At 46.3% G+C, this 141,119-nt stretch overlaps 6 protein-coding genes across 15 annotated transcripts; 2 read left to right on the top strand and 4 right to left on the bottom strand.

Annotated features, from left to right (window-relative positions):
* Positions 1 to 2,669: 2,669 nt before the first annotated feature.
* On the bottom strand, positions 2,670 to 29,361 carry FBXW2 (F-box and WD repeat domain containing 2). Of its 4 annotated transcripts, none has more exons than XM_079789676.1 (8): positions 29,290 to 29,361; positions 29,075 to 29,183; positions 23,911 to 24,420; positions 17,634 to 17,828; positions 15,413 to 15,546; positions 13,062 to 13,148; positions 12,055 to 12,224; positions 2,670 to 7,647 (listed from the first exon to the last, which is right to left on the bottom strand). In XM_079789676.1, the coding sequence occupies exons 3-8, from the start codon at positions 24,398 to 24,400 to the stop codon at positions 7,359 to 7,361; spliced, it is 1,365 nt and encodes a 454-aa protein (XP_079645802.1). In that variant the 5' UTR covers positions 24,401 to 24,420; positions 29,075 to 29,183; positions 29,290 to 29,361; the 3' UTR covers positions 2,670 to 7,358. The 4 variants fall into 4 exon arrangements, with proteins under 4 accessions (XP_079645802.1, XP_079645804.1, XP_079645803.1 ...); XM_079789678.1 differs by having other exon boundaries at positions 23,911 to 24,328; positions 29,290 to 29,355; XM_079789677.1 differs by lacking the exons at positions 29,075 to 29,183; positions 29,290 to 29,361 and adding an exon at positions 28,810 to 29,067 and having other exon boundaries at positions 23,911 to 24,328.
* A 4,285-nt stretch (positions 29,362 to 33,646) lies between these two features.
* Positions 33,647 to 34,653, top strand: B3GALT9 (beta-1,3-galactosyltransferase 9). The gene has a single exon (XM_079790964.1). It carries the CDS (start codon positions 33,662 to 33,664, stop codon positions 34,634 to 34,636), a length of 975 nt encoding a protein of 324 aa, XP_079647090.1. The 5' UTR covers positions 33,647 to 33,661; the 3' UTR covers positions 34,637 to 34,653.
* A 1,173-nt stretch (positions 34,654 to 35,826) lies between these two features.
* Positions 35,827 to 51,999, bottom strand: PSMD5 (proteasome 26S subunit, non-ATPase 5). 2 transcript variants are annotated; one of them, XM_079790063.1, is made up of 10 exons: positions 51,644 to 51,999; positions 48,663 to 48,807; positions 47,489 to 47,602; positions 46,942 to 47,070; positions 46,158 to 46,267; positions 43,802 to 43,944; positions 42,855 to 43,046; positions 39,720 to 39,829; positions 38,946 to 39,086; positions 35,830 to 36,806 (listed from the first exon to the last, which is right to left on the bottom strand). In XM_079790063.1, exons 1-10 carry the CDS (start codon positions 51,817 to 51,819, stop codon positions 36,549 to 36,551), a joined length of 1,518 nt encoding a protein of 505 aa, XP_079646189.1. In that variant the 5' UTR covers positions 51,820 to 51,999; the 3' UTR covers positions 35,830 to 36,548. The 2 variants fall into 2 exon arrangements, with proteins under 2 accessions (XP_079646190.1, XP_079646189.1); XM_079790064.1 differs by lacking the exon at positions 48,663 to 48,807 and having other exon boundaries at positions 35,827 to 36,806; positions 51,644 to 51,779.
* Positions 52,000 to 55,823: 3,824 nt separating this feature from the next.
* On the top strand, positions 55,824 to 72,298 carry LOC307111475 (protein CutA homolog). Its single transcript, XM_079791413.1, has 6 exons — positions 55,824 to 56,013; positions 60,133 to 60,281; positions 63,897 to 63,956; positions 66,144 to 66,189; positions 66,450 to 66,499; positions 69,239 to 72,298. Exons 1-6 carry the CDS (start codon positions 55,945 to 55,947, stop codon positions 69,339 to 69,341), a joined length of 477 nt encoding a protein of 158 aa, XP_079647539.1. The 5' UTR covers positions 55,824 to 55,944; the 3' UTR covers positions 69,342 to 72,298.
* Positions 72,299 to 73,676: 1,378 nt separating this feature from the next.
* Positions 73,677 to 91,832, bottom strand: PHF19 (PHD finger protein 19). Of its 2 annotated transcripts, none has more exons than XM_079790532.1 (15): positions 91,470 to 91,832; positions 88,143 to 88,288; positions 87,496 to 87,577; positions 84,770 to 84,865; positions 84,227 to 84,327; positions 83,630 to 83,778; positions 82,549 to 82,644; positions 81,774 to 81,842; positions 81,475 to 81,595; positions 79,822 to 79,889; positions 78,451 to 78,612; positions 77,790 to 77,877; positions 76,983 to 77,068; positions 76,581 to 76,676; positions 73,677 to 75,177 (listed from the first exon to the last, which is right to left on the bottom strand). In XM_079790532.1, the coding sequence occupies exons 1-15, from the start codon at positions 91,519 to 91,521 to the stop codon at positions 74,835 to 74,837; spliced, it is 1,755 nt and encodes a 584-aa protein (XP_079646658.1). In that variant the 5' UTR covers positions 91,522 to 91,832; the 3' UTR covers positions 73,677 to 74,834. The 2 variants fall into 2 exon arrangements, with proteins under 2 accessions (XP_079646658.1, XP_079646657.1); XM_079790531.1 differs by having other exon boundaries at positions 88,088 to 88,288.
* A 9,264-nt stretch (positions 91,833 to 101,096) lies between these two features.
* TRAF1 (TNF receptor associated factor 1) lies at positions 101,097 to 124,562 on the bottom strand. Of its 5 annotated transcripts, none has more exons than XM_079790065.1 (8): positions 124,465 to 124,500; positions 121,212 to 122,591; positions 119,197 to 119,281; positions 110,375 to 110,440; positions 109,468 to 109,878; positions 107,930 to 108,107; positions 105,811 to 105,959; positions 101,097 to 103,675 (listed from the first exon to the last, which is right to left on the bottom strand). In XM_079790065.1, the coding sequence occupies exons 2-8, from the start codon at positions 121,349 to 121,351 to the stop codon at positions 103,457 to 103,459; spliced, it is 1,248 nt and encodes a 415-aa protein (XP_079646191.1). In that variant the 5' UTR covers positions 121,352 to 122,591; positions 124,465 to 124,500; the 3' UTR covers positions 101,097 to 103,456. The 5 variants fall into 5 exon arrangements, with proteins under 5 accessions (XP_079646191.1, XP_079646193.1, XP_079646192.1 ...); XM_079790067.1 differs by having other exon boundaries at positions 121,212 to 121,556; positions 124,465 to 124,497; XM_079790066.1 differs by having other exon boundaries at positions 121,212 to 121,964; positions 124,465 to 124,491.
* Positions 124,563 to 141,119: the final 16,557 nt, after the last annotated feature.

Consider the following 141,119-nt stretch of genomic DNA (forward strand, 5'->3'; position numbering starts at 1 on the left):
CACAGAGGAGGTTTCTGAGAAATCAGAAATGTTCTTTCTTTACCTGGGCAGTGGTTAGTTGGGTGTTCACTTTATAATTATTCAGTAAACTCTGTGTGTGTGTGTGTGTGTGTGTGTGTGTGTGTGTGTGTGTGTTTTATGTGACCTTCCTTGTCTGTAACAAAAATGTTAAGAAAAAAATTTCCTTTGCTTTTACCAATAAGTTCATCTCCTGGGAACACGTTCTAAGGAAATATGAGCAAAGAACTTCTCTATAGCATTATCTAAAAAGCAAAACTGGAAACTACCTAATTATCCACCAAAATAGGAATGGTTTAGCAAATTACAGGTAGTAAAGGAGCATTACAAAGTATTGTGGTAATTGCAAAGACTCAAAGCACATTTCTGACAGCAGAATGCAAAACAAGGACTTGCAATCACATAAATCTATACACATGTGCATAAGGATTAGATGTGAATATTAAAAATCATTACAATAAAGGAACTCTGGGTAATTTTCTCTGTAAATTGGTGTTATCGTTATTTTACCACAAAGAGAACAGAACATGTGGTTAAAATGCAAACAAAGCACAAGGACCTTCCACTGGCAAAGACTAGTCATGTCAAATCAAGAGTGATCATCAAACATTCTGCCCAATGTACACAGAACACTGTAGATGTTTAAAGATATGGCAGAACAAGGAGACCTAAGAGAGGAAGAGCTGTGTGTAATTGGTCTTTCATTTTGCTTCAGTGCTGATATTCTCAGTCATTTTTTCTCCATAACACATAGCCCCTAGGATAATCCATGAAATTTATTAAAATACCTCATTAAGCCGAAACCAGTTTGGCTCAGTGGATAGAGCATCAGCCAGCGGACTGAAGGGTCCCAGGTTCGATTCCAGTCAAGGGCATGTACATTGGTTGCGGGCACATCCCCGGTGGGGGGTGTGCAGGAGGCAGCTGGTCGATGTTTCTCTCTCATCGATGTTTCTGGCTCTCTATCCCTCTCCCTTCCTCTCTGTGGAAAATCAATAAAATATTTTTTTAAAAAATAAAATAAAATACCTCATTAAGAACTTATTGAGCATCGGGTAAGAACTCAATCTTGCTGAAACCGGTTTGGCTCAGTGGATAGAGCGTCGGCCTGCAGACTGAAGGGTCTCGGGTTCGATTCCGGTCAAGGGCATGTACCTTGGTTGCGGGCACATCCCCAGTAGGGGGTGTGCAGGAGGCAGCTGATCGATGTTTCTCTCTGTCCCTCTCCCTTCCTCTCTGTAAAAAATCAATAAAATATATTTAAAAAAAAAAAAAAAAAAGAACTCAATCTTACAGTGGTGCTGGGGAGACAAGGTATTCACCCAAATTGTGAAAAATGTATGGATCAAGGGTGAAAGTTAATGCTTTGCCAACTGCAAAAGGTTCTTTGGATGAATTGCCAAATACATTGCACAACTATCGTAGACATAGAGGTTGAGTCAGTGGGGGATGGTGGTTAGCAGAGTTTCAAAGGTAGTGGGAGGTCAACTAGGTCCTAAAGGCTGACCCTAAAGGCTGGCCCCAGGACAGGTGGAGAGGCCCAGAGGGCATTCCCAGGAGGATGGGGGAAGAGCCAAAGTGCAAAGGCAGGAAAAGAAAGAGCAAGAACTGTCTGAAGAGATGAGCTGGGGCTCAGTTATGTTAGGTTAATAAATGTGGATGCTCCCTGTTGACCATGGGGAGTCAGTAAGGTTGTTAGAACAGAGGAACCATTCACTTCAAGGAGTGGTTGGGGCCCTGACTGGTTTGGCTCAGTGGATAGAGCATCGGCCTGCGGACTGAAGGGTCCCAGGTTCGATTCCAGTCAAGGGCACATCCCCAGTGGAGTGTGTGCAGGAAGCAGCTGATCGATGTTTCTCTCTCATCGATGTTTCTCTCTATCCCTCTCCCTTCCTCTCTGTAAAAAATCAATAAAACATATTTTTTAAAAAAAGGAGTGGTTGGGAGATCCCTGAAGGCAGAGTGTAATATGGTTGAACAGGTGCTCACAAGTGCTGGAGGAAGGCAGCTGTCCAGATTTGGATGGGAAACTTGAAAGGGAGAGATGGGAAGGGAAACAAGATGGAAAAAAATCCAAGTCTGTGAAGGCTGACAATCACAGCCCCAGCTTCAACCTCACATTTACTACTCCTCTAAGCTAAGCAATTAGCCACTTTTCCAAGCCTCAGCTTTCTTATTGGTAAAAGAGGAATGATAATCTGCCTTACTTTTGAGGAGCAAAGGTATAGGACCATGTCTGGTGACAAGGAGTCCTACAAATTTAAATTAAGAAGAAAGAATGAACCAACTCGGGCATGTGCTGAGTAGAGGAGGACAAAAGAGAGGAAGATGATTCCAAGGTCTCGAACTACATAATGGTACTTTTTTTTTCTTTCCATTTGCATCTACACGTGAGAGTCACCAAAATTCCTTCCTTGCATTTTACTTTTAAACATATTGTTTTCCCTCTTGGATCTCATCCAAAATCAGTATATTGTCGGGCTTATACTCTAGTACGTGCAGAAAAAGTAAAAGAACAGAGCCACTTCCCATTACTAGAGGCAGTTCCATCTCTAAAAACACATTCTAAAACACATTCACTTCTGAAAAGTCCCCTCTGAATTGGTTAGGTGGGGAAGGGGAGACAAGAAAATAGTCTTAACTACAGAATGTATTTTTAAGGAAATGCAGCTTTATTATTTTCAAGTACAAACAATAACTTGAGCGTGGCTAACCAAATGTTGCCTAATTGAGGAACCTGTTTTAATGTATAGATATAAATGACTTATAGTTAGCACGATCACTCATGGGTAAAAGAAAGTTCTCTGATGCATGAAAATAACGTCTTGTCTTATGGAGACACCTTGTACCCCAATCACTCTACTACTTAAGCAATTCCTACTCCCCGCTGTCCCACAGACAGTTCAAATATAAACTTCCCCTCATTCCCCCTGGATCACAACATACATCAAATTAGGGAAACATGAGCTGATGAAACTGGCCACATTGCCTAGATGTTGGATTGGTGAGACCAGCCTTTTTCAACCTGAGCCTTCTCATCGAGAGTACTACATCTAAATTAGTGAAATATGTCTGTTCACAATGTGAGTACAGGGACTCCAAAAAACTGTTGAGTTTGTATCATCTGAATAATTTGCATGGTTTAAAAATGCAAACACAGCCCTAGCCAGTTTGGCTCAGTAGGTAGAGCATCGGCCTGCAGACTGAAGGGTCCAAGTTCTATTCTGATCAAGGGCACATGCCTGGGGTTGCAGGCTTGATCCCCAGTAGGGGTGTGCAGAAGGCAGCTTATCAATGATTCTTTCTCATCATTGATGTTCCTCTCTCTCTCTCTTCCTCTCCCTTCCTCTCTGAAATCAATAAAAATATATTTTTTAAAAATGCAAACACATTTTTATTTGAGCACATTCCTGAAGAGAAGTAGCTGATTCTTTCAGCTATAATAATTCAGTGGGTTTACACTGATCAGGCCTGTAGCACTAATTTTAAGCAAGGAAACCATCTAGAGAAGTCTGGCAACACTCTGAAACAACTTGACAGCAAAACACCTTTTTGCAGGAGCATGATCATTCAGCCTGATTAGGCTGATGGGAGTGGCCCAAGACTATTCAGTCACCTACCCACATAAGGACCAATCCTGAAAAAATTCACAGGGAACCTCTGGTCAGAGACCCTGCCAAAGACCACTAGTGGGCATTTCTGTTCCTTTTACCAGACACTCCATCTGGGGACTGAGTAATTCTCAACAGTGTCTCGGCTGTCTTCAATATCCTGTCAACCACCAGCATAACCAGATACAAAGGCTGAGTAGGAGGACAGACCTTAAAGGGCTTCTCCCCTATCCTGACAAATCCATGTCCCTAAAGACAAGGGTGACAGTGTGCCCTACCCCAGGCTGCATCCTGGAGCAGTGATCTGATTCTGCACATTTCCCTGCAGAGAAAGGAAGGTGATTCAGTCACTTAGGCCTGCAAGAGGCCCAGGGAAGGAGGCCCAGAAAGCTAGAAGCGACAGTGGGAAGACACAACCCGAGGGTCCCAAGAAGCCAGGGCACGCAATCACAGCTTCAAGGAGCTAGCTGGCTGGATTTGGCCAAAGCAAGTAAAGCCAACTCCACTATCCTTAGCTTCTTTTGCTTGGGCAAATGTCTAATCTAACAGAAACAATTTCTTCATGTCTAAAATAATACTGTTTCCAAATATATTTCTTTTCATAATCACACAATACTCAATTACACTTTACACTAAGCGTTTTCAATGGCCAGAATAATTTTTAAACTATGAAAAATTAAGTGCAAACCTTAAAAATGAACAGCAACAGTCCCCACCTTCCACTCAGAAGCTATCCAAACATATGAACCTTCTTGTGAACTTCTTCAAAGTGGAGCCCCTTCTCTGAAGGAAGTTAGAACCAGTTTTGACAACAATGATGGCTTCAAATAATAGGGCCAGGCTTCCTTTGCAATGGGAACAAAGTTGGCTACAAACTTCATGCTCACTCAGCTGTCCTGGACCCCTGCACCCTGGAGCCTGGGTTGTTATGTGCCTGTATGAACCTGAGAGAAGCCCTTCTCTTCCACCAAACTCGGGGTCACTCAAGATATCCAATGTGCATAAAGAAAGATGGAGTCCATCTGCTCATGACTTTGGAATTTTTCAAAAATGAGAATTTCACAAAAGATGCAGCAAAGGCAATCCCTTGCCTCCAAGCTAAGGAAGCAGACGTCACCGTGTGTGGAAGGCAGCCCCCTAACTCAGTGAAAGAAAGCTAAGCAACCAGAGCTTCTTACCCCTGGACCACTTCTTTCACTGACTCCCCACTTTGTTCGATCTTTTTAAAGGATGAGTTCGTTAGTATCCTGTTTTTATAAAAGCTGGCAATAGTATGACTAAATCTAGCATCTACAAAGCAATTAAGTAAAATGCCCCGGTGCAATGAAGGCAGCTGTGAGGACGACTCGGTTAGGACTCCAACCCCTGCCCCAAGGACTGCTGTCAAAATTGGCCCCACTAAGCACCACCTTGAGAACTTCGGTATTCACACTGAACTCGGAAGGAGAACACACCGTACAAGTTTCAGGTTTGTCATTTCCAAAAAAAATTCCCCACAAATGACTATTAATATGAATTACTTGCTCTTTGAAGCTACTGAATATATCTCAAAATGAAGTGGGAGTAGGAATGGTCATGAAATCAGTAATCTGTTTAGCCGCATTAGAGGGAAAAAGTCATTTGCCCTCATTGCCCAGTCTCCTGAGGCTCCTGCAAAACAGACTCCAGCTGCAATTCCATTTCTTTAGAGGACCAAGCAGAGCTCACACACAGAAGTCAGTATGAGGTGGATGAAGATATTGTTCTTTTACTTAATTCCTTCAGTGTCAACATGGATATTAACTGTGGATATAATAGTGTCAACATGGATATAAACCTGTCCTTGAAACTGACCATCAATTCTCTAAACTTCACAGCAGTCAGAGGTCCAATGTCAGGCTCTTGCTAATGCGGATTCTCGGAGAGCTGTCCCTCCCACCCCCAATATAGTTTGTCCCATTCTCAGCTCTGCTGGGAACCCCTTTTCCCCACCTAAAATGGATATGCTTTATATTATTGTCAGCAAGAAGAATGAATAACTCATGTTCCCAGGCAGAAGCACTCACTGAGGTGCTAGTTCTTGTGTTGTCTCTAAACTACTTTCCTGTCTGCGAATGAAACACGAGCCCCTCACTCCTCTGTAACACAATGGGACATTTGAGTGGTCAGACAATTATGATAAAACATTTCCACTGCTGAAGCACAGTATTCTTTAACTTTACAGCAATGAGAGTTGGAGGACACCAACTGACAGCCCATAGATACAATTTGTTTAGCACACTGTATTTTAAATTATCTTAAATTAGTTGGAAACATTTTTTTAAAATCAGGGAATTTCCAATAAAATTCTGGATTTCTACTTCCTCCTGAAAAATCAGACATGCCAACATTGAGTTCATTTATGCGTAACACTTGAGCTGAGTAACTGCCCTATTCAATAAGCTTTCCATGGTTCAGCACAATCCTACCCAGCATGCATCACTCATTTATGTTATCTGCATGGGAGTTTGTGAACCCTAATCTAGGGCAATTCCTTCATTGTAAATCTGATTAAAAAAAAAAAAAAAAAAAGAGGGCCCAGGGACGGAAAGTTAATCTGCTTGAAGCCACACATCAAGTTAGAGGCAAAAGGGGAAGATACCAGGGCCAGGTACCTTTCTAATGTAGCACATTGCCTTTCTACAGAACCACAACTCCTATAAGCATTTCTTCCACCAATTATTTACATCTTCTAAGTGGAATATGTGCATTTTCTACATTCTCCTTTCAGCTATCCTTTTCATATATTTGATTTCCTTATAGATGACAACTTTGTATCAGTGATTTCATTTATATATTATCTCTAACCCAAAGAAACAAATGAATCAGGAATCAGACAAAACAAAAATGTCAACTTCTGCACAACTTAGCAGAAGCAGAATCAGAAATAATCTTACAAATCACTGAGCTTAACAACTAGCTATACAGACAGGGAGAACGGGGCCAGGGGAGTGATATGCCTAGGTAAGAGAGCCAGTCTTCAATCTTCCACTCCACTATGTCACCTCTGTGCAGTCACCTGGGAGACAGAGAATCAGCTTGCTCCAGATATAAACAGAAATGACAGAACTCCCTCACAGCTCAGCTGTGGCTAACCTTGACTCTGCCAAGAACCAGAGATTAGACTACATTACAATCAATCAATTTATAGACCTGGATTTGTACTGGAAGACAGATTTTCTTTAGAACTGGTATTTGGTGGAAAGTTTTGAATGTCACAGGACTTGGTGGTCTTTTAACACTGGTTGTTATAAAAGCTAAGCTCCATGTGAGAAAGTTGCTGTAAAACATCATAGCACCGTTGCTTCAACTTCAAAAGAAAAAAGGCAATGGTAAAAAGCTTTAATAATAGACTGAATGTGTTTTTATAGGCAACCAATTAGCATATTAATGAACCATTTAAATTTCTTTACTTAAAACCAATATTCAAGAAAGATGAACCCAAAATGCATACTCTTATTCTGACCAACATAACTAAATACAAATGAAGTCAATGGTGTATCCCATTAGCATGCTGTGATGTATGTCAATAAAACGAGCCCTCCCCACCCAGAGCCCTGGCCCCCTGGCAAACATAGATAAATGATTGTGCACTGCGTGATGATACCATTAGGTGAGAACTTTGGTTCATGCAGTCGGCTGCCATAGAGGTTGCACTCAAACCCTGCAGCCCCGGCACCCAAAGTCAGTCAGCGGTGGTGGCTCATGGCATCAGCCGTGCTCCTTCCACAACACCAGGTGAATACTGTGATCAGGCATGCTGGTGGCAAAGACCAAGCCCGTGTCATTGTGCCCATCCAGTCCATTCAGCCAGGAAGCTTCGCCTGCCAGGAAGCTTGAGCCTCTCTTTGACTTCCTGTACTCTGGCAGGGGCCAGCGGCTAATCAGGCTCTCTGTCCGCAAGTCCATGATATATAGGTAGCGGTTGTCAAACAGCAGGGCAAAGACATCTCCAAAACCAAGCAAGGCCAAGTTTGCTATCTCGGGAGTCTTGATAACTCTACAAGGATGAGAATAAGTAACATAAACCAGAAGGTAACTAACTTTGCTTTTGTTTATGCTACTGTAATCTTTTTCTGGAGACATTTAAAAGCAATATACAATTCAAGCAAATTTAGAGAGTTAAATGAAAGTTTTTGATAAAAAGGAAAATACAAGGACAAAAAGTTCAGCCTACTTTAAAACGAGGGGGGGAAGTGGGTAAGAGTTCATAATCATATGATAACACAGGCATGTAAGGAGAAAGGCGGTATTTGATGAACAGTTGTAAAAGTACAAATGGTCATCCAAGATGGAAAGGATCTCTCATATTCTCATGTGACATTTTCATTTCCAAGAGGTAAAGACTAAAGTCCAGCCAGGATAAATATACTTTGTCTAACGATTCACAACTAATCAAGTACCAGACAGAACTCGAATGTAAGATTCAACTCTTACCACTAGGTGAAAAGATTTATTCATCAAATCCTAGAACACTAGCCTAGGGGCTACTCTCAGCAGGTAGCAAACACATAGGTTTTTCTTTAAAACAGTAGACTAAAAATATTAAGTTTCCCAAATAATCCAGAAACATTAATAATACATTCATAAGAATTTGCTAGAGAATATGGGGAGTTGGAAGGACAACCTTAACCTTCTCAGGTTCACAGTTCCCAAAACATCAATGACAAAGGTACAAAATTGGAAAGATCTAGGTAAAGGGTAGCACAGAAAAAAACCTTAAGTCTCTGTTGTCTATACACTTAGTGAGGTAAAAGATGGACAAGAAAAGTTGACATTATCTTTAGAGGCCCAAGGAAAAGAGCTACAAGAGAGGAATCTACAAATTCTGCCCTGGGCAGTAAGTTTGGGCCCCATGAGAGGCCGGGTTAGCCTATGTTTTAACAAGGATGCTACCATCTAGTGTTATGTCCAAGAGGTTAACCAGATGGCAGGACCTGGTAACCAGGAAAAGTTAGAAACAGCTGAAGGAGATCGGCTGAGAGGGGGAGAAAGAGAATTGGCAGGGACAGAGAAAGTATACATGATCATCACCTTTAAGGAGTAAAGGATGTGTGAGAGGCAAGACATTGCAAGCTCTAGAAGAGAGAACTAGGGCCCAAGGGAAGAGAGTTACACAGAAGCAGACTTCAGTTTGGTATTAGGGAAGGGATTTAGTAGTGAAGAAGGCCTGTTTCTCACACTCAACCTGTCCAGGACTGAACTTATTATTAACCAAACCTGTTTCTCTTCTTTATATCCGTGGTTGCTCATTCACCCAAGTTGCTCAAGCTAGGAAACATGGCAAGCATCCACCTCTTCTCCTTACTGAAACCATAAATTCAAACACCAAGATCTACTGATTTTATATCCTAAAATTTCCCAATTTATTTACAACTATCAGAATTGCCACAATTCTGAGCTAAGACATCATCTTTCAACCGCACTACTGCCAAGTGTTTTCAATTGGTCTCCCTATATCTATTCTGGGCCCCTTTCAATCAGTTAAGCTCACACTAAAATCTAATCCTATTACCATCTCATTTAAATTTTTAAACCCTTCTATGGCTCTCTACTGAACTCTCATCTTCAGCCACATTGGCCTTCTTTCAGTTCCTTAAACGCACCGGGCAGGCTCCTTCAGTCTCAAGGCCTCTAACCAGACTGGTCTCTCAGTCTACAATGCTCCTCACTGTGTCCCTGGCACTGAGTCAATGCAAATACTCATCCTTAGAGCTCAGCCCAAACTTCTTCCTCAAGGAAGCTTTCCCTTATTTCTCAAAATAGGTGAGATCTCCAAGTACCTAATACTATGTTGCTCTTATCATAACCATCAAAACATCTACATGTTATTAGCTATTTAATGTCAGTCTTCCATTCTGCTGGCTAGTAATTTCCAGTTTGGTAAGTATTTCTGCTAGTTCCCAGGGTATATCACAATGCCTAACACAGGGAGGTACTCAATAAATATCTGCTAATGAACAGAGCAATGGTGCAATGAACACAGACAAATAAAAATTCCTACAAAAGAGATCCGAAAGAAACTGGGAAAAACAGCAAGAAAATCTATTTAGTCCCACATCAATGCAAAGCAGGAAATATCAGAAACTTAGAAAACTAGGGGATAGGACTTTAGCCTGGTAAAGGTGAGGTGAGGTGACTCCGAAGACTGAAGCACAAATATGCTAGAGAATAGAATAGAGATTTTGACAGGCTCACAGTAGCACCTTTTGATGACTTGAGAATTATAAAAGGACATCCCTGTGGTGCAGTCCTAGTTCAAGTGACTGCATCTTAGATGAATTGAACAATTTGCTGCCCTTTGTGCTTTCCTGTTTTCAGTTTGCTTCTAAGAGTAAGTAGCCCTACCTGGTCTTGGCAACTGAGGCCACAGGATTTGTACTAAGATTTCAAAAGAGGTTGATTTATTTGTGTTTGAGGGGAAGGGGAAGCAAGAGAAAAAATAGCCCCCCTTCAAAGAAAAATCTGAACCTATCACTTCCTAGCAGTAAACAATCTTGTAGATTTACTATTTAACCCTTTGCACTCGCTTGCTTTTTTCTCGATTCCTTTATTCTACTCGGGATTTAATTTTTTAAATACCCCAGATTGTACAAAGCGCGGCAGTAGAATAAAAAACTGGAGTTTCTTTTCAACAAACTTATTTATTTGGATTTTTTTATATTTCAAATTATTGATACATTCAAAGAGTATAAAAAGAGCTGCTACCGATGCTAACCGTGTCGAGTCACACTCGACATCCGAGTGCAAAAGGTTAAAGCTAGTGGCTCCAAATACCAAAACCTAAAAGAACTTTCACCAGGACGCTGGACTCTTTACTGTATATTCTGAATAAGAAGACACGAGAAAGGATAAAATTAAAACCTTTAGAGACTCTAAGCATTTAAAAGATGGTGATACCTCTATTTTATCTTACATTTGCATCATTCCCTCTCCAATTTTAATTCAAAACATAAAATTAAACTGTAAATGATCTGATTTCCCCATGATGACTAGATTTTTTTCTTTGTAGAGTATCAAGTTCTTTCAAAAGTTCCTTCTCTATGGCTTGCTGGTATTTTAAGCACATGCTTGCTATATGACCCAGCTATGGATAAATGGATGGATGAATGAATGAATGAATGAATGAATGGATGGATAAATGATGGATGCTGAACTACGGTGTGCTGTGGGATATTGGGCAAGGCCCCTATACTCTCTCATCTTCAGTTTCCACATCTATAAGATGAAGAGCTTGGACTAGTTTTCCAGGATCTGTTCTTTTTTTCCTCAAAGCATAGACAGCTTGAAAACCTAATTGATTAGAAATGTAGGTCTGCCTTCAGGGAGACATAAATGGGGTTGTTACAACCTTTATGAGCAGAGACAGGGCCCATCAAAGTCCTGTTGGCTAATAGGCTCAGATCCCATATGAGCTGACCTCAAACAGTCATGCATAAAAACAATGAAGAGAATGTTCAATTTTCCCTACTTCCCCAAACCAGCATTTCCTGAACCATGCTGTGGAACACTAACTCTTGTGTGCTGTTAATAACTGTTCCTCAAAAAAAAAAAAAAAAAAAAAAAAGGAGCTTTAGTACTATGAATGTTAGGTACAGTAGGTTAAACAAATTCAAACAGGTTTCTTTATGTAGGGCTTCTCAGAGCTATTAGTAATAAATACCTAACAGGTCTTGTGCTAGGTCATCATTATAGGCATTTCATTTACTCTTTATTTTACAGGTGAGAAACTAAGGCAGAGAGATTAAGAAACTTACGTAATATCACACAGCTCAAAGCAATGTTAAGGAGGGTAGAAGATACACAGATCACACAGCTCAAATCAAGGTTTGTTTATCAACAAAGTAAGTTCTCTTAATCACCATATGGTACTGGCTTCCATTAGCCTCCAAATGCTAATAGATACCACCAATCTCCAAGAGGGGTCTCACAAAATTATTTGTCCATGGACCTTTTCTTATTTATTTCTCTGCAAGTCTATTTTTCTCTAAATACCTGTGTTTCTACTAGTCAACAGAAGGCCACTCAATCTTTCAATAAAAAATTTCAACTAACTAGGAAGCAGAAATTAAAATATTAGAACTAGAGGAGATGTAAAAGATCTTTCCATCCAAGACCCTCATTTTCCAGAAAAGCTTGTTAACTTCTGAAAGAGGCAGTAACTCAGAGTAAGGGGAAGAATTAGATCCTAGGTTCTAGCATATAAACCTTTCTAATTATGCCTCTAAAACATTTTTATGTCTGAGGTTTTCAGCATATAACCCTGTTTATAACTATGTAAAGGTTTCCCCAAAGCAAGTGACTGGTTTACCCAATATTTAGTCTTGTCTTTACTATTAAACTGCAACAAAAAAAAATAAAGAAACCGCAAAGAACTGTCAAAGGTAAAGGTCCAAGGAAACATTACCTGAGAATATCATAACTGGCAAAGTCCCATTGGTAGAGGCCCAGTGCTGAACTACAGACGATGTATTTGCCATCAAAATGAAGTCTTGGCTGCAGGCAGATACTTCTATCCTCAGAGACAGACAGTGTCTTTAAGCACTTGCAGTTGATTTCTCTCCCAATTGGCCAAATCTACAGATAAAAGAAAATCAGGAGAGATGACAGATGCATCACCATAGAAAAGCATGTCCCCTTAATGTGGCTTTTGCCTGCTGAAGTCAGATACAAAGTGAAGTAAACTGGAAAAACAGGTTTTACAGTTGAGTTCAAACTCTGATTCTGCATGTATGTGCTGTGCTGTCTTGGATAAAATACTTAATCTCTCTGAACCTCAGTTCCCACAATGAGGATAATAATGCCTACCACAAGGAACAATTTTAAAGTTGCACTAAGATTGCTCTGTTAACTTTTTGCAATTTTTTTTTAGTATACAAATAAATGTTTATGTTTTCATAGTTCAGACCTAAGAATTAAGGAGGGTAGAAGATACATGTCATAAAAAAACAGAATACATTAAAAATTATTTTCTGTGGATTTTCTTTTCTTCATTTAAAATTAGTTAGCACTGGCCTGTGAGGATCAGTTGGTTGCACATTGTTCCATGTACCAAAAGGTCGCCAGTTCGATTCCCAGTCAGGGCATATGCCCAGGTTGGGCTCATCTCCAGGAGGCAGTGGGTGGATGTTTCTCTTTCACATTGTGTTCTCTCTCTCTCTCTCTCTCTCTCTCTCTAAATAAAAAACAAAACACACACACACACACACACACACACACACACATAAAACAAATAAAAATCAGGGTTAGAAACTGCCCATAACATAGAGATAATGAATAATTCCCCTTGCAATGAGTTTCAAATGTCTTGGACTAAGACATTTCTGTCTACTTTTAAATTTCATTTTAATTTAATTTTAATGTTCTTATACTGGCTAGTCCTTCTTTGATGACAATAGAGAAAAAAAACCTTACCTTGATCTCATATTTGTCTGCACTTAAGAGGATGTAGTCTCCAGGGCTGTGCAAGAGAGACTTAACTTTGCACTTCTGCAAAACCACCTAGAAATATAAATATCCACATTACAGAAAGATCTTTTTAATGCTATTGCTACATTGCTTTTTTAAAAAATTAAAATATGAAAAAGAGCTTGAAATGATATTGTATGCTAAAGTAGCTGAGCTAAAAAAACCTCTATGACCAAGTTAACCTCCACCAAGGGTTTTACTACAACCAGAGTCTCTAAATTATCAGCAGAATCTAAAATGTCTAATGTTGGCAGCATTTAATTTTGGCTTTAGTCTGGAAGCAAACATTAGGACTGGTTTTAAAAACTGTAAAATGTTACTTTATAGCAGTGGTCGGCAAACTCATTAGTCAACAGAGCCAAATATCAACAGTACAATGATTGAAATTTCTTTTGAGAGCCGAAACCGACTTCTGCGCATGGGCCATGAAGTTTCAATCGCACAGTACGTGCACGCCCGCACGTGGTATTTTGTGGAAGAGCCACACTTAAGGGGCCAAAGAGCCGCAGTTTGCCGACCACTGCTTTATAGAAAATGTGAGGAACAGAAAAAAGCCCACAGACATAGAAATAAATACAAATCATCTGTTTCCCTAAGCATGTGCATTATAAAGAAAAAAGCACTGGACTTGGGACTCTCCTTTAGCTCCACCTATTTCTGAAAGACACAATCATCATCCAATCTAAAACCCACTAGTCATCTCGGACTCTTTCCTCTTTGTTCCCCACGAGTCAGTAAGCTTAACTGGCTTTTCTTAAAGACATGCCCTTCATGTGTGCCCTTCTCTTTCTTTATTGCCACAAAACTCCAAGCTATGGATATTTTTTGCTTAAAATACTGCAAAAGCCTAAATGGCCACCTGTATCCATCTGTGCCCCACTCAAACCCACTTTTTTCTTAGCAGTTATTTTCTTCCTATATGTGCCCTGACAGGGGATTTAACCTGCAACCTTGGCAAATCAGGACAATGCTCTAACCAACTGACCTACCCAGCCAGGGAGCAGTTATTTTCTTAAAATACAAATCACACCAAAACCTTTCACAGAATTCACCAAATCTTTCTACTATACTTGTGATATCCAAAATCCTTAATATGGCCAAGTAAGGCATACATGATGGCCACTGTCCTACACCTCCTCCAAGAACAGCACAGCTCCACTGGCCTTCTAGGTCATCAAGTGTTCTCTGTTCTTTCCCACACCAGGGCCTGTGCCATACTGCACCCTCTGAAACACTCCATTACACAGCTACCTCCAATTTATTCTTCACATTTTGTCCCTTCTCCAAAAGCTTTCCCTGAGCAAATTAGATACCTTCCTAGATTTTTTTCTCAGACAACACTACACTTTCCTTCACAGCACTTAACACAATGTGTAATTATGTATTTACATGTGAAGTTACTATTTAGTAAGTATTTCTCCTACTAGACTAACATTTGTGTCAAGCCTCAGTCTGTGTGGCTCACTCCTGCAAACTCAGTCCCTCACAGAATAGCATGCAGGTTCAAATGTTTCTGCATGGCATTTCCATCATTAATACTGCATTCCAAAGAAGCATCGAACAGACTGTCAAACTACAGTGGGAAGATAGGGGAGGGTTGGGGGGGGGGAGGGCGGTGGTAAGAGATCAACCAAAGGACTTGTATGCATGCATATAAGCATAACCAACAGACACGAGACACTGGGGAGTGGGGGGAAGGGTAGGGGAGACTAGGGGGAGGTCAATGGGGGGAAAAAGAGACATATGTACTACTATTTGTAATACCTGAAACAAACAAAAAAGTTGGGGGAAAAAAAAAAAAAGACTGCATTCCATCTTCACAGCAATCTTTTATTGAAAACTAGAAAACATCACAATATTCTTCTAAAGATCCTATACATGTTTATTTATTCTACTTCTTGCAATTATTTTCTTTTTCAAAATGAAAGTGGCTTTTCTGATTAAAAGAGAAATACACTTATCCTAAAAGGGAAAAAAGCACCCACAATTCCACAAGAAATAATAGTCTTCAACATTTTGGTGCATATACACATTCAGAAAATGGTATCATATTCTACATAGTTTTTTGTATGTGACCTGTTTTATTTGCTCCCTGTACACACCTATTATATTGTGGGCATCTTTCCATGTCCGTAAGTCATTCATATTTACAGTGTCTTTTACTGTTGTACACTATCATGCTTTGTGGTTGCATTTATTCCATCTTATGGCTTACCCACCACTTCTAAGGCAGCATGCACCATCCCGTCCCCCACAAAACCTGATGTTAAGGAGATTTCTTTTGCAAGTCTTCCTACCTTGGTAACCCATTCCGTGTGCCCGGTGAGTGTGTTCAGGCATGTCCCAGCAGATAAAGCCCATACTTTCACAGTGAAGTCTGCAGAGCCACTCACCAAGATATCAAGTTCATCATTGTAGTCGACACTAAATACTAATATATAACAGACACAAAGTTAAAACATGCTTGTCTGAGTCTTTTATAATAGAGTTTAATAGCGTTTATTCTCCCTAGCTGCCCAATTTTATAATTTCTCAACCAGAGTACAATAAGAATGGTACCACTCAACTAGAAACTTTATGAAAAAAATATATCCATTTCAAAATTCTTGTTATTGTTTATTATTCTAAGAATGGAAAAGTCTCTGAACTAATCACCTTTTATGCTGTGTTAGCTTCAAAGTGAGAGGCAAAACCAGTGTTGGAGATAATGCAATTCTTCTCAAGAATGTCTGCCTGACACTACACAAAACTTATCTAGCTTATGCAGGGAAAACAGAACTCAGGTGGCCCTAGTCATATTTGCACTATTTATTGCAGTTAGACAAAACGTCAAGAATATAAGCTGCAAACCAATATCTATACTCAAGAAAAGCCATTGTAATGAGAAAACAAAATGCAAACAAGGATCTCAAAGGTCAGACTAAGCCATTCTCTCAAAATTGTCTGCATTTCTTCACAGCTCTACCTCCAGCACCTAAAGCAGTGCCTGAGTATATAGCAAGTGCTCAAATATTTGTTTTTCAATGTCTACCAAACTCTAAAGGTATATTAGAGACCCAAAGATAAAGACATTGGTCTTTTCTTTAAGGACCTCAATCTAAGTAAGCAGTGGAGGAAGTGGGGGGAGGGGGGGGGAAGTTACCTCTTGCTAAGGAAATACCAAGGACTAACTCTGCCCAGGGGTATCAGGGAGGACTTCAGGGAAGAGGCAATATTGAAGATGGGCCCTGAAGGATGAGTAGAGTTTATTAAGAAAAGAAAGAGAACATTGCAGGTAGAGGGAACAGCAAAGGCATGGAGTTAGGAAAAAGCCACAGCAATGTCTAGGGAACAGCAAGGAGAAAATTTTTTGGAGCAGGGCTCTCAAAGTTGATCAGATATAAAATTACCTGGTAGTCAATGTATACCTTGACACTGTGGAATAGTACCCTCAGTTTAACATATAACTTCCAGGGTAAATCATGTATCTTCAAATACTAATTTCTACAATAAACAAGTAGTAGCAGAGAGTAGAGGAAAAATGTATGGGATGACAAACAAAAATGGGAAAAAAATTTGCTTTTAGCAATAAAACAGCTAGGTTTACTTTAAAGAATTACTGAATACCAGGTATGGTACAAGGAACTTGGGGACCTTAGGGTGAAGGAGACAGGCAGTATCCTTGTCTTTTTGGAGCTTACGACCTGGTGAAGAAATCAAGATTTTCATACTTACTTGTATGGTGAGTGTTATGACAAAAATACAGATTATTGGGAAACCTACAGCAGACTCAACTTGTTAGGGAGTCTAGGAAGGCCACTCATAAAATGTGATGCTTAAGAGCATTATCTGTGACTTCCAGGGATGAATGCAGTGTGCACATGGAGGAAGGGAGTTGCTGTACAAGAGGTTGGAAAACAGCTCAATATGATTTCTGCACAAAATTCCAAAATACAATGCACAGAGGGAGATGCTCAGGTCTCTAGACTATAATCAAATCCAGCTTCTACAAATTAAAGCTGCTGTAAAATTATTAGGAAATATTCAGGTATCTGTTTCTTTCACCTTATCTCTAGGCCGTGGCTTGTTATTGTCAACCGAGGTCCAATTCAATATAGTATATGTAGATCACAGAAATTTGGAATGATCATCACTCCAAAAGATTTTAGCTCTATTTCTACAAATAAAGTAGACTGAATATATACCAGTAAGTGTAGGACTTACTCAATTTGGAGGTAAGGAACCTGATAAAGGCAAAGGGGACTGACTGTTCAACAGGATATAAATGAAATAGGAGAGAAAAACTGTCCCCTCACAGCATAAGGGTATATAGATAGAGAAGAGTTTTAAAATGGGACATGGAAAGATATCAAATAATAACAACTTGAATAAAGAGATTCATTGTCATGAATGAGAAAGGAGAGGGGAGAGTGCAAGTTAAATTAAAAAACAAAACAAAAAAGTTACCACATTCTTGCTCCTGACTTTACGGAATGAGATTAAAATAACTATGTAAACCCTTGGAAAAGGGCAACCCACCAGCCCCTGTGTGCCCCCGAAAGTGCTGGGTCCTGGCTCCGGAACTCCATTCCCAGCAGGCCACAGTGTTGTCAAAGGAGCCTGTCACAAGTTTCTGCTCATCAAACTTCACTGCTGCACAAGTATGAGTCTGTATGCCATAAACGCATTGCCCTGTGCTCACATCCCACAGTTTTGCAGACAAGTCATCTGACCCTTCAAGAGAAAAACAGAGTGATTAGTAAGAAAACAAACAATGAAGAAGGAAAATCAATTTCCAAACCATGATATTCTTAAACAAGAATCTCTGGGGATACTTCCTTTAGCATTCCCACTTTATAGCAGAGAAAACAAAAGCATGGAGAGTAACAGGACTTATTCAGAGTCACCAAAATGGTGTTAACAACATGGGGGCTGAACACAAACTTTTGGTTTAGTCCTTTCCCCGTAACTGTCCAGATTATAGAGAAGTGTTAGACTAAAGCATCCCTTGGTGCTTCCACTTATAAAATATCATAAAATACCTCACCATTCTGAGCTCTGATTTGAGTCTGAAATCACAGGCATTACCTATGATGCATGTGTACACTTGCATGTTTGTCCATTACCCAACAACCCTGAACAAATAAAGAACGCTGTTAGTAGAGCTGTTGCTAGAACATGTTCTACTCTAAGGCAAGTCAAAGAGGAGCCTCAGATCACAGGTTAACTTCTGAGAAGTTTAGCTGCTAATTTCTTGGGCCATCTTGAAATGTGTAAAGGAACCTCTACGATAACCAAGGATAAATTATTACCAGGCATTCACAACAACCCAACAATGAGCTTATAAAGCCTCTTAAAATTCTGTAGAAAAAGTAGTTTCATTTCTGCCTCTGATGACAATATTATACTGATCACAGTGACAATTCAGAATTTTGCTTTAATTATATTTAAAATCCTAATTACTAATTAATATCTCATAATTTACCTTTAGAATAGAAAAGTAGTAATAAGAATCGAAGGGCCCTAGCTGGTTTGGCTCAGTGGATAGAGCGTCAGCCTGTGGACTGAAGGTCCTGGGTTCGATTCTAGTTAAGGGCACATGTCCGGGTTGCAGGCTTGATCCCCAGTAGGGGGCGTGCAGGAGGCAGCCAGTCAATGATTATCTCTCATCATTGATGTTTCTAACTCTCTCTCCCTCGCCCTTTCTCTCTGAAATAAAAGTTAAAAAAAAAAAATCGAAGGAAATTTTGAGGACACAAATATAATCACTATGACAAGGACACAGTAGTCTAGAGAAGCACCAAATGACCCATTGCCAAAAACCTAAAATGACTAAATTAACGCCAGCCACAATTCTACCTTTAAGGTTTGGTCAAGAGCCACTGTTTCAGATAATGGAAAAAGAACTATCACTATGAAAGAAGTAGAGCATGAATTTTAGGCAAACCCTATGAGAACACATTGAAATGGAAACTTTACTGTTTGGGGACTGTTTCCTCTCTATACTTGGTTGGTGGTTCCCAGTGGGGATATAAGACATCAGAATTATCTGGGGAGCTATATCAAAGCATATATGCAGGGCCCTACCTTCAGAAATTCTAAAATTAGAATATCTGAGGAGTCCAATAATCTTAAAGCTTGCCAAGTGATTCTAATGAGCAGTATGCTGAGAACCAATATTCTAGAATAGTGCTGTTCAATAGAAATATAATGCAAGCCATGTTAGTATTTTAAAATTTTCTATTATTGAAAAAGTAAAAACATAAAAATATAATTTAACAATGTTAAATTATCATTTCAACATATAATCAATATAAAAATTATCAATAAAATATGTTAGCCCTAGCCGGTTTGCTCAGTGGATAGAGCATCGGCCTGCAGACTGAAAGGTCCAGGGGCTCCGATTCTGGTAAAGGGTACATGCCTGGGTTGTGGGCTTGATCCCCAGTAGGGGGCATGCAGGAGGCAGCCAATCAATGATTCTCTCTCATCACTGATGTTTCTATCTCTCTCTCCCTCTCTGAAATCAATAAAAAATATATTAAAAAATAAAATAAAATGTGTTATATCCTAAGTCTTTGAAATCCAAAAATGTGTATTTCACATCTCAGTTTGAACTAGCCACATCTTAATCCTCAAAAGCTGTAAGTGCTAGTGGTTAGCCGTGTTATTGGACAGTGCAGGCCTAGATAATCTTCAAATTGGGCATTTTGTGACTGTATTCTTAGGGAGCTAAGGTAAAGAAAACATTTTAGGATCTATCTGACCACACACCCAAAATTTGTTGCCAAATCCTGTCAATTCTATTTCAGTGGCTGCTCTTTCATTCAACTTCTTTTTAAAATCTCTCTACCCTTACTGTCCTAAATCTAGGCCTATTTACCCTCATCTAAACTGCAACAGGTTAATCCTTTAATTTGGAACCTCTAGTACTCTCTATGTCAGAGAGTCTCAGCAAAAGTAGGATCATCTCCTAAGAGGACATGTTAGAAATTCTTTGGGGTGGCTTCAATTGTCATAATGATTTAGGGGGTGGAGGGTTATTACTGGCATCTCCTGGGCAGACCCCAGGAATGTTAGACATACTGCAATGATTGGGACAGTGCACAAAAACAATTATCTTGTAGTATGCATGACATTCTTAAAGGTTTGGCCAGATATCCATAAATGGAAAGCTTATTCTTAGTTATCTAAGCCTAGAACCTGTTTTACAAAGCATATTTGCAATTTATTCTGAATTTTCTAAGAGTATAACTACCAGGTAAATTGAGGAAAAATATACTTTGCTTTGTTGGGAACTTGCTAAGCATTTTTCACCATTTGAGAAATAACACCACTGATGATATCTGTGACACAAATACAATGTTCTGCACTTATAGCTATCATGTTCACGGTCAGTACATACAGGCACAAACATCTGATTACATTACTGTTTTCTAGCATAGCTATGCTTGAGCACTATATGTTTAATGTGTATTGTTTTAAATTACAGCCTTATTTCTCCTCTGAAACAGAGTTTAGGCATTATATTGATTTTTAAAATATATGTACATGTAGATAAATTTTTTCTATGAATTTTATTTTAAGATGAAACTACTGTAAAATATGTTATAAAAAGAGGCCCTGGGTCTGACAAATAATAAACATTGGTCTACTTGAAGCAGAAAACTCTGATCCTGGGCCCTTTCCTGCTCAAAAATCTTTCAGTTTTTTTCCTACTGCTTATAGAAAACTGTCCAAACTCATGTTCCCAGCATGCAAGGCTTTCACAACACACCTAAGCCTATTTCTTTACATTCTAAGAGTCACTTGGAGAGTCCCTATTTATATCCTAGACATCCAGCTAACATGAATTTTCTTCCTACATTCTCTATGCTCAGCCCTGTCATATGTTTGCTAATGCCAATCTTCCTATCAGAAAGCCTCTACTTTGAATCTCCTCTCTCTAAAGTCTACCCATTCTTCAAGACTCAACAGAAACCACTGCTCAATTTTCTCAAATGGAAATCACTACTCTGAACAACTACATGAATTTCCTTTTTACACATTTCAACTAAAGCATCTGATCATACTTCTTTTATAGCTCTTGTTTTTCTTATTTGACTATAAGCCAGATGTCATAATATGGCAGCTTGCAGGCTTCTCTTAAGTTAGATCTGACAACTCTGAGCCTGAATCTCACATGGCAATAATGCACTACAGCGGAGCAGCAGCTACCCTCTCTAGAAGGACAGGTGTTCTCTGATTAGCCATAGTCCATGTGGAGAGTTCTACTTAACCAGGTTACCTTCTTGATCCCAGTATGTGTATTCTCTGCTCTAACTTATTTATGTATACCTTTATATTGTCTTTTACATAGAAGGCATTTTATAAATAAATGCTTACTAAACAGCACGAAGTTCAACAGGTCCCTTTCTTAACATTTCAAAAATTAGCACGATAATTACCTCATTCAATCTATTCCATGTTAACTTTAGCATTAACCATCAATCTTTATGGCAATACCATTTTATTGCTGTTCAAAGGGCTAATCTGAGAGACACTATAAGCTTATTTCCAAATTTAGAATTTCCCAATTCAACCACAGTGAAAAATACAAGCTCTTAAGTGACAAGATGACATAAACACTTACAGGCATAACTCAGAGATATTGCAAGTTTGGTTCCAGGCCACTGCAATAAAGTGAGTCACACAAATTTTTTGGTTTCCCAGTGCATATAGAAGTTCTTACACTATACTGTAGTCTATTAAGTGTGCAATAGCATGTGTCAAAAAAAACCACAATGTACATGCCTTAATTAAAAAATACTTTATTGCTAAAATACACTGAGCCTTCAGCGAGTCATAATCTTTTTGCTGGTATAGGGTTTTACCTTCAATGATGCTACATTAGAAAAAATTAAATAAATGCTTTGGATTACTTTCAACAGACACAGCATGACTTTCAGTATGCAAACCTGATTTATTTAATCAGAATAAAAATAACAGAACATAGAGACCCACTTACAGAATAACCGCAAAATGCAAGATTGGGCCCAGTTTTTATAAATATTAACTTTCTGGGTAGTTAAATAATTCAGTGAGTGTGTCCCATTTACTTCTGCTTCAAGTAAGTGAAGTTTTTATTGTACTTCAAAAGTAAGTTTGAGCCCTGGCTGGTTGCTCAGTAGTGAAAGCGTCGGCCCACGGACTGAAGGGTCGCAGGTTCAGTCGCAATCAAGGGTACATACAATTGAATTATTTATTTTGGTTGCAAGCTCGATCCCCAGTGCTGGTGGGGCATGTGCAGGAGGCAATCAATCAATGTTTTTCTCTCTGTGTGTCTCTCCCTCTCCCTTCCATTCTCTCTAAAAATCAATGGAAAAAATATCCTCAGTGAGGATTAACACACACACACAAATGTAAAGTTTGATGAGATTTTTTTAAAGCTAGAAGTGGTTCTGGAAATGAGTCAACTGCCAGTATTTACCTAAGTACGAGTGAGTTAACACTGCATCTCAAGCTTTAAAAAAATTTTTAAATACCTGCCATTGATTATGAGGCAAAAAGGACATGGAAAAGCCATCACCACAACTGGGAAAATACATTAAAGTATAAAAGAACAGATGATGTTCCAATAATCAGACTTATAGGAAAATAGCATAAGCATGGAGTAACTTCAGTATGACAAACAAAACCAGGAAGTGCCTTACATTTAATGTTTATTTTATAAAACAAACTATTTGGGGTAATATAACAAAATGTATAGCCTCAATGAGTTAGAAATAAAATTTTAAAACAATCATGAGAAATAATATATCTCTTAACTATTAAAAATATTAAAATTGGCCGGTATGGTTGAGTAGTTAGAGCCTCTTGATTCCCAGTCAAGGGCATGTACCTGGATTCCATCTTCAGCCCTGGTGGGGGTGCATGTGGGAGGCAACCAATGGATGTGTCTCTCTCACACTGATTTTTCCCTCGCTCTCTCCACCCCTTTAATATATATATATGTAAATATTTTTAAATAAGTATTAAAATTCAATCTGGTAGAACTCTGAGGGAATAGCAGGTTATTTAAGAATGTTGTAGGCATGGCATCAATTCAACCTATCTGGAAAGGATACTAAGAGGAGCTATAAAATCATTCATATTTCTGGATCTGATGATTCTACCTTGAGACTTCTGCCCCAAATAAATAATTCAAGGGGAAAATATGCAAACAAGGCATTGAATATGCACTAAATGGAAATGGCTACATAATGATGATATATTTAACAGTATATAAATAGTTTAATAATTTAGGTAATACTCAAATATTAGAAATTATCTTGGATGAAGAAAGAACACAGAGTATCCCTATATATTATACACAATGAAAGCGAATAGGTATTGGGATCATTGATAAGAATTGCTGAGAGTCATTTGAAACACTAAGAATTATTTACAATGCCTGTCAAAATGTGCTGCTTAAAATGTGGGCAGTGATTATAATCGTATGTAGAAACACATACCCATTATAATTGGAAGATATACATAATCTTAAATTTTAATGATATTGGTTATATAAAGTTACTTAATTGCCTAGTTAAAATATCCACTGTATTTGTTCCCATGCCCAAACTCTTAACCTCTAATTCTTCTTAGCACCACAGGAATTTAAAACAAGAAAGACCTCCCTTCCTAACCAGGACAGACAAAGAAGGAAACAAAACACAGAGAGGTTATGTAATTCTTCCAAGATCTAACTACTCGCTTGGACTAAACTCAACTTCATTGGTTTTTCCCCAAAATCACTATTGGGAAGGAAAAAAAGAACAGTTCCAGGGTCCCTTACCTGTACATAGAAGTCCATCTTTGTAATAAAGTGCATACACTCTGGCACTGTGTCCAATTAATGATGAGGTTTCAAAGGCTTCATGGTCCTCCAGTTGCTTCATTCTCAAAATAGCCTTCAAATAAACCTTCTTCCAGTGCAAAGCGTCCTGAACAGAATCATCTATCTGCCAGCCCAAATTTTTACACGCAATCTGCCACACCTCTGTACAGGCACTTATCACCTTATTCCACTGTTTAGAGACGAGGCAGCATGTGAGTAAAGTCTGAGGATCGAGCCATTTTAACAAATAAAAACTGAGCTCCAAGGGCAGGAGTTTGAGGAAGTCCCGCTTGAGGAGAGTCTCCAGGTTATTAGAGAGGTGCCTGAGCTGGACTGCCCCACTCAGACTAATCAGGTGATCCAGAGTTTCATTTTTCTGCAAGTCCGTCAGAGAAAGAAATGTAACAGAAATGTTATCAAGCCATGTCTCAAAGTCCTTTCTCTCCATAAGGTTATGGAAAAATTTACCTGTGGCACATCAAAATATTGTATTAGTTCTGCTCAAAAGACCGTTCAAGCAAGACTACTAACAAATGAAGTATTAAAAATTAGTATAAAAATTTTGGCATTACAACTTTATGCTTAGTTACAACATTACAACTTAACAGTTAATACACTATATCAACATTTTTCCATGCACACAAAAGAAAATACATTTGAGAAAACATTCTTTAACAAATCATGATCTCCAAAACATGTCAATGAAACTTATGTTGATGTGTGTGACTTGCTCCTTTTGAAGTCTAGCACATGCTACATGCATTTTCACAAAGATTTACAAAGCATTCATTCATTATGAAAACAATGTATTTTATATAATACACCCCTCCTTCATCAAAATCATAACATGATTCCCTTAATATACTCTATTTAGACATTAAAATCACAAAAATAAGCACCATGATGTGACAACCAGAAAGCAAGTCTAGAGCAGTAACCTGACACATTAGTTATCATGCTAGATACAACCTGACCTGTTACCAAAACCACAGAACTCATTACTGGCTTTTGTAATAGATGTACAGGCATAAATGTTTGGGGAAGAAAAATAAGCAGAAATAAGTTAGGTAGCTCAGGTATTCTGGTTCTTCCACTTCCTTTATGGCACTGCCTGTTAGAACATGAATTTACCAAAAGCCTTATCTGGCCTTACGTAGTCTATTTTTTATAAGCCTCATGTGAGTTGGTGACAACTCTTAACCATGTGCTCCAGAGTTGTGTGGGTCTTAGAAGTCTGAACAAATTAGTATTCCTGATGCTTAAAAAACAGCAAAAACCAGGTATCGTCATCTTCACTTTGCAGATAAGGAAGTTACAGATCAGAGGAGATAAGTGATTTGCCTATAGTCAACAGAGCTAAAGCAGCAGCAGAACAGACTGGAAGCCAGTGCTCTCAAGATCAGTAATTTTCCAACCAGATCAAGCTGTCTCTCTCTGAAGTCAGCTACAACCAGGAGCATCACAACCTTGTAACACCATCTGGGGGCACTGTGCCTTCGTGATTATACCACCTACCCCCTTAGGACAACGACAAATTGCTCCAGGGCTAACTGGAACAAAAAAATTTGCAGTATCCAGCATTACAGTGTGTCAAAGTGTCAAATCACTCCTAACAATGGGGACTAAACTAATGGAAAAAGAACAAAAATAAAGCAAATCAGTAAAAACCATTTTTCCCAAGATTGGCCATATGTTGATAGATGTTAGTGCTGGGTGATGAAGATTTATTATTCTCTTTATTTTTACATGTTTAACATTTCTATGATTAAAAAGAGAAAAAAACATTCCTTCTAATCTGATCAATTTTCCACCAGATTATCAGACTAATTTTTAAAATGTATGTCCAAATTAATATGGAAGAGGAAAATAAATTCCTTCCTATATATCACCTAGATCAGGTCTATACAAAAAGCTAGATCTCGTCTTCTAATTTTGTTAATGCAAGGTGTGTAAAAATCATTTTTATTAATTTCCCCAACATCGTTTGGCAAGAATGTTATTGGGCAAAAAAAGTAGAAGCAACCAATTATATAATCTAGTTTTGTTTTTTAGAACAGTGAATAGACTTTACAATCATGCTCTTGAAGTCTCAGGGTTTGGGCTAGGTAGGATTTATTAATTTAAGGATTTGTTTGGCTGCCAAAAAGTAATCAGTTCACCAAAAGTTTTATCAAGTTAAAACAAGATAACAAGCCTCTCAATCCTAACAATCAATCTCCAACACTTCAAAAAAAATTTTACTTTAAAAAAAGCATTCACAGCAAGACAAAAACAACTCTTTTAGATGAACATTTATACAACGTCACAACAGCTAATAACTTAATGTTGGCCAATTAAAAACATACATCAAAACATCTGCCAGAATAATTTTTTAGTGAAAAAGGGAATAGAGTATCCTCTAACACCTACACACACAAAATTTTCCACAAATCCATTATAAAAATGCTTACATATATGAAAACTGATTTGTTGTTTAAATGGCCACAAGACAAATTTATAATACCCAGGAAAACATGGTCAGGTTCCCATTATTCTTATTTAAGAGACATCCTACAGCATGCCATGTGCCCATGACACCACAGAAGACTGAGGAACAAGATTTTCAGTGAGCACCGTTATTAAAAAAACACCAGCCATTTCTAAGAATTATGTATTCTCCTAACTCAGTGATGGCGAACCTCTGACACACGTGTCAGTGCCATTTCTGATGACACGCGGCATGCCGAGGATGAAACATTTATGTTATTTAAACTATAAATATCGCGAAATAATGTTTTTTCCTCAAAGTGACACACTACCTGAGTTATTCTCAGTTTTTTGGCGAAGTTTGACACACCAAGCTCAAAAGGTTGCCCATCACTGTACCTAACTAAGAAATTTTTCCCCCAACCCTTACAATTAGAGAGTGCCCTTTAATCTACTGAACCCCTTATGGGTGGCTGTTTTTCAGTTCTTCATCTCTGATTGTCATGAAAAATAAAAAGAATCTTTATTTTAATAAAGCAAGCCCATTAACTCAGCAGAATGCATGATTAAAAAAACACCGTTCTGATTTCTTCTAGAGCTTTTCCAGAGACAACAAGAACAGTTTAGTTTGGTATTCCTATAGCTGTATATTGAACTGGCATTCTATTTATTAAACATTGTCTGCATCATGAAAAAAACAAAACACCAGTTTTTACTTTTCTAAAAAAATTAACTAACTTTGGAGGGAATTTTCTTAAGGCCACAGGCTAAACTGAACACTTTTAGAAGAAAGCTTCTAGGAGTATGTATTATGTACTGGCAGCATTAAGGCCCCAAGAGGAAAAACTTCAGGAAGTGGGATTTCAATTCAACGTGAGGCGGAGCTTTTAAATCATCAGAGCTTTTTAATAATGGAACAGCTGCCTCCAGAGTGGTGAGCTTCCCATTACCGGGAACAGTCAAAGACAACTGGATACAAAGGCAGAATGAAAATGCTTTAAAGTCAGTCAAAATGTTTACTGATTCAGCTATCATTCACGCTGAGAGTTGTGAAAATCAGAAATAGGGCAGGGACATGCTTAGCACAGAGCTCAGTCTAGAGTAACTCAAATGGCACTTCTGTTAGTTTTATTATTATAAACACCTAGCAGGAAAGTTTTTAGTGACCCTGAGGCTGAAAGAAAGGGTCGTGAGCACTAACATCCCTTTGAACTCTATGATCTTATCACAAAGTTTCTCTTAAAATGGCTTAAGATATATGGAAGAAAAACTCAAGGGCTCAAACTTACTGGGAATTTAATTTTAATAATTAAGGGCAGTTATCAATTTGGGGCTAGTTTCCCACCAGGTGTATTTTTCTCTCCACTCTACCCACACTCATGCTATCTTGCCCTTTTTCTCCCCATTTAAGACTACACATTAAACTTGCCCTCCTGCCCTCAATATTAACAATCACAAAGCTCTGAAATGGGTGGTGTGATGAAAAGACTCCTAAATTGGGAGATGGGAGACCTGGGTTTGGTCTCTGGTTCTGACCTTAACCCCCTATGTTCCCTTAGGCAACTCTCATATTTGTTTTGGTTTAATGTCTACTCATAGACATTACCTCATCTGGTTTTCACAACCTTGTGTAAGGTATCAGTACTACCGCCCTTAACTAATAAATGAGGAAATTTATGGCCCAAGAAGTGGAGTGACTTTCCTAGGGTCCCACAGAAAGCAGCAGGCTCAACATCTTGCCCTGCCCCCACCCTCCCAAAACAAAAAATCTCTGCCTCTAGGTCTTATATAGAGATATGACATTCTGGGTAAAACATGGTGAATGCATTTTCCTCTCCTCCACCAGCACCTGGCCTAGTCAAGAGCAAAAGCAAGACCTTTGTTTTGGGGGAGGAGGCTTCATCTTCCTCTTATCAAGCACAGTCAGCAGTTAAGAAGTACAGAGGCTTTCACACACAATATCTTTTCAATATTCAAGAAGCTGGTAACACTGGTTGTCTCCAGAGGAAACTGAAGAGCTGAGGAATTGGAGTAAAGGGCCCCCTTTTTTTTAATTGAAAACTACGTGAACATACTATCTATTTAAAAGCTTTGAAAGAATACAAATAGAATTAAAAACAAGGGCTCTGCAACTCCACTTGTTGTCGGGTGACCCTGGGCAAATCACGTCACCTGTTGCAAAAGCCCAGTTTCCTCACTTGTAAAATTAAGTTGTAGCCACTTGTAACCATGAACAACACTGCCCACAAGGGTGTTTGTATATAGGATAATGTATGTGAAACGTTTAGCACCGTACCTGACACACTGGTAAGCCCACAAGAAATGCCAGTAACCATTATTATTAGCATGAATACTGTTACCTTTATTTCAAGCAGCACCCCACATACACACCTGTTTCCATGGCATACCCACAACTATGGCGCAGTCCCTCACGTTAGTACAGCGCTTGCACTTCATACACCACCTCTCCACACTTCATCTTTCAACCTCAGGGCAGCCCTGGAACGTCATTGCTAACGCATTTCGCAGCCAAGGAAACTGAGGCAGTAACTCCGAGGCTCAATGTTCCCACGTCTAACATCAACTCCAGAGCCCTTCCACCCGTCCGTCGCTCCCAGGTCCCCGGCTCCGGGAGCGTGTTCCGCGCGGCACTGACCTGAGCGAGCGCCCCAGGGCCCGGGACCTCGCGCGGGGCCCACACCGACCAGGCGCGCTCCGGCCGCCAGAGCCTCGCAGCGGCCGGGCCCGCTCCACAGCCATGGCGCCTGCAGGGAGAGAAAAAACAACCGCCGGAGGTGCGGCGGGTCAGCAGAAGCGCGGGCGGCTGCGAAACCCCTCCCCGACCGGCCCCGCCTCGTATAGAGAACAGACCTGGACCCGCGGCCGCCGCTCTCCGTCCGCAACCTAACCGGGGAGCGGCTTCCGGTGCTGCTTGCGTCATCTCCGCGCGTCCCTCCGCCCGCGGCGCCCAGCGGACGCGGCTGCACTTCCGGCCCCCGCCTCAAGGGGGAAGCAGCAGGCTGAGGAGAGCGGCGAGGGAGGCGGAGCATGCGCAGTACGGTTCTCTCGACAGTTGTGGAGCCTGGACCTAAGCTTATTTCCAGAATATCGGAATATAGCCAGCGCATTTATGTTCCAATCTGATCTTGCTCCAACTCTGAGGCACTTTTTCTGTTATTCTCACTTCATGGAGGAGAGGGAGGAGAAGTTAAGAGACATGTCCAAAGTCAAACAACCTACTAAGCACCTATTATGTCCCAAACACTGTTCAAGGGGATAGGGTTAGTGAACAAAAAGCACAAAAACCCTGACCTTATGGGGCTTATCTCCTAGTGGGAGAGACAGACAAATAAATAAGACATGATGCAAACTTTAGCAAGTGCTAGGGAGAAAAATTAAGGTTGGTGAGGGAAAGAAAGAGATTATTACTCAAGATTATTACTTGAACCTCAACTCTTACACTCTCTGGCTGTGCTCACAGCCTGGTTACTTAACCTCTGGTTTTATTTTCCTCATATGATCATTCTGAGAACTAAAGAGATAAAACAATCTTTAGTGTCAAGCTACTTTTTATGTTATAGCACTCAATTCCCACCACAACCCTACATGCTAGTTACTATTATCAGCTCCATTTTTAGAGATGGAGAAACACAGGTCAAAAGAATATTTCAACATAGGCCTCCTTCAGAGCATAAGTATCCTTATCTCTCTGTAAGGGCTCATAAATCTCATGTACATGTGTGCACACATACACACACACAAACACATACATTACATGCATCTTATACCAGCAGTGTCCAATAGGACTTTCAGCAATGGTATTCTCTATCTGTGCTGTCCAATAGGGCAGTTAGTAACCTCTGGTGGCTCTCAAACACTTGAAAATTACCTAATGTGACTAAGGAAATAAAATCTTAATTGTATTTAATTTTAGTTAATTGAAGTTTTGACCCTGGCTGGTAGCTCAATTGGTTAGAGCACCATCCCAATATGCATGGTCTCTGATCAGGACACATATAAGAATCAGCCAATGAATGCATAAGTAAGTGGAACAACAAATCTCTCTCTCTCTCTCTCTCTCTCTCTCTCTCTCTCTCTCTCTCTCTCTGCTTTTTTGCTCTCTCAAAAGCAACAAAAATAATTAAATGGTCAGTGTGGGCCCTGTGCGAGGTCCCGGGCCCTGGGGCGCTGGCATGTGGCTTATGGCTACTATACTGGACAGCTCAGTTGAGTGATATAGGCATAACACATACTATAGATGTAAGACAGTCACATATACAGTTAGTGGTAGAGCAGGGCTCCAAATAGCCTGAGTCCATCTACAGTACTTGAAACATGGGAAATAAAAAAATGACTGTGTGGGGTGGAGCCAAGTATGGTGTCCTGAAAGTCAGGTCTCAAGAGAGCAAATTTGATTTAGGAGGCAACAGGATGACTCTGCAGGCTTCTAAGACACAGAGTTCACTGTTGACAACATTATAAGAAAATTTAGGAAGACATGAATACACAGATCAGATAACCTCCATGAAAGGGAAGGCAGTACTAAGGTAATCAAGAAAACCAAACACCTCTACATGTTTCCAGCAAACAGTCTCAATCCAAATATGGTAGGAGTTTGATGACTCAAACTGGAAATTCCAGATGAAGCTGCTCCAGAGGCAATATATTGTGTGAACCTGTTATGGACGAAGAAACCAAATTCTCTAAGTTTAAGCTCAGAGGAAACCCAGGAGCAAAATATATGGCTCTAAAAAAATGAAAATTGCAAAATAGGATGTTTTTAATTAAATATCTCTAAGACCTATTTAATTGTTAGGTTTAGTATATGTTAAAAATCCCTTTCAGTTGAATGGTTTTTTGACTTTGTAAAAAGTTCCAATATTAAGCAATGATTGTTGAGAAAACAGACAACTTTAAATGTAATGAGTTATTCCTAGTCGAGTAATTACAAAAACTGACATGAATAGCCAGTAGGAAGATCAACATATGAAAAGAAGAAAGAGGAAAAAAAATAGCCTGGTCTGATAACAGAGTGCTCAGTACAACTGCTTCTGTGACAGAAATATGAAAATATGCTGGATGTTGTTCTTTCCTGAAAATAAACTTACTGGTGGAAACAATGCTTGAGATAATTCCTACATATATATGCTCTAGGAAAATAGCTAATGCTAAATATCAAATGCTCAGTCTCTTCAATTCAGGCTAAAATAGACTACACGTTATTTTCCATTGGGCTAGTTACCTGGGAGAGGATGACATATAATTGATTTAGTAAAGTTCTTCCATAGCCTACACTAGGAATTCAAAATCCTTCCCAATGAAACATATCCCAAACCTCACCATTTGTTTATATGGGGAGAAAAATTGCACCCACTGGTATGACACATATTCCTGGATGTTTATTACCTTTCTTGCACGTGCATATGTGGGGGGCATGAATTACTTCAACTGTTCAGTTGCGTGAGATGCACTCCAAAAACACTCTATGACATTTCTCCTTGTGTGATGATGCTGTGGAGAGGTGGTGTGGGTGAACTGTTCTTTCAACTCCCAGGCATACTTCATCAGAAACTGGCATGAAGACAAAAGGTCAGTTTCAAGAGGTACAGAAGAGTGGAAGCATTTGAAGAGGTTTGCTTTTTTTTTTTTTTTTTTTTAACTCTTTGTTCTGGATTCACTCTAGCTGTAACATGATCAGCATTTGCTCTCCTATACAGCCAGCAGGTATTCTGGGACAAAGCTCAGGTTGATTGGCTAGAAACCTTATCCTTAAAGTCTGAAGCACAAAGTACTTTACTTCAATTGCTATTAGACTGGCTTGATCCTGAGACACATTTGGGCATAATTTGGCATTTGGACTCAGTAATTTTCAAAGCCCTGAAATTGCTCACAGACAACATGCAGGTAAGTTTCTTATAATCTCTGAAGCATTTGCTATCTATTACAATAGCCTTTGAGGTGGCTGGAGTTTCTTCTATGTACAAATAACCAGCACTGAGAAAATGGAAAGGAATTCAGATTCTAATATCAGGACTTTGGTTTGGTTGTTTTTTTCCTATTCAACAGACATGGAAAAGTAAAAGATAGGAGTCAGGATTCTCTAGTGGTTAAGAGTGAGCTTTGGAATTTGACATACTTGAGTTCAAATCATGGCTGTACTCCACCCCCTTACACATTGAATGATCTTGGGCAAATTACTCAACAGCTCGATGCACAGCTTAATTTTGAAAAACCTAGCTGAAAGGGATATTGCCATGGCTAAATGATTAAGGCATGCAACTGGCCCATGACAATTGTTCAATGAGAGGTACCTATTATTATGAAGGTTTTGTTGATGGAAGTGCCAACGAATAGAGATTTAATTCCTATAATGTTTCCTGGATCTATTATATTACAGTACTGCATATACTCTTCTAGATGGAAATTTGCCATCTCCTTTGATAAAGTGACGGAAGCTTGGCACCACTCTGTCCTAGATCTCTGAATGGGATGCTAAGCAGATAGCAGGAATATACCCATATGGACAGACATCTCAGATGGATTAAGGAACATTGTCAAAACAGACAATGTCAGAATTAAGTATTAGAGTAAGTTGAAAAGTCATACTGGAATAATGTAAATGTTTGATAATAGCCATCGTGCAGTGGCCAACAAAGGCAACCTTGTCATTGAAAAATAGCCCTTGACCTTTGTAATTAGAGAAGAAACTGATCCAAGATCTTCAATTCCAGAAAGAACATCATGTATTTTCCTATAGGCTTTTAGCACAATGATGCCACTTGTTACTTTATATCCATGTGCCTACGTGGGACTCTTCTTTGCTTTGACAGAGAACCTTGTATATAGTAAGCAGGCTCTCATCCAAACAGGCAAGAAAACCAACATTTTATTCAGTTTCCACTTTGTGCCAAACACTGAACTCAGCACTACTGGAGAAGAGATAGGCATGATGCCTGCTGTCCAGACATGCCATGATCTAGCTGGGGACAGATTAACAAAAACACTTAAAATAGTGTACCACTAAGTGTTGTAAGAGATATAGTTAGTGTTCGATGGGGGCAAAAACAGAAATGGAGATGAAGGTTGAATGAATATGTGTCCTTTTCTTATTTAGGTGACATTCTGCAGACTTCGGACTCACCAGTGGTGTTTCATTCTGTTTAATGTTATCCTATTTCATGCCTTGTTTTTTGGGGCTGATTTTGTGGAAGAATACTTTCTGCATGCTTTGCCTTATGTAGATATGAAAGTTCTTGAAATTAAGGATAGGGCAAGAAAATTGAACATGGAGCCCCTAAGAAGTAATCTTTCCAAATATTATGTCTTGAGCCAGTCGGAGATGTGTAAAGGGAAGAACATATTTTTGCTCTCTCTCATCTTCAGTAGCCCCGGAAACCGAACAAGACGTGACCTCATCAGAAAAACCTGGGGTAACATGACCAGTGTCCAAGGGCATCCCATTCTCACACTGTTTGCTTTGGGAATGCCTATTTTGGCAACTACTCAGCAAGAGATAGACAAAGAGTCCTATAAGAATAATGATATAATCGAAGGAATCTTTTTGGACAGTGCTGAGAACCAAACTCTAAAGATCATCACAATGACGCAGTGGGCTGTGACTTTCTGCCCTAACGCCTTATTCATTCTCAAAGTTGATGAAGATATGTTTGTCAATCTACTAAGCTTGGTAAATTACCTTCTCAATCTGAAAGAACACCTTGAAGATATCTATGTAGGAAGAGTTATCCATCAGGAAATGCCCAATAGAGACCCTACTAGCCAAGAATTTGTCCCTCTTATTGAATACCCAGAAAAGTACTACCCAGATTACTGTAGTGGCGAGGCCTTTATTATGTCCCAATATGTGGCTCGGATGATGTATATAGTTTTCAAAGAAGTACCCATTATAGTGCCTGCCGATGTGTTTGTAGGAATTTGTGCCAAGTTTGTTGGCCTTATACCCATCCACAGTTCAAGGTTTTCTGGGAAAAGACACATCAGATACAACAGATGTTGCTATAAGTTCATCTTCACATCTTCAGAAACTACTGACGCCGAAATGCCCTTGGCATGGAAGGAAATTAATGATGGGAAAGAATGTACACTGTTCGAAACTTACTCTGGACTCATTTCCTGCAAGCTTCTGACATACCTTGACAGCTTTAAACGTTTTCATATTGGTACCATAAAAAACAATGCCATATATTCTGGTGATTAGGATTTCTTTTTCTTATACGTGTGTTCTTTTTAAATTAACCTCCAACCTTGTTACAGAAAGCACCCCTCCTTTGTGTTTTATGTAGTTTTAATTGTACTCAGAAAGTTGCAAAGTGTTTTTAGTGCCCTGATACACTATATCATATTGAAATCTCATTTTAAAGAATTTAAGTTGGTATAGTATGACTCTTTTTCAAATAAAACCTCTCATCCAGAAAAGTTAGAACATTAAATTTAATTACAACCAAAAGTCTTGTTTCTTTACAACTAGTGAATTTAAAAAAAATCATATTCTTATAAAACTGTCGTGACTCAAGTGATAGCAGAGGTGACTAATTTTTGAGAATGCTGAGTTAAAGAAAACACAAAATAAGGAATTTAACAAACAGGAAACATTTTAGTAATCTGGGTGGCGGATTATATTCAACTTAAAGTTTTAGCTACCTAGTATATATTAACTTAAACCTCACTAGTATATAAAGACTTGGGCCTCTTTTTGTGAAACCATTTTCATTAAGTACTAATTAGAAGATGATTTATAGATGGGATGTAACAAATTCTTATTTTGTTACGTATATACTCTGTATTAGTTTCCTAGGGATGCCATAACAAAGTACCACAAATAGGGTGACATGAAACAACAGAAACTGACTCGCTTGAAGTTCTAGAGATTAGAAGTCCGAAATCAAGTTGTCAGCAGGGACATGCTCTCTCTGAAGCCTGTGGTGGAGAATCCTTCCTTGTCTCTTCTAGCTTTTGGTGGTTGCCAGCAATCCTCGGCTTACAGATGCATCACTTTAATCTCTGCCTCCATCTTCACATGGCTGTCTCCTGTGTGGCTGTGACCTCATATATTTCCTCTGTGTTGTATCTGTGTCCAAACTTACCTTTTATTCTAAGGACATCAGTCATTGGATTGGGGCCCACCCTAATGACCTCGTCTTAACTTGATTACTAGGAGTTTGTTTCCCTTTCTCTGATCAACTCAATATTGACTTGATGAATTTTAAAAACTAGAAGCAAAACCCTCAACGAGACCCACCAATAAATAAAGTCTGGAGACCTTTCTGAGTTAGCATGTTATCATTCCTCTCCCCGCCCCCCGCGCCCAAAAAAAAACGCAACAGAGTAAAATCCATTGATAAATATAAAAAAAAGCATCAAAGAATACTAGAAACATTTTTTAAAAGTTTATTTTTCAAAGGAAATATAGCAACAACAAAAAAGAAAGAGAGACCTTTTCAAAGTATTTATTCTTATTATAGAGAACATAATTTTGAGATCCCATTTGGCTTGATTTTCAGAGAATACTTTTATCCAAGACTTTGTAAATAGAACCAAAAGAGAGCAAAAGATTAAAAAAAAAAAAAAAGATGGCAAAGAGAAACAATTTGGTTCTATTTTAGTTCAAGCAGGTTTCATTTATTTATTTGTTTATTTATTCTCACCAGCGGATATGTTTATTGCTTTGAGAGAGAGGAAGGGAGAAACACTGATCGGTTGCCTCCTGTATGCAACCCAACCAGTGATCGAACCTGCAACCCAGGTATGTGCCCTGACTGGACTCAAACCCGAAACCTTTTGGTGTACAGGACGACGCGCCAACCAACTGAGCCACCTGGCTAGGGCTGAAACAAACTTAAAAAAAAGACAGTAAGTCCACAAAAGTTTTCTGGGAGAACAAAACTTCCATCTTCTTGCAAACAGTAAGACAGTCAAATGAATGTGAAAAATATGTTTCAATTATAACCAAGTTTGTGCTTGGTTTCACATTGTACTTTATGTCGAAACACAACAAATGCTGGTGATAAAATTAGATCAACACTCTATGATAATTCTGGGGGGAGAGAAGTCTCTGTTTAAATGCCTTAGGAGAAGTTTTGGTCCAAAATTGATTTAGATTCTAGAAGAAATCACTCAGCTCCTTCCACTGCTGTTGTGGAAATAGGTTTCACGAAGTATGGACCTTCACTCACATAAGTTCTGAGTCTCAAATAATTTGGGTTCCCAAAGATTTCTGCAACTGTCTTGGAATTGGCGAGTGCTTTCACCAGTTCATATTTGGCATCCTTTGAAGCTTTGTCATGCTCCATGGACCGGTCCATCACATACTCTATAAAACCTGGACTGTTAAACATAAGTTTCTGAGCCCAGGGTTGGTTTGCAATGGCCTGGAATGAAAGGCAGAGAGAACACAATTCCTTTGAGTCTTAAGAAATTAAATTTGTTAGTCGATGGCACAATCCTTAGGAAAAAAATTTGGCAACATGAACCTTAAAGATGGTAATGTTTTGCCCAAGTAAATTCCCTCCTGGGAATCTAGTTTAAGAAAATCTAAATGTTAAAAAAAGTCTTTGTATACAAAGATATTCATTATAGCCCTAGCCAGTTTTGCTCAGTGGATAGAGCATTGACCTTCGGACTGAAGGGTCCTGGGTTTGATTCAGGTCAAGGGGGCATGCAGGAGGCAGCTGATCAATCATTCTCTTTCATCATTTATATTTCTCTCTCTCCCTTCCTCTCTGAAATCAATAAAGATATATTTTTAAAAAAGATATTCATTACAGTGTGACAGTTACAATATAAATGTCTAACAGTGAGGGGGTGGGTAAATAAATCATAATATATAGCAATACAAAAATGAAATAAACATTAATAATAATATTTATTAAAAAATAGATAAATTGGTTATATGGTAAATGCTAGGACTACAAAGATACATCAGGTATGGTTCCTATTCTCAACAAACTCTGTTTAACAGGTCAATAAATAAACATTTTCAACATTCTATATCAGTGGTTGGCAAACTGCGGCTCGCGAGCCACATGCGGCTCTTTGGCCCCTTGAGTGTGGCTCTTCCACAAAATACCATGTGCGGGCACGCACATACAGTGTGATTGAAACTTTGTGGCCCATGCACAGAAGTCAGTTTTTGGCCTGGGCAAGTCTATTTTGAAGAAGTGGCGTTAGAACACTCAAGGGGCCAAAGAGCCGCATGTGGCTCGCAAGCCACGGTTTGCCGACCACTGTCCTATATAATAAAAGGCTAATATGCAAATTGACCGAACAGCGAAACGACCAGTAGCTATGACGCTATGACGTGCACTGACCAACAGGGGGCAGACGCTCAATGCAGGAGCTGCCCCCTGGTGGTCAGTGCGATCCCCTGAGTGCTGCTCAGCCAGAAGCCAGGCTCAAGGCTGGTGAGCACAGTGGAGGTGGCTGGAGCCTCTCCCACCTCTATGGCAGTCGGATATCCCCTGAGGGCTCCCAGACTGTGAGGGCGCAGGCTGGGCTGAGGGACCCTCCCCCCTCCGACTGCACGAATTTCGTGCACTGGGCCACCAGTAATGTAATAAATAGAACACAGAGGTATAATCCTTACCACAACTCTAATTATATAATAAACTATACAATTATACTTACTGTCTGGGTTCCTCAACAGACAGTGAGCTACATGAAAGGAAGGTCTTTGTATATTTTTGTTCACTATTGTATCTCTAGCACCTAGCAAAAAAACCTCACCAAAAACTCAGTCAATATTGCTGAATGTGCCCAGCTGGCATGGCTCAGTGACTGAGAGCCGACCTATGGACCAGGAGGTCATGGTTCAATTCCTGGTCAGGGCACATGCGCGGGTTGCAGGCTCAAACCCTAGTAGGGGCTGTGCCGGAGGCAGCCAACCAATGAGTCTCTCATCATTGGTGTTTCCAGCTCTTTCTCCCTCTCTTTCCCTCTCTGAAATCAATAAAAATATATTTTAAAAGTTTTTGCTGAATGAATAAATACATGCAAAATATGAGAGCCAACATTTATTAACTCAACCTTGTGGGTTTGGGCAAAGCTCACTGAAGAGATACCTGATCAGTCCTTGAAGTGTGAATAAGATGTTAACAAGAAAAGTCAGGGAAGAATGTTTAAAGCAGAGGGCACATGAAGGCCCAGAGATATGAAGCAAGCAGTTTGGTATCACTAGAGCATTAAGTGCCCGAATGGGAATGGCCAGAAATAAGGCTCATGAAGAAGACTGGTTAGGACAATAAGGGCTTACTTGACGGTAGATAAGGAATCTGGAATTAATTCTGTGAACTCATAGTACTCTGTGCTCTGCCACAACATCTAACACCATTTACTGAAACTGTATGTATACACATCTGTCTCCCTCATTAGTCTATAGTAATAGCAGAGGCCAGAAACTACTATGCACTTGTGTATCCCTGGGACATGGCAGAGTGTCTGGCTCACTGAAAGGACTCATGTGTTGAACAGACAGTCCCAGAAGGACCTGTGGAAAAGAAGGGGTTGCCTACCGTGAACACTTTTAAGGCACCACAGTGTAGTTCAGGAAAGGGTTGATTGCTGATGCCACGGAAGAGCTCCAGCGGGTCCCGATATAAAGAAGAGAACCAGGATTCTGTCATTCTCAGGAGGTCATCAGTATGCTGCTCAGGCTACAGGACAGAAAAGAAAAATCGCAAGACATCTGGAAGTCAGGAAACACAGCACTCTGTCATTAACTTGCTGTGTGATCTCTGCCAAGTCTAGAGCACTTTTCCCCAAACTCAACCCAGATTTTATCAGGTTTTTAATTTGTTTTTTAATGAGGTTGATTAAGCAATATCTAGCATCTGGTCCAGTTCCAATACTCTGATTCCACTTTAACTTTAAAAATGTCACTGGTCAGCCGAAACCGGTTTGGCTAAATGGATAGAGCGTCAGTCTGCGGACTGAAAGGTCCCAGGTTCGATTCCGGTCAAGGGCATGTACATTGGCTGCGGGCACATCCCTGGTAGGGGGTGTGCAGGAGGCAGCTGGTTGATGATTCTCTCTCATCGATGTTTCTAGCTCTCTATCCCTCTCCCTTCCTCTCTGTAAAAAAACAATAAAATATATAAAAAAAAATAAAATAAAATAAAAATGTCACTGGTCATATAATGAGGGTTATACTCTTTTACTAAGAGTAAGAAAGATGGCATTTATCTGATCAACATTTATATTAAATTAACCAGTATTATGTTAACTCATACAGATTTATTCTCCCAAGCACATCCCACTATGTTTCATTAATTTCCCACTCTACTTACTGGTAAATAAAGAAGAGATGAAACTGCATCCAAACACCTAATTCTGAGCTCTGTTGAGGCATTCTTTGCTTGATATCCTATTCTCTTCAGTAAGCGTTCAAATCGAGTTCCTTTGAGGGATAATGAGATAGTTTTTATTGTCATAAAATACAAATAACATGAAATTTACCATTTGAACTATTTTTAGGCATATAGCTCAGTGGCATTAAGTACATTCACATTGTTGTGCATCCATAACTACCATCCATCTCCAGAACTTTTTCATTATTTCAAACTAAAAGTTGTACTCATCCTACCTAATAATCCTACCTAATAATAGAGTAATATGCAAATTGACTGCACCTTTGCTACGCCTAAGCCACGCCCACCAGCCAATCAGGATCAAATATGCAAATAACCCAACCAAGATGGCTACAGCCACTGAGTGTGGGAGGGTTTCCGTGGTAACAAAAGAAGCCAAGCTTTCCGCGCCTCCTGTTGCCGGCCTAAGTTTCCACTCAAGGCTACAAAGTTTCAATTAATAGAAGGTGAATTAACTCCAACAGAAATCGCTGCTGGCCGCGGAGCGAGCAGCAGGCTTGGCTTTGCTCCAGGCTACAAAGTTTCAATTGTAGAAGGTAAATAAATTCCAGATACCAGGGCCTCCTCTTGGGTCGCCAGGGGGCGTGGCCGGCCTGCAAACTACCACAGGCCCCTCGCTCAGGCCGCCCCACACCCCAAGGGAACCCCCACCCTTCAGGGCAAACCAGTCAGCCCCCACCCATGCACCAGGCCTCTATCCTATCTAATAAGAGTAATATGCAGATTGACCATCACTGCAACACACAATATAGCTGCCCCCATGTGGTCAAAGATCCTGCCCCCATGTGGACACAAGATGGTCACCACAAGATGGCCAGAAGGGGAGGGCAGTTGGGAGGCACCAGGCCTGCAAGGGAGGGCAGTTGGAGGCGATCAACCCTAGAGGGGAGGGCAGTTAGGGGTGACCAGGCCAGCAGAGGAGGGAAGTTGGGGGCAAACAGGCTGGCTGGGGAGCAGTTAGGCATCAATCAGGCTGGCAGCGGAGTGGTTAGGGGGTGATCAGGCTGGCAGGCAGAAGTGGTTAGGGGCAATCAGGAAGGCAGGCAGGTGATCAGTTGGGAGCCAGCAGTCCTGGATTGTGAGAGGGCAGTCGGACATCCCTCGAGGGGTCCCAGATTGGAGAGGGTGCAGGCTGGGCTGAGGGACACGACCCCCTCCATGCACGAATTTCGTGCACCGGCCCTCTAGTTAAATAATAACTCCCTATTCCCTAATGTCCCCACTCCCTGGTGACCACAATTCTACTTCCTGTCTCTGTGTATTTGACAATTTTAGGTACTGTATAAGTGCAATTATACAGTATTTATCCTTTTGTGTCTGGCTTATTTCACTCAGCATATCTTCAAGGTTTTTTCTTTGTAGCATGTATGAGAATTTCATTCATTCATAAGGCTGATTAATATTCCATTGTATGTATATACCACACTTTATCCTTTTATCCATCAATGAACATGAGTAATTTCTACCCTTTTTGGCTATTGTGAATAATAGCTATTAATGTACACAGGTGTACAAATATCTATTTGAGTCTGTTTTCAATTATTTTCAGTATATACACAGAGGTGGAATTGCTGGATCATATGGTAATTCTATGTTTAATTTTTTGAGGAACCACTACAGTTTTCCCCAATGGCCACACCATTTACATTCCCACCACATATATACAAGGGTAAAATACAAATAACATAACATTTTCACATCCTTGTCAACACTTCCAATATAAAAATAAACATGTAGCCAGAGACCAAGTGAGAAGCCTACAACACACATTCATATGCAATACAGCATATATAAGTCAAAGTGTGGAGGATTAGGAATCAAAAGATCTGGATTTGAGTAGCAGCTGCCCCACAGTCTGTATGATCTTAGAAAATTTTCTTAACTTCTCTGCGTTTCAACTACCTTATCTATAAAATGAGAATGACAACAGTATGTTCTTTGAAGGATTGTAAAAGGGTTCTATGTCATAGGAAAATGCACTTAGAAAAGTACGTATAACAAGGATACTAATTGTGATAAACAACGGTATACTATTTTAAACATACACTTCATACAAGGGTTTTAAGAGTGCCACCAAATTAATTTTTTTGTGCCAAATTCAGTGCTTTCAAGATACGTATGGATGTTCGATAAAGTGCCACATTTTAAAAAATGGGTTTACTGATTTGAGAGAGAGAGAGGAAAGGAGGGAAAGAGAGAGAAACATTGATCTGAGAGAGAAACATCCACTGGCTGCCTACTGGGGATCAAGCCAGAAACCCAGGCATGTTCCCGACCAGGAATAGAGCAAGTGACCTTTTGGTGCACGGGACAACACTCTTCCAACTGAGCTACACTGGCCAGGGCAAAAGTATCACTCTTAACATCCTGTAATTTTTTTCCCCAGTCCTTGATATTACACGTATAAAAATGTGTCTTTTCATTAAATATTCATAACAACCCTGAGAAGTAGTTGTTATACCCTTTTTTAAAAATTAGGAAAATGAAATACTTTCAACAATAAAGATTTGGAAGAAAAACAACACAAGGAAAATGAGGCCTAAAGTAGTGAAGTAAATACAATTAAAAAAGCTAAGTCAGTGAAAGCACCCAGTTCTTTCTGACTCCAGCCCATCATCTTTTTACCATGAATACTATTTAAGGAAGATGTAGCGGGAAAGAGTGCTTGTTTCAGCTGAGTTCCAAAAAAATATTCAGTAATAATTATGAGACTTTTTAGGAATGAGTCCAAGGTCGTGGTAAAAGATTGCCCTATATAAAAATAGTTTTAACAATGCAATTAATGTACCAGCCAACAAACTTACATATTGAAGCCTTGTCAACAATTAAAGATATCCCTGGCCTGGCTGGTGTAGATCAGTTAGTTGAGCATCATCCCCTGTACTGAGAGGTCACCAGTTTGATTCCTGGTCAGGGCACATGCCCGGACATGCAAGAGGCAGCCAATCAATGTTTCTCTCTCCCTCCCTTCTTCTCTCTCTAAAATAAATAAAGACATATTAAAACTTTAAAATTAAGATATCCTTAAAGAAAGCCAAAACAAGTCATACCAACCTGTCTTCTGTAAAACCTGTTTTCCTTCAATATTGGATCCCAGGATTCCAATTGTGTCCACTGCTACACCAATCATGGTGGGGTCCTGACTTTCTGTCATTTCAAAGACTTTTTCTACAAAAACTGGAAAACGCTCGCAGATCTGTTGAGGACTATCCATGATGGCCAAGTTCCCAAAAAACTTCACAAATCCTAGAGATATTTACAAAAATATATTTTAATAGGGGAAGAAGACAGCATAAACTGCAGGTCCTATGTTTTCACAGGGACAGTAATAAACTACAGGCCAGAAAAAGAAAGGCTATATAGTACTATGTTGTCTTGAAATCAGGCAGACCATGAGGAAATACTGAAGGACCTAAAAAGAGTGGTCTCCAGGGTGTTAATGGAGCTGGATTCAAAAAGCATTGTCACAAGCAAGAGGGAGAACAAAGAACAAGGATCAGTGGATACAAATCACAGGAAGCTAAGTTTGGAGTTATTATTAGGAAGAAATTTTAAAGCAGATTTTCTTCAATGAAGTAATCTAGGATACCTAATGGAGTAAATCTCCAATTTCTGGAAATGCTCAAGAAGAACTAATCAATCATGTCATTGAACAGAATAGCTGGAATAGTTCCTATATTAGCTAAAGATTACAACTCAAAGGTTTGATGAATCTGTGAATATACTGTAAATATCACTACTAGTATTTTAATTTATGTTTCTTTTGGCTGAGCTGCACAGGAAACAATCCTAATGATCTAAACAGCAGTATTTCCAGAAAATCAGAATCAATAGTGCATGGCTCCCAGAGCAATAGATTCTACCTCATTAAGAGGCTGTGAGTTGGGTATCATCTCAAGGGAATAAAAGCTCTGAAGATGATGATCCCTGGTCTGCCCTGACAGCGATAACTCAGAAACAAAACATGCACCAGCATTTCTACAGGCATCAATATTTCTCACCTGGTAAATAGAAGCTAGAGAAAGGGTCTGAATCTGCCCCAATAATCATATTAGATATCTGATCAATCACTCCTTCTTGAGCAAGGTACTGTCGTCCATGATGAGTATATGCCATTGAAGTCACCATTTCTATACAGGTGGCTCTGAAATGCCAAGATTTTGCACATGATTAGCATCGTTTAGGAATTGTTTTCATGTAGGTTATCTTATTTAATTCTTCCCACGAAATCTGAAAGGTCAATAATCCTGGCTCTACTTTTCACAGGATGAGAAAATTGCAGTGACTTGTCCAGAATCACATCTTTATTAAAAGGTATAGTTTAGACTTAAATCTTGACTTTCTGACTTAAGGTGCGCTTATTATTTCTACTATAATAAAGCTACTTCCTAAGAGATTTTTTAAAAAAACTTTTGTTTTATCTTGATATGTCAAACATATACAAAAGTAAAGAGAACAGAACAGTAAGCCCCCAGGTAACCATAATCCTGATTATATAGTTACCAAGATTTTGCTTTACTTATTTCATCTATTTTTTCTCTCTATTTTTTTTGCTGAATTATTTTAAGACAAGTTCTAGTCATTTTGCCATTTACCCCTGCATACTTTAGTATACATCTCTAAAACACATGTTTTCTCACACAATTATAATGCCTTTACCACATATTTAAAAATTAACAGTAATTCTTTGGTATCACTTAATACCCAAACATTATCAAATTTCCCCAGTTAACTAAAAAAACTATTTGTAAGTTTTTTTCCCTATGTCACAAAATCTGATACAGAAATAAAAAATTAACAAAATTAATTTCCTTATTAAAAATGCTTTGAAAGCCGAAACCGGTTTGGCTCAGTAGATAGAGCGTCGGTCTGCGGACTGAAAGGTCCCAGGTTCGATTCCGGTCAAGGGCATGTACACTGGTTGTGGGCACATCCCCGGTGGGGGGTGTGCAGGAGGCAGCTGGTCGATGTTTCTCTCTCATCGATGTTTCTAGCTCTCTATCCCTCTTCCTTCCTCTCTGTGGAAAATCAATAAAATATATTCAAAGAAAAAATGCTTTGAAAAAGTGTAATTGGTGACTGATTTTTGCATATGAGTTTAACAATTTTAGTCACATTTAAAGAACACAGGACAACCAGAAAATCACTTAAGGAAAACAAACTTCTGTATACACAAAGAGAACTATAGTGCTATTATAACAGCAAAATATTTGAAGCACACCAAGTGTTCAACAGTGAAAATATATTGGTATATTGAAGAATATAAACAAGGAAAAATTTGACAAGGGGGTTTGGAGAGTAGAGTACTGGGAGTGAAAAGATTGGAATTAAAATTTCTTTGAGGACCTATGTCAGCCACTGTCTTGGTCTCTATGATAAATGCACTTAATCCTCATATTACCTTTATAGATTTGTCATTGTTCCATTTAGATGAGGAAACTTGAGGTGCAAAATGGTTACAATAATTTGTACAAGGTCAATCAGCTATTAAGCAGAGATGCATGTAAGCCCAAGTCTTACTCTGTTTAAAAGTCCATGTTTTCCTATCATGCCATAGTGCTATTTATTTAACAACACCAAAAAATGTGTATGGTAGCACATTAAGTAATGCAAAATGGCAGTTATAATGTGATTACAAATTTTTAAAAGCAGGCAGGAAGCCCACCTAATGTGACTTAGTGGTGGAGCGTTGACCTATGAACCAGGAGGTCACAGTTCGATTCCTGGTCAGAGCACATTCTTAGGTTATGGGCCCAATTTCTCCAGTGTGGGGCATGCAGGAGGCAGCCAATTCTCTCTCATCATTAATGTTTCTCTCTCTCTCCCTCTCTGAAATCAATTTTAAAAAATATGTTTTTGTTTGTTTGTTTGTTTGTTTTTTTAAAAGCAGGCATGTATGCCTAAGGACAGGGAACACAGTCATTCAAAAGTAGCTGTATTACCCTAGCTGGTTTGGCTCAGTAGATAGAGCGTCAGCCTGCAAGGTCCCGGGTTCGATTCCAGTCAAAGGCACATGCCGGAGTTGCGGGATCAATCCCTAGTAGGGGGCTTGCAGGAAGCAACCGATCCATACTTCTCTCTCATCACTGATGTTTCCATCTCTTTCCCTCTCTGAAATCAATAAAAAAATATTTTTTTAAAAAAGTAGCTGTATTCTCATATGAGGCTACATACTAAGTTCCAGTATGTTGTCACAATATCACTTGAGCAATTTTCTAAAGGCCCTTTCTTCAGAATATACTTTGTCATGAGACTGCAACCTAGGCACAAGCTCCACTAGGGGAGATAAGTCCCAAGTTGTTTTCTGGCCCTCCAAAGGAGGACATTTTGCTCTAAGAACTCTCTCAGCCAACATACCTGACCAGCACATCCTCTCCAGTCAGCTCTCTGAGGAGCTGGGTTACCAACCCACTGGAGGAACAGTAGTTTAGAGATTCTGGTGACACAGAAGAGATCTCCACAATTAGCTGAAAGAAGAGAAAAACAGAAAGGTCAAAACCACCCCAAATTTGTTAAATCTCATTTTATGATAAATGCAGAATTAGGCACTTTATAAGAAATTTTTAAAAAATCTATTACATGTATTTATCTCCACAAGTAGGAAAATTTCACTAACAAATAAGAAATTACTTTGGGCCCCGGCCAGTTGGCCCAGTTGTTTGGAGCGTCATTTCATACACCAAAAAGTTACAGGTTTGATTCCTTCTCAGGGCACACACCTAGGTTGCCGGTTCAATTTCCAGTTGGGGCACGTATGGGAGGCAACGGGTAACACTCCATTATATCTGGGTGTATCTGCACTTTTTACAAAAGAAATTATCATCAAGGTACAAAAGCCTGAATCAGCAACAATAAAAAGAATGCAAAAACCATTCATTCATTCTTGCGTGCATTCTGTCAGTCATTCACTTACTCATTTATCAAGTATGTTCTAAGGGCTTACTAGAGGATTTCAAGCAGAGAAATGACAGAACCAGATTTTATTTTTTGTTTTTAAATCCTCACCTGGGAATATGTTTATTAATTTATTAAGAAGACTATATACTCAATAAATGCATATTAAATGACCCATCTTGCCTTCCAAGGTAACCCTTCCTGAATTCTGAATCGTAGGCATCAGAAAGTGAGATTTTCAACTTACCTCATAGACCCTATATCGAACAATGTCATTTGTTTTCATTACAGTTTTCAAATCATCCAGCAGATTGCTTTCAAATAAAGCCTCCAGTCCAGCTTGGGTCAGTGATATTCTTGACAGGGATTTAATGGCCTTATAAGGAAAGAAAATATATCTTAATTCATAAAAATACAAAATAGTAATATCTACTGCATAAGACTGATGTGAAAATTAGTGTATGGAATGTACCCTGTCCCATGAGCATGCCCTATGTTTTAGCTATTACTATTTATAATTGGAAAAGATACATAGCATTCTCAACAGAAAATAATTATGTAAGTTTTGCTTCTTAGGTAGTAACCCAATATAAACCCTATGACAGAAAACTTAGATATGTGTACTATAGAAAATAGAAGGCGTTTACTAGTACTTATTTGACACCGTCTATATGAAGCTGCAATTACACAATCATCCCTTCTAAACGTCCACCTCTCAATCCAGAAAGCCTTTCTTTGTCGTTTAAGACACAAATACCTCTGCATGTTTAAGTGGATTGTTGCAGCTGACTCACCGCTTTAGCTACCGATAGATTCTCTCCACCAATACAATAAATGATTTGTTTTAGTAATTCAGGATTATTTAGAACCTCAGTAACAGCATCAGAATTTTCAACAATTCTTCCAACCTGAAAGAAAAAAACAATCAGAAATACTCTTCCAAGGTAGGGCAACAAGTGAACCGATGACGGTCAAATTACCTTAGTGTGCAGTTATTTTAAGAGTTACTGATTACAACTATAAGACAAGTCATTAAAAATTCCAAATAATCCAAATTCATTAAAGCCAAGCACACAATGGCATAGTCATATCTATGAAAGAAAAATAAAAAAATAAAATGGGTAAAGAGTTGAGACACCTCAGTGAGTGAAAACAATAAAAATTCTAGTTCTATTCATTTTTAGCTAAACTGAAACCCTAGGCCAGTGGTTGGCAAACTCATTAGTCAACAGAACGGCAAACCGCGGCTCGAGAGCTGCAGTTTGCCGACCACTGCTTAAATAACTTCTCTGAGCCTAATTTCTTACCTGTAAAGTGGGAATACAATACTTAAGTACAGGATAGTAATGAAGATTAAATGAGACTAAGTAGGTAAAGCACATACTACAGTGTCGGCACATAAATGATAAATTGATACTTTCCCCAATTTGTTGAATAAACACTTTAGAGGAGAAAAGGAAAAACAGTAATTGAATACTTACTGGATAAACTAACTGCTCAGATCCTAACATTCTCAGCAGCAGTTCTTCACCCAAATAGTAGCATGTTTTGATTACCAGATTGATAAGAACTGTTTTAATTTGTTGGTTTAGTAACCTTTACAACAGAACTTTGTTCATGCCAGTATAATAACATGACTTAACATGGCAATCTTTTTCTCTAGACTAGGGGCTCCTCTAAGAAAAGAAGTAAGTTTTATTTACCTTGGTAGCTCTAACAGCATATGGTACAGTGCCTGGCATGTAAAAGTAACTCAGTATTTGATGAATGAATACTGCCGATGGTACTTAGAACTTCTTACTTTAACTTGTATCCCCCTGGTCATAGTTATGTACACTCAAATAGACTAGACACTCCCTAGGGACAGCGAGAGATCATGTTTCCTTCATTTCCCTGCACAGAACCTCGCCCAGAGCAGGTGGTCACTAAGGGTTGGTTCCCTTATTATGTGCTAGCAAGATTTCATACCTGGGATAGAGTGAGGATTTTTACGGAATCATTGGGGTGAGTCAGTCCCCTCTGCAGGTCAACCCTGAAGTTCCGAGCCACGTGAACTGGCTCCAGAGCCTGGAGCAATCTCTCCAGAATGGATACACACAAAGTGATCTGTTCCCTAAAGGAGATACCATAGACCTCATTAGTTCATGTCCTTTCAGGTAGAAAGGAATCTAATAATATCTGACACCTGGCTCAATGAGGATCTCCACATACACTTCTCTTCAAAACATCAGCTTCTACTTTAACATTAAATGTTTATTAAACATTTACCAAGTACCTATTATGTGCCATGCCTGTGCTGGGGCTGCAAAGAATGATAAAATATATTCTATAACCACAAGGAGCTCAGTCTAATGGGAGATACAGAAAAATAGGCAACTATAATCCCGGTAGATAAACGCTAGCTTAAAGCTGGAAGCTGTGGGAACTCAGTAAAGAACAAAGGGTACAGGGTATACCTGAGCAAATTTTTAAGTTATCCAAGAGAAGAAAGGTAAAGGGCATAGTAGCACATGAAAAGGCACAGAGTGATATGCATTCAAGGAACCACAAGTAACTTGGTATGACTGGGATCAGAAAGGGAGAGAAGTGGGAAGAAGGTAAGAGGAAGAAGATGAATGTCAAGAAATAAAATTTAAAAAAATGCACAGCAATCAGATTTTGATTGGTCTTTTCTGTCCTGCTATGGAATTTCACCTTTTCCCAGACGGCAATGGCAAGTCAAGATGTGGTTTTAAAGCAGAATTAACATGATGAGATTGGACTTCTAGAAATCACTCTGTCAGTGTTAGAGAAAGAATTTTCAGTTATAAGTTTATGGTGAGGTGATGAAAGAGTGCAAGAGGTTCAAGAACTATTAAAGAAGTAAATTAATCAGAACTTAATGACTACCAGATGTACATTCAGAAGGTATTTCAAGAACAACTTCTTTGTCTCTTAATAGGCAGTAAAAGCAACTGAGCACTCATACATTGCTAATAGGAAGCACACTATTAAATTGGTATGATCTTGCTAAAAGGCAATTAAGCAATAAACAGCAAAAGCCTTAAAAATGAACATATCCCCAAGATCATTGAAAACATGCTCACACAAAAATTTGTATACGAATATTCATAGCAGTGGAAACAACCCAAATGCCCATCAATTAAATGCATAAATGTGTTATATCCACACAAAGGAATATTCCTCACAAAAAGGAATGAAGCTCAGTGGATAGAGCGTCGGCCTGCGGACTCAAGGGTCCCAGGTTCGATTCCGGTCAAGGGCATGTACCTTGGTTGCGGGCACATCCCCAGTAGGGGGTGTGCAAGAGGCAGCTGATCGATGTTTCTCTCTCATCAATGTTTCTAACTCTCTATCCCTCTCTCTTCCTCTCTGTAAAAAATCAATAAAATATATTAAAAAAAAAAAAAGGAATGAAGTACTGATGCATGCTACAACATGAACCTTGAAAATATGTTAAGTGAAAGAAGCCAGACACAAAGGCTTCCTTTTGACAATGATTCCATTTACAGGAAATGTCCAGAATAGACAAATTCAGAGACAGAAAGCAGATCACTGGCTGCCAGAACCTGGGGAGTGGATGAAAGGGGGCAGAGACCGCTAATGGGTTTCTTTTCCTTTAAAAAAAAAAAAATTGCGGTCCTCACTAGGTAGCTCAGTTGGTTAGAGTGCAGTCCCCATATACTGAGGTTGCAGGTTTGATATCCAGTTAGGTCACATACAAGAATCAAGTAATGAATGCATATATAAGTGGAACAACAAATCAATGCTTCCCTCTCCAAAAACCAATCAATAAAAAAATTGCAATTGTACATACCATAAAATTTACAATTTCTACCACCTTTTTAACTGATTTCAGAGAGTGGGAGAGAAAGAGAGAGACAGAAATATCAATGATGAGAATCATTGATGGAATGCCTCTTGCACGCCTCCTACTGGGCGTGTACCCTGACAGAGAATCAAACTGTGACCTGGTTCATCGAGTCAATGGTGTGACCAGGCCCATTGTAATCATTTTTTTTTCTTTTTAAAAATTTATCTTTATTATTTAAAGTATTACAGATGTCCCCTTTGTTTCCCATTGACCCTCTCCACCCCACTCCTAGGCCTTCACCACACTACTGTCTGTGTCCATGGGCTATGCATGTATGCATATCATTTAATTCCCCGATTAATCTCCCCCCACCACCACCTATCCTCTGAAATTCCTGTTTCCTGCTTCTATGTTTTAAGCATTTTATAAGTACAGTGCTGTGGCATTAAGTACATTCACATTGTGCAGTCATCACCAGGATCAAACTCCAGAACTTTTTCATCTCCCATTGAAACTGAAACTCTGCGTCCATTAAACACGAACGCCCCATTTTCCCTTTCCCTCAGCCCCTGGCGACCATCGTTCTACTTTCTCTATGCATCTGACTACTCTAGGTACCTCATATAAGTGGGATCATACAATATTTTCAAGTAGAAAAATTTTGGATCACAAATATTTTTAACTCTTCTAAGTGAAATAGAAAGTATACCTGCATGTTAAATTACTGGACCAAATGGTATATGAATCTAAAATGTTGATGGATTTAGCAAAATCGCCAGGATAGGTCTCCCTCTGGGGAGGAAAAAAAAGTCAAGCACTTGTGCACTAGAGTGTAGAGTCCTCCCTGCAGGTGGGCCACCTTGCTTCCCCGCCCTCAATTCCTACTTTCAAGGGGGATGAAGGCAGTGAGGCCTGGAGATGGTCAGGGTGCACAGCTCAGAGGCTGGACTTGCACCCCATTTCTTGCCTCTCAGCCTAGGGTCCTTCCCTCTCTGAAATTTCAGTTCTTAAACCTTGATTTGCGACTGGGTAAAGCCCTCCCTCCATCCCACCCGCTCCCGTCTCCACACTTGGCGGAGTCTCCCTCTCCGCCTCCTCCCACCCCCACGCCGCTCACGCTGCGGGGTCCTCTCACCGATGGTTCTCGTTGAGCAGGGAGAAAAGTGGACTAAGGCGCAGTTCCGCCGCGTGCTCGCGGAGCTCGCTGAGCGGCACCGCCTGCAGCACCGACTGAAGCGCGCGTAGCTCCTCCAGCGGCGCTTCCAGCCGCGACACATCCCGCAGCAGCGCCAGCGCCTGGGCCGCCATCATGCCTCCTCCGGCAGGAAGGCGCTTGCTCGGCCGCTTTCCCGGCTCCCGGCTCCCGGCTCCAGGCTCCCGACTCCCGGCGGGCTTCTCCGAGTCTCGCGAGATCTGACGGACGTAACCTCCCTTCGCTGAATATTGGCTGTGACTGCGAACCGTCGGGCCTCAGCAGTAGCAAGGCGGAGCTGGCGGGCCGCGCACGGTCCCGGTATTGCCAAGCCTCGCGAGATGTGGGTCCGTTAGAGCCAAACCAATGATTGATTGTGGTTGCGGGGTCGCAGAGCGGCGTCCTCTCCGGCGCTGCTCCATTGGCCGTGCAGTCGTACGTTTCCCGGCGGCTTGCGTATTTCCCACGGAGCGCGAAGGCTCCACAAATGCCTGGCAAGCGGAGTAGTGAGCGTGAGGACCAACGGAAGGTTAAGCGATCTCGCGAGCCGCCTCCCGGCTCCCAAATCACGCTCTCGGCTACGGCCAGGGCGGGCGTGGTAGTGGTCCCTGCGACCTGGGCGGAGCGGAGGCGATGGGCATCCTCATCCCCGGTTAGACATGTATCGAGGAGGCGGAGAGCCGTGCCTCTGGAAGACACGATGAAAGATCTCTAGAAGTTGAATGAAGGCGTAACGCCGACGTGGGGCGCTTCTTTGGGCGTCAATGAGTCAACGATGCTCACTACTGAGAAAAACAAGAAGGCCATCATGGAGTGTGGAGTGTTTTGCCACTCTTCTCTACTGCACTCCCCAGGATGTAAACATCAAGAAGATGGAGACAGAGTTAACCTTTTGGGTCAAAGACGGGATCAGATGGTAGGGGGTGGGAACCGGAGAGGGGGCGGTTGGGGGGAGGGAAAGAGAGAGAGACAGTTCTGAAGCTGAAGGCCATCTGTAGCCATCCCAAATGCATTACACGTGTCTGGTGGAAACCACTAGGAAGGGCAACCCAGATAAATTTCATGGGGGAAAGGGATGACTTGGGGAATCTTTACAGTTTGCGAAATCAAATGTCCAGTGGGCACCTACGTACTCCAGGCAACTCCAGAAATTGACTAGAGCCGGAACCGATGTGCCTCACCGGGTCTTCCATGCCCAGGGCAGGAGCTTGTTTGGAAGTTGCACTCTTAGTGTACTTTTAGGGGAAATGCAATCTAGACGTCTTAGAGGAAGCGAAGAACAGAATTTTCCTCATTTTGTTGTGCCAGTGCTGCAAGTGACAAAAAGATAAAAACTGCTGCTTTATAAAGACCCTAATCCCACTTGTCTTTTGGAAAAAGATGAAAAAACAACAAAACTCTTCCTGTTTCCTGACAGTCACCGGACTATCAGTAACTGCTGCCTGCTTTTTGGATTGGTTTCATAATTGTTTTATCCATCAAGCCCAGAATTATTTAACAGAAAAAAACCTTGAATTCAGAGTGTTGCTAATTTTGGGCAGAGGTCCCAATCACCCAGGCTTATTATGTTTTGCTTATCCTAGTATGATACTGTGTGTCTCCCTCTGGGTGGCACTGGCTATCATCAGCCCTTGGGTCAGGGAATAATTGAAGCATTCAGGAGGTATTACACCAAGCATGTGTTTGACCACTTTGCTGACTGTATTGAAAAAAACCCCACCTTGCCTTAATTTGAAGGAAACATGGCAACAAGCACAATATTGCTGATACTTTGGTGGTGATAAAAGAGGCAATGGATGATTTAAAACCAGCTGCTCTTACTAAAGCCTGGTGGAAGCTTTGGGATGATGTTGTGAATGATTATGCATGTTTCCTTAGAAGAATTGGGGGGGGGGGGGAAATCAGAGTCCGCAAAAATGGATGCAAATGAAATTAATAAGCTACTCTAGTTTCAAGTTTTGGTGATAAGAGTATAGATAAGGAAGAAGTTCAGTCTCCAGAATTAGAGGTAAAGATGAACCTAAGGAAATTGTACTGTCTTACACTCTGCCTAAGTCTTCATTGATACTGCAATTAATATGGATCCTTTCCTGGATTGAAATAGGCTTTTAAAAAAGGTTTTGATAAATTGTTGTATACCTATAAAAAGGCGCAAGAGCACCTTCAAAATAAAGGAGTTGAAGAAAAGGAAGACACATAGAGGAAGTGTGGATGAAGAAGGTGGATACAGAATGAGTCTGTAGGGGAGTCTGAATTTTAATCTGAGCCTGGGTCTAAAGCCTATTAGGAGGAGGAAAAGTTAGAATAAGAAGCCTCCAGAGGAACAGTCCGGGTCCTCAAGCAGTGGTAGTAAGAATCATACTATATCTATAAAATCTGCCAAAACCAGAAATGCAGGATTGGACTTCTGGAATCTAACCTTGGAATGGAATTTGGAAAGAGTAAAGGTGCCTGAGTTGAAGGAAGAAGAGATTCCAGAGGCAGTTTCTTCCAAATAACAGTTAATTTCTTGCCTTCCTTGCGCTGTTGCCCCAACATCACCTTCATTATGACCATTATTATAATCACCAGCCACGCATCCATATCATTTAGTTGTTAAACAAGCATTTATAAGCCTAAACAGTGTGGGGTTTTGTGCTAAACTTGGGGACATCATCTCAGGATTTAAGGTAAATGGTCATTAACCAGGGGCATTTCTTAATAAGTTAATAGGTACCCAAGATCACAGTCTTGAATATAAAAGTTTTCTTAGGACACTTGGCCTCATTTACTGTAACTGTTTTCCCCCCCAGATATTAAGTTTTTACATTGCAAATGGAGATTTTCTAAGTTAACAATAGTTACCATGAGAATACTTGCTTTTGAAATGCTGACATGGTCTTACATTTTACAAAGCACTTTTACATTAATCTACTCTGTTAACCCTCACTTTAGACCTATGAAGGTCTATTAGCCCGTCCTTTACCAAGCCTCCCCCCCAAAAAAAAGCTCAGAGAGGTTAAGTAAGCTGCCTGAGTCTGCACAGCTAATGACATAAATGATAAGAGTAGGGCTGCAACTGATTTATTTACTTTGTCAGACACTGCTAGGAAGTGAGTGCATCATTCCTTTAAGGATTCATAATCCCAGGGAATGGGACAAAACAGGTGAACAGGTAATTTAAAACAAACAGAGGCTGTGAACTGGCAGCCCACAGGCCCGGTTTGGCTAACAGATGTGTTTTTTTAACCTGTTTAGTTTAAAACAGTTTTGAATTGGTTTCCAGTGCCCCCCTAATGCCTTTCTGTTTCAGGTACTATTTACACACAATACAATTCACCAATTAAAGTGTATATTTCGTAGAATTTGTTAACACTTGTGTAACTATCACCACAACCAAGATATAGAACAGTTCCCTTAATTTAAAAAAGTTTACTTGTGCCCTTGTGCACTCAACCCCTTCTCCTGCCATAGGGTATTTCACATTAAAAAGCTGGATTAAAAAATTGGAAACCCTGACAACAGTGGACTCTGCATTCCTGAAGGGCAATGCTTTGCTTATTTGTTTGCATCTCCCCACAGTTGATGTTAAATGTTGCAACAGAAGTGTGTACCAAGTGCCTCGGGGGAACAGAGGACCGTGGGATTAACTCTGGGAAAGGCCGCACAGAGCAGCTGGCCTGGAAAGATGAGTGAGTTCATAGGGAGAGCAGTTGGGAGCCAGAGTGTTTTAAACCCAGGAGGATTAGAAGGGAGATCCTGGGAGGGGGAGCTGGTATGGGGGACAGGAAAGCAGCAGAGTGAATCTCGCTTCTTGTTGGCTGGATGGGCTGTGTAAAGTGGAAGAGTTTAGTGTATGTGTCTTAGTGTTTGTGTGTTTTGCTTTCTGAAGGTTTTGTATACCCAAGAAACTTACGTCTTTTTATCTGTACATCTCTGGGGGTTTTAAGGTATTTTTGTTGTTGTTGTTGGCATGAGAAAGGAAAATTCGTATTTTATTTTTGTAAGGGTTATAGGTCTGCATATGGTGCTTGGGTTGTAGGTCTCTAGGGAGAGGGTTGTCCAGAGAAAATTTCTCACTCTTACCCCGCCCCCTCCACTATCTCGTTCCAACCAGCCTGCCTGGGGCGGGGCAGCAGGGCAGGCAGCAGGTGGGAGGGTGGGGGCAGGGAGGGCGGTTTAGGCCACAAGTTCCCGCCCCCTGCCGGCAACTCAGCCAGAGGCAACATTCGCCGCTGCTGTGCCGCTCAATTACCAGCGACGCCATGGATAGGCTGGGCTCACGGTGTCCTCTGCCAGGCTACCCTCGGCCCTCTGTCCTTCTATGCCTCCTGGTGAGTGCCCACGCTACGACGTTACCACCCCCCTTAGCCCTAAACCTCCAACCTGGGAACTGAGGGAAAAGACACACTTCCCTTTACTGCTCTTGGCATTTTGAGCTGGGGGCAGGCAGGTAGGGGATGGACAGGAAAATCCCTGGAGGCACCACCCGGTGTCCTGGAGACTGTGGTGGGGTTCTGAAGCTTACTAGCTCCCCTTCCTCACTCTGTGAGTAGGGGTGACTGGGCTGTTTCATTGCCAGGGAGGTGAAGGGGTATCTGGTGGCGAGTTCTTGTCTAAGGGTCACTTGATAGATTCTTTTCTTTCTGTTGCAGTTACCATGTTGCCTTTATGAGGGCTTTGTTTCTGTCTTAGAAATATCTTAAAATGTTACGTTGGGAAGTGACCATTTACAGAGTAGCTCCAGTGGAGGAGGTGGTTCAGGAGGAGGTGGAGAGAGGCAGAAGCCTAGGGTCTAGCCCAGCTCAGATGATCACTTTTGGGTGATTTCTGCTTCCTTCCGACTCCTATTTCCTCATCTGTAACAGTTGGCACATATCAGTGGCTCTTACCCTTTTGGGACCTGTAGGTTTTCTTGTGTGTGTTTTTTTCTATAAAGTACTGGATTTGTACACAAGGAAACTGTATAGATAAACACAATGTTGTAGTCTTTCAAAATATGCATGGATTTCTTCAAACTAGGTGGGTTATAAATTTAGTTGGATTATAAACTAGGTGGATTATCAATTTAGAACCACTAGGTGGTTTCTGAGGCCCCCTTTTTCTTAACACAGACTATAGTCAACCATAACCTTTTAGAGGCGATGCAAATATTCCAGGACAAAAAAAAAAAAGGGGGGGGGGGGGAGGAAGGCAGAATAAAATGCAAAAATAACTGAAAGAATACATAAAATATTTTAAAAGAATGTAAAAATAGAAAAGGTATGTAGTAAAAGACAAATAGGAAAATGTTGAACAGACTTAAAAATTGTATCTTAAAATGATCCTATTAGGGAATATTGTGATGTGTGTATCTTCCATCACTTTTGCACTCACATAATGTCACTTTCTAATACATTGTAGCCCATCCTTGGTTCCAGGTTGACCTTTCATGCTGCTGACACTTCGTTGATATGGTCCACAAACATGTCTCAAGCCCTTACTCCCTGTCAGAATTGTAAGGTGCTGGGAATACAGAAATGAATGAGACTGAAGAGCATATGTCCAATGGAGGAGACATATAAACAACTATCTGTATTTCAGTGTGACCAGTGGTACAGCAGGAGGATGTTTACAGCAATTCTGGCCTCTACCCAATAGATGCCAATAGCATCTCTTCCCCAGGCATGACAATAGAAATGTGTCCCCAGACATTGCCACATGGCCCCTGGGGGTACAAAATTGCCTTGAGAACCATTGGATTAAGTGAAGCTGAATCGACCCCACTATATCAATTCCTAGTTGTGCTCATTGTGGTTCCAAGAGCCCTGAATGGAGGCAGGAGTCTTGGATGTAAGGTTCTAAATGTTCTGCCTCAGTTACCTTATTTGTTAAATTTGGGGTTACCTTAGATAATACTTGAGAGCACAGCTCTCCGTTTCAGAAGCACAGGTCACATTGCTTTAGAATTAGGCTACTTTTTCCACTAGCCTCTCCACGGTGCCTAGCACATACCATACACACATGAATGGAGGGGAATTAACTCCTCAAACATCAAGAGATGTAAGAACTTAGTATTTTGACTTTGAGTTCACCTAAGAGTTTCAATGCATTTTGGGTGAGCTTATATTGAATCTTATTAGCTGTGTTGCACTGCTACCTGCTGACTGGAATGCCCAGATCTTCCCTCAGAATGGCTTTTTTGGTTGGGGGACAGGCCATTGTTCCTTGTGTTTGGAGTCTGTGCTGGAAGCTACCATAGAGTCACGTAGTGGACTCCTTAGAGTATTCCAGTCTGCCCAGTTCTCTGTTAAAAGCACTGCTAACAAGACTTGTATTTTTCACAAGACTATTTAGTCTTAATAACAACATCTTGCTGGTGTACTAATTCACTAGTCTGCAAGTATTTATTGAGAACCTGCTGCGTGCCATGAACTGTGCTGGGGATACAGTGGTGAGCAAAGCCTGAAATTCAATTTTATTGAATTTGTGATTACCAATTATTTTTCCTATCTCATGTGAACCCATAGCAACTGAGATAGGCAGCACAGTGTCATAATCTCCAATTTCTAGATAAGGTTTGCAGAAGGAGAGGTGGTAACTTGTTGAAGGCCACAGGCAGCAGTACTCACAGTAGGATTTAAAGTCTACTGTGCATACATACACACATACTAAAAGCTTTTGAAGTCTGGGTTTTTTTTCTTGCATGGTTACTGGTTTAGTTCAGTGGACTAGTATGTTGAATTGGTGGTTCGGTGGAGGTAGTGGGAGGGAATGAGAAAACCCAACCCTGACAGGCCTGTAGTCTAACTGAAGCTGAAGACATAAAAACGCTGCTCAGGCCCTGCCAAGAAGTAGGAGGCAGGACTTAGGCAATAGCATAAAAGGAGTGGGAGGACAGAGGTTTATTTGAGCAAGAAAGAAGCCCTGGGCTGGAGGCAGGAGAAACACCCTCTTGTTCAGCCTGGCTTAAGTCACAATGGGACTCCTTGCAAGCTGCCTCTCTCTGTTAATGACTCCATTATATTCCCCAAGCAGAGAACCTGGAAAGGAAGGTTTTTCCCCAGTTTTTTTTTTTATTTCTTATTTTAAACTAGAGGCCCGGTTCACAAAATTTGTGCACTTGGGGGGGGAGGGTCCCTCAGCCCAGTCTGCGCCCTCTCACAGTCTGGAAGCCCTCAGGGGATGTCCGACTGCCAGCTGGGGCCCGCTCCTCGGGGGGGGGGGGGACCGGGCCTAAGCCGGCAGTCGGACATCCTTAGCACTGCCGCAGAGGCAGGAGAGGCTCCCGCAACTGCTGCTGCACTCGCCAGCCATGAGCCCGGCTTCTGGGTGAGTGGTGCTTCCCGTGGGGGAGCACTGACCACCAGGGGGCAGCTCCTGCATTAAGCGTCTGCCCCCCTGGTGGTCAGTGCGCATCATAGCGACCAGTTGTTCCGCCGTTTGGTCAATTTGCATATTAGCCTTTTATTATATAGGATGTTTATCATTAAAATAGTAAGAAAAATATCTTGAGTGCCTTTTCCTTTCATGTTGTCGCTGCTATCATCTTAGCTTCAAGTCTTTTTCCTGGATCATTGTAATGACCGTGTAAGTAGGCTATCTCTGGTCATTCTCCCTCCTCCCTCCTGGTACCCTCCTCAGCTTCACTACATTATTACTCTGCTACTTAAAACCTCCAAAGATACCCTACCACTTGAGTACAAACTCCAGACTCCTTAGCCTGACCCTTTTCTCTACAGTTCTAGCCAGTTTCATTTCCTCCTGATCTCACACCCACAGACTAAGACCCAGGCAGACTATAACTCATCTATCCCTTAATACCTCTTGAGTTTGTACATATTACTGTTTGCTTAGCATGTGTCCCTCTCTTATAATCCTACTTATCATTCCAGATCAACTTAGATGGTACCTTCTCTTCCACGCCTTTTTCTGCTCCCTCAGGTAGAGCCTTCCTTATGGTTCCTGAGCGCTCAGTTTGGTAGCACAGGTTGCATTGCTTTAGAATTAGGCTACCCTTTCCACTAGCCTACCCAGTGCCTGGCACATACACAGATGAATGGAGGTGAAGGTAACTCCTCAAACATTAGATGTAAGAGCTTATCATTCATTATAATCTCCACAGGAAGATGATTCAGTGGATGCCAGTTAGCATTACCTCCATCAGAATGGATTTCACGTCATCCAGACTGGAGCCCTAATCCTGGCTTCACCAAATAAAGCTATGTGATTTTGAACAAGCTTCTTGATTTCTGAGCCTCTGTGTTTGTTGTTTTTTTAATCATCTGCAAAATGCAGAGGGAAATATCTAGACAGAACTTTGTTGAAGTCCTAAAGCTCAGGGTCCCAGGAATTGTATTTTGGATGGGGAATGGGTATGAAAAAAAGATGCCCAGCCCTGGTTCCAATCTGCTTGAGCAGGAGATAGCGAATTGTCATGTCACTGCTGACTTGTGCTTTCTCCCACCATTTAGATCCTGACAGCTTCTTTCCTGACTTACCCCATGCTCAGGACCCTTAGCCTGCAGCTCCATTCAGCTGTCACTGGCAGTTATGTCTCCGGCACTTACTCCATCGTCTTTGTCAACTGTCCCAACGAGCAAATTGCCAGAGATATTGCCAGGTATGGTAAAGGGGCTTAGGTGCTGCCCCAGGAGGCTCAGGGAGCTACCAGGATGCTATCATGGATCACGTTTAGGCCCTTCTTCTGCTTCTGATAATCCTGTCCATCTAGTGATGAACTACGCAGCTGAATGATTTGATGGATCCTGCTGCTGGGCGTAAAATGTTGAGTGGCGTGGGGGGTGGAGGGGGGGCGCATATAAGGAGACGAGACCCAGAGGGATGGGATGTGTGGCTTATCCAAGGTGTTAAGGGAACAGTGGAATCCTACCTGTTGAGAATTTAAGTCTCATTCCTGGCCCATCTGTCTTCCTTCTGGGAGATACTCTCTTTGCTCAGTCCCAGAGGTGCTCACTATGACAGTGAGGAGGAGGAGGAGAAGGAGGAGGAGGAGGAGGAGGCAGTCATTCCAAATATTTAGAAAATTTCTAGAAGCAGTTGTGGTATGGTGGAAGAACACTGGACTTGTAAGCAGATCAGAGTTTCAGTCTTGGCTCTACCACTTACCGTGTTAACTTGGGCAAGTCACTTCCCTTCTTTATGCATTAGTAATTTGAATGTAGTAGGTGCTCAATGTTTGTGGTATCTGGATTTTGCCCCCTTCATTTCTCTTTATAGATGCAGCTTTGAAGAGGGTTAGTGGGACTGGAGGGTAATGGATTTGGCTCCTTGATCCCTTTCTTCTTGATCCACAACTCCGCATTCCTGAAGTTAATAATAGACTAGGTTATAGTGTTTTCAAATGTTGAATCTGGTCTTTGGGAGCAAACAGCCTCCACATTGTTGACCACAGGTTAGCCTTGCATTTCATTCCATCTCTCTTTCCTCCAATCAGAATGTGTATTTTCCCCTCGTTAACATTACCTTTGAAGAACAGCTCCTATCTAAAAGAACCTGTAATTACTCCAGAGATACCCATGGTATTTAGTAGCTAGGAATTGAAATCCCTCCTGATACTCCTGCTATACCAAGGGTCTGTACTGAACTCTTTTCTCTGGACTCTTGAACCAGCCACTCTGGGTCCTGTTAAGGAACAACTTCAGCTGACATCTGCGAAGTTTGGTGTTGGGAGGAAAATCATTCTAATGCCTGGATTCTAACTGGTTGAAAGGCCAGTTCAGGTAAATGGATCAGTATTAGCTTGGAGAGAGATCTCTATTATCTACTTGCATCCAAGGTTGTTGATGAGAAGTCAGGTGTTTATCAGGGGCTCATTCCTTTGTAGGAAATACTTTTTCTCTCTGATAATTTTTAGGATTCTCTGTTTATCTTAATGTTCAGCTATTACTTTGTTAACTATTCTTTCTATAGTCTTTCTGTGTCTGTTCCTTTATTCTGCATACTGGGAGAATTTCTGAGCCCATTCTTCTCTCTTATTTGTTTCTCATTTGTATCTATTTTGCTAGTCAGCTCCTCTATTGAGTTTTTTGTTTAAACTATTAGTTTTCCTTTTCAGGATTTCTAATTATTCTTTCATAACCAACTACTCATATTTCATAAATATCTGATCCAATAATCTGATTTAATTTTATGGTTGCAATAATCTTGCCTTATCTTTCTGTAAATATTAATTATACTTATTTTTAATTTTTCCAGCTTTATTGAGATAGAATTGACATGTAACATTGTGTAAGTTTAAGGAATACACATGATGATTTGATACATGTATATATAGCAAAATGATCAGCACAATAAGATTAGTGAGCACATCCATCACCTCACAGTTACTTTTTTCGGGAGTGAGAACTTTTAATATATACTCTCTTAGCAACTTTCAGGTAGAGGTAATTATGTGTATAATTATAGGAATCTGAGATTATACTTATTTTTAAATCTTGGTTTTGAATGCACTGTTAGCTGGTCCTCGTACGTAAATTCATTGGTTGAACTTTTGTTTCTCTTGGTATTGGCTTTCCTCAGATGCTTTGTGACTCCTGCGTGTAACCTCTCATCTCTTAGCTCTGCTGGTGGGGAGTCACGGGAACAGCCGCAAGGAATGGTATTAGCAGCACTGTTTTCAGTGTGAGTGTGGTTTGGGGGGACATTCCACAGACTGGGGTGCCCTAGTGACTGGTCTTCTGGGTGTGAATTCTCCCTTTTATCCTTGGCCGTCACCAGTTAGGACATTGTTGTGCCTTTTCCCCCAAAGTGCCTGCACTTAACTGCTCCTTCCTGGAGACAAACGCCCCATTATTGCTGCGGGGCCATGGGAGGTTTGGGGCATCCACCTGCTCCTGCTGTGGCATTCCGGCAGTTCACCTTGCTGGCTGCCTCCAGCTCCCGCCTGCTTTGGTTCCCATCGCCCCAGGTACAGACTGTTGCTCTTTTCTCTGGGGCAGTCCCCCTGTGTCCTCCCTCGCGTGTCTCGGGGATGCCTTTTATTCTTTGGGGCTTCCTCCTAGTTGCCGGTATATGAAGCGTTCTCCTTACTGTGTTCTAAAAATCTGAAGGGGAGTCTTTGGTGATGTGGGTATGAGGCAATGGATTTTTTTTTTTCTAGAGGTTTAACTCACTTCCTGTGCTTGCATGCCACCTTCAGAACTAATAAAATGTAATTTCTCAGCAAATGATTGAGGGAGCAAGACTCGCAGCAGTTGCTTAAGCACGTTTGTGCCTTGTGCCTCTCCTTATGGCCAGGGATTTATTTAGCTCCTAGAACTTTGCAGAGGAATGAGGTGGTGGTGATGCCACAGTACGGTGGAGCCTTAAATAGAGAGCACTGTTTAACCTGGAACCCAAGGGAAGAGAAAGTAGGTCTGTTCTCTTGGCAGCAGCTGGAGGAAGGAGGGGTCAGTGAGCAGAGCTCAGATGAAGTTTATTTGGCAAGGCCTGATTCTGAGGGCTTGAGGTTTTGATGTCTGGGGACACTTCTTTGCATCCGTGACTTGGTGGTGCTCCTATTTCTATGACACCTGTACCAGCTCAAGCCCTTTTTATTGTGTTCACCAGGGTGCTGCATAGGAATCTGAGATGATCAGACCAGGAATTCCAACCTGTGGTCTGTCCAAAAAAAAAAGTCTTAGAGGTCTGCAAAGGTGATGATTGTGTGCTTAGGGCTATGATAGAAACCTTTACCAAAAAAGGTGAAACGAGCCTATATTTGCCAAAGACAAACACAGTTATGATGCTTTTTTGTTTTTATGTGGAGCTGTGGGGTCACATGGGCATCTAAAGATCAGAAGCACCGAGCGCAGCCTGATACCTGCCTGTGGGATAGAAGCAGAGGTGGCATCATGAAAGGAGTCCTTGGTGGTGAAAGGGCTGGAAGCTGCTGGTTGAACCATTTTCTCGTTGTACAGCAGGAGGGTCAGGTTGAGGGAGGGGACATGCCTGTCTTGGAGAGGTGCTTGAATACTTATTCCTGGAATGAGAAAGAATTTGCGTAAGGTCACACAGCCATACTACTGCAGGGCCAGGAATGGAACCGGTCTTCTTGTTCTCTGTCCAGAGTTAATCCCTAGTCCCCAGGCAGATTAGGCCTGTCATTAAAAGTGCCAGGAGGTGGGGAGGGGGGACATTCTAAATGATTATCCAGCTCCCAGGAATGCCTATACCTTGTTCCTTCTCTTAAGGTCCTGGACACTTGCCCCAGTGACTGTCACTGTCTTTGCTTTAGGGCTATACTGGATAAGAAGCTGGCTGCCTCCGTGAACATCCTGCCCAAGGCATCCTCATTGTGAGTTTTGCTGTGGCCAGTGGAAGGTCGGGTCCTAGCTGGTGGGAGGGGTACTGAACTAATGGGGAATTGTGAAGGAACAACTCAGAGGCATTTAATTAATCAACACTTCACTGTTGATTTGTATTCAAAGGAAATGAACCAGTGTGTTTATGTCATCCTATGAACAAAAGCAAAAATGTGCTGTGTGTGTATAGAGAAAGGAGGGAAGACCCTCCATTTTAGGAACAGTGAATCCTGCTTGCACATTCTTTGTTTAAATTCATTAGTTTGCTATTAGCAAGGAAGCCAGAATGGGCATTCCATCCCCGAGCAAGGCAAGTAGGGATATCAAAGGAGATAATCTCCATTGCTTTTAGATTCTTTGGGAAACTGAGAGTTTGGCATATGTGACAGGCTGTTTCTGTGCCCTGCCTGTCTTTCATTTCATTGACACCTTTATTTTAGTTAAGCCTGGTCTGTCCTATTTCTTTCATTAAAATAGTTTAGCATCTCACCACAAGTTGTGCAGGATTTGTCTTGTGCCTTAAACGCTCTGATTAGCCTGTTCCTCATCTTCTTCCCTCCTGGAAAGAGAGAGAGAATAAGAGCATGGGGTGGGGAGGGAAGGATAGGTGGGGAAGAAAATAATATCTACTCTGAAGGTCAAAATAGAAAAATACTATATAGTTAAAGCTCCCCGCCTCCCCCTCTTGCCAACATTGTCATTGCCTCAGTGGCTCACATCATTTATTGCTATGGCTCCCAAGTTTGGCTGTGCTTCTAATTCCTGAGCTCCATTCTAGGTCTACTCCATCAGTCCCTCTGAGGGTGGGGCTTGGTTCTTTGGATTTTTAAGAAGTGGAATAGGTGATTCGCATAAAGCCAGTCTGGGAATGAATGCTTGGGACCTAGAACAGAATTTCAGCCTGGCATTCCCTTCAGATGGCTTATAATTGATCCTTTTACCATGGCTCTGTGAGGCAGGGCCAGTGGCTTGGGTCATCTTAGATTTCCCCTGGATTAGTGTAGATATTCTCAGGCCAAATTTCTTTCCCTTCCCTTCACATAATGCTGTTCTCATACTCTTTTCTGAATGTCATCACTGACTTTTAACCTTTGGACTTGTTTCCATGTCTTGTAAGGCTCACTTCTTCTCTGAAGCCTCCTCTGCTTCTTATTTATCCTCTCATGGGCACTCAGCATTGAGAGTCAGTGGTACAAGTAGCCCCATTCCATAGGATGGGGAGGGGCCTGGAAGCCATGAGTATAGAATAGTGTTGAAAGAGCCAGAGATGCCCAGTTTGGAGGAGAGAAAACGTAAGAGTTTCTGTACATAAGGGTTTCTGAGGTGGTTCTCCATATGGAAGTTGGGGAAAACAACTGGGTGGCAGATGTTGGCGCACCAGAAGAAAAACCACCTCGTGTGAAAACCTTTAAGGTAGATGGACTTCTTCAAGCAATGGTGAGCCTCTCACCTCCAGGAATGTTCAGGCAGATGTGAGTGTCCCCGCCACGTCCCACGTGGTTCAGGGTTCGGGTTCTGGAGGAGGCTGCACACAAATGAAAGAGACTAGACAAGAAAATATAAATTTGGGAATTGGGGGCCAGGCGGGAGCCCAGCTCAAGAGGAAGGACTCTGCTTTGCTCTGGCCTTGCTATCCTTTTTATTCAGGTTTTGGGATATACCCATAGCCCTTAGGCAGGCAATTCCAATAATAGCCAATCAGCAAGGATTTACATAAAACTAAAAGGTGGAAATTGCTTCAGCTACCATTGTCTCACCTAAACAGTGGGTGCAGAGCTCTGACCTTTCAGAGCTCAAGGTCTCTAGCCTTCCAGGTTCCTTGTCAACACCTCTCTGCTAGTGAAGACAATGGGCAGCTTCCAACAGGCAGATGCTAGAAGCATGCATTAGAATGACTGGACTAGATGACCTGTCAGGCCTTGGCCAATTGTAGACGTCTTTATGTGGACTTGGAAAGATTTTATTTTTATTTTATTGTTTAAAGTATTACAAATAGTAGTACATATGTCTCCTTTTTTCCCCCATTGGCCTTCCCCCGGCCTCCCCTACCCCCCCCCCCCCCCCCGACTTGGAAAGATTTTAAAGTTTCCACCTCAATAAGTCACCTAAGTGGGCCAGGTTTGACATTTACGTGGGATTGTTTTGGGAGCATCATACATTGGTCTTGTCCTCGTCTCCAGGTACTTTTGGAATGGAGAAATAGAAGAAGCCACTGAGAGCCTGTTGGTGAGTGAAGTTGGGTTTGGGGATGGGCCTTGATACGGGAAGAGTGAGAGCATGGCCTTTTTCCCAGGTTCCAATGAAAAGTGAGCAAAGATCAACTGATTGAGGTTCTTGCCCCACATCATGCCTTAGATTTGTTTGCAAGCCAGTGGCAGGGCCTGGTGACCTAGGGGAATGCTGTCTCCTAAACAGCCAGATGAGAAAAACGAGCAGCTGCAGAGCTGGGCTGAGGTAAAGCAGTGATTTTTTTCTTTTCTTTACAGTTAATAAAGACAAAGACTTCCAAGGTCCACATGCTATCCAGCTATGTCAGGTAATACTGGCGTCTCTTCTCAGCCAAGAACGTTCTAGGTATTAAGTGAATGAGCTTGGAAAGCAGGAAACCTAGTCACAAACCTTCGTATGACCCTGGACAGGTGCCTGTCCCTCAGATTCTCCATATGTAATATGAGAGGCTAGAGTGAGTTAGTTTAGACCAGCAGTTCTCGAAATTTTGGTCTCAGGGTTCCTTTACACTTTAAAAAATTATCAGGGACCTAAAAGAGCTTTGTTTATGTGGGTTATATCAAAGTTAACTATGTTAGAAATTAAAACTAAGATTTTTTTTAGAAAATTAATAATAAAACCATTACTTATTCAATGTTGTAAATAATGCATTTTTATGGAAAGTAACCATATTCCACCCCCTCCCCCAAAGTGAGAAGAATGGCATAATTTTACATTTTTTTGCAAAATCTGGCTTAATAAGCATCTTTAAGTATTGGGACACTTGGAAAGCTCATGGTGATAAATTCAAGTTTTCCAAACTTCTGATTTCTGCATGAAAACATAACTTTTTAAAATTGGCAACACATGATGTAAATTGTCTTCATTTGAGTGATGGACTCACTTTGTTCATGTCTGAGACAGTGTCTACCTAATCCTCAAATCTGAGTAACCATAATTTGTAAAAAGGACAGCTTATGGTAACTCAGGCTTAAAAATGGTGCTTCATGAAAAAGTCTGGTTTTAGCTTGTGACTCAGTCAGACAACTGTAGGACATACTGAATTTAGGCACACAGCACAGTGCTTTCTGTATACTCCCCATGTTGTCACACAGGGCTAAAAATACATGTACTCAAGGGTCAAAACTGAATAAAAATTGTAATTTTTACCACTTTGTTAAGGATGTTCTTAAGTGAATTTGACTTTTTGCAAGTGCAGGTGTGTGGTGAAAAATACAACAGTGAGTACAGTTTGGTGCCATCGTCTTGATGCATGTGCTAAGGTGCCAGCAGTTTTACCCATCATCGCTTTTGCATCATTAGTGCAAATGTCAACACAGTGAAAAGATAAATAACAAATTAGCATTATTATGAACTAATGGACTCATGGAACTCCTGAAAGAACCTTGGAGTTGCCCAGTGGTCAATGGGCCTTACTTGGAGAACCACTGGTTTCAAGCCTTACCAATCAAAGTGTGGTTCTGGAATAATTGGCATCGCCTGAAAGCTGAATAGAGCTGCAGAGTCTCATGTTCACCCTAAACCTATTGAACCCGACTGCATTTAACATGATTCCCAGGTGATTCCCATGCACGTTAAAAGCTTGAGAAGGACTGTCTAAACAATACTGGCCAATAACTATATCCCTTGGAGGTGTCTTTTAAATTACCAATTTAAGCCCCACTTCAGATTTGGACTTAATTGATCTGAAATGGGGATCAAATATGTTCTTCAGAAGCACCCAGATTGACTCTGATGTGAGGCTAGGATGCAAGTTACTTACTGGATGATGAAACTCTTTTTCCTTCGCTTCAACCAGGATCCTGTGAATAGATGGCTATACCCGGGCCTCAAAGCTAGTGGTAGAGAAGGCCCTGTGTTACCACCTTAGCAGAGGTGGGGGAATAGGCACCTTTGGTAGAACCAGCACTACCAAGAAATCACGGCTTATCTGGTGAGGGACAGCCTCGTGGTTAAGATGGTGAACCCCAGAGCTTGACCTCCAGCATCAAATCTTGGCTCTACTTGCTAGGTGTAGCTGAAGTGCATGCAAATTAGTTAGACTTTCTGTGCCTCAGTTGCCCATCTATAAAATGTGGGCCATAATGGTCCCTTGGGATGAATGTATCTGAGGTAGACCCCATGAAGTGTTGTACCAGTGGCAGCTCTTACTGCTAACATGTTACAAATGTCCTACTCTCTCTGAATACTGTATGTTTGCTTATAAAAACACATACACTGGTCCAGGGGTCCATGAAATAAGAAAATTCATTGTCCTGGGGCACTGGATAAAATTACCCAGCTTACCCTAAACGTGTAAGCACCTGGACACATGCTGTGATGCGTGTGTCTCAGAACTTTACAGGGTCTCGTTCTGCAGGAAGCAAGCAGAGGATTATGACTCCCTCTGACAGATGGGAAACTGAAGCCCAAGGCCTCATGTTCCTTTAGTCTGGAAAATGAAGAAAACTTGCATGGTGTGCCGAGGGCCAGGTGAAAGAAGGGGGAGAAGGGAGAGAGGTTCCCTTGGGTTTGTATGTCAAGAGAGATCCCTTAGAAAATGTCAATGGTTGTTTGGCCTTGAGGGATAAAGAGGCTTTTGATTGATGAACAGGAGCAGGGAGAACTTTCTAGGTGGAGCAGAGAATACAGTGGTATTGGGTGGGTGGTGTTTGGGGTAGTAATAGAGGCAGCAGCTAACATTCAGTGAATGCATACAGTACCAGTCAGTGTACCAGCTAAGTGCTCTATGTCCTTGTCTCCTTTAATCCTCAGTGATCCAGTCATGTAGGTGCCATTTTCATTCCCTCTTTTGTAGGGCCTTTAGAGAAATGATTTGTCCATGGCTACACAGCTAGTAAGGGGCATACTTAGAATTTGAACCCTTGCCTGTGAACTGTAAAGTTATCTGTCCCAACTCACCACTGTAGACAGAGGTGGTGGGTTATGGAGGTGGACAGGGGATGCAGCAGATTGCAAAGGCCTCAAGGGAGGCTGGCCTGCTGGGTTTCATCGCCTGACTGATCCTAATCATAGTCACTCACAGGACTCTGCTCTCTTCCCAAAGGTTGGTGCATCCTTTTGAGATCCCAGAGGTCTTCAGTCTTCCCATGGACCAAGGAGATGTGCACTATTTGAAGTGGCTGGAGGAGGGCATGGAGGAGGACTGAGGGGGGCGGCCTTCTGTGGATCCTGCTGGCTGCCGCTAGCCTTCATCAGCTGCATGCTGGGGAAAGGAGGCCTCTTTCTGCCTCCCAGCATCTCTGGATTCCTTGATTTTGTCAGCGCAGAGGAGCTAAGTAACTTGTGGAGGATGAAGGGCCGAGGCTCCTGAGGCTAGAAGAGGATGCTGGGCCAGTCCAGGCCAAGCAAGAACCCAGTGGAACTTGTCTCTGAGTACTTCCTGCTAATAGGTGGCCAGGGGATGAGGGCACGGAGGGTTGTGTGTAGGGGACAGGGGAGGTGGCAGGGAGGGTGAGATTTGTCATCGGCAGCCGTCACTGGGCTACCTCAAGTGTCGGGTGGAATTACTCTCCTGGTTTTCAGGAGGAGAAATAGACCTGGTGATCTGTTTACCTAGAAGTGTGTGGGTTGGAGGGCACCATCTGGAGGAACTGGCAAGCACTTTATTCAAAAGGATGGATTGTGAATGGTGCAATTTCAGGGACAAGCAAGATTATTTCTCCTAGCTGAGGGTGGCACTTGTTATTCCTGAGGCCTGAGTAGTGGGTCCGGGAATGAGCTTCAGGAGTGTGTGTAGGACTGGGGAGATATTAGCACTTAGACACAGCTCATGGGTTGGGAATAGGTCTAGACCTTCCTAGCCTGAATATGACCGGCATCAGGAGGTTCTGGTGCCTTGCTCAGCGGAGCATTGAAACTGAGCATCCTAAAGCAGAAAGAACCCTGGGGAACTTCCAGACCAGTGTTTCTCAGACTTGCCCACAGAGCCCAGAGGTTGACAGGAGGTATGGGGACTGCCTGCCCCTCTCCGCCACCTTCAGCCAGTGCAACTGAACTGGTTTTTTGTTTGTTTGTTTGTTTTTTTAATGTATTGAGTTCTCATGAGATTTGTGGAGCTTTTAAAAAAGTTTTGTCAAAAGTTGTAAACCAGTGGTCTAAGCCCGTCTCCACTCTATAGGTTAAGTAGAGGAAATTGAACTGCACTGAGGTCCAGAAAGGGAGTGGCGTGATGTTACTAACGGGACAGCCAGGCTGCCTGCCCTGTGTCTGATGTGCTCCTATCCCTGCTCCTTCCCAGGTGGAAGAGGGCATGGAAGGCAGAACCCCCAACTCATTCTAAACTTGATGCTTTTTACTGCCTCTTCCAAAGAGGTTGGAAAATATCCTTTTGTAGACCAAAGACCCAGAGAGCCTGCTGCAGCCTATTCTAAAGGAAGAGTTTTCAGTTCTTCATCTATGTGGTAAGTGGGCCTGGGACTTAAGAACATATTGCATTGCTTAATCCTACCCGCTGATCTGGAGGTAGGTGAGAGTATCTTTATTCTGAACATAAGAGGATAGATTTAGAGTTCAGTGATTTTTAGGGTCTGCATGACTCCACCTTGCATGGTTTGGCCTCTACCACAGTTCTCCCCGAATGGTGCTGTGGAGCTGGGGCCGGGACCTAGACCAGTGTTTCCACGTGGGAGGCCTTCCCAGCATTCTCAGGACATGTATGTGTTTTGAATCGGGAATCTCCAGAAAAATCAGTTCAGTGAATACGGAGGCCTAAAAGCATAGAGACATTGCTGGTTTGAAGGAATCCATCAAATAAGAAAATAAGAGCAAGACACGCCAGCATGTGGAGCCGAAGGTTAGGAGAAGCAGTGCAGGAGCATGTCGGAGATGGCTACTGTCTAATCAGTCTTGCTTGTGATTGTTGTGTCATAAGTGTTACCTTGCAAATAAAATAAGTTTATACAGAGTATACTTTATACAAATTCTCTGAGCAGTGTACCAAGTTACAAGCTTTCAAAGCAAAATAAATTCTTAATTTGGCATTTTTTGACATGTGATTCTTACACTGTTCACCTTGCCAGGATATTTGAATGTTACGTGATTTGAAAAGTATCCAATGTCGGGGTTTAAATATTCCCTCTAGGCTCCAGTTCTTTGTAAATACACCTAAGCTTGATAGTCCCATTTGTTAAATACCCAGATATCTATAACAGTAAGGAAAGAGTATAAAGAATGAAGTAGTATTTTAAGAATAACTTGATGATTTAGGGAATTTGAGAATTCTAATTTCTTGCTCCTAAGTCCAAAGATTACTATTTATTGTAGATTTGTAAACACTAACCCAGACCACAAAGAACCAGGCCCTCTCCAGCGTGGGGAGGACCACTGTTCTCAGGAGGGTCTATTTAGCTGCTCACTGTAGAACTCGAACAAGAAGCCAGGTCTCTTGACACCTGTGCCATTCACCTTTCCATTCCATCGATATCAGCTCAAAGAACAATCCCCACAACCCCCCAGCTCCAACTGTGGTTTTGTCCCAAGGGCAGTTAAAAGGTTGAAAGCGAAAGGATGGTAGATAAAAGTGGAAGCCATAGTTAAGGTTTTTAAGGGCAGATGTGAACACTTGTGGGAATTAAAAGGCTACACTTGACCCCTGAAACTACAGAATTCAGTTAGATCCTTGGTCTTCACCTCCCTATAGCTGATTTTTTTCTCTCTCCAAACTTCCCCAAATGTAGAGTTTATTTAAAGTAATAACTCATCATATTTATATGTGAAAGGGTTCCCTCTCAACACCAGGGAACTGAATCTAGCAGGGATTAGCTCTGCCAGGAAAGGGAGAGGAAACTGAACCAAAGGGCTCGGACCAAAGTGGTGCAGGTTCAAACCAGCAGAGCCACGCCCAGAACTCACTTTGCATCACTAGGCTTGTGTGCACTGAATAGCTTATAGTGCCTGCACTGACGTATTTCAATAGGAGCAACTTCTGAGTTCACGTCCCATCCTTTACTTCCCTGTGGCCCTCACTAATGTCTTTTCCCCCCGATGGTCAGATACTCACAGTAGAAAAAAGGTTCCATATCCTCTTGGTGGTAAGGGTGAGGATACTGCTGAGAGCATTTGTAGGCAGTGGCAGGAGTGGCAGGGTGGCCAGGGAGAGGGTGGGTCCCACCATTCCTCAGTCTCCAGGGAACCAAGACCAGAAACCAGAGCCAATTCCTCCTGCTACCCAACTGCTGAGAGTTCACTGGGGGAAGACAGGCAACTTTTCAAAGGGAGCTTTTAAATTGTAAGTCAGACACGTTTAATTAGAACTTTAATATAACACGTTATTAAAAGCAGCAATTCAAAACCATAAATCTTTAGAAGGTGCACAGGATTATCATAAGGTCAGTTGGCAGTAATGCAGCTATGATCCGGCACAAATGAAAGGCTGGGGTACGGAGTCAGGGCGACCTTGCGAGACCGTATCCCGACTTCCCAAGTGGGGAAGACACCCTTCCCCGCCTTTTCCTTTTCAGCTCAGAGCCCCTCTGAGCTCAAGTAGAGACGGTGCATCTGTGACAGGCCTGGCTCATCCTGTGCTTTCTCAGAAGCCCGGAGAGCAGGCCTGGGAGGTTACTATGCTCTCTGAAGCCAGGCAGGAAGCCACAGATTGAGCAGGGTGCTGCCTTCTCAGCTCCCCTTCCACCTACCCCCAGTTTGGGGTTTTGGTGGCAGCAGCTATGGGGCTGAGAAGGGGGAGACCTGGGCCCAACCTCAGATCATCCCTGTCTGGTCCACGCCAGGGAAACCACCTCCAGACCACCCCTGTCTGGTCCACGCCAGGGAAGCTAGGGGAGGTGAGGTCCCATCAAAAAGGCACTGTAGAAGCTGAGGCTTAAGGCAAGGGGCACGTGCACTATCCAAGGGACCCCTGAAGGCTCACAGGTGGGGAGGGGGTCAGCCAGAATGGAAAAACCATCCTCTCCCTGTTCCTCCACCTTCGCTTAGCAGCTGGCAGCCTGCAGAGCCCAGCCAAGCTGAAGGCCATGCAGCGGCTGGCAGGTCCAGTCCCCATCCGGTGCACGGCCCCCACCCCGAGTCAAGGCACGTTTTTCCGTTTTCCAATCAAGTGAGTCAGTTTCTAATATTTCTGGAAGCAGCAAAAATGAGGGGTCCCCTCCCTTTTTTGGTTTCCCTCCAGATTGGTATGCGTTTTAATGTTGGTTTTAAGAATTCTTTTTCTACTCCCACTGACAAGGGCTTCTCTTTGAGGGGACCGAATGACACAGGCCCTTTAAAACTCCCAACCTGCCCCAGAAAGTGATTGTCAGTTCAGGGTGGGGCAGGGGATACAGCAGAAGAGCCAGGGGGTAAGTCCCCTGTGCTTCCCAATGGGGTCAGAGCTGGGTCACGGGCTGAAAGAAGGGGCAGGAGCTGGACTTTCACATTTAGTTGCAGCACATGGTCCCTGGAAGAGGGCCAAGGGAGAGCCAAAGGCAGGAGCCAGGCTGTCACTGGAGGGAGTGTGTGTGCGTGCGTGTGTATGTGAGAGAGAGAGAGAGAGAGAGAGAGAGAGAGAGAGAGAGAGAGAGAGAGAGAGAGAGAGAGAGTGTGTGTGTGTGAGAGAGATAGTGTGTGTGAGAGAGATAGTGTGTGTGTGTGTGTGTGTGTGAGAGAGAGAGAGAGAGAGAGAGAGAGTGTGTGTGTGTACCTGAGAGAGAGAGAGAGAGAGAGAGAGAGAGAGAGAGTGAGTGTGTGTGTGTACCTGGAGGCAGGGCCAAATGCTTGTGCCTGGAGGGTGAGAGCACATGTGGCTGGAAGCTTGTGTGAGTGAACGTGTACTCAGCTGCGTGTGTGGCGGTCTGGGGGTGGGAGGCGTCAGAAACAGTCTGAGGTTTAGCAGGACACGCCTTCCTTTCCTCCCACCCCCCCTCCCTGTCCCTCAGGTTTTCAAGGCCACCCCTATTCCAGCCAGGCCAGGCCCACTCCATGGTCACCAAGAGGCGGTGGAGCCAAGGAAAGGAAACGGGGACCCCAGAAGCTGACACCTTGGCCTTCACTCCGAGCCTTCACAGGGCTCTGGTGCTGGTGCCTCTGAGGCCGAGACCTGGACTCTCAAGGCCTGAGGAGTGGAGGCCGGTCTCTGCCTCACAGGCTCTCAGAGGCTTCCTATCCTCACCAGCATTTCCAAGGTTCGGGAGGGAGTGGGGGGCGGGCAGGAAAGTGGGAGAGAGAAGCTCCCACCTTCACCCACTTTCTCAGAGGTTCTCGTTCTGCCCTCATCTGGGCTCGTGTGTGTAGTTACACAAGGGACAGCATGCATGTGTAGCGTGTCTACACACACACACACACACACACACACACACACACACACACACCCAAAAGGGGTGAGAGAGGTAAGTGACACAAAACTGGGGACAAAGACAGATTCAGGCTTCAGGAAAAAGCATCCCGAGCCAGGGCGACACACACTGAAAGGAACAGGTGAACAGTTTGGGGGAGTGCAGAGTGTGTGGGGACACTGCGACCTTAGAGACACACGCAAAGGGTGACGAGCCTGAGGCCCGAGGCAGAGCGGAGAGCGGAGATGCAGGAGGGCCTGGGCCAGGCGCCTGCAGCTCTGCCTTGCTTCCCTCCCCCTCCCCCCCTGCAGAGAACCTGGGAGCCTGAGTCTCCTGTCTTTCCCCTCAGGGCTCCCGGCACCCCCTGCGGGCTAGTCAGTAAGGGGTGGTCCCTTCCCACTCCACCAGGTACTGAACCTTGCCCTCAGGCGTGACCCTCCGAGCCAGCACCTGGTACTTCTCCCCACAGGCCAGCCGCCCAGCCGCGCCAAAGTAGTTAGTGATGGATGACTTGAGGTGGGACAGGGATGAGTCGTCCTCACTGATGCTCTCAAATGTGTGGCTGTCAATGCTTTCTTCTGCCCGCTCGGGGCCCGAAGCCCCCTCGGCCCCACTGTCCGAGGGGCAGCGTCCACTCAGCTCGGCTGCCCGCCGCTTTGCCCGCAGTGGCGTGTACGCTGTGGCTGCCAGCTTCCTCTTCCGGCTGCCCACTGTCCGTCTGTGGGGGGGGGGGGGGGGAAGAGGAAGTGGGAAATGAGGGGGAATCCTCACAGGCCTCCCCTGAGCACTCCCCTGGGCACAGGCCCTGGGCCCACGCCACTCCGGTCCCCCCCACCCCGGCGTGGATCAGCCCACTGGAGCCTCACAACGGCCCCATGGGAGGGAAACGGGCTCCAGGGGAGAAGCCACCAGTGGGGCAGAGACAGAGCCAGGATTCAGACCTCGGTGTGTCCGGCTCTATACTTAGGCAGCCCTGCACAGGGCCGGGGCTCCATCCTCCGTGCCTCCTGACGTCAAGCTGTGCGGAGGCCCGGCTTACACTGCCCTCCCTCGTCTGGGCTAGACAAGTCCAATGGGGTCGGACGGCAGTATGGATTACAGTACCCCATATCCACGAGTCTGGATTGGAGACAGACATGTGCACACACACGGGCAGAAAGAGGCAGACTTAGTAGAGAAGTGGCCACACAAGAAGAGGCACACATTCAGACATTTGAAACAGAAAGAGCTGAAGAGCTAGTGAGAAGAAACAGGAAGAAATAAGTGAAGCCCTAGCCGTTTTGGCTCAGTGGATAGAGCATCGGCCTGCGGACTGAAAGGTCCTGGGTTTGATTCCGGTCAAGGGCACATGCCCGGGTTGCGGGCTCGATCTCCAGTGGGGGACATGCAGGAGGCAGCCGGTCAATGATTCTCTATCATCATTGATGTTTCTCTCCCTCTCCTTTCCTCCCTGATTAAAAAACAAAATAATTTAAAAAAAAAGAAATAAGTGAAAATACAGAGGCAACAGCAGAAGAAGGCACCCAGACAACAGAAAAACTCCCAAGATACATAATTCTACTTTGCAGGGGCCTCCGGGACCCCAAAGTAGAGCTAAAGGAGCCCAGAGTTCAGAAGCTCACCCTCCCTACGCCGCTGAGGACGGCTACTGCCAACCGGGTTGGCCCCTCAGCGTGGCCTCTGGGGTTCTGTCCCCCTCCCAGACCCTACACCCTGCAGGGTGTCATTCTCCTCTCCACCAGGCTCCCAAATCCACGGCTCCTTTCCTCAGAGACTGGAACACAGAACTGGGGTCGGGACCCTGCGGTCAGAGGCACAGACATGTGACCTCCCGGCGCGCAGAGGCCAAGAGCCCCAGAGAAAGAACCTCTGGGCAAATGACCCTGCGCTGGAACAGCCAGAGAGAAATGCCACCCAGCAATCCAAGCGGAGCCACCTGGAAGCCCCACTCAGCCAGAGGGCCTCAGACCCAGGCTCACGCTGCAGAGGGCCAGGTCCCTCAGCCCGAGACGCAGATGCACAGCATGAGCCACATGGCAAGTGGGAGGAGGAGGTGGGTGGGGGGTGGGGGTGAAGGCGGGGGAGTGGCGGAATGGGAGTCCAGGCTGCCAGGAAGCTTACCTGGAGTCATAGGAGAGGCTGGTGGAGGCGGAGCCAGAGGTGCTGGCAGCATCCGTGGAGTCCAAGTCTGAGAAGAAGGTCTGGCCTGAGCTGGCACTGAGAGGGAGGAGAGGGTGAGCCTGCTATAGGCTCTCAGCACAGTCCCCCCTGCCCCCCCCCCACCTTTCCTGTCGTCTCTGGGCCCCTCGGACCTCCCAGCAGGGGCCCCCGTTCCCATTGCTGCCACCACGCCTGCCTGTCCATGTCCTACCCTTCCAGACTGCAAAGTCCAAGGAGTCGAGAAAGCCTTCCCTGGCCACCCTCCCCTTTGAGGAGAGCCCGCTCCCTCAGAGGCTTTCTGCTCTGCACTTGCCAGGGGATGCCTTCGCTGCTGGGGTGTGGAGGTGGCTCCCTCACTGTTACCTCTTTAAACTCTGAATTTCATCCAGCGTGAAGTCAAATATGCTGGCCAGGTGGTGGTTGGTGCTCCAGGCCGAGGTAAAGTCGCTCTGTGGACACAGAGGAAGGAGCAGGGGCGAGGGAGCAGTGAGCCTCAGATCGTCTCCAGCTGTGGCCGCACCGCTGCCTGCTGGTACAGCCAGGCTTCTGAGGGCTGGACCCTCCCAGGGTAAGACTCGCTTCCTCTTATTCCCAGACCTGCCTGACTAGGGAGCAGGTCACCCAGTCCTGGCTCCGTCTCTAGCTGACTGCATGACCTTCCCGTGTCTGGGTCCCAGTGTCTCAGCTGCAAAAGCGGACCACGAGCCCTGGTGTGTTCACTCCGAGGTGTGGGAAGACAGTAGAATGGGGACGGCGGTGTGAGTGTGAAGAGCGGGAGACGGGAGGCGCTGCTAACACTGCTGCCCGCGGTGGGTGGGCAGCTGAAGGGAAAAGCCAGCCCTGGAGCCTGGGTGCAGGCTGGGCTCTGCTGCTACCTGAGCTGTGACCTCAGGAAAGTCCCTGCCCTTCCCTGGCCCTCAGTTTCCCCACCTGGACAGAGGGAACAAGGATATTACCCACCCTTGTCCCCCCGCCTCAGGTTCTGGAAAGAACTTGGGGAGATAAAGGACTGGCCTTGCAGAGCCTGGCTCTTCCTGTTTAGCTGTAATAAGAGCTGGCTTCTCCTTTAAGGGACCTGGTACAGCCCCCTGGCACTCACTTCCTGCACAGAAACCCCTAATACGTGCTGACCCTGCGTGTGGAAGGAGAGTAAGAAAATGAGAAACTAACACTGGGAATAGCATCTTCCAGCAAAAACTTCGATCTTTTTCTTCTATAAACTCGCCTTTTCTGCTGCTGGAATTCGTGAGGCAACAATCTGTGGAGACAGAAAAGGGCGAGGGTGGCCACTTCAGAGCCTGCAGGCCCCTGAGGTTGCCAGAGGGAGGAGTGGCAGGGGCAGGGCTGGGCCACAGCCGTGGGGGTGGGACGGCCACCTTCACGACTTGGGGAGGAAGGGGAAAATGGCAGCAGGGCGGGAGGGGATGAAGGAGGCATGATGGGCAGAAGAGAGCAGGTGCCTTTGCATCTGGATACTCTGCCCCCCACGCTCAGGAGGAGGGGCTCCGCTCCATCAGGAAAGCCAGGGACTCCTCACACTGATTTTTCTGCCTAAGCCCCCATCCAGCAAGACTGGGTCCCAGGATCTGGCTTTTCCTCCAAGCCAGTCAATAAGGGACTGAGGCAGGAGGAGTCCCGATGTGGGACCAGCCCTGGCTCAGCCAGACTGGCCCCTCGGGGTGCCTCCAGCGGGACCAGCAGGGGTAGGTCCTCCCTGCCTGCCTGGACTCTAGCACACTCCCTGGGCCCATCGCATGGCGTGTGGCTGGGGCTGGGAGCTGGGATGCGGAGTTTGGCTGCAGCCCTAGTCCCTGGGTCTCCAGGCACTGACCCAGGCTTGCTCTTTCCTCTCTTACGCAGCTCAGAGGAGGTGCCATACTCAGTGGGCACCAGGCCCTTGTCAGGCAGCAGCTTCCCTGGCGGGTTGGGCGGGACGCGGATGCGCAGGCGGAAGATGCACTTCTTCTTCTTGATCTCCTTGCCACAGAGGAACCTAGAGGTGGGGAGGGGAGGAGAAAGCTCTGGAGTCTGTCGGTCCATCCTCCTGGGGAGCAGAGTCAAGTGTTAAGACTACTCTCTTCGCTTCCCTGGACCCAGAGCTAAAATACAGAGTGGCCCGAGGAGACGCCGATTCCTCAAAGCCGGTGGGATCAGGAGTCCCTGGCGGAGGCTGAGGATGTGGCTGGTGGTTCCTGTTCTTCCACTGCCTGTGGTGGCTCTTGCTCTCCCTTTTCTCTCTTCTCTGCCCCAACCAGCCCCAAAGCCACCTCCCTCAGGAAGGCCTCCTCCAGCCCCGAGTGGAGCCCCGTTCTGCTCTCTGCTCTCCACACGGAGACTGAAAGCACCTCCAGGCACTGCCCTCATCTTTCCAGCACCCTCTGGGCTGCTCGGAGGCTGCAGAGGGGACTCAGTCGCAGCCCTATCCTCAGGAGACTGTCCCCGGAAGGAGAGGAGCCTCGTGGACTGAGTAGGGCTGTGTCTGGGCCCCAAACCATGAGAAGGAGGGAGAGAGAGTGGGTAAGTCTGCCTAGCGATGTCTGGAGACAGCGGCGGATGGAAGCAGGGACCAGGGCTTATCCTCACTGTGTCCTCACGCCTACACAGGGCTGACACAGAGCAGCAGTTCGATAAAATAGTTGTTGATGGAACAAATGAATGAAAAAGAAGAATGTGAGCAAAAGCAAGAGTGGGAAAGCAAAGGTTCCAGGATGGCTGACATCCAGAATAAATAAGGCAAAGGGCCAGAGGCAGGAGGCATGGCAGGGTCTCATAGGGGCCATGAGTGCTGTGCTAAGGAGCCTGGCCATTCCCTGTGGTGGTAGCGAGGGGCGTGGCAGCTGTGGGTTCTGAGAAGAACTTAAATGTCTGGCTGGGAAGCCATTGACTCACCTGAGAGGTGGTGAGTCAATCCTTCGGAGCCTGGCCCAGATCTAGATGGCTAGGGCAGGAGGGGCCCTCGGATCAGGGCTGCAGCCCCCAGACAAGAATGTGTCACGCTGCTGGGGGGGTCAGGGGAAGTGTCACAGAGGAGATGGGTGTCTCCCTGGATCTTGAAGGACAGGTAGGATTTATCCAGTCAAAGGGAAGGGGCAGGAGACCCAGGCAGGGAGCAAGCCTGAGCAAAGGCTACGAGGTAGGAAGAACCTTTAGATTGAAATCCCACCTGTGGGGGGCCCCACGGCACTCCCTTCCCTGCACGCACCGGCTTTTGTAACTGTTCAGCGCATTGAGGAGATGCGGTCCTCGGTCCGTCACGGGGGTGCTGGTGAGCTACGGGGGAGCAGGCCAGCAGGACAGTCAGACCCTGGCATATGACATCTGGGGAGGCCTCCACCCAACACCTCCCTCCCCCAGTCTCCTGAGTCCTCCAGGTGAGAACCAGTGACTTATTGCACGACCCCAGACAAGTGTTTTCACCTGAGCTCAGTTCCCATCTGTAACTGGGGAGAGTAACTCCTGTCCTAAATGTATCAAGGGCTTTAAAGATGCCCATGCCCTTGACCCGGTGATGCCACTCCATGACTCTACCATGCGGACATAATATGAAACACAGACAATGCTGGGCCAATGGGAAGGAAACAGGTAAATTACGATGGAAATCAACACCGCCTTTAAAATGTTTCTGAAAACTCTTTTCATGATATGAAAAAGTATTTATGATATAATGAAAACTGAAAAAGGGTATTTACAATACTGTGTAATCTAAACCACGTAAAAAGAAAAAGTACACAGAGAAGAGAGGATGGAAGGAAATGTGTTTCTGGGTTGTGTGATGTGGGAAGATGGATGGCTTTTTTGACAAGCATGCTTCCTTATGCTTTTTGATACTTTAAAATTGTTCTACTAGGAGCATGTATGATTTTTTTGTAAATCAGCAAAGAAATGTTGTTTTTAAAATATACCAGCTCTACCTATCTTTTAGGGTTTTATAACATTTATGTCTTTTATAAATTGCCAAACATTGTAAATGAAGATGTTATATGAAAATCTTTTTAAAAAAGATTTAAAAAACAACAACAACCCTGCCTCATCAAAGAAGGGTTTGGGGCAGTCAGGAGAGCAGATGCCTCACTCTCCTGTGGTGGAGAGGGTTCCAAGGGTGACACAGCCCTACCGTGGAAGTGGCTGGGGAGGCCCTGGCTCCAGTTTTGGCTCAGCTCCAAATGCCCTAGACCAGTGGTCGGCAAACCGCAAACCGTGGCTCGCAAGCCACATGCGGCTCTTGGGCCCCTTGAGTGTTCTAACGCCACTTCAAAATAGACTCGCCCAGGCCGAAAACCTACTTCTGCGCATGGCCACGAAGTTTCAATCGCACTGTACGTGCGCGCCCGCACGTGGTATTTTGTGGAAGAGCCACACTCAAGGGGCCAAAGAGCTGCATGTGGCTCGCAGGCCGCGGTTTGCCGACCACTGCCCTAGACAAGTCACTCTCCACCTCTGACATGCAGAAACTCCCGTGGTGCCCACTTCTGCTATTCAAAATAGGACCAGCAGGGGGCAGGCCCACTTCACTTTCCATCCTAGCCAGGTAACCTGGAGTGGGTCGAACAGCTCGGTCCTGCTTCAGCCAGACTTCATCCCTTGCTCCCTGCAGCTAAGTCTGTGAGGTCCTAATCTGCCCACTCTCAAAATCTCGGTCAGGAAGCCCCTGGCAAGGCACAGGCTCAGAGGTGTGGACTCAGGGATACAGCAGCTCAAAGGCTCTGGGTCTTCATCCCAGGCAGCAGTTTAAGAGCGAGCGCTCAGAGACCTGGATCCTAACCTGCACTGTGTGACCCTGGGAAGCCTCTCGGAACCGTGGTAACCCTACTGTGGTATGGGCTCTTGCCATTCTGCCATCCCACGTCCTGCCTACCTTGCCAAGCTGCAGGAGCTCCCAGTGGTGGTTGACAAAGGCCAGAATCTCCTCAAAGTCAAAGTACTTCTTCTTGCTCTGCACCCCCAGGTTGTAGAGGGCCAGGTGAACTACATCCACCCTGGGCAGGGGGCAAGGAGGTAGGGCTGGGGTGAGGCAGCAGGCCAAGGTCAGGGCTCGAGGGTAGGGGCAAAGCTGGGGCCTCCTGGTGGTTGGAAATGGAATTGTTCCTGCAGGAAGGGGGGAGGGGAGGAGCCAGGACAGACAGGGGGTGCCTGGGCCAAGCCCCATCCTCTCACCATCGCAGGGGTAGCCTCTCAATGTATTCTGGGCCCTGGTTACACACGGAGCAGAAGAACAGGTAGAACCTGTGGGCGGGTGGAGAGGGGGCCTGTGGTGGGCGAGGCTCTGACCCCCACCCTAATCTAGCCCCCTCACCCCCTCACCTCCCACTGCCATCCCATAGTCAGCTTGTTCTCATTCCTAGGGCTGGAGGCCCAGGGGGGCAGGGGTAAGGACAGGGCAGGGCAGAGACCAAGTAATCCTCCCCTACCCCCTCTAACCCCTACCTCAGCCCCTTTCCCCAGTGTCACTGCCCTGGAGTGTGGCCGAGTTCAGAGAGTGGGTCGAGCTAGGCTGGGCTGCAGTGGTCACGCTCTTCCCCTCTGAGACTCACACACACCATCACCACGGCACACACATCTGGTTTGATGCACTTAAGCCTCCCATGAGCTTAGCCCCACTGGTTAGAAGCGGAATCAAGTTATCCATTCACCCAGTGGTTCCTACAGCACCCCTGGGCAGGATGGGGCAGGGCTTGTGTTACTCCCCCTTCCCCAGACACTGAAAGAGACCAGGGCTTAGAGAAGGTAGGGCTCTGTCTAAGATCCCCCACACATCAATGGCAACTAGGATGTGGTCCAGAATATTCCTCTACCGGAAGATTTCCCCCATAGAAACGCCCCGCCCCCCGCACTTAACTGGAGCCTGGCACGTAGTCTGACGGAGTTGCCACTGCTCTCCCCATCTCCCCACCACACACCCAAGGCTGAGCCAGATCAGATTAGCACCTACCGGTCTCCAAACATCATGGGCTCATTGAGGCACTGGGTGCAAGCCTCGTGGAACCACTGCCTGCACCGGTAACACTGCAGCATCCGCAGGTACCACCTGGAGAGAGAGGGGAGCCAGGGTCACCTGGGCCCACCCCCCACAGCCAGATAGGAGCCTCAGCAACCTTTCCCAACAGAAACTTGCCCTCCACTGGGGTGAGGGAAGGCACTCAGTTGCCGAGCCATAGGCTGTGCCGGGGGAGGTCCTGTAAGCAGGGCACATGCTTCCACTGGGGCTCAGGATGGGCCACTATCCCCCTTTTATAGATGAGCCAGGGAACAAATGGCTTGCTCAGGGTCACTCAGAACGCAAGTGGTGGATGGCGATTCAAATCCTGGCCTGCCTGGCTTCAAAGCCCTCTTCCACCATGCCACACCGGAGTCCCCATCTCTGGACTGCGCCCCACACACTTCTTCCCAGATACCACTGACAGGGTCAAGGTTGCTCAGCGGACTTCATGGGAGAATGATGCTCCTGTAACCAACAGGGCAGCACGATGCCTGGTTTTTCTCGCCTGGTACTGTACCTGCCCTATCACGGCCATTCAGCAACCACTCCCTGAAGATAAGCTAACAGCAGAAAGGTGTTCCCTTAATGACAGGCAATGCTGTGCTCACACCTTGTCAGGTGTGGTCCATGGACCACTATCATCAGAATCACCTGGGGTCTAGGTACACCGCAGAGTGCTCAGCCCAGTGGTCGGCAAACTCATTAGTCAACAGAGCCAAATATCCACAGGACAATGATTGAAATTTCTTTTGAGAGCCAAATTTTTAAAACTTACACTTCTTCTAACGCCACTTCTTCAAAATAGACTCGCCCAGGCCGTGGTATTTTGTGGAAGAGCCACACTCAAGGGGCCAAAGAGCCGCAGTTTGCCGACCACGGGCTTAGCCCACTCAAGAGGTCCGCCCCCAGGCGGGTGGCCACAGCCACCGCGGGTGGGGGGTGAGGGTGGAGGTGAGGCCCCCTTCCCGCCCCCCCTGCATCGCGTCCCAACCTTCCGGGAGGCTGGCCTCGCCCCGCCCGCCCCGGGCCTTACTCTCCGGGCCCGCCGCAGTAGCAGTAGCATTGCTGCTGGTTGGTGCGGTGGGGCGAGTCCCACTCGAGCTCCTCGGGCTGGTAGGAGAGCACCATCTTCACCGCCTGCAGCGTCCTGGCGATGGCGCCCTTCTTCACCGCGCCGCCTTTCTGCGGGAGAGGAGGGTCCCGGTTGGGCCACGAGGGAAATGGCCACTAGGGGGACCCGCAGATACGCCAATATAGTCAGACGCAGGGAGCTTTTTCCCCAGAATCCGAAATCCATCCCCTCTCTTTCCCAGGTCTCCGTTAATAGTAATAAGCACAATAAAAGTAACAACAATAACTAGTGAGTGTGGGCACATACATGGTTTTCTCTTTTAACAGTAAGGCTCCATTTATTGGGGGCCTCCTACTCCTGACACCAAACCCGCATCCATTGCACAGTTGAGGAAACCGAGGCTCAGAAAGGCTAAGGAACCTGGCCGAGGGAGTGGCAGAGGCGCTGGCTGCCTCCAAAACGTTGGCTCTGTGACCCCGAGTCAGGCCTGAGCTCAGAAAGTCGCTGGACCTGGGACTGGAGAGGGGAGAGGCAGGGACTGAAGGACGGGGGGCTCACCCGCACAGCCAGCGCGAAGATGCAGCGTCGGCAGAACCAAGGTGTGAGCAGCGACCGGTCGGCACTGCCTGCTATGGGGATGTGGCACTGCTGGTGGTAACCTAGACAGAGGAGTGTGGAGGGTGCCCACAAGGAAGCGGCAGGGGAGGGCTGCAGCAAGATCTGGGAGCTGGGTGCCTGCCAGCTGCCAGGGGACTGGCTGGTCATGCTCTCACCAAGGCCAGCCAAGTTGGTGTCCAAGCAGGCGACTAAAAGGCTGCCTGGGCCCCGGGGAGGAGGCACCAAAGTCTGACTTCAGCCTCTGTGCCTCCTCTCTCCCACCTATGCTCTCCACCCAGGGGGGCTCGATTTCATAACTCATCTCACTTTCCAAAGCCCCAGCTCTCTCCAAGGGTCACCTCACTCCCAGAGACTGGCCCCTGTCACTCTGGAGCTCTAAGAGAAGCAGGAAGCCAGCTGAGGCACTGCCTGTCAGGGACCAGTGTGTGTGGGGGCGGGGGGGGGGGCAGGGTGGGCGTGGGGGAGCTTGCTCATCACACTCACCCAGGCCACACTTGCCACAGATGAGGATCTCATTCAAAGGCCCTGATGTCTTCCCCAGGCAGATGTTACACTTGGGCTCCTCCCCCGGAACGCCAGCTGAAAGAGAGAAGCCCTGTGGGTCTGGCTGGCGGGAATTGGGAGTTTTAAAATCGCAATCCAGGTGCTGAGCCTCTGTGCGCTGGGCCTTGAACCGGGCCCCACACGCCAACTCACGGATTCTCCCCAACCGCTTGGAGGTGCCTGTTATCATTACTCCATTCTAAAAATGGGGAAATGGAGGCTCAGAGATGTTAAGTCCCTTGATCCGCTAGTAAGCAGGAGAGGTGGGATTCAAACCCATATCTGTTTGACATCAAATCCTTTGTTCTTTTGACCATATCATGCTGCCTCTCCTGCCTGATTTAACTTGATTTGTTAAGCAGTTTTTTTATGTTAAATAATTTTTAAAAGTTTAATAAATGTTATAATTTAACTCTGTGTTCTCACTAACAATTATGAACTCATGGGCAATCTTGTTTTTAAAGTATTCCCACTTGCTTCCTGCTATTATTTTGCATCAAGTCCCAGATACCCAGTTATTTCCATAAATATTTCAGTATGTATCTCTGAAAGATTAAAACTCTTCTTAAAAAAATCCAGGACAGCATCTTTATTGCACCTAAAAATTAAAAATAAGTTCTTTATATCAATACCTTCCGTTAGTATTCACATTTCCAATTGTCTCAAATAAGTGTCATAACAATTTTGTTTGTTCGATTGCTTTTAAACTATAGGTTCCCTCTCCATCTCTTTTTTTCCTTTGCATTTTTTTTTGTTTCTACTGAAGAAGAAACATGTGTTTATGTGTGAAAGGTGTGAGTGAATACATTAAATACATGTTAATGTGTGTTTCTGTCTTATTTCCACTAGCAGACTGAAATGGTATCTGTTTATCAAGGTGTCCCCAGGACCTCATACAGTGTGTGGTGTATAACCCATGTTCAATGCATGTTTGCTGAGTAAATGCTCTTGTCTCTTATTCCTCAGTATCTGCACATTTTGTGGGTCTCAGTAAGTCCTGGGCTTCCTGAAGTGATGGATCAATACCTATGATGTGCTCAGCCTTGTGCTCACACCTTGGGAGACGCCCCAGGGGCTGCCGTCCTGCCCTGCCTGCAAAGAGCAGGTATCTGGCAGGAGCCAAGTGATTCCCCAGGTGAACACACAGTGGGGCTCCTACTCGTGGTCTGCTAAAGTGAACTGTCTTCCCTTAGCAGCTGGCTCCCTGTGCTTTCAATAAGAGGGTAACAAGGAGAGGAGGTCCTTATTGCTTTGGATCTTTATATGATAAACTAGAGGCCCGGTGCACGAAATTCATGCACGGGTCGCGGGGGGGGGGGGATGTCCCTCAGCCCAGCCTGAACCCTCTCCAACCTGGGACCCCTCAGGGGATGTTATCCTAAATCAGCAGTCAGACATCCCTCTCGCAATCTGGGACCAATGGCTCCTAACTGCTCACCTGCCTGCTGGCCTGATCCCCCTAACTGCTCTTCCCTGCCAGCCTGATCACCCCTAACTGCCTCTGCCTTGGCCCCACCACCATGGCTTTGACCAGAAGGACGTCCAGTCTAATTAACATATTACCCTTTTATTAGTATAGATCGAGGTGAGAGGGGCTTGGAGGAGAATCAGTCTGCATTAGCCACACCATCTTGGAGGCAAAGACAATTTAGAAACTCTACCGACTGCCTGGGTTCTGTGGCTCCTACTTGGCAGGCTCCTTGAAATCATCTCTTATGGTAACAATTTCTTTAGGAACTGCCCCCCTATAACTCTGGGCTAAGCATTTTATGTGGATTATCTCATTTAACCACTCTGTGAGGTCAGTACTTTCATCATATCCTTTTTTTTTTTTTTAAATGAAGAGACTGAGGGTCAGAGAGATTATGTCCCTGCCCAAGGATATGCAGCTATTAAATGGCAGAGCTAGACCTCTGTCAAGGAATATCTGACCCTAAAGCCTGCCTCCCTACCCCACCACCATCACATCTATTCTCCTGTTTGAGCATGAATGGCAGACAGGCTGCTGGGAGCTCCATGTGGAAAATATATGAGTGTTGTGACTAATTAGTGACGTCTGTCATGGACATGGGAAGGGAGAATGGTGGCAAGAATGCCATCAATTTAAGACAGTCAACACTCTGAGGGCAGCTCCCTCTCAACCGTGAAAGCTGGTCCTGCTCCATTGGCATGCCCATCCTCACCTGCCTGGCCCACCTCTACTTTTGTGCTCTTTCCCCCATGGATAGAGCTGCCTCCACTAGTTTTCTTCACATGCTGGTAGGGGGCACTGTGCTCATCTAGAGGTGACAATTCTCATTGCCTGGGTCCCTCCCTGTTCCTAGCCCAGAGAGACTCCAAGCTTTGTGCAGCAGGAGATGAAGGGCAGCAAGGGGGCAGATGCAGGCCTGGGCCCACGCCGCTCCCAGCACCTCCCGAGCCCCTTTCTCCATCCGCTGGCCTCGAAGGCATGGGTACTCCAGGGGATGACAAATGTCATGGGCCTTTCCATGAAAATGTACAACTGACAATCTGATTGGCATCTCAGGGGCACCTGGGGGTTCATGGACCAGGTCAGATACCAGGAATAAGAGACCGAAGAAGAGAAGAAAAAAACAGAGGTGGAGGAGGAGAGAGGACAGAGGGTGGGTGGGGCAGGGGTGTCTGAAACCTTAGGAAATACTCACCATGCTGTATGTCCTTCCACAGGACCCAGTATTTGGAATTATCCTCAAAAGTCACAAGGCAGCTCTGCTTGGAACTGCTGACCTGGGGCACAGAGAGGAGGGAGCAACGTGAGCCAGTAGCTGGGGAGAAGCCATGGAACATGGTCTTCCTCTCCCGTCTTTGTCCCCACAGGACACAGGGATTAACGTGACCCCCTCCTTGTGCTCCAGAAAGGAGGGGTGGGCCAAGGGGAGGTGGATGGCAGCTCCCGGAGGTGGTACACGCCCAGCCACTGGAGTTGTACCGTCAGGGACCGAGGGACGACTTGGTGGGAATGTTGAGGACAGAGCAAGCCGTGGTCCTCTCTGATCCTCTCCAACCTTACTCCATTTTGCTTTGCAGGCTCGAAAGGCACTTTTCTAAAGAACTGGTTGGGTGATATTAGCGCTAAGAATGGCACCTGCAAAAGCTCCTTCCACGTTCAGCTTTTGAGCACGAGGGACAAGAAGGGAATTTCCCAGCAATCCCCCATCCTCCATCACCAGCCTAGGCCATAGGATAAGCAGAGAGATGCTGAGCCTGGGAACAGGGGCTGGGGAGAAAAAGGTTTACCCTCTTGATCTTCCCAAGGTAATACAGTCCATCCGTCCACCGGCACAGCACATACTGGCCCTCCGTCAGCTTGGACATCAGGTCTTTGAAGTTGTTCTTGGCTTTTGCCAGGGCCCCCTTGTTGGGGAGGTGACTGGTGGCACCATAGGAGTCCCGAGTCCCTGGGTCCAGAGCTCGACTCTCCATTGGTTTCCACTCTTCCTGGAAGAGAAAGAGAACAGGCTTTTTACTCCTCGCTTCAGTGACAGGAGAAGGAAGGGGACCACCATGTATGTAATGTGTGGTATGTGCCAGATGCTTTTATTATCTCACTGGATCTTCATGACAATCCTGCAAGGGAGACACTATTCTTCCCATTTCACAGGTCGGAAAACTGGGCTTTGGCAAGGGAAAGTGGCTGGTCCAAGGCTGAGCCATGGCTCATAATCAGGTGAGCCCAACCTAAGTCCTGGTCTCTCTCCCACCCCTACCACACTGCCTTCTACAGAGACGAATCTCTCAGCCAACCACAGAGCCGACTTCCAGGTCAGGGGCCTGAACCACACTCTCTGGCGTAGGAACCTGAGGCTTTATCCCTTAAGCCGGTGATTTTCAACCCTCTTTATCTTATGGCACACATAAACTAATTACTAAAATTCTGCAGCATACCAAAAAAACATTTTTTTTGCCAATCTAACAAAAAATCGGTATAATTTTGACTGATTTACAAAATAATAATAATAATAGTAGTAGTAGTAATTACCTATCCTTTTGCTTCAAAGTGACTTTTTAAAAAAAGTCAGGTGCCTAGTCCTGGCACTGTGGCTCAGTTGGTTGGAGCGTCCTCCTGTGCACCAAAAGCGGTCAGGTCACATGCCCAGGTTTTGGGTTCGATCCCTGACCAGAGTGGGTATGAGAGGCAACTAATTGATGTTTCTTTCTCTCCCTCTCCCTTCCTCTCTCTCTCAAATCAGTAAAAACACAACCTTGGGTGAGGATTAAAAAATAAAAAATCAGGTGCCTATCCTTGTATATAAGGATTTCTGGTACCAAGAATTAACTAATCAGACCCAACCTGATTATGTGTCATGACCAATAAGATGCAATTCTATTATATTTATAGTTCAATTCAAGGCATTCACACCTGAAGGCTATTTTTGTGTTGGCTGTTGTCATTTTTTCCCTTTGACTGAATTTACTGGGGTGACATTGGTTAAAATTATATAGGTTTTAGGTGTACAATTCTATAACACATCATCTGTACCCTGTATAGTGTGTTCACTACCCCAAGCCAAATCTCCTTCCATCACCATTTACCACCCCATACCCTCCTCCACCTCCCCTACCCCCGTGGTCATTTTATAATTTGACAATCTAAGGGAAAGGAGATCAGTGCCCCTGACTAACCAGTCCGGGATTGCATGTTTTAAAAATTCTGGTGCCACACGGGTTGAAAATCACCGCCGTAAGCAAGTACAGTGCATGCTCTCTGAGAGGAGGACCTTATACTCTCCCCTCCTAACCTGACAGCTGGCAGCGAAAATTTACCCAGAAAGGAAAACGCCTGTGTGGCTTGTGAACTGGTGTAGACTCGACCATCTGTGTCTTCTGTAATCTCCCTTTCTGCTCTCAATTAGGGGATGACTTAATGGAAACCAGTGCTGGGACATTTAAACTTACTTATGCTTTTACTCAGATGCAAAGTTGCTCGGAATGCCACTCTCTCCATGCCTGTTTCTCACCAGCCTATAAAATGCTTTCACTCTTCCTGTGAATGATACTACCGGGGTCCCCAGAACCCCCAAGCACATTAGACCTCTCCAACCAAGGAGTTGCCACAGCTGCCAACTCGACACACAGTGACTTCCCGCTGACTTTTCCATCCTTCCGTCCTGGTCTAAGTTGGCGCCTCACCTGCCTGGGCCACTGAGTCATTCAGTAACTGTTTCCTGAGCCCTGTGTTCACCCTGTGCTCATCTATGCTGGGCACCTGGGGGTGGGAATGATACCACCAGCGCCCAGGGCGAAATGGGCCACTCCTTGCTTTCCTGCCTCCCCACCAGACTCTTCTAGGGGCCCAATTCCCATCTGCTTATTCTCTTCCAGAAACCTTCTGTGACTCCCAATGCCTTCAATGGCATTTGAAGCTCTCCCCAAAGCCCCCTCCGCCCCTCTCTGGCCTCACCTGGCTGCAAGCCCCTCCACACACTCTCCCCTAAGCCAAACACTGCCTCCCTCTGTTCCCTGCACCCCTCCCTCCCTGCCATGGCGCTGGGCACCTGGTGTTATGATGATCTCTTCACAGGGAGAGAGTCCCATGCATTTTCCGTTTGAGTGTGTACCCCTGTGAGACTGGGTTGGATGTTCACAACAGTACGTCAGTGAGCATATGAAGCTAGATACTGTGTATGGCACGTCAGGGGCCCCTGGCAGGAAGGGCACTGCGGGGGTCTTGGCTCTCCAGACAGGGGCGCGGCCACCCCGTCCACCTCCCTGTCCCCACTCCTCTCTTTTCTCCAGTTCAGGGCGCACAGGCACGGAGCAGAGCGTTCGGTCCGAATCCCTGCCTTCTCCACCACCTGACTCCCCTGCTCGGCGAGGTCCCCGCCCGCCAGGCTTGGGGCCCCGGGCCGCGGCAGGTTCACAAACTGACACTTCCTCCCCCGCCGCGCCGCCGGGAGCCAGCAGGGTCGCCGCGCCCCCGCCCCACCGCCTGGGAGAGGGGGCCCCCGGGTGGCGCCCCCCCCTCCCGCGTCTCATCCCCCCCGGAGCGGGCCCCCGCGGGCTGTGATTGGCTGATTCAAACCCATCTGCAAAGAAATGCCTCTTTGCGGGTTCCCGTCGGCGTCCAGTTCAAATCCGCGGCACCCGGAGCGCGGGGCCAGGCGGGGGCAGGAAGCGAGGATGATTCATGCGCCGGGGCCTCTCCCAAGGCGGCCGTTGGGTTTTTAAAAAGGTTGTTGAGGGGAGGAAAAAAGCTGCCGGAGTACCCCCTACGGACCAGCGCTCCTCTCTTCAGTCACCCGGACGCCGAGCCTCCCCCTTCCCCAATCTGCCGCAGCCTGACTTCGGACGTGAGCAAAATCCCAAACGCACCCGTTGGTCTCGCCTACACCCCACTCCTCCCGGAGCAGGAAAACTAAAGATTTAGGGCAAAGGGAGAGAGACCTGTCACCCACGCTCCGCAAAGGCTTGGGGACCCGGGCGGAGCTCCCGCCGCGGACACCGGTCAGCCCCCTTCCTCCCCCGAGGCGCGCGGCTCCCTAGGACTCCCACCCCCTCCCCCCGCCCCGAGGCGCTCGCCAGCCGGAGTTCTGGGAGGTTGCGAAAGAGAGAAGTGTGCAGGCAAAGAGCGGGGCTCAGGGTCCCCGGTCCGGCGGGCCGCCGGCAGCGCTCCACTTACCGCGAGCCTGCGTGTCCGCCGGTCCCACTTGGAGTCTGGCCACTAAGCGCATCCGCGGCAGAGACGGCTGCGCTCGGCCCGCCGCTGCCCGGCCGAGTGTCCGCTCGTGGGGCCGGGGTCGGGGTCTCGGCGGGGGCGGGGCGGGGCGGGGGCGCCGTGGGGAGGAGGGGGGAGGAGGAGAAGGGAGGGGCCGGGGCGCTCAGGAAGGGGCCCCCCGGGCGCGGGGCGCCATCTTTTTCGCGTTTTCCCGCGAATTATTGACGTCCCGCTTATGTAATTAGCGGGGCCCGCGCCGGCCTCGCCATTGGAGCCCGCGGCCGCGGGGCCCTGCAGCGCCCCCGCCCGCCCGCGCGCCCGCCCGCCCCGGGCCGCCCCCGCCCGCCGCTGGCGCGCATCTTCCGCCGCCGCCGCCGCCGCCGCCGCGCGCCGGGCGGGCGCACACACGCGGCGAGTGCACGGACGCAGGGACCGAGCCGGGGCGCGGGCACACCCAGGACAAGCCCCGCGCGGGCGCTCAGGGCCGGCACACACTTGCTGAGGGAACGGCTCTGCGCGCAGCCACAGACCTCCAGCTGGCACAGACGGCGGGGCGGGGCGGACTCACAGCGCAGACACGACCCAGGGCCACCCAGACGGGATGCACACAACTTAAACGCCGCAACACCCTGCGCCGGCCGCGCGGTCAGCACAGAGACACAGCATGAGCATAACGCAGAAACATATACAGCGCACACAGCAGACACAAGTTCACACCACACCACCGATAGGACACGAACACACAATAGACGACCACAGAGTGCAGACCGATACAAACAAGGAGAGACACACAGTATACACAGTATCGAGACGCAACAGAACTTACATGGAAGGCAGACAAACAGGCACAGTAACAAAGTACACCAATAGCATAGCGCACGGAAACACAGCACAAATACCTACTGCATACTCAAAACGAATAAATGCATGACGCACAGCGAAAGACAACACATACACAGCCATAGGAATAGCACATTGATGTTAAGGAATAGCAAATAATAGCAACGAGCGTGACTCAGGTCATGTAGGGCCCTTGCCCTGGGGGGGGGGGGGGAAGGGCCCACACACTCCTCCGTGGGGGGTGGTAAGAACATTTGTCAACAACACCCTACTCTTTACCGCCCCCCCCTCCCCGCTTAGCCCTCAGCCCTCTCACCTGCTACCATCACACTCTGCAACATCCCCAAGAGGCCAGGGAAGTGTGTACATCTTGGGAGTGGCCAGTGGCCATCACTTCCCCACCGCACCCCAGCTTTCCCTACCCCTGTCAAGTTGCCCATCCTTGGCTCTCTGCCTCTGGGCCTTGGAGTGTGACCTCTCTGGCTGGCTGTGTCTGCCTTTAGGGTGTGCAGAGCAGAGCTTATGGAAGGATGCACTTGCCTCTGGGTCGCACAGGCCAGCTTCCCTGATCACTGGCTGTGGAAGCTGAGCAAATCACTTCAACTCTTCAGCCTCCATTTCCTCATCTAAAGAGAGTTGTTGGGAAGGTTAGAATTAATGTATACAAAGCCCTGGGCAACCAGCGGTATGCAGGGAGTGAGTGTTGTACTTTGTAAAAAAAAATTATATATTCACTGAGTGCCCCCCTGCGGAGGGACTAGAACTGGGAGCTGTGGGGCCCCCAGTCCCATGGGGGCAACAGGTGTTGGTACAAGAAGTGGTAACACATGTAAATATGACAGGCTTGGTGCAGTGAACGGGACATGGAATCGGAGGGGTCCTGCCTTTGAGTTCAGCTCTGCCTTGGAGCCAGTGTGGGATCGTGGGTGGTGAGCCAGTTCCCCTTGGGGCCAAGGTTCCTCAAAGGGGGTAATAATACTACTCCATCTCACAGGGCTGTTGCATAGATGAGGTTAAATTAGATTATGAATGAAGGTTAAAATGGCATGACGAAGGAGCGGGTACTTTTGTATTAATAAAAAGTGGTGTGTAAAGTGAGGTGTTACTAAAACACGAACAAAACAGGACGTTATAAATGTCACTGGAAAGGTACAGTGTCACCAGTGATGTTTAGAGGCAACTATAACTTCGAATTGAGCAGAGAGGGTATATATCACGGGGAAGGTGGCGTTGAGGTAGGATGTGGAACTGGGAGGTGAGCCTGCCAGGTGTAGGGGATGGTACCTGCAGGAGCCTGGGGTGCAGTGAGTTGTGTGCATTGGGCTGGAGTTCAGGTGTCTGGAGGGAAGCAGTGGAAGGCGAGGTTGGAAGAGAAGGTGGAGCTGAGTATAATGGGCTGAACTTGATTTTCAGCTCACCGGCCATCCAGGGCCACCGAGCAAGGTGGCAAGAGTGCATGTTCTAGAGGAGCCATTGCAAGTCTAGAGAAGAGAAATGCCATAATCTGAATTTGCTTTGGGACCTGGTAGAAGTAAGTTGAAAGTGTAGACAAACAAGAGAAAGACAAACAGACCAATTTTTTTTTAAAAAAAGTTAAAAATATCAACAGGCAATTCACAAAAGAGGAAACCTAAATGGCCAAAAATATGAAACAAGGTTCAACCTCACTGGCCATGTGAGAGATGCAAATGAAGAGTCCATTTTGCATCCAGCAGACTGGCAAAGAGGAAGACGTCTGTCCATGTGGGGAGAGGGAGAAGGGTGGCGAGGATGTGACAGCTTGGAACCCTCACGACACCATCAACGGAGACATAAATGGCCACCACTGCTTTGGAGTGGACTTGGGTACCCAAGTTCAAGATGCTCTCATCCACAGTTCACTGACTCCACTCTACTCCACATATAATTGTGAACATTAGACACTGGTTAATTATTCATGAACAGCCATCCAGACAGATACATTGTGACCTATTCACACCATGGAACAATACACTGAGAATAAAAAGAAACTAAGGCTATAAGCTTTATCAGAGATACTGTGTAGGAAAAGACAACATCAAGTTGTAGAGTAGGTACAGTGTGATACAAGCAGTTGCTTTAAACATTCAAAACTGTGCTACATATATATTTTTAGAGATTGGTCAGATAAGACAAGCATTAAAACATGCATGGGATATCAAAGACACCACATTTAGAAGAGTGGTTATCTCTGGGAAGGGAGGGATGGCAATGAAATCAGAAAGAGGTACATAGGGATTTAATTATATTTGTAATGTTTTATTTCTTAGAAAAAGATATCTGAAGCAAATGTGACAAGGTGTCAAGATTTCACAACGCTGGGGCCATGGTTGTTCTTTCTGACCCTTCTCCTTCTCAAGTCTAAAACTTTTTCTCTGTGTTTGAAACATTCGGTAATATAAACATGGAAGGAGCAGGGAGACTCTGCCAGAATGGCAGAAGGAGAGATTCGGTCACGTGTGCCGGGCCATGAAAGCTCAGTGCCCCAACACGTCTGTTCTGTGACTTGCCAAGCTTGGTGAAGCGGGCCCAGCATGGGCAGATCCCCTGTGGGGGAGAGAGTGGAGGCCTGGGAGGTGGAGCGATTTCCCCAAGGTCTCACACCGAGCAGGGAGTTAGGGCTCCTCCCCTGACCCTCAGCTGTGTCTTTGCGCTAGCACAGCAGGGGGGACCACCACAGGCCAAAGATCCTCAGAGAAGGTCCGCCTTCCATCCTCCTCCTACATCTGCAACATTATCCTATGTTTTATTTCAATTAAAGACAACTTGGAAAATGTGGAAAAGCACAAGGAAGAAAATAAAACTCATTTGTGACTTCTCACTGCCTTACTTTTGAAGTCAACTTCAGAGGTCTGTAGGTGATTCACATACAATAACTTCTTTTGTTTTTCTAGATCATGATTTTTTTTTTTTTTAGAGCGAGAGAAAGGGAGAGGGATAGAGAGCTCGAAACATTGATAGAAACATCATCTATCAGCTTCCTCCTGCACCCCCCTACTGGGGATTAAGCCCGCAACCTGGGCATGTGCCTGACCAGGAATTAAACCAGTGACCTCTTGGTTTCTGAGTTGATTCTCAACCACTGAGCAACACCGGTCGGGCAAATTCACCTATTTTAAACACACAGTACTATCTTGAGAGAATGTGGTTTCATTTGGGAAATCTCTGTCGACTACTAGACAAGTTAGAATATATGAAAGGGCTCTACTAAAAAAGAAAGTGTTCTTCACAAGTATGAATACTTACTACTATAGTGCAGTTTTTGGAAACAATTATGATAATGTTTCCTACCTGCTATCGCCCTTGAAAGCAGGTAGGCAGCTAGGTGGACCCATGCTTCGTTGCTTGAATTGGGGCATCAGTTTATAATGGCCTCAGCATGGAGGTGCTGAGAGTTTTCAAATTATGGTAGAAAGCATGATTGTTAACACCATTTAAAAATTAAAGAAACAAAAACCAAAAAAGAAAAACACAGAACAGATGACAGGGTCAGACTATGACCTGCTGAAGTGCTTGTGGCCTTGGTTAGCTGCCAAGCCATAAACACCTTTACCTGTGGCTTTTGTGGGAAAACGAGTGCCTGCCCTCTCTGCGAGCCCAGGAGGGTAGAAAAGGGAGCCTTCACCCAGATGCAGGGGGTCCTCTGGGAACCTCGAACTTGCTGTGGAATCATAGGTGGGTCTTATCTCTTCTCTGAACTGTAGTCTCCCTGTCTGTTAAAAATAAAGTGGTGCCTTGTTTACATTTTCAACATTCCGTAGGCAGCGGGTTATGGGTTATAGAAACGTGCTGTGGGCAGGCACTTTGCTAGGAATGGGGTGGCGGGGGTAGGCGGCGGGGGGGTGGGGGGAAGATGTGCAATAAAGATGAATGACGCTGCCTCTGACGGGGTGGGGGTGGGGGTGAGGGTACAGACACATCAGTAGGTAAATCAGCAGGTCAAGGGTAAATGGGCAAATGAGCCACAATTAGCTCAGATTTATATCATGTTACTTTTGTCAGCTCTCCAGCAGTCCTCTTGAATTTTCCTGCCAAAATTGCTTTAAAACCCTTCTGGTTGAGTGTTCATTCTTACAAATCGCAGAGGGAGTTTGTGCCTGGGTGCGGGAATGTCTGTGTGACCTTCAGGACCTCTTTCAGCTTGGAGAGGCTGTGGCTGCCACCGGAATTCCATGGCTGTTTAAGATCACCTTTGCTGTCTCTTGCTGAGAAACTCGCTGTGGTCTCTCTCTCTCTGGTGGGCTCTGCTCCCCGATCATTGGGCGTAAGTTGGGGCAATAGCTCCACGAGGTTTAGATGGAACCATTCAGATCTGCATCTTATGGCTGCTTCTTCCAAGATCATAGTTCAAGGTCCCATATGCCTCCTGCCACAGAGGAGAGGAACCGTGGAGGGTAGCCCAGCTCGGGTGGGAGACTCCCTGGGTAGGGGCCTGTGAGCTGAGAGGTCCTCATTCCAGAGGTGGTTCAGACCTTGGGGTCTGGATCCCACCTGTGAGGCTCCGACAGGCCCAGGGTGTGTGTGGTGGCGGTGTGTCCGGGGGCGGCTAGAAGAGAAGGGGAGGGAATCCGGAGCAGCCGGCATTCAGGAAGGAGGCCCTGGGACGTATGTAGGGTCGGTGGGGACAGCAGGCAGAGTATGTATGGACCTTCAGCTAAAACACAGACATGCTAAGGCCCCGGGGGGAGAGCACTGCGAGAGGGGAGAGACCAGCACAGGTCTCTGCAGCAAGGGGCTGTCTGTGCAGGTCACAGGGAGCGCGGAGCCCAGGCTCAAATAGTGAGTAACCTACTCACAACCGTGCATGGCCAGCCTCCCCCCCCGCCCCCCCCAACCTCCTGATGTGACTGAGGAACCATGTCTTCTGCAGCCTGGAGATGATGCAATGTCAGCTTGAGTGTTTCCCAGTCCACTCCCGGTCCCTCCTATCTGCAGTCACCCCCTCCCCTCCTCACCTCCCACCCCCACCACCAATCATGGGGCAGCATGGGGAGGACTCCTCTGTGATGGTTAATTTTGTGTCAACTTGGCTGGGCTCTAGCACCCAGCTGTTTAATCAGACACTAATCTAGGTGTGGCTGTGAGGGATTTTGTGGTGTGGTAAACGTCTACAGCCAGTTGATTTAAGTAAAGATTACCCTCCGTAGTGTGGGGGCCTCACCCAATCAGGAGGAGGTCTTAAGAGCAAAAGCTGAGGTTTCCCAAAGAAGAAACGCCTCCTCAAGATGCAGGATTAACTCAGCCTGAGTTTCCAGCTCGTCAGCTGGCCCGACAGACCTCAGACTTGGCAGACCCACAGTCATGCGAGCCAGCTTCTTACAACTAAAATAAAGACATCTTCAAATAGATCTATAGCCAATGAGTTCTGTATTCCTGGAGAACCCTGACTGAGGATCCATCTGTCACAGTCAGTCCCTGAGATCAGATCACTGGGCAGGTCTCTCATAGCCCATCTCCTGAGCACCTACTGACACATATGCACGCAGGCCCCCGTATTCCTTGCCCTCCCGCCCCTCTGCCCGTGTACCCCAGCTCTGCAGATCGTACCCCTGGGTTTTCCTACTTCTCCACACTCAGGACCCTAAAGGGGCCAGAAGGACCCAGATGGGAGTGGAATCGCAGAAGAGCGAAGTTGGTGGTGGGTTGAAGGGCTGGAACCCAGCGGTGAGCCAGGAACAGATCCGCCTGGCTGTTCAGGATGCAGGCAGCAGCCTGGACAACTGAGTCTGTCTGCTCTCATCGTTCCTGGGCCTTGGCCAGAGAGACTGTGCCAACATTTTCACAGCCCTCAAGCATGGTTTTCCTGGTAAAAACCTGGATCAATGCCCACAGCACCACGGAAGCAGCTACTTCCTGCTAGCTATGTAAACAGGATGGGAACCTATGACCTTGTATCAGTCAGGATTCTTGGTTACAAGGAACCATTACCATCTCTGGTCATCTTAAGCAAGAAGGGACTTACTGGAAGGCAGTGAGGGCTCACAGAACTGACACGAGGCTGGAGAACAGGCTTGAACAAAGGACAGAGCCACGAGAGTGCAGGAGCCCCAGCCAAGGGCATGCTGCAGGTACAGTTCGATCCAGGGCCCTCTACTGAGCCTGACTTTGACCTGCCAGGGTCCCCTCACCACTCACTCAAGTGGCAGCCCTGGGAATGAGTAGCTGATTGGAAGACATTATGTTTCCTATGTGCCTGTCCACTGTCCAGGCAGGAGGAGATGCTGGGAAAGAATTTTGCTTCACTAGGCTTTTGTAGTGATGGTGGCCATGGGAAGTGGATGCTAGTATTTCCCTCCCTCACAAGGGGGAATGTCCCCCGAGAGGGAAACCAGGGTTCAAAGGTGGGGGTAAATACTAAACAGACTGATTACAAATAAACCTAAATCTCTTGGAGCTATTGACCTAAGCCAATAACAGTTAGATGGTATTGCTTAAAAAGGAGCAAGGTGGAGTGGATAGAACTGAGGGTTCGAACACTGGTGACCCAAGGTCAAGTTCTACCTCTTATTAGCATCGTGACTCTGGGGCAAGAGCCTTGACTTCCTACTCTGAAAAATGGGAATAAAACTACATACAACTCACAAAATCGCAGTGACAGCTTTGTAAACTGTGAAGTATTTTGAGCCTAGATGCAGTAGGGATGGAGCAGTCAGACTTGTCTCTTCTTGGTGCTCAGCTTAAGGCCTGGTCCCCGGGAAACGCCCAGTATGTGTTTGTTGAGTGAATGGATAAATGAGTGATCAGTGATGATCTTTATCCTTATAATTTGACCATCAGCTTTGCAGAAAAAAACACACCAAACAGACAAATGCTGTTGAACTCTGATGTGGGTTTCGTGAGCTGAGACCTCATAAATGAGCCTGCATATATATATATTTTTAAAACCCTTTTGACGTTTACATTTTAATATGTGAAACCTGGCTACTTGTCTCGGGGAGCGTTTATGGAAAGAAAGCTTCCAGTTGGCTTTGGGGAAGCCTATAAAAATGTACTGAAATCTTCAACCAGTTAGAAGTTGGGAGCTGTTGGAGGACAGAGCGAGTGACGCCATACACCCTGGTGAGGCCCACAGCACTTCAGTAATTAGCTCTCTGGGCAAGAGGATGCGTTTTTCCTTCCTTCCTGGTTCCTAGTCAAAGGATGGGGCCCAGAATCTGTTAAAGAGAAACCACAGCTTTCAAATAACAGACAAACACATCTTTAACCAGGCAGTTTGTGATTCAAACCGTTTCTAAGGGCATGGGGGAGGGAAGGGTTTTTGAGAGTTTTAACTTCAGCAGCTAATCAGAATAGCCACCCCGCCCCCTCCCTGCCAGCTTTCCAAATCCTACCCCTCCCCTGGCTCAAGTCTGACCTCCTCCAAGAAGCCCTCCTTGATAACCCCAGCCCAAGTTCAATTTTGTTAGCTTGGCATGCAAGGCCTTTGTGATTTAGCCCCTTCCCTCCTCTGTGGCCTCTTCTCAGACTCCCCACTTCCACCCTTGATAGAGCCATGCCAGAACCTTCGGCTCCACCTCTTTCCTCCATGGGGGCCTCAGAGCCTTGGGCTGGCTGGATTTCCTTCTTTATGTGGCTGCCTGGTATTTATTCCCCAAACTCAGCCCAGGCCTCTCCTCCAGACCACAGAGCAGGGTGGCTTGGGGTGAGAGTTTGAATCCCCCAGGCTGGGTGAGGTGCCCCTGCTTCGGTTCCCCAGAGCACGCATGCACCTAACAGTCCACTTACTCGCTGCCTCCAGCCTCTCCCCGCTCCAGGGAGCTTTGGTTCAGAGAAGGGGCTCCCTTTCCAGCCCTGCTCCTCACACCTGGCAGAACCCTTGGATCATCTGAGGAGCTTTAAAATGCTGATGCCTGTGTTCTCATCTGCAAGGAATTTGAGTTAATTGGTCTGGGAGGTGGCCTGGGCATGGGGTTGGGGAGCATGGGTAGAAAAGTTCCCCAGGTGGGTCTAATGTGGAGCAACACCGTCATTTATAGCACATGACTCGGGATTTCCCCAGCAACTCCGAAGAACTGCCCTCCAGGCCCCTGTTGGGGAGCGTGGCCTTGAACTCACAACCCCACTGTACTTGCCAAAAGTTGTGTTGAAAGAAACCCTATTCATCCATGTAGCTGGGTCAGCAGTGCCCACCCAGCCCCCCAGGGCCCACCTAGCCTTCCAGGGTCCATTGGGAGAGATCACCTGTGACAGAGATGCCTGTCTGAGCCCCAAACCCAAGGAGCAGGGCCTGGGACTCCGCACAATAAGGAAGTGACTGAGCGCTTCTGTTGTACCAGGATATGCCTCACCTCAAACTATTCCCAAACGGGGCCGGGCCCGAAGGCTCCCAATGATTTGCAGAGCCAGGCAGGGAAGTTAACAGCAAAAAGGGCCTTTGGGGAACCATGGGGGGACTGACTGGAAAAGGACTCTGCTCTGGCCAGTTCTTGTTCTTGGGGCCTCATGTTGTCAAATCCGTTTTTAAAAACACACACCACCCAAATGTGGATTTTTATGTGAAATCTGTTTAAGGTTGACAACTAATTCAAACGATTTAAATACACTTTTCAGGTCAAACGGAGCTTGCCTGAGGGCTGTGTTTAGCTGGCGGACTGCCAATTTGATACACGTGCTCCGTAAACGCTGCGTGTGGATGAGGCTGGAGAGTGGCACACTGGCCCTGCGGGTCACTCTCTCAGAGAAGCAGCTTTGGGATTCGAGCCAGCGCGGAGGGGAGTACAGGAAACAGCCCGAGACTCGTGCTGTACGTGCACCGAGTACGCTGTTTGGGGACACGGCTCCTTAGGTTCCACAGTGCCGGCTCCTCGTGCCAGCTCACTAGGGAAGGCCCCTGGTCTCAGGGCCTATGAGTCATGTTTCGCTCAGCAACTGGTCTGCTAGTGTCTCATGGACCCTGAGCCACCTGGGATTGGGCCTTGCCTGCTGGGAAGCTCAGAGGACCATCTGTGGCCTGTCTCCATCACAGGTAGGGCCTCATGGTCTGTGCTTTTGTACCTATTTCATTCCTGGCTTCCTCTGACCTTTCCAACCTCCGTTTTCCATCTGTCACCATCACATGACCACATTTCCACATTTTAATTCTCTTGTATGTCAAGTAAAGAAGTTAACTGCTTTCTGAAATAAGGCAGGCTATAAATAAGCTCACACAAAATAGCAAGTGCTCAAAAAGAGTTTGTTGAATGACTAACTACTTGAATGATTCATCTTGCGGTCCCCCTCAAGGGCCTGCACAGAGCAGGTGTTCAGGAAATGTGGGGCAGAGGATGGAGTGGAAAGTGACAGTTTAGCGATGGCGAGACAATAGCCCTTCATTTCCTAGCGACTAGGACCTTAGCTCTCTTAGCATCAGTTTCCTCATCTGCAAAATGGGGATCATCTTGGCACCTACCATATCAGAGTTTGGGGAGGACTGAATGAGATTATGGATATAAAGTGTCTGGTACATAACAGGCACTCAATAAATGGCAGCTGTGAGGCTTACTAACAACACCCTCATATATGATGTCATTACTTAACAGCCTAATTTTAATAAGGATTCTTTCGCTCTGCCCAGGTCCGCTAGAGTCTGACAAATAAGTCATGTGTACCCACCGGGGGAATAAGACAGACACGTGCACCTCAGTCCCAGGTCTGCTTACCACACGCAGGTCAGGCCACCCTTGGTTGCAGTGCTGACTGCAGGAGCTTCTTGTCCGAGTCCAGGAGTCTGCGGCTGCCCCTTCACTCTCTTCCCAGCATGCACTGGTGCTGGAGGCCCTGTCCTGCTTCCCTAGCCTCAGCTCTCCAGCTCTCACCTGTACCTCCCTGTGCTGGGAGCCTCTGGCAGTTTTCTCCAAGCTTTCCAGCACCTTCCCTAACGCTGCCTGGGCCCTCTCCAGGGGATCACTTAAGGGAGCAAATTCATGCTGAGTGGTCACGCCCTCACGGATGGATGCACCCACGCTCCAGGAAGTTTGTGTCTGGGGCATTCAGGAGGTGCACTCGGAGGGCTGAATGTCATGTCTGGGGGCAGTCCTCTGAGGGTGGGACACCCGTGTGACAGTCAGGAATGGAGCCCTCTAATACCTGTACAGGGAAGGCGATGCATCATAAATCCTTGCTGTGAAAAGTGGGTGATGCTGATTTTATGGTCGGCCCAAGGGCAGAAAATTCATTCGGAGGGGGCCCCCTTGTATAGGGCAGAGATTCCCAAAGCGTGGTCTCCACCGAGAGCATCAGTACCAACTGGGAATGTGGGGTGGGTGTAAATTCTGGGCCCCACCCCAGAACTACTGAGTCAAAAAACTGGGGGTGGAGTGGGAGTGGCACCTTGTGTTTTAGCAGGCTTTCAGGGTGATACCGACGCTGGCCATCTGCAGACCCCTGGAGTAGTTCCGAGCCTCAGCCACCTCACCTGCAAACAAGGACAATGCTGTGGCTTCAGTAAGGAAAAACCTCACACATGGTTGGTGCTCAGGCATCATCAAATCAACTTTTATGGGTCAGCTATGGCCTGATACTGTTCTGTGGGCCCCACAGAATCAGTCGTGGACCCCATGACAAGGGCAAGAGATAAGACAAAGCTAAGGGAAATCTGGTTAGCAAGGTTGCGTGTTCACCCCCAGTGACGGGGAACTCAGTGCATGCTTGAATTCACACTGGCAACCTGTCCCTTCCACCCCTGGTTTCCGACCCCAGGTAGGAAGACAGCAAGCATGTTTCCAGTTCCCCATGGTGGCCCTGCAGGGACCTTCCCAAGCTCGGGTCCTTTATCTCCAGATGGCCATCCATGTCCCAGGCCTGACCCCCATGCCCGCCCCATCCTGGTCAGAGTCCACCTCAATATTCAGGGCTGGAGTGGCGGCCAGGCCTCCAGTGTTGCGTGGTCAGGGCAGAGAGAACAATTCTGCCACCACCTCCTTCTGAGCTCTGCCTTTGTGGGCCCTTCCCAAGGTCCTGCCACCCAAAGCTGATGGCCGCCATCGTCAACCTGTCAGCCCCGCTCAGACCACGCCAGCCCCAGCCTATCGCTGTGCCTTGGGATCGTGGCACCTCCACGAGTCTGGGTTGGTGCTCCCTCAGGGCACAGGTGCGGCTTCTCGTCCCCTGCTGCCCTAAGCACTTGTCTCCACGATGCACTTGAGGAACATGGTGTCGTCCTTCACGTAGGCATGCTTGGGCGACTGCAGCCTGCTGAGAGGGAAGAAGAGCGGGCAGCCGCTGGCCACGTTGGTTTCACTCTGGGGCCGCTGGAAGGACACTGAGCTCAGGTCGGGCCGGAAGGCGTCAATGGCGTGCTCACGGTTGTTCTGGTCCAGGAGCATGAAGGTGACCTGTGGGCCAGGGCAGGTGGGAGGTCAGGTCCTGGGGAGTGCACCCAGGGGCTCAGAGCTGGTCTGTGTCTGCCACCTGTGTAGCCCCTCAGACCCTGAACTCAGGCTGGTTAGGGGCCCCCAGGAATGGAAGCACCTGGTAATCTGAGCAGCCCTTGGGGGTTGTCCTATAATTAGGGATCTGATGGTCTATCCAACTGGAAGAGGTAGTTCAGATGCCATAGTCAGTTTGGTTGGCTGTGGGGCTATATGTGGGACTGAGCACTGATAAGGAGGCAGGACTCAACCTGTAATGTCCCTTCCCGCTCAGAGATGTTTGATGGTCAACTATGCTGGAAGCTTCTGGGCAGGGCAGGGGTGGGGAGATCAGACAGGCCATCTACCCAGGGGCTGTCGTCAATGCCCGGAAACGTGAACTGGGCTTCTGTCTGCAAGGGGCAGATCTGTGCACTCCAAGAGGCTGATGATCTCAGCGACACAAATCCTCTTCCCTGGCACATGGCACTGGAATGCCCATCAGTACATAGAATGCCTTCCCATCAGCCACCTCAGCGATTCTCAAACTCAGCTGCACCTAGAATCCCCTGGGAAGGTTTTTAACATCCTGATGCTCAGGCCTCGCCATTTACTGTAGTGAGACCCCATCGTTGGTATTTTTTAAATCTCCCGGCAGGTGTGGGAGCCACTGACCTGCTGACTCATATTCAGACCAGCATGGCACTCCTGCCCTTTTATACATTTTCAATAGACTTTATGTTTTTAGAGCAGCTTTAATTGCACAGCAAAACTGAATGGAAAATACAGAGATTTCCCATCTACCTCCTGCCCCCACCCAACCGCCCACACCATCAATACCCATATTATAGTGGGACATGTGTTACAATCAATGCACCTACATTGACACATTATTGTCACCCAAAGTCCATAGTTTACCTCAGAGTTCAATCTTGGTATTATACATCCTATGAGTTTGGACAAATGTCTAACAACATTTTCTCATCATTACAGTACCATACAGAGCAGTTTCACTGCCCTAAAATTCCTCTGTGCTCTGCCTGTTCATCCCTCCACCCCCCTCATCCTCTGACAACCACTCATCTTTTTACTGTCCCCATAGTTTTGTCTCTTCCACGATGTCATACAGGTGGAAGCGTGCAGTATGTAGCCTTTTCAGATTGGCTTATTTCACTTAGCAGTATGCATTTAAGGTTCCTCCATGGCTTTTCTTGGCCTGATAGCTCATTTCTTTTTGGTGCTGAATAATATTCCATTGTCTGAATGTACCACGGTTTGTTTATCCAATCACCTACTGAAGGACATCTTGGTGACTTCCAAGTTTGGCAGTTATGGATAAAGCGGCTATAAACATCCATGTGTAGGTTTTTATGTGAGCATAAGTCAGGGGTCCTCAAACTTTTAAACCGGGGTCCAGTTCACTGTCCCTCAGACCGTTGGAGGGCCGGACTATAGTTTAAAAAAAAACTATGAACAAATTCCTATGCACACTGCACATATCTTATTTTGAAGTAAAAAAACAAAATGGCAAAAACACCCGCATGTGGCCCGCGGGCCATAGTTTGAGGACGCCTGGCATAAGTTTTCAGCTTCTTTAGGTTAATACCAAGGAGCGTGGTTGCCAGATCGTATAGTAAGATTATGTTTGGTTTTGTAAGAAACTGTCCGACTGTCTTCTAAAGCAGCGGTACCATTCTGCATTGCCACCGGCAATGAATGAGAGTTCCTGTCCTCCACATCCTCGCCAGCGCTTGGTGTTGCCAGTGTTTTGGATTTTGGCTATTCTGACAGGGGTGCAGTGGCATCTGCCTCCCTCCCCTTTTCTGAAAATGCTGCCAGTTCAGGCTGGCCCACAGCACCTCCTCCAGGAAGTTTCCTTATTCACCCCACCAGGTGAATTTCATTTCTACATGCCTCCCAGGATGTTGGTCCAGGCATTTTTGCCCCTGGCTACTAGATGTGAACTCAGGCTTTTGTTTTATGAAAGGAGAAGCTGATAACACAGAGAGGGCAAGGGACTCGCCCAGGTCACTGGCCAGGTCATGGCTAAACCAGGACCGGGACCAGGGCCCAGGCTCCCCCGCTCCCGCACCCTCCCCAGTGCTCCCCTTAGTCCGTACCTTGTTCCGGAAGGGCCACGGCAGCAGAGCATCGTACTCCCCCTTCATGATCACGATGAAGAGCGACAGGTGGGTCCTCTTTCCCGTCCCATCGCCATTCAAGTAGAGCCTCAGGCACAACTTGTAGCCGTACTTGGCCGTGTAGAAAGCTGCAATGTGGAAGCCAGAGTCAGCAGAGAGGCAGCTGGAGAATGCTAGCTTGGCCAATGAGGAAACTGGGACCAGCGGTTAGGCATGCCCATGGTCGGGTTCAAAACTAAGAAACCTGGGGTGGAGCCCAGCATCTTCTCGATTACAGACAGTCCAAGAGGACCCAGATCTTGGCACTCAGCTAGCCTAGTGGCAGTCAACAGATTGCTAGGCCCCGCCCCGGAGTTTTGGACTCAGTAGTGCTGGGTGAGGACTGAGAACCTGCATGTCCAACAGGGGACAGGGATGCTGTTGCCCAGGACCACACTTTGGGTTTAACCGACCTGCATTTTGCAGTCGGAAAACCGAACCCAGCGAGGGGAAGTGTCTGGCCTCGCAGTGTGCTGGGGGCAGAGCCAGGATTAGGGGCCAGGCCTCCTGTATCCCAACACAGACTTCTTTCTGCTTCCCTAGGCCAGGTGAGGGAGAGTGGGCTCTCACAGTTCTGCCAGGCGCCCTTGGAGACTCAGCACAGGGGCCTCTGGAGTCTCTCTGCAGCTGAAAGGACCATCCAGTATGGCTTCTCGTGGCTGTCACCACAAGAGCCCCTCTGGGAGGGGTTGACTGGAGACAGGGTGTGTGTGTGGGGGGGCAAGCAGGAAGGGGCGGAGGAGGGACAGACTGACAGTCTGACTCATCCTGCCCCTTACGTTTTGGTAAAACAGGAAGCCAGAGACACTGCTTGCTTTGTCCCTCTTTGGAAAGGAGAGGAGAAAAAGCCTAGTGTTGGAGGTGAGGCCACCCTGTGAAGGGGGCTGCCACTGCTCCTGAGGAAACGGGCCTGACTTCGGGACCCCGCCCTGCTCTGGGTATGGAGCAGCCTCCAATGCCTCTCTCCATCCCAGCCCTGTAGGTCTTGGTGCATCAGAGGAGCAGATGGACAGGAAAGGTATGAAGCTGGGGCAAAGGTGAGAGGTCGTTCAAGTTGTCACCTGCAGAAATCTTCCTTAATGACTCCTCCCCCGTCCCGCCCCTCCGCCCCCCTCCCCCCCTCCCCGTCTATGTAGACACGCGTGAATGAGGAGAGGGGAAGAGCACGTAGGCCTGAGCATTCTATGCAAAAATATACACATTGTGTTAAAACAGAAATCAACTGATTAAGGCAGTGGTTCTCAACCTTTCTAATGCCGCGACCCTTTAATACAGTTCCTCATGTGGTGGTGACCCCCAACCATAAAATTATTTTCGTTGCTACTTCATAACTGTAATTTTGCTACTGTTATGAATCGTAATGTAAATATCTGTGTTTTCCGATGGTCTTAGGTGACCCTGCTAGTGCATCTCAACCTGTGGGTGCGACAGTAGCAAAATTACAGTTATGAAGTAGCAACGAAAATAATTTTATGGTTGGGGGTCACCACCACATGAGGAACTGTATTAAAGGGTCGCGGCATTAGAAAGGTTGAGAACCACTGGATTAAGGGAAACATCTGCCAGGTAACTACTTTAGGCAAGATACTGTGCCAAGCTCCGGGGCCCCAGAAATGAATAAGAACTGCCCTGGTTTACACAGTACTTCCTAATGCGCTACCCGCAATCATACACTTAGTCCTCCACTTGTCTTATTTCAGACCCTGGCTCTCTGAGGGCAGGGGTCCCACGGTATTCGCCTGGGAAAACTGTCCTCTCATTTGCACAAGCTTTGGTTCACGGCACACTGTCTTTCACAACTGACATCCACTCGAAGCCAATAACAATTTTATTCCTGTCTGCAGAGTGTGACTGACACTTGGGGAGGTGGAAGGTGTCGCAGTTCAAATAGCCCCGGTTTTACGTGGCCGAGCCAGGCACCTACCTCGTCCTCCTCCGTGGTCCCAGCATGGTAGGTGGCCTGAAGGGACCCGGCCTAACGGGTCAGAGTCACAGAATTGGCTGCTCCCCATGCTGCTTTCTGAGCCCAGTGGGTCTCCGTGCCCCTGGGGAGTGTTACCTGGAGAGAAGAGGCTGACGGTCCTGCCGCAGGCCGACTCGTGGCACCGCCGGGTGACGTTGGTGATCTTCCACAGGAAGGTGCCATCGAAGGAGGCCTCCTCCATGAGGCGCAGGCTCTGCTCCAGCTTGGCCAGGGCTTGGTCTTTCTGGGCGAGTGTCTGATGCAAATCCACCACCTGTGGGGAAGCATCACTTAGCCCTCCGCTCATGACCTCACACCGCCCTTCCTCTGGGAAGTAGCCAACCACCGCCCTAGCTCAGCTGGTCTCTCTCTCCCTCATCTATGCTCTTATGGAGTCCTTACAGCAGTTTTATGAGATTTATTTTTCTATCTTTCCTACCAGACAGATGTCTTTCTTCCCTACCAAAGGCTGGGCCCAGGCTCACTTTTCTCTCTGCGCCTGCCTTACATCTAAGAGGAGAGCCAGCAAGTCTGTTGGTGAACTGAAGGCGCAGTCGCTGCCCTCAGGGAGCCCGCCTTCTAACCGGGGCAAGAGTTACATAAATAAAGGCTTTGCTTGATCACTCAAATCCAGTGCTTGGCTCTTCTGGTTGGTTCCCTATTCACATTTGAAAGAATACAAATTTATTCCTGGGTGTGCTCACGCAGGGAAGTCAGGAGTGGAAGTGAGTGTTCTTAAATTGAATTCCTAATTTTATGGATGAGAATGTAGACGTTTCCTAAGAGGGAAAGTGACTTGCTCAGACCTACATAGCAAGTTCATGGTGGAGCTGGAACTAAAATCCAGGCCTGTAGAAACACGAGACTGTGATGTCAAGTTGCAAAAAGAAACACAAACAACAACGACAAAACAAAAACAAAAAACAAAATAACCCCCACACAAACTTGTTATATTAAGAAAAGTATAAGCTCTGGAACAAAGGATGGGATGACAGTCCTGCTAAACCAAGAACTGTCAGATAAGTGGATTATCTGGAGTTGGTCTGGGACCACCATTCTGACTGTGTGGAATCCTCCAGAGACTGAGCCACAGCATGGGAGAACAGCGTGAAACAACGTGCTGTGATGAAGGAGTGAAGGCCCTGGGGCGTTTAGCCTAAAGAAGGAAGTACTAACTATATAATCAGGTAGGATATAATCACTGACTGCTCGTCTCTGAAGGGCTTCCATAGAGTCTAGAAGGCAGATTTGTTTTGTGGGTCCTGAGGGGCAGGGCCAGGAACAATGCAGGGAAGACACAAAGAAGCTGATTTCAATTTAGTTTAAGGAAGAACTTTCTAATAGTAAAAAATGTCCAGCAATGGGATGAAGAGCTTAGAAAGGGAGGATCCTACCATGAGAGAAATTCAAGCAAAGGACATGAACCATTGGGTAATGGGATTGACCTCACTATAACTTCTAAGTGCTCCACCTAGAGGCCCTGGGACACAGGAGAGATACTTTTCGATCGGGGAGTGACTGCTGTGAGCAGGGAGAAGGAAGTTAGGAGGAAAGCTGACCCACTGCTCTGGACACAAGATGGGGCAGGGGACCCCTGAGCCAGCCTTGAAGGCAACCTTGTTTCCCACGCTCACCCTCTGTTCCAAGCTCAGGATGAGCTCGCGGTCCAGCTGGCTCTGGTGGATGGAGGCAGCCAGGGCCAGGTGGGAGGCCTCCACCTCCTTGTTGAGGACGGCGACAATATTCTCAAACACACGCAGCTTCCCCTCCAGGTCGGCCAGGAGCTTCTCCTTCATGAAGTGCTGCAGGGCCAACTCCTCCTGGCTCTCAGAGCAGGGTGCCCGGTAGCAGTCCACCTCCAGGTCCCCAGCCACCTCCACGGCTGCCTGCAGCTGCAGGTCTGACAGATTCCGCTCCAGGGCCATGGGGCCCGACCCCAGGCCTGAGCCCAGCTGGGCCTTCCACTGTTTCATGAACTCCAACAGCAGGTTTAGGTGGGTGGCCTGAGAGGTGACCTCATGCTCCTGCATGAATTTTGCGCTTCCCTGCCAAGAAAGTGGGACTGATCGGTGAAAACAGAAAAGGTTCCCAAAGGAAGTCAGATCCATTCACCCAGCAAAGGGGAAGCTGCTTTGTGCACAGTGACAGGGATTTGGAGGACCGTGACATCAGACATGCTCACAGTGAGCCATGCCCCCAGGCCTGTAGCACAATTCTGCCCTGTCTTTGAGAGCCGTGGTGATTCAGGACCATGGAGAGAGGCATGGGGGGATGGGGATTGGTCATTTTAGTGATGCCTACAATGCTAGTACATTAAGAACTCTCCTGAGTACAGAGATGATTGACTAGCGAGATTTGTTGCTTGAGAAGGTCATTAATGTAAGGGACATCCAGAGGAGTAGCTTGATGTTGTTGGAAAATCCTGGAGGGGCTGAAGTGGGGAGACCCAGTGGCCTAGGACAGTGGTCGGCGAGCCGCGGTTTGCCGACCACTGGCCTAGGGCTACAGTAGACAGATGTCCTTTCTCTCTCAGATGCTTACCTTGAAGGAGCAGCCAACACCTGCAAAGGGGCACCCAACTCCATCTGCGGCTACCTCAGGGTGATCCTGGAAATAACAATGTCACTGATGTTATAGGAGTCCCCGTGGGACCACTGGGCTCTCTGCAAAGCTCTAGGGTTCAACAGGGCACATGCTGGGCTGGGCCACAGGACTCTGCACATGCTGGTCCTGCTGCCTGGCTGACCGCTTTCATGAGCCTCATTCAGAACAGGCTCAGGGCCCCAGCTGAAGGAGCAGGACTACTTCTCCTGTCGGGACAGGATCCACACAGCACCATTCACTCTTTGGTTGCCCCCACTGGTCTAGGGGCTCTGTGAGGCTGTGTTCCTAGTGCCGAGGGCAGGGCCTGGCACCGAGGAGACACTCGGCTGCATGAGTGAGCACCTCCCTGCTCCTGAAGCCCATGGGGATGCTCCTCACAGTTACCACCTGCATCCCTCCTTGGCAATCCACCTTGGCCGAGGAGTGCCTGCCCTGCCCTGCCCTCCTTCGGGACAATACGCAGCCTAAGGGCAGGGACACAGAAGGGTCTCAGTACTCAACAGCAACTTGACCATACTGCTAACCTACTTACAGGTCCAAAATGCTTTTGTGGTGATAATTCTCCATAGGGCCCCTGACGATACTGTGGGGAAGGCAGGGTAGGTATTTTGTTCCCATTTTACTGATGAAGAAACTGAGGCTCACAGAGGGCAAGGGATTTGCCCAAGGAGGAATGGCTAGGAAGTAGCATAGACACAGGCTCTTTCCATACCATATCACTACAGTTGAACCCTGAACTGTGTGGGTCCATTGATACACAGATTTCCACCCCCCCACCCCCAAAAAAAATACCAGTGCTGTTTTTGATCTGCGGTTGGGAATCCATGGATACAGCGGGCTGTTTGCCCCGATCTGCACCGTTTTATATAGGGGACTTGAACACCCGAGGATTTGGGTATCCGTGGCGGGGGTGGGTGGTTCTGGAATCAATGTTCTGAAGATGCTGAGGGACAGCTGTAGCAGTTAAGTTTTGGGGCAGTCAAAAGTTATACACATATTTTCTGTTGTGTGTGGGGTTGGTGCCCTGAACCCCTGCATTGTTCAAGGATCAACTGTATCTCTTATCAAGAGTAAGCCCATGGGGAACTGGAAAAATGTTGTGTGTGTGTGTGTGTTTTTTTTTTCCCAAAACATTATCTGGAAAGGCCTTGTATCCAGAATACGTGAAGAACTCTTTCAAATAGTAATAATAAGACAAAACAGCCTAATAAAAATGGGTAAAATACTGAACAGATGCTTTACAAAAGGAGATATATAAATGACAAGCCTATAAAAAGATGCTCAACATCACTAGTCAACAGAGAAATGCAAATTAGAATGAAATACCACCATGAAATACCATCATCTGCTCACTAGATGGCCAAGATGCAAAAAGAATACCAACACTAAGCTTTGTGAGGATGTGGAGAAACTGGAACGTATGAACGTTGCTAGTGGGAATGCAAAATGGTACAGACACTTTGGGTAAAAACAAAATCTATGGAAGTATCTCATAAAATTAAATCATACTTACAAAGCAACTTACTTATAAACCATGCTTATAGTTACCATACAAGCCACATTGCACTCCTAGGAATTTACCCAAGAGAAACTGAAACATATGTTTATGTGTGTATGTGAATGCTCATAGCAGCTGTATTCCTAATGGCTCCAAAGTGGAAGCAATCCAAATATCCATCATCTGGTGAATGGACAGTGTTTTTTTTCCTTTTTCTAGAACTCTCCTCAGCAATCAGAGGGACTAAAACACTACATGCAATAATGAGGAGGACCCTCAAAACATTATGCTAAATAAAGGAAGTCAAACACAAAAGACAACAACTATGATTCCATTCTTATAAGGTTCTAGAAAAGGCACAACTACACTGACAGAAAGTCTATCCATGGCTGCCTGAGGCTGCTGCTGGAGAGACGGATGAACCAGAGGCACGAGGAAGCTTTTTCTGACTGTAGTCGTCACACAACTGAATATCAAACCGTACACTTCAACTGAGTGGATTGTATTGCATATAAGTAATATCTTGATTTCCAAAGAGCTTTGTTGTTGTTTTTTAAAAAGTGTAATCTAATGGGGCAAAATGGAGATTTGAATTTAAAAAAGGGAGGAGGACAGAGGTCTTTGGGGTTGAGCAAATACAAAGCCACATTACTTATTATTCTTTAAAAGTAAAAGAAGCGAGCGTCATGGGCTTAATGAGTATGGTTGGCTTAGAACACAAAGCACAGCCCAGCAAAGGGCCACCCCCTTGGCCCCACTCCCACAGGGTTCAAGCACAAGATGTTCCTAACAAGGAATAGAAAACAGATGTTTTATTGGGGGCGTGGGCAGAGGGCAGCCTTGGCAGGGAGACCGTGCCGGTGCTGGGAAGTGTACAATGACGCAGCTCTCCCAGCAGGTAGCTTCCTGACCTGTGGGCACAACAGAGGGACTGATGCTCGGCGTGGACCTGATTACGGTGAGTGGACTCGGGGATCCTCTCAGGCCCTAAAATAACCTCCAAGTCCATGATTCAAATCCTCTGCCATTCTAAGCTGGGAGTGAGAGCCGTAGCAGGGGGACAAAAAGGTGGAAGAGATAAAACAGGGGAATTCCAGAAAGACCACCCAGGTGGAGGGGCCTGTGTCCTTTAGTCGGCTGAGCTAAAAGAGGGGTTGTGTAGTGCAGGGGAAAGCCTGGCCCAGGTGGATGCTGGGGGCGTCCTTGTTGTGATGTGTGGGTGGGTGTGGGCTGTGACCAGCCGCCAATGGCTGTCAGGTGATGGGCAGGGGTGACCTGAGAGGCCTTCAGAGGCCTCAGTGGCTAGCCAGTCTGCCTGCAGTTCCATCATCAGTCAGTCACTCATTCCGTAGAGTGCTACCGGGGCTGAAGGGGTGGGCTCTGGAGCCAACCAGTCGGGGTGCAAAGCCCATTTCGGTCACTAGCAGTGTGGCCTTGGGAGAGTATTCACCTCTCCACATCTCACTTTCCTCTTCTGCAAAATGGGGATAATAATAGTACCCGCCCCCACAGAGTTATTGTGAGGGTTACATGAGATGGCAAATTAAATTCTGGTCTTACATATTGCTGCTATAATAAAATGCCACAAACTTCATAGATTAAAAAACACACAAATTTATTATCTTACAGTTCTGTAGGTCAGAAGTCCTAAATATCAAGGTGTCAGCAGGATTGTGTTCCTTCTGGGAGCTCTGGGGGAGAATCTGTTTCCTTATTTTTTTCTGGCGTTTAGAGGCCACCTGCATCCCTCAGCACCTGGCCTCTTCCTCCCCCTTCAAAGCCAGCAGTATACAGCATCTTCCAATCTCTCTCTGACTCCCTCTAGCTTCCCTCTTAGGAGGACGCTTGTGGTTACACTGGAACCACCTAGATAATCCAGGATAAGCTCCTCATCTCAGGTTCCTTAATTTAATCACATCTGTTCTGGGCTAAGTTATCCCCTCCCCACCCAATTCTTATGTCAAAGGCCTAACCCCCCAGAACATGACTATATTTGGAGACAGGGCCTTTAAAGAGGTCAGAGTTAAAATGAGGTCATTAGGGTGGGCCCCAAGCGATATGACAGGTGTCCTTGTAAGAAAAGATTTGGACACAGACGTCCAGAGGGAAGACAATGTGAAGACAGGGAAAAGGGATGACATCGGCATCTCCAGGCCGAGGAGAGAGGCCTCAGAAGAAACAAACCCTGTCTTGAACATCTTGCCTCCAGATCTGTGAGGAAATAAGTTTCTGTTGTTCAGGGCCCCCAGTCTGTGGTACTTGGTTATAGCAGCCTCCGTAGACTAATATAGCCACATGAGGCAACGGATTCATAGAGATTATTAACATGTGGGCATCTGGGGAACATCATTCTGCGTAGGGTAATACTCAATAAATGTTAGCTATTGTTATTATTAGTAGTAATATTCCTGTGGATTAAGCACTGCCCTTGGGACCTCTTTTTTCTCCTTCTAATGGCTGTCATATACATGCATTTCATTTAATCCTCACATCTCAAACTTTTGATAACTAATTCTATAAAACACCATTTCCCCATTGCATTTCCTTGAGGAGGCGAGGAACATCCCTAACTGTATTTACATTTATATAGAACCAAAGCATTTTTGCATGCTCTCATAAGATCCCTGTGGTCATCCTTTGAGGCAGGCAGGGTGAGATGACCTTCGCCTTAACACAGATGGGAAACTGGGTGACTGGCTTGCTCAGTGCCTCACTGGGCTTGCACACTTTGAGTAGGTGGCTGACTTCAGGTCTTCTGTCCCATCGTTAGACCTTGCAAGGGCTTGCTGCTTTCTCGGCCTCTGTGTGAGCCTCTCCCCATCAGATCTCATGTACCATGAGGAGGAGGTTGGGGCTTGGTTCTGCTTCTCCCGTGTAAGTGGAGGAGCCAAAACCCAGGGACAGGCAGTGACGTGAAGGAGGAGGCGATGCAAGTTTGGGGCAAAGATAAGGTGGAGGTCAGGGGCCTGGAGTCCATGTCCAGGGTCCTTCCTCTACACCAGGAAGTCCTTGCCTTGTCCAAAGGGTGGCCTCGCCTGAAGGGCGGGAGGGGGGCGGGGTTGAAGAGACAGAAAAGGGAATCAGGCTGGGGGTGCAGATGAAGACTGGGGCATCTGTCCTGGGCCAAGCCTGGGGTACGTCCAGTGCCACAAGCGGCCCCTGTTAGTGGCCGCGTGCTTCAAACTGCTAAAAATAAAACTCGCAGTGGAATTTCCTCTGAGGAGGAAACAGAAACAGAGAAAACAGAACCCCAGCCCTGAGGGAACACTCGTCCTTCTGTCTGCGTCCGGGAAGTCTGTGGGTCAGTGGTGTTCCCCGCCACCCTGCTCACTTGGGCCTTCTGCGAGGGGGTCAGAGGAGGGTTCAGTTGAGAGGCTCCCATGGGCCTCCAGGAATGTGAGCATTAGGAGGGTGCCTGCCGGGAGCATGAGAGCCGCCTCTGTGAAGCTACTGCACACAACAGAGGGCCTGCAGCGTGCCAGGCCTGGGCCGCACCGCTGCGCTGGCACAAAGGCTACCTGAGGTCTTGGATGACTGCAGGGGCTGCTTTTGCTCAGGATTTGGCTGGTGTTGAGGGAGAGGCTCTCTCCTGTGACAGGGCAGACCAGTCAGTCTGCCTCTGCCCGCCAGACCTGCCTGCCTTCCTCTGCACCTGGGCCAGCTTCCTCTCTGGCAACCTCTGCCCAGCTCGACTGCCACCTCTTCTAGGAAGCCCTGCATGATTCTCCTCGTTGAAAGTAGCCTTGCCCATTGCTGTTTTCCAGCACTTAAGGCTGACTGTGGGATTTAAACCTGCCGAACACATTTAGGGGGGTCTGCCAGGGAGGCAGCAGAGGGGAAGAGGCCACCAGCTTAGGAAGCAGGAGTTGGAACCTGGCTTTGCCTCCCTCTTGCTCCATGACTTTAGCCCAGGCACACCTCCTCATGGAACCTCGATGTATCACCAATATCCACACAGGATATCACCGGATCGATGAGGTTACAGATGCAACCACCAAGCTCAGCAGTGTAAGGGTTCAGGGGTTCATTTCTACACATCACACTTCGAAGGACACACATGCATAGAGACAAGGACAGACTCAAGGGGAGCGTGGTCAGCACCTCTCCACACATGCAGACTGCCTCAGAGGACAGGAGGCTGACGGACCTGCCTAGTGTGGCCTTAAGGGAGACAGACTTCAGGTCAGTACAAACGAAGAGAAAAATGGTACAACAGTCAGGCCCCCCCCTTCACCCCCCGCCCCCAGAGTGGAAGAGGTCATGTCTTGTAGTAATGAGCTCCCCATCACTGGGAAGACATAAAGCCACCTGGCAGGAATCCAGTACAGAACAGAAACTGGACTAGACAGCTTGACCCCCTCTCGTTTTCTGATTCTAGAATAAGTTAAGGCATTATTGTAAGCCACTGACAACAGATGCCAGCTTGCTTTTGACCTTGAGTGGCCTCAGAAGGAGGAGAATGAGAGAAACCACTCCATTCACGGGTCACACGCAGTGCGAATTAAATGTTATTTTCCATCCACTGGCCGTCCCCTATTCACTGTCACTTCTACAGGAAGGTCATTCCAGGCAAGAACCAAGTCTCTAACTAGGTCAATAGTAATCCTTTAATATCTGCTTCTTATATTACCTAATGGGTCCAGGGCTGCAAGCACTCCTTAGAGAGATATTAATCTAATGAAGTCAGAGGATGAGGACAAAGTGATAAGCAGATGGCATGGAAAGTGTTTGCAAGAATGGGTGCCTCTGGGCTTAGCTTAGCTGGTCTCCGGCCCAACCCTTCCACCCACCTCCATTCCCCAGGTTTCCCCAGATGCACAGACAAACTTCACAATGACCACGCATGCAAAGTATTGACTTATAATCAGCTGCTTTCCTTTGGTCAAAAGTCCCCCAAAGTTCCCATCAGGGTCAGGAGCTGGAGTCCCTAGTCTTTCCACTAGGTGGCTTGGGAGGGGGGGGGGGTCAGACCACTGGCTAACACCCCTGCCCCCCAGCCTTCCACTGGGGTTTCAGTGATGATGGCTTCAGGAGGGGGAAGCTGGGGGTGGGAGAGAGAACCATGCTGCTCAGAGGCCTGCCTGCCCCCCAATGTGGGCAGTACCCCCTCCTACCCTGTTGCCTGTTACAGTGCCTGTAATTCCACCATTAGAGTCACTTCATTTGGTTTAAGGCAGCAAGTTTCAAACTGTGCTTTGCAGGGCACCCTAGGAATCCCCAGTCCCTCGGGAGCTGGGCAGCTGGGCTGATTAAGAGGACAGGGTTCCAGACTACTCTTCAGTCACAGCACTTCCACTGTCATCTGATTTCATGTTAACAAAGATGGATAAATTACAGCCATTGAATGAAGAGATATGAACATATCTCTTCTCTATATTATCTAAGAGTTGTACAATGCCTGTGTGTTAATTTTGTTAAGAGGTCAGAATAAATCAAGTTAAAAACAATAGCCCTGGAGCATTCAAGCAGGCAGGGGCCTCAGGAAGCATCCAGCCCTGCCCTTCCTTGTGCAGGGGAGGACGGCAGCCGCAGGCTATGGCTCTGCTCACGCCTTTCATGGTTAGTGCACCAAGATGCCCAAACAGGGAGGCTCCGGAAGTTATTCCATGGATCCGTTTGTCCTATAAGCTCTTAGTGCACTGTGGACTGTAAAGTTCTGGGAAAATGCATTGGATCCTTACTAAGATGCCCTTGAGAGCCTACAGGGAGGGGCTGCTGAGAAGGGGATGGGAGAGCCCTCAAAACCAGCTCTGGGCAGGGCAGGAAATCCTCCTAACCCTCTGAATGAGGGCTCAGAGAGGAGAAAGGAGGGAAGTACGGAGACGCGCATGCCTGCCTCGGGTTCCTACAGGTGGGAGGGAAGGTATCTGACATGACAGGTCCTGGAAAGGTCCTGCAGAGCAAATGGGCCCCTTCATTTTACAGACGGAGAAATAGGCACAGGAGTCATCTTGGCCACAAACCGAATGATATAGAACCATCCCTGAGCATCGCCGAACATCAGGCTCCTGGGCTGTGGTTCAAGGCAAGGATGGAGCCTTGGCTGAAAGGAGCCCGGTGCCTGTCTCACATGAGGACAGTGAGGACAGCTGAGCAGCGAGGCCCTGGTCACCAGGGAGCTTTGCACTGAGACGCCCCAGTGGGTATCAGGGCCTCATGTGTAAGATGAGGGGGTTAGATTTAGAGCAGCGGTTCTTACATTCTTACAGCTTTGGATTCATGAATCAATACAAGTTTTCTTTTAATTCGGAGATTAACATAAAGATTGCCATCTTTTTATTTTACCAAGTAAAGACTTTACCAAAAATTCTATCATTTACTATCACTATCATTTCATTTCTACGAAGACATATATAGGAAGAGCATAATCTCAGAGTAAAGATTGATTCTATAAGTGGAAAGAATTTAGTTTTATAAAAACCCCACTACAATTTCCATATTTTTATCATTTTGTCAAGAACTGGTGGGAATGGACCAGCTCTGGTCAGCATGTGGGAACCTCTAGGCTGGACAGATGACCAGTGAGGGTCCTTCCAACCTGGAAGGACTGGGGTTCTAAACTGGGGGGCCTGAGAATGTCTCTTTGGCCCCTCACACTCTCAAGGCCATCTCTATACTTAGGAGCATGGTTTGGCTGAGCCGCAGAGGGGAGCTGAGAATGGCCTCACCTTGTCTGAGGGCAATCAAGGGCAGGAAGAACTGTCTAGATCAAGAGTTGGCAAACTATTTTGTAAAAGGCCAGAGAGTAAATATTTTGAACTTTGAAGCCTGTGTTGCACTAGTCACTTCTGCTGTCACAGGGTGAAAGCAGCCACACACAATTCATAAATGAGTGGGTATGGCTGTGTGCCAATAAAACTTTATTTATGGACATGGAAGTTTGAATTTCATATCATTTACATGTGTCACAAAATATCATTCTTCTTTTGATTTTTTTTTTGACTATTTAAAATATAAAAACCATTCTTAGCTCGTGGCTGTACAAACACAGGTGGCATGCTAGATGTGGCCTGCGGGCCGTAGTTTGCAGGCGCCTGGTCTAGACTGTTGTTCTCACCCCGAATCTGTCACAGATCAGCTCGGTGCCCTTGGGCAAGTTGCTTCACCAAGGCGATGTCAGTCCCCTCGCTGCTTACAAACCAAATTCAGTTGAACAAAGAGGGAGGTGCCTGGTGAGACTGGGGAATGGCTGTCTACTTGGCCTCGACCTCAACAAATGAAGAAAATGGACAAATACCCTTTCCTGGCTGTGTCAACATACCTTCTCCTGAGACATAAGGCTCCCTGGGCTTACAGATTGGGAATCGTCTCCTCTGCACTTGGGACAGACCCGATCCTCGCCGTTCCTAGAGACATACGAACAAATCGGGCTGAGTGCGGCATTCACGACTCCCTGGCACCAACCTCTGTCCCGATAGCTCCAAAAGCCCGGCTGTGCCCAGCACGGTGCCTGATATCAGTAAGCATGAGGTCCACAATCCCAGACCCACCATTCCCAGACCTCACAGCAGTGGGCACCCAGTGTCTTTCCATAGTTTGCAGTGAGCTTCTTTGGCAGCCAAACCTGACCCGCCCGAAGTGACCGGCGGCTATTCTAACCCTTATCCCACTTAGTGTGAACATTTATGTTTCATGACAGAAGCATTACTAGGCAGCATCATAAGGTGCTGCCCCAACCCCACTGGAAGAACTACACAGTGATGCACTGACTTGCTTTTCTGAAATCTGAAAAAATTCTAAATTCCAAAATGCATCTGAGCCAGGGCTTCAGGTGGGATTGTGGATGTGTGGCTACATTTGCTTTTCTCAGCTTCTTCTGTTTGGTTTTGGTCTCTTTGTCTTAGGAATTACAGATGACCATGGCCGATTAGAACAAGAAGGGGCCTCAGAGAGCACCTAGCCTGAGGTTCCCTACCAGGAGTGGGCGGTCAGATGACATATGGGCCTATGTGCTTTAACAAAGCTCCCAAGTAATTCTGATCCACAGTCAGAGCCATGGGTCAGGCCCTAAACCTGATACCTCAAAGGACATGTGGATTGGCCAAGAGGAGGCAGAGTCAGGAGCAAAGCTCTGCCTGGGTCCCTGCGACATCCAGTCAGCTCCTTCCCCACCTCTACCCGGTTTTGGAAGAATGGGGAGGGAAGCCAAGAGACCCAGTGCAAAAGCCCGAGATGAACCCACAGCAATCAGCTTAATGGTGAAACCAGCCAAGCTTTGACCACCCCACCCCCACAACCTGGCCTTTCCATGGCCACCTCTCCCCTTCCGCTGCATCAAAGCATTTGAATTTCTCAAACTGGACTGATTCAGTTTTCCCACCTTCTTAAGCAAGCTGTAAAACTCCAGACAAAGGTCAAGCTGAGGGTGTATGGCAGTTAAAGAGCACTTTTGCCAGGAAATTGAACCGGGGCAAGCTGACCTAATCTCTCCATTAGGCATCACTGTCCTCATCTGGAAAATGGGACAATAATAGTATCCACCTTTCCAAAGCTCTTCTGAAGACCCAAGGAAAGATGCACACAGTAGGCTCAAACTACTGGGATGCTGATGATCATATGGATGTCACACCTCTCTGAGTTATTAATATTTTAAATATTTTATATATGTAAAACATGTATTTCTATAAGTATATATTCATATATAAATATATACATAGTCAACTATATATATTCATACAGGGGTGGGCAAAAGTAGGTTTACAATTTGCCCACCCCCTATATATAAATATATCATCTATACATACATACATCCTTATACAAACATAGATATCTTTGCTCCCTTTAAAAGTGTTCTCGGCAAACAATACAAGCTGATGGGTGATATTGTGGAAGGAGATATATTTGCATAGCAGTTCATCATTTACTAAGAAAGTTTATAGTCATTATTACAAAAACTTTTTGGAATATTATTGATTGTGCCTCTTAACCCTGGGAGGTAGAAAGCAGCTTTACGGGAATTTTACAGACAAGGAAGCTGAGGTTTTGAGGCATGAAACACCCAGCCTCACAGTAAGTAAGGAGCCCAGCTGGGCCTGAGGTTCTCCCCCACCCTGGACAGCCTTCAGCTGCGGCAGCTGACATCTGTCTGTGGCTACTTCTCCCATCAAGATCAGAAGGGGCAGGGGCAGGGACTGCAAGGAGAGGGTGTGGAAACTGAGGCCCAGAGAGGTGAAGTCACCCGCTCAAAGCCACTGGTTCCTCTCACCCTTGTCTCCCATCTGGGGTCCCTCCCTGGCACCTTCTTCCCACCCTCTCTTTGCTCCTCTGACCCCTCACCTCAAGTTCTCAGAGAGACAGGCAGTGCAGGAGAGGGCCCTGGGCTCTGATGGGTCCTGGCAGACGGTGGGAGGGCACCCAAAGGGAAACTCGTTCTCATCGGGGGCTGGGCGGGGGCTGTTGGCTGAGCCAGAGGCCATCCCGAGGTCCCAGGCTGGCCAGGGGCCCGACTAAGCTCCTCGGGGGAGGGGAACAGCCCGTGGAGTCTGTGCTGAGAGAAGAAGTGGGTTCTGGCGTGGGCCACCCTCTCTGGCGAGCAGGAGTCTGATGACTTTATCTTCTCGCTGACTCGTGTGGTTCAACGTCACAGCCGAATCACAACAGGGATGGGGCAGGAATTACCCTCTGTGGTGAAAAAACCCCCTGGATGCTGAGTGAAGGCTCTAGGAGTGCCCAGTCATTCTTCAGAGTGACAGAGAGCAAGAGAACGAGTCAGAGAGAAAAAACAACCATGTCACACACTTTCAGGAACCACAGTCAGAGTTCCCCCCGTCAAAGAACCTCGGGCTGCCGCTGGCTTCCTCCCCCGCTTCCCCAGGGGACCTGGGCAGAGAGCCACAGCTGGGGACTTGTCTGTGTTCCCTGCGACCTCCGAGAAGCCTGGGATTCCGGGTGGGGGTGCTCCCTGCCCCGGTGGAAATCCCTAGGTCCTGGCGGCAGGTCCAAAAATGCAAGTTCCAGGCGCTCCGTCTCTGCCCTCTCCAGTGTCTCAGGCAAAAGTCACTTCCTCACAGTGGGTCTCGGTTACCCCATCTGTAAGGAAAGGAGGTGCAACAGGTGGTCTTCCAGGTTCTCTAAGCTCTCAGATTCCGGAACCTTAGGGCCAAGGCAGCCAGAGGCAGCAGGAGGCTTCCGACGGCCCTGCCTGTGGCACTCCTCACCAGTCCCGATGACAACACAGGGCCCTCCCCTCCTTTCAAGTCCAAGGCTTCAGAGCCATACACTGCTCAGGGCGCTCCTCGGGGCCCCACTCAGGAAGTCATAGGTGGCCACATACCCCGGTCAGGCACTACCACTTCCCGGCCCTGAGGACGAAGCTCGAAATAAATACAAGGCCACAGGGAGTTGGTACTCAGCGGCCAAGTATGATGCAGACCCACTGTTGTGTGGGAACGGTGGCTCCTGGCGCATTTACTGTGGGCAGGGCAACGTTTTCCTTCCTATTCCTCCAAGCAACCAGCTGGGAATTCGGTGGCCACATATAGGCACGGAGAAGCAAGATGACTGGTCCGAAGTCACACAGCGCCTGGTGGTGGAGCAGGTCTGTGGGGCCATAGGCAATGTGTTCCTTCATCAATACAAGAGAGATGAAGGCAAGGCTGAGTGGGGGAGCCTAGAGTCCAGGATGGCGGCCAGAGCACCCAGCCTCTGTCTTCTCACCTAACAAATGGAAAAGAGGATTCCTTCACATCTTTCTATCCTGTTGGGCTGCTGCTAGGGACTTTGCAAATTTTTATAATGGTTCCAAATCATGAGCTTTGAGGTCTAATAAATCTGAGCGTAGATCTTAAGTCTACTATTTACTAGCTGTGTGTCCTGGGACAAGGTCTTTAACCTCAGTTTTTGCATCTGTAAAACGGGGATAATATTAATACCAACTTCACCTGACTGTTGTGACTAAATGAGATCATAGGTGAAAGTATGGCATGATGCACAGCCCCACTGAGGTGCTCATAAGGTTTTGACATTGTCTTCCAATGATGGCCACAGCCCTCGCAGCTCCTCACGATCAGGGGAGAGGATTAAAATGGTAAGTGATGCTCATATATAGTGTTTACACATCCATCAACTTTATTTGAGCCTCACAAGCGGGCAAGGCAGGTCAGATGTTGTCCTCTGATCCGAAATAAATTCAACTGCCCACTTTCCCTGGGGGCAAAACTGGGGCTACCAAACTGCTGGCAAAGAGGGCATGGCACACCAGGACTTCCATCCTCCTCTGGGCCAGCCCTGGCCTGGTCCTCTCAGCAAATGACCTTGAGGCCTACGTCAGACAAGACGACCACAAAGACACTCCCTTAATCGCCTACCACAAACCCGCAAACTTTCCTGCATCCCCACCTGTCTCCTCCTTCCCTTGGTTCGACACAGACAGGCACCCAAGACTTCTCTCCCAGCCAAGTTCTGGGTCCCTTTCTGCCTTTTCTCTCCCCTCTGTCTTCAATGCCTCCCTCTCTACTAGCTCCTTCCTATCAGCATCAAAATATGCTTCAGCTGCTCTAATAACAAGAGTGAAAAACAGTAAGTACTACTTTTTACAGGCACCGTCTCATCGCATCTTCACACGAACCCTATGCGGCAGGCATTGTCATCATTCCTCCGTTTTACAGATGAAGGCACAAAGAGGTTAAGTGACTTGCCCAAGGTCTCGGAGAGAGTGAATGGGGACTTCTGAACCCAGAGCCTGTGCTCTAACCACACCCAGTGCTTTAAAATGCTCTCTGCCCTCATCCCAAATTCTCTCCTGCATCCGCACTCTCCTCACTTTGACAGAACGTCTGGAAAAGGTTGCCTACACAGGTGCTCCACTGTCTCTCTGGCATCTCCATGGAACCATCTCCTCGAGGTTCTCAAGGTCAAAGTCGCCAAACGCCCGGGGCCTGCCCCAGTTTTCATACAACCAGCCCTCTGGCCAGCACCTGACAGGACTCGGCTCCTCCCTTGGAATTCTCTTCCTTTCCGAACCTCCATCGATTCATCTCTGAGGCTCTACCCAGAGATCCTCACAGGCGAGGTCTCTCTGCGCCGTGTATCCCCATCTCCCCAGTCTTCCAACTTGTCTTTCGGGGGGCCACCTGGACCAGACCCCACTTCCTCTGGGAGTCTCCATAGGCTGTCCCCAGGATGGGGCTAGACACCCGCCTTTGCGGGTCCATCGCGTCCCGCAACCCCAGTAGCCTATGTCCCCCGGCTCCGTTCGCTCCCCCGACCCCCAGGCAGGTGACTGCCATCTCGCCACCGCCACCTCTCCATTGAGCTCGCAGCAGAGCAGCGCCCGCGACTATTCCAGGATGAAGGGACCCCAGGGGGGCCCCGGGAGCCCGCAGGAAGGGCTGGGGCAGTGAGTCCCGGGGGCTCTACAGCCGCGATTCCAGGTCCCGGCCGCGCGCGGGGAGGCCTGCCCTGGGGAGCCCCGCCCGAGCGAGCGGGACCTGGGCCTCCCGGGGCGGGGAGCGCGGGGCCTGGGGCGGGGGCCGGCACCGCCCGCAGTCCCAGGGCGAGTGGGGGTGGGGCGGGGTGAAGTGCAACCAACCTCGGCGCCTTCGCCGCAGCCGCCGCCTCCCGCGGCCCGGCGCACGCTTCCGGTAGGGCCCCGCGGACGTGGCCGGGCGGCGGAAGCCGGGGTGGCCGGGGCGGGTCTCCGCAGCCTGAGCCGGCTCCCGGGGGCGGGGCGAGCGCTCCCCATAACGGGAAACTGAGGCCCGGGCTGGGGTCTACTGCCTCGCCCTGTTCTCCCACTGGGGACTGAGGCTTCCAAGCCCCTCCTCCCTTCTCCGTGTTCCCGGCACGAGTGAAGGACTCGGTAAAGTGTTCACAGAATAAACGAATCCGGACAGACCTGGGACTTGACCCCCACGCCCTGCCCGCCCGCCCGCCCGCAACCCCGCAGGGGGATGGGTGAGCAGAACCGAGTCTTGCCCTCTTGGGTTCCTGCAAAGAGCCCAGCACAGTGCCAGGCTCGTCCGGGCTTATTGGGGTTGGTACAGTCAGCAGAGGATGGTAGGAAGAGGTTGGAAGGCAGGATGCTTTTACTAAGCTGGGTGTCTTCAGGAGCCATTTCTGTTTCTGTCTAAACACACACACGGCCACTCATTCTCTATGAAGCTGTTGTGTATCAATCAAAATAGTTATGAAACGTAGTATTGGGATGGAATTTTGGTTTATACGAGACAACCAACCTGTGTTTTTGAGAATTTGACAAAGGCTCCTTCGCCATCAGACCTCTGAGGTCTGTCTGCAGGACTGTCAGCTGAGGGAGGAGTAAGGCTGCCTATTTTGTTGGTTTTGCTTTATTTTAGTTACTCACAGGCACCCGTTACATTCTCTTTAGGTATGAGGGTCCCATTTTTTTTTGTCTTGACACTCAAATGGAGTTGCGAACTGTGTTTTAGTTTTTTGGTTGTGTGAGTGTGTGTGTGTGTGTGTGTGAGAGAGAGAGAGAGAGAGAGAGAGTTTAAACCTGGGAAGTATGTAAGCCTCCCATCCAGGGTAGAGCTTCTTCCAGCTTCTGACGGAGAAGCTGATGCTGCAGGACGGAGTCCCTCTGGTGAAAGGAAGGCTTCTGGGTCCTCCCTGGAGGGCAGACACCTGTGCTGGACAAGCAGAGGACCTCAGGGGCCTCCAACATAGGCAGTCTGTGGCCTTTCAATTCTAGGAGAGAAAAAAAGGATTCAGAGTTTTGAGTCTCTGATTTAAAAATTCATTGATTCTCAGCCCACTCCATGAAGGATTTGGGATCTCTAAAAGCCATTCTCCGGTCCCACTTCTCTCCCACCCACCCCTTCCTCTCTGCCCCAAGCCAGTGTAAGTGAACAGGCAACCTGACCTCACTCTTTTCATGTGCCACATCCTGTTTTCAGATTAATGAGCTCATTTGGTGGAAATTTACCAAGGGAAATAGTTTAATTTTGGAAAGTACCAAAAACTTATCTGTAGTCACTTGGCTTATTTTGGGGGGCTCTTGAAGTAGAGGGGGCATCACCAGGGGACCTCTGAGCGTTCAGGGAGCCGCGAGGCTGCAGAAATCGAAAGCCAAGTCTCAGAGGGCTGAACCTGACTCAGAAAGGAAATGAAACCCTTTGGAGACCACTCATCTCTACCCAGGGGAAAAATTATTTTTCCAAAAATAAATTTAAAAAGAAATTTAGTCCATCTGGCTAAGGCCTAACATCTGGTGGTCTGAGCGCGGGGCCATGAATGAGGAACAAGAAAGCAAAGCCAGGGAAGTGGGGCGTGCTGGAGCCTCAGCAGTCCTTTCACATTCACAACTACTCTGCCTTCAAAGAGGCACCCAAAGGCTTCCATTTGCCAGTTTTGCCCAGTCCTTTCGCCGTGAAGCTCTTGACATTGAATTTGCCTGCTTAGCCTTTTCAGCTTCTGGCTCCTGCAAGGAGCAAAGGACTGAATGGCCAGGAGGACTTGGATATTAAAATTTTGTGAGCCATTCTTGATTGAAGATGGTAGAGCACATGTGACTGGCTCCTAAGTGTCTGACCACCTCCTGGCTTGCTGTATTTCCTAGAGTAGAGATTTTTAACCCTTGTTCAGGTGCAGAATAGAAAACTGGCGAAAACTGGTAAGGTCCTGACAATTTGGTACTGGGATGAAAGGAATTGTGTCTTCCTTCACTCTGCCCCCCTCTGAAATATGTAGTGATATATTGGAGGCTATGTTTATATGTTGAAATGAGCACTGGACTAGGAGTCAGGAGATGCATGTTCTGTTTTTTCTCCCCTTGCCACTAAACCAGTTGTTTGCAGGGGTGTGTGTGTGTGTGTGTGGTTAAATAAATGAATGCTTAAGTAATAATTAAAAATATAGTTCATAGATTTTTTTAAAAGCAGAAAAATGATCATAAAGATCATAGAGTGTGTTAGGTTTTTCAAACTGTATTAGCTGTAGGACTGTGTCTTTGAATGCGTTCTCTCTTGGAGCCCAAATATATAAACCAGCTGGAAGCTCAGAGCTTAGTGAAGCAGTGCACGTGGCCAGGAGTCTGCGCACTGGACTTCTCCCCATCCTGACCTCGGGGCTCTAGGGACACAGTTTGAAAATCACTAGACTTAAAAAAAAAAAGAAAACCATGAACCTAATGAGATTTGAAAACTGGGATTCTTTCCTGGGCTGGCTTGCCTCTGCTGTCTCAGCCTGTTCAAGCTTTTTTCTGACAACTGCCTTTCCATGTGTTACAATTCAGGATGCTGGCAGCCAAGAGCATTAGAGGAGGGAGAGATTACACTGGTCTGGGGAGACAGGACCGGATTAGAGCCTGAGCATCTGGAGGACTGGGGTCCGTGGTTGTACTAAAAATACTAACAGGGACAATAAAAGTGACTGCCTTTTATTGAATATCAGAGACTGCTCTGAGCATAGCCATGAATTGCTCCATTTGCTAACATCACCAAGAAGAGGTGAGGAAACTATTTTCCCACTGTCCAGATGAGAAAAGTGAGGCTTAAAGAGTTCAGTAAGTTGGTCGAGGTGAAGCAGCCAGAATCTGGCAGCACTGGGGGTGGGAAGGGCAGTCCCTTCAGGCTTTGTGTGTTTTTTCCACTTGTTCAGACCAAGCTGGGGTCTCATCTGGTTCCTCCATGACCAGCTGTGAGTTGTTTTCCTGCTGGGGGCCTCAGTTTCCTCATTTGTCAGGTGACAAGAATGGAACAGGTACTCCCCAGGATCTTTTGCACACTGTCACCCCCAGTTTACAAAACCCAGGCCTGTGCTGCAGGTAGGTGAAGGGGGCCACCTGACTCCTATCACAGTCAATACCCCACCCTCTCTCCAGCCTCTTAATTCTTGACATTTCTTTAACAAGAGGAAGATGGATATGTTCTTCAGGGAGAGGAGAGGAGCCGGTCATTGTGACCCACGTTTCCAGTCAGGAGGAGAGTCTTTCCTGAGAGCAGATTGGGAAAGGAGGAAGAAATTGACTGTCCATTCTGAGGGGAGGTAGGTTCTGTGGAGGGGTGAAAGGGGTGTATGGTGGGTCACAGTTGCTGCAGATATTTCACTGACTTCACCCCAAACATATTTATTGTGAAGGCGTAGAGTGTGTTCTGTCATGAGCAAGGCCCCAGACTGCAGCTGTGAGTGAGCCAGACAGAGCTCTTAGTCTCCTGACTGCTTCATCCTAGATATGAATGAACCGAGTGAGTGTACCCAGTCGGCTAATGACAGCCATGCTCCTATTTGTCAATGAGCCTTAAAGTGGGGAGTCCAGAATGAGCTATTACTCCCTCTACTTACAAAAACCAAACATTCCCAATTTTGCCCTGTATTTCTTCTTTTCATTGCCAGCATCATGCCTTGTCCCTGTCATATCCGTGGCTTATGTTTAGTAAAAATAATTAGCAAACAGCTGTCCTGTTCACATTATTTTAATATCCTCTGATAACTTCTGATGCCCAAAGCAGGAAATTTAATTAAACATATGATTACAGCTTATCAGTCACCTGTTACATTAGAAGACCAAATGGCACTGGATTCTTCAACCCAAATTCAATACCTCCCTGTGGTAATTTATACTTAGCTAATATCAACAACAAAACAAAGAAATACACCAAATGATCTTGTAAAAGCTATAGCCTATATTATGCATTTTCTGCTTTGGTGATGATTAAAAATGTCCCACGTTTCCTTCTATTAATCTCCATCTTGGTTTTTATTACACTTGTTATAACTGGCAGTTTAAAAAATGTGCCTGTTTATAAGTGTTTTTTTTTTCTTTTTGCCCCTCTAGAATATGTGAATTATATGAATATAGGAAATTAAATGAAGTAAAGATGTTAAAGTAAAGCTGTGCCTTAATTATTCATTATTGTTTTCCCAGGCGTAGCTTAGGGCTGGGCACATGGCAGGTATTCGATAAACACTTGTTCAACGAATGACTAATATGCAAGACCTTACCCATAAACATTTTTACTTAAGTTAACAATAGTTAATGATAATTTCACCACCATCAGAAAACATTTATAAAATCTTTTTGGCCTGGCCTTTTTCAAGGTGTTAGAAAAAGCGTTCTAACACAAATCTGAAAAGAAAGCTGGGGTTGTTTGTTGAAGGGAGTTTCTATATCTGGTGATTTTTCCCATCTCAACAGATTTCCATATTTTAAGGAAAGAAACAAAACACCTCTGAAGTTCTTTGAATTGTAGGTTCCAGAACTGTCCCTGGGGTGTTTCCAGGTATTTGTGGGACTGGCCACTTTGAAAATGCAAGGGGGATTTCAACATATGATGGGGGTGTCAAGGATACTCATGGGGATGGTGATGTGGTCCAGGTGAACTGCTTGGGAGACCCTTGGATAAGAAAAGCTCCTCAGATGCCAATAATGAGCAAGGCAAATATCTTTGGATTAACACTAGCCAACCTTCTGCTTCTCTTGCCATCTCTGGCCATGCAGGAGGCCTGTTCTAAGAGATTGGTTTAGCTCTGTGTCAGATTCTTACTTTTGTGGACTTTGACCATAAAGACTTTCCCAAAGGTGGATACCCTGGGCCTCCAAGGCCCTTTGCCGGGCTATAGAATCATTGTTCTTTTCTCCTACTTACCTTTGTGAGGTTGGTTTTCCTGGGCTCTGGGCTGGTGCAGAATGAGAATAACTCAATCTTCTAGTTCAACAGCAGTCACTGTCTGGCTGAGGAGGGGTGCAGCCTGGCAGTCCTCATCTCACTCCCTCCTGAGGACTCAGCCTAAGAGAGAAAAATCAGGGAGTGGGGGGAGCTCTTACTCAGGAATTAGGATATCTGCCTCTGCTGTTGACTGCAGGACTGCAAGGAAAGTCCCTCCAAACCCTGGTGCTGCGGAAGGGACACAACTCTCCCACCTGTCTAGGAATCTGGACCAGGAACCTTTATAACAGATGCAGGAAGCTTCCACTAGACGCCTGGTCTTTTGGGACTCCAGATATTTTTTTCAAGAAAAAACTGTGAAAAACCTCATCTGATGGATTTTTTTTTTTTTTCCAGAGCTCAAGCCAGATGAATTCCCAGCACAAGCTAAGACTTGGAAGCAGGAATGTGGGGTGGGTAGCACTGGCCGGTGTTGCTCAGTTGGTTGGGCGTTGTCTTGTGCACTGAAAGACGGCTGGTTTGATTCCAGTCAGGGCACATGCCTGGGTTGTGGGTTTGATTCCTAGTAGGGGGCATGCAGGAGGCAGCCGATTGATGTTTTACTCTCACATTGATGTTTCTCTCTCTCCCTTTCTCTCTCTCTAAAATAAATAAATAAATAAATAAATAAATAAATAAATAAATAAATAAATAAATAACTTTTTTGGGAAGAAGGTGGGGTGGGAGTAAGAGGCTGAGAACCAGGCAGTGGCGTGAACTCCCTCCTAGAATGCTCAAGCTGGGGGTGGGCAGGGCTGTGAGTGTCGGGTTGGTGTTTGGTAGTTTCCTCTTACAAAAGGGGAATCGGGCCCAGAGAGGGGTCGGAGCTTGCACAGAAGTCAGAAGTCCAGAGGGCCTCTTCCTCTATGTTTTGGTGCCCTTTCTTGTTCCTGCTTTCACTTTTCCTCAGATATCTCTCCACAAGAGGGCCTAGGAGCAGGGCATATTTGTGTTTGTAGGCCCATTGTGCCCAGCTTATATCCTATCCTGTATACCAGAGGTGGAGGGTGGGAGTGCACAATAAATACCTATTAAGAGGGACCAATTTGCCATATTAAGAGGATCCAGGAAAATGTCATTCCTACCTTTCACATTTGTGAGTTCCTAAAATGTGTTTAACAAATATATTTTTAGCTTCTATCATGAGTCAATTTGCTAATTTTTAAAAGAACCATAGTATACACAGCTAGCAACATTTCTTGGGGGCGATCATTACCTTAATCATTTTACTGCTATAATTGAGGAAGTTTAAAATGCAAAAGCTGAGGGACCAAAAACACATTCTGTCTAGCCGCCATTCTTGGTTATACTCTTCTGTATCCAGTGTCCAGCCACATGACCAGAGAGCCTGGGGTGGGGCCTACAGCTCTCTCTGGCCCCCCCTGATTGCTGAAACTGGAGCTGTCTGGGGAGGCTGGGGCCCTGGCACCAGCTTCTCCTGGTCCTGCTTCTCCTTTCACAGAGAGCATGTCTGCACATGAGCCCTCCCAAGCCACCTTGGAACTCCTCCAAGGACAGACCTGGAGACTGTCCAGGAGAGAGGGTGCTCCTGGGAAAGACACATCGATGGGAAGTGGAGACCCTGGCATGCAGGCACACACATGCAAATGCTTGCAGGGCAGCCAGGTCTTCCAAGGTTTCAAGAAAAACTGGAAATCTAGATTTTTACGTGAAATGTCTTGATTTTTAGAATACTCCATGAGCCAAAAAGGAAAACAAAAAAACAACCCTCTCAAAAATAACCCCAAACAACAACAGAAAACCACCAAACTCAAACCAATCATCTCAACAAACCATGTCTGTGGACCACTATTTGCGACCTCTGATAGCATCTGGCATGCCATGCATACAACCTAAGCGGGTAAGCCAATGCCCCACGTGTAGCTCACCAGGACTTTGCACATTGTATGTGTTTATCCAGGTGCAGAGCCTGCATGCACATAACGGAACCAGTCATTGAACATTTACGCACACGTTATCTTCTAGGATGTCACTGTGTAACATACTCATTTTGCAGCTGAAGCGACTGAGTGTTGGAGATCTCCACGGTTGTATAGCTGGATGTGCATCCCAGGCTGCCTGGCCACAAAGCCAGTGTTCTGAACTGCCCCACAAACCGCCTCCCAGATGCCTGCACTCTGAACTGAAATGCCTGCTAATTTGCCTCCCTCAGCTCTGTGAGTTCAGAGACTTTTATTTGCTGTCACATCCCCATCACCTAGCACGGTGCCCAGGGGAACATAGGAGGTTCTCAAATAAATACTTGTGGGATTGCGCATAGATACACATAAACCCCCACACAGGCACGTAACTCCACCGTGCCCAAGAACACCCGAACACTTACGTTCCCACAGGCACACCACCCACCCCACACCCCTCCTCCCAGGGCATCAGACCCAGCTGGGGCTCCTCAAGTCCTCTGGCCAGCCTTGCCCAAAGCCTTCACAAATTGTTTCCTGGAAATCTCGAGGCGGCTGTGGTGTTCTTTTTCCCTAACTCAGGAGACAGCTCAGCAGTTTTGTTTTTCAAAGTCTGGGACTCATAAACCTGGATCCTTTCTTCGATTTTTCCACTAGAATTTTCCTTGGCCCGGTGCCTTTCCCCAGGGCCTTGGCCTGGAGGTTGTACTCAGAGCGCCCTCTGCTGGGCACCATCTTTTCAACCTAGTGGGCAGTTGCAGAGGGAGAAGGAGGGGACTTATCTTAGACTCCAACTGCTTTACAGATGGGGAAACTGAGTCAGATGCTGGTCGTGGGCAGAGGTTGGGGGTGGTGGTGTAGGCTCGTGCTAAGTGTGTGCCAGTTGTGATTTTTTTTAACTTGTTGGAAATAATAACAAAAAAATAGCTTTCAGAGCTCCCACAGGGCAGAGAAAGGCCATCTGTTCTCCCCAGAGGGCAGAGGCTTGATACTTTATTAGATTTAACTTTATTCTTGAATCCCCACCACATTTAATAGGCAAGGAGAACAAGACACAGAGAAATTGGGAGAAGCAGTGGGAGGAATATTTATTGAGCACCTGCTATGTGCTAGCTAGGCTAACAGATGCTTTCACATTTAATCTTCACAGCAACCTTGTGAGGTAGGTAGCCTTGTTTCCATTTTATAGATTTAGACATAGAGGCTGAGCAAGGTCTCAAGATCAGAAAGGGAAGTGGGGGAGCTGGGATTGGAATCCAAACCGGCTGTGTTCTTGGCTTTGCAGCCTTCTGGATTTTTCTCACTTGGCTCCAGTGGGCCCAGGGTGGAGCCTCTGTGGCTGGGCTCCTGGGGGCAAGAATTTAACAGCCCTCCTGCTCAGAAAGAGAAGCCTGCCCTTGGCCTCTTCCAGCGGGCTGCACTGGGGGCCGAGGGGAGATGGGTCAAGCAGGCTTGAAGCTGAGGGCCCCAGAGCTGGGAGGAGGGAGGATCCTGGGACTGGCAGCTGTGCCAAAGCCCCTTAACTCACAATACAAACAGGATTGGATGTCTTTATAAACTGAACTCATGAGTGGTTCCAAAGGGCAAGGTTTTTCCTGAAAAAAAAAAAGAAAAGAAAAGAAAAAGAAAGAAAGAAAGGAAAAAAAAAAAAGCAGGTCCTGGAAGGTTTTTGTTTTGTTTTTCTTCTTAATGGCGTTCTGGTTAATAACACAAGGAAATGAAGAACACATTTCACTAAGAATTAGTTACTGCCCTCCCAACCCACCCTCCATCTTGCTGCCCTGTTCAAAACCTTCAAAACTTCCCACTTCTGCAGGAAAAAACCAACCTCCTGATCTTCTTCTTCAGTCTGGCTTGGCCTTCTCGTCCACTCATCTAATTGAAACAGACCTCCTAGGGGTCTCTGTGCATGCCTTCCTTCCTTCCCACCAATGGGCATTTGCTCACATTATTTCCTCTCTCTGAAAAGACTTCATTTCAGCTTATCCAGATCTTAGTCATTATTCAAGACTCCACTCAGAAGTCACCTTCTTCATGAAGCCTTCTCCGCTGTGCCCAGTGGGAGCCATCCTGCCTTTGCTAACCTTTGAGATGAATGTTCTAGTTCCCCTAAGACACTGAAACCCTCGAGAAGCAGTGTTGGACTCATCTTTGATTCCCCTATATGGGCCTGTGTGTGTGTCCCCGCCCTTTATACCACTTAGCAGTGTGGTGCTATAGAAAGAGCCCGAGACCCCAGCTCCGTCTTTAGGAGATTAGGGTTGAACAAAGATTGTCACAGAGAGAGCTGCTGTGTGTCACCCCTTCTAGAGTCAGAGAGCTGAGCACATGTCTCCGGCAGTCTGAGATTGGGAGACACAGTGGACTGGCATCTGACAGCCACCAGAGAAACCTAAAAGATGAGTGATGGGTGCCATCTTAGACAAACAGGGCAAAGGAGAAGTAGCCCTGCTCAGATCAGCCTGAGCGCCCAGTGCTGTTTTGGGCCCAGGATATTGTTCCCATGGACAAGAAGTGGGTCCTGCACAGGAAGAACTGATGTGGAAGGCCTCTTAGGTCTGTTCAAGAGGAGGACACACTGAAGGGACCACGGACTTCCTTGGGTTGCAAGGGTGAACAATAGGATACAGGGAGTGAAAATTCCCTGCATGTCTCCACACAAAGTCATCTTTAAAGCCTTCTTTCATAGTACTGGTCCGATAAGAGCTCTCCCGCTCTTTCCTTCTGCCTCTCCTCAGCCCACTCCTTTAGCCTTGGAGAGGTCAGAAGTCACAGCAAACTGGGGAGGGAAGTCTTGGGAGAGAAAAAAGCAGCTGTCTATATCCCTGTCCCCAGCTAAGGGTCCCACCTGCAGCAAGCACTGATTGGGAGAAAAGGTTGAACTTTAAATCAGATTTGGAATTTTGTTTTTTTTAGGGGACTGAGCATATAATTTAGGAATAGAGTTTGGTGACAACAGTGTTCCCAGGACTTTTTTCTTTTTGAAGAGTGATCAGAAAAGTCACAGGTTAAGTTTTCATGAGGAAGGACTTCTCTTCCTTTCCTTGGAATAAATTTTTATTGGTTGGGAGACAAAATAATTTATGATTATGCACTATGAGTCTTACTCACTGTATTAATTCTAATTGCTACTGTAAAATGGGTTGTCTCCTTCCAATTTTCCTAATTGGTGGTGTTTGTTTCTATCACTTCTTCCAGAGCAATCAACTCTGTGCTTATCTCATATAAAGCAACTTAACCATCACCTGATCTTCTGTGGAGTTTAAGGAAAGTGTTTATGATAAAGTTATACACACACAAAACCAGTGCTTGCCACTATGTAATAACTGTCTGGATAAAAAGCAGGTGTCAGTCTCTCTGGGTCGATGGACTTGGTATTAATGTGCCGTTTCTGCTAGGTCCTATGTGACAATCAAATTCTGATTCTGTTTTTTATTCAATGTAACAGACTTGACTTTATATCTCTCTTGCGCCAGGTCTTGTGCTTAAGGATACAGAGAAGAATGATCCCTTTCCTCAAGGAGCTCACAGTGGGACACAGTGACATGGATGAGCAATCGGAACACTCGGTGTGTGGTAAGAGCTCTAGCACAGGTGTGTTCACAGAGAATGACTTATTGGAAGTGTTACTGGGTCTACTCCTTGATGCTGCCACAATGCCCATGGTAAGGACTCTGCCTCAGGCCATGCACATCTTTTGCAAAGGTCAGTTCTTTTAAGAAGTCTTCCTTGCTCAATTCCACTTGCACTCTGATTACTTCTTTACTCTGCCATCTCAGGGATTTCCAATTAAATGTTGTGTTCACTTACCCGATGCCACAAATACACTGAACAAAATAACTTGTGGGACATGCAGCTTATCCCAGGGACCCAGGCCATTCAGAAAAATTGAAGCTGGGATTCTAACCCAGAGAGATTGACACCTGCTTTTTATCCAGACAGTTATTACATAGTGGCAAGCACTGGTTTTTTTTGTGTGTAACTTTATCATAAACACTTTCCAGGTTGCTACCTAGGTTTTATAATGATTCTCTTTAGAGGCAGCATAATATTTCATGAAATGTTTATACCATTATTTATGTAATGGTTTCTCCCTTTTTAGGTCATCACTTTATATATCATATTTTATATATCACATAAAGTGCTTCCATAAAGTACATCCTATCTATTAAAAGAGTGATATGCAAATTGACCATCACTCTAAGACACAAGATGGCTGCCCCCATGTGGTCAAATATGGCTGCCCCCATGTGGACACAAGATGGCCACCACAAGATGGCCTGCAGGGGAGGGCAGTTGTGGGCAGTTAGGGGTGACCAGGCTGGCAGAGGAGGGCAGTTGGGGGGGGGCAGGCCTACAGGGGAGGGCAGTTGAGGGGACCAGGCCAGCAGGGGAGGGCAGTTAGGGGCAATCAGGCCAGCCAGGGAGCAGTTAGGCGTCGATAAGGTTGGCACGGGAGTGGTTAGGAGTGATCAGGCTGGCAGGCAGAAGCGGTTAGGGGCAATCAGGCAGAGGCAGGTGAGCGGTTGGGAGCCAGCAGTCCTGGATTGTGAGAGGGCAGTCAGACATCCCTCAAGGGGTCCCAGATTGGAGAGGGTGCAGGCTGGGCTGAGGGACACCCTCCCTCCCTCCCCCCCCCCTCCCCGTGCACAAATTTCGTGCACCGGGCCTCTAGTCCTATATAATAAAAGGCTAACATGCAAATTGACTGAGCAGCAGAATGACTGGTTGCTATGACACACACTTACCACCAGGGGGCAGACGCTCAACGAAGGAGCTGCCCCCTGGTAATCAGTGTACTCCCACAGGGGGAGCGCTGCTCAGCCAGAAGCCGGGCTTACAGCTGGTTAGCGCAGAGGTGGTGGCAGGAGCCTCTCCCACCTCTGCGGCAGTGCTAAGGACTCCTGGGGGGATGTCTGCCTGCAGCAGGCGGATGCCCTCAGGGGTCCTGGACTGCAAGAGGGCACAGGCTGGGCTGAGGGAACCCCAGTGCATGAATGTCATTCATATATCTAATCGCTACTTGATCTTTCCACATGGATGTCTAAAGATTCCTCAAACATAACAAGGCCCCCACAGAAATCCTTATTCTCTTCTCTGTTAGATTCCTAAGGCTGCCATAACAAAGGACCACAAACTGGATGGCTTAAAAAATGAAAGAAATGTATTCTCTCACAGTTCTGGAAATTAGAAGTCTGAAATCCAGGAGTCTGCAGGATTGGTTCATTCTGAGGGCTCTGAGGGAGAATCTTTTCCATGCCTCTCTTGTAGCTACTGATGATGGCTGGCAATCCTTGGCATTCCTTGACTTGTAGAAAGATCACTCCAATCTCTGCCCACCTTCACGTGACTGGCTTCCCTTGAGTGTCTGTGTCTTCACATGGAGTTCTCTTTCCTGTGTGCCTCTGTCTCCGTGCCCACCCTACTCCAATAACCTCATCTAACATTGACTAATTACACCTGAAAAAACCTATTTCCAAATAAGGTCACATCCTGAGGTGTTGGGGGTTAGGATTTCAACGTCTTTTGGGGGGACACTGTTCAACCCATAACATCTTTCCTCCTCTTTGCCCTAAATTTGAACCTTCTGCTGTCTTCTCCAACTGTATAAATGGCACCTGTACTAGCTCAAGGTGAGTCTCCATGAGTAATCCTTGATTCATCTGCCTTCATCACTTCCACCCTAACACCTTCAGCAAACTCTTCAGTCTTGCCTCCAAAAATATCCTGAATCCTTCTATTTCTCTTCATCTGCTTTTCTACCACCCTATTTCAAGCTACCATCACCTTTCACTGGGACAGCTGCAAGAGTTCCTAACTGGTCTCCCTGCCACTTTATTGTGCACAGTCTGGTCTCACGCCCTTACTTAGTACTCTCCACTGAATAAAATCCAACATCTCACCTGTGCTTATGAAATCCTACTGATTTGGTGCCTTTCATTCCCTATTCCTCTGACCTCATTTCCCATCACTTGCTTTCCTTGATCCAGCCACACCAACCTTCTTATGGTTTCCTGGACCACGGGCTTCCCTTTCTAGAATACTCTCTCTGGGCCTTCATATGGCTGCCTCTTCTTGTCATGAGAATCTCAGCTTAAATGTCATCTTCTTTAGTGACATTTGAAAGACCTTTCCTGACCACCCAATCTGGAGCAGCCACCCAGTTCTCTATCACAGACCTTTAATTTTCTGCAGAGGATTTAGTAAATATATTACTATTCTCATTTATGTGTGTATTTATTGTCTTTCTCCCCAACCTATCCTATCTAATAATAGAGTAATATGCAAATTAGGCATCACTCCGCGACAAAATGGCGGCCCCATACCCACAAGATGGCGGCGCCCAGTCCCCTCAGCCCCACTGCTGGAGTGTCTGGCCTGTCCCACCAGCAAACAGAGCACTGAGAGCAGGGCATGGCTTCTTCCTTAGTGCTGCGGCAGCGGGAAGCCACCAGGCCCCACGCACATGGAGTCGGTGGAGGAGCGGGGCCTGGCGCCTTCCCGTTGGTCTCCGCGGCGATCGGGAAGCCGCCGGCCCCGCTGCCCCGCGCACACGGAGCCAGCCGAGGAGTGGGGCCGGCGCCTTCCCGTTGGTCACAGAGGCTATCTGGAAGAGTCCAGTGCCACCAGAGCAGGGCATGGTGGCTTCCTGATCTTGGCAGCCGGGAAGCCGCCAGGCCCTGCAAAGCCGGGCATAGTGGCTTCCTTAGTGGGGCAGTGGCAGGGAAGTACCCAGACATGGCAGACAGAGCCCAGACAGCAGGGCTTGGGGGCTTCCTTAGTGGGCAGTGGCGGTGGAAACACCCCCAGGCCCGGTAGACAGGGCCCGGACAACAGGGCATGGGGCTTCCTTAGTGTGTCCGTGTCTGGGAAGTCCCCAGGCCCGGCAGACAGAGCACACTGCAGGGCATTGGGGCTTCCTTCACATGGCACATGGCGGCAGCAGGCAGAGAGCGACAGCATGGCATGGGGGCTTCATCTCCATGGCTGCAGGGAAACCTCCAGGCCCTGAAGAGAGCAGAGAACCATGGGGAGTGGGCCTAAGCCATCAGTAGGATATCCTCTGAGAGCTCCTGGATTGTAGAGGGTGCAGGTTGGGCTGAGGGACCCCCATGCATGAATTTCGTGCACCGGGCCTCTAGTATATATATATAAAGCTAGCAACCATAACGCCATAATGACCAGTAGCTATGATGCCCCCTGTGGCCAGTGGATCGGCCTGTTCAGGGGGTGGGGCTGGCTGGCCAACCTCCCGTGGCCTCTCCCCCTGCAGCTGGCCCCACCCCTGATCGGCCTCTCCCACCCCGATGGAGGGTGGGGCGGCCAGCCAACCCTCCCATAGCCCTTCCCCCCTGGCCCCACCCCCGATAGGCCCCCACCACCCCGATTGGCCCACAGCCCTTCCCCCCAGCCAGCCCCAATCCTGATTGCTCCCTATACCCCCAAAGGGGGCGAGGCCGGCCAGCCAACCACCTACGGCCCCTCCCCCAAGCCAGCTCCACCCCCGATCGCTGCCCCTCACCAATCGGGGGTGGGGCTGACTGGCCAACCTTCCACGGCCCCTCCCCATGGCTGGCCCCACCGCCAACTGGCCCCTCACCCCAATCAGGGGCGGGGCCTACTGGCCAGTCACCCGTGGCCCCTCTCCCCAGCTGGCCCAGCCCTGATTGGCTTGATCAAAGCGGGCCGGCTGGCCAATCTCCTGTTGTCTCCTCCTCCTGATAGGCCCGGCCCCTATCTGCCCCAATTGGGGCCGGGCCAGCCGGACCCCACCCGTGCATGAATTTGTGCACTGGGCCTCTAGTTATAATATAATCTCCAGGAGGGCAGAGACCTTGTTTATCTTGATTACACCATCTAGAACTGTGGCACATAGGAGGAACTCAATAAATACTTATTGAATGAATAATAATCCTGCACAGAAGATCTTTGTGTACACACTTCTTTTTCTCCCGTTTGGGAATTTACTTTATATAAATAATCCAACAGGAGAAGGGATACTAGATTAAGGGATATAAACATATTTTGGCTCTTGAAATGTATTGTCAAATTGCTTTGCAAAGAGGTAAGATCAGTTTTCATTTGTTAGGCAACCTTTTGAATTCCAAGTGCCAAGGCAGTGATTTCTGGCCTATGGGGGAGGGAGGGAGGACAGGGGGCAGTAGTGAGAGTGGCAGATCAGGGCTGCTCTCCTTGGTGGGTCAGGACGTTCAGTAGCAGCAGCAACCAGCCTACTTAGCAGGCTCCCTATTCCAGTGCCTGTCAGGATGGGCAACAGCCTAGCCTTCCAGGCCGGACTGCAGTGGCCCATGCAGGGGAACCCACCTGTGGCATGAACATGGGTCTGGCTATAGGAGCCAGGGTCAGCAAAAGAGCTGACAGGTGCACCCGCTCTTTAGTGTAGTGAGACCCATCCTGGAGGCCAGGTAAGGAAGTGGTGGGGGGGGGAAGCCGAGGACACAATGTGGGGCTTGGCCCCCAATGCACCTTTTGTAGAGGCTACCTCTGGATTGGAGATTTTCTACTTAGGACATGGAACTTGGAACATTAGGAGATTCAAGCACTTCTATCATAGGCCTCCAGGAATAAAGAGGCCTGTCTTATGCAGTTCTGCATACTGGCAGGCCCATTCAGCAGTGCCCCGCCCCTGTCTCTTAGAATTGCTTCAAGAGCTAATGAAGTAAGTACATGTAAAGGTGCTCAGAATAATGTCTGGCACATAATAGGCATCACCCAAGTGTTGGTCATTAGTCCTAGCTCACATATCTCTCTGGACTGTAAGATTTCTGAGGACAGAGCCTATATTCAAGACAGAATAGAGCTAATGAGTTAGGCTGCCTGAGTTCTAAATCCCAGTTCCACCACATTACTGAGTGGCCTTGGACAAATTACCTAACCTCTCGGTTCCTCAGTTTACTCCTCTGTACAATGGGGATAACAGTACCAACCTCACTGGGTTGTTTTATGGATTAACTGAGTTGATGAATATAAATAACATAGAACGGTGCCTAACACATAGATGGATCATGGTGAGTGAATAGGTTAATTCGTGCCCAGACCTGCCCTGAGCACATTTCACAAAGGCAGCCTGCTTTTCCTCTGGCACCTTCCTCCTCCTCTTTTTTAAGACCTCTTTCTGTTTGTTGCCTTGTGTTTTTCTCTTCTCCCCAGAATTCCTTAGACTTTTCTGCCACCCATTCCTGCAAGGCCTATTTGACAATACATTTCAAGGTGTTGGCTGTTAAAGGGCCGCTTTCCTTCATACAGGGATCCTTGACTTCAGAGGGCACACTATAACCTTGTTAGGTACAAAACCTGCACACCTGAGAGATGCAGAATCTTGGGCCACTTCAGACCCACAGAATCAGAATTTGCATTTTTACAAGTTTTGAAACAATACTTCTTTACATCCCCATGACTATACTATAACTACCCACTTGTACTTCTTAATCCCTTCACCTTTTTCACCCATCAAGTACGCACAGGGCATATAGTCAATAATATTGTAATAACTATGTATGGTGTCAGGTGGGCACTAGATCTATTGGGGTGATCACTTTATAAATTATATAAATATCTAATCACTGGGTTGTACACCTGAAACTAATCTAATATTGTACATCGACTGTAATTGAAAAATTGAAAAATAGCTTAAAAAA

The sequence above is a fragment of the Cnephaeus nilssonii genome (genome assembly GCF_951640355.1).
Source record: "Cnephaeus nilssonii genome assembly, chromosome: 14".
Lineage (NCBI taxonomy): Eukaryota > Metazoa > Chordata > Mammalia > Chiroptera > Vespertilionidae > Cnephaeus > Cnephaeus nilssonii.

What these genes read in the sequence shown, in the direction of transcription:
- FBXW2 (XM_079789675.1), bottom strand. An exon ending in AGATGGACTTCTATGTACAG is followed by an intron (nt 17,829 to 23,910) that starts GTAAGGGACCCT and finishes TTTCTCTTGAAG; the next exon opens with GGTCAGATGACTTGTCTGCA. An exon ending in CAGACAAATATGAGATCAAG is followed by an intron (nt 12,225 to 13,061) that starts GTAAGGTTTTTT and finishes TTTTATCTGTAG; the next exon opens with ATTTGGCCAATTGGGAGAGA.
- B3GALT9 (XM_079790964.1), top strand. Translation starts at nt 33,662, where the DNA reads ATGAAAGTTCTTGAAATTAAGGATAGGGCAAGAAAATTGAACATGGAG.
- PSMD5 (XM_079790063.1), bottom strand. Translation starts at nt 51,819, where the DNA reads ATGATGGCGGCCCAGGCGCTGGCGCTGCTGCGGGATGTGTCGCGGCTG. An exon ending in CTGCTCAACGAGAACCATCG is followed by an intron (nt 48,808 to 51,643) that starts GTGAGAGGACCC and finishes TATCTCCTTTAG; the next exon opens with GGAACAGATCACTTTGTGTG. An exon ending in CTCTAGCTTCTATTTACCAG is followed by an intron (nt 43,047 to 43,801) that starts GTGAGAAATATT and finishes AAATATCTCTAG; the next exon opens with GATTTGTGAAGTTTTTTGGG.
- LOC307111475 (XM_079791413.1), top strand. Translation starts at nt 55,945, where the DNA reads ATGGATAGGCTGGGCTCACGGTGTCCTCTGCCAGGCTACCCTCGGCCC. An exon ending in CTGTCCTTCTATGCCTCCTG is followed by an intron (nt 56,014 to 60,132) that starts GTGAGTGCCCAC and finishes CCCACCATTTAG; the next exon opens with ATCCTGACAGCTTCTTTCCT. An exon ending in AAGCCACTGAGAGCCTGTTG is followed by an intron (nt 66,190 to 66,449) that starts GTGAGTGAAGTT and finishes TTTTCTTTACAG; the next exon opens with TTAATAAAGACAAAGACTTC.
- PHF19 (XM_079790532.1), bottom strand. Translation starts at nt 91,521, where the DNA reads ATGCGCTTAGTGGCCAGACTCCAAGTGGGACCGGCGGACACGCAGGCT. An exon ending in CCCATGATGTTTGGAGACCG is followed by an intron (nt 81,843 to 82,548) that starts GTAGGTGCTAAT and finishes ACCCGCCCACAG; the next exon opens with GTTCTACCTGTTCTTCTGCT. An exon ending in CTGAACAGTTACAAAAGCCG is followed by an intron (nt 78,613 to 79,821) that starts GTGCGTGCAGGG and finishes CCCCACCTCTAG; the next exon opens with GTTCCTCTGTGGCAAGGAGA.
- TRAF1 (XM_079790065.1), bottom strand. Translation starts at nt 121,351, where the DNA reads ATGGCCTCTGGCTCAGCCAACAGCCCCCGCCCAGCCCCCGATGAGAAC. An exon ending in TGTCTCTCTGAGAACTTGAG is followed by an intron (nt 119,282 to 121,211) that starts GTGAGGGGTCAG and finishes GTATGTCTCTAG; the next exon opens with GAACGGCGAGGATCGGGTCT. An exon ending in CGTCAGCCTCTTCTCTCCAG is followed by an intron (nt 105,960 to 107,929) that starts GTAACACTCCCC and finishes TCCACATTGCAG; the next exon opens with CTTTCTACACGGCCAAGTAC.